At 37.0% G+C, this 144,179-nt stretch overlaps 4 protein-coding genes and 1 long non-coding RNA gene across 11 annotated transcripts; 2 read left to right on the forward strand and 3 right to left on the reverse strand.

Moving 5' to 3' along the window:
• The first annotated feature begins 12,605 nt into the window (after positions 1 to 12,605).
• On the forward strand, positions 12,606 to 23,533 carry LOC113112643 (opioid growth factor receptor-like protein 1). The gene is made up of 7 exons (XM_026278388.1): positions 12,606 to 13,051; positions 14,544 to 14,630; positions 14,822 to 14,900; positions 16,570 to 16,648; positions 19,017 to 19,083; positions 19,287 to 19,432; positions 20,610 to 23,533. The coding sequence occupies exons 1-7, from the start codon at positions 12,848 to 12,850 to the stop codon at positions 21,103 to 21,105; spliced, it is 1,158 nt and encodes a 385-aa protein (XP_026134173.1). The 5' UTR covers positions 12,606 to 12,847; the 3' UTR covers positions 21,106 to 23,533.
• Positions 23,534 to 31,228: 7,695 nt separating this feature from the next.
• LOC113112644 (uncharacterized) lies at positions 31,229 to 43,301 on the reverse strand. The gene is made up of 2 exons (XR_003293462.1): positions 42,756 to 43,301; positions 31,229 to 31,884 (listed from the first exon to the last, which is right to left on the reverse strand). It is a non-coding gene; the product is annotated as an uncharacterized LOC113112644 (long non-coding RNA).
• A 1,361-nt stretch (positions 43,302 to 44,662) lies between these two features.
• Positions 44,663 to 51,283, reverse strand: LOC113112645 (isoaspartyl peptidase/L-asparaginase). Its single transcript, XM_026278389.1, has 7 exons — positions 51,145 to 51,283; positions 50,326 to 50,514; positions 50,093 to 50,235; positions 49,726 to 49,880; positions 49,287 to 49,408; positions 48,525 to 48,635; positions 44,663 to 45,700 (listed from the first exon to the last, which is right to left on the reverse strand). Exons 2-7 carry the CDS (start codon positions 50,510 to 50,512, stop codon positions 45,486 to 45,488), a joined length of 933 nt encoding a protein of 310 aa, XP_026134174.1. The 5' UTR covers positions 50,513 to 50,514; positions 51,145 to 51,283; the 3' UTR covers positions 44,663 to 45,485.
• A 473-nt stretch (positions 51,284 to 51,756) lies between these two features.
• On the forward strand, positions 51,757 to 121,012 carry LOC113112647 (regulating synaptic membrane exocytosis protein 1-like). Of its 7 annotated transcripts, XM_026278391.1 has the most exons (30): positions 51,757 to 52,697; positions 54,468 to 54,542; positions 72,387 to 72,603; positions 82,357 to 82,657; positions 83,857 to 84,665; positions 87,124 to 87,164; positions 87,582 to 87,692; positions 87,926 to 88,025; positions 88,352 to 88,475; positions 99,058 to 99,104; positions 99,205 to 99,320; positions 99,404 to 99,534; positions 99,654 to 99,825; positions 99,939 to 100,092; positions 101,727 to 101,783; positions 102,726 to 102,933; positions 103,011 to 103,106; positions 103,563 to 103,625; positions 105,386 to 105,496; positions 105,804 to 105,893; positions 107,029 to 107,106; positions 110,846 to 110,958; positions 111,069 to 111,178; positions 111,652 to 111,812; positions 112,489 to 112,709; positions 115,270 to 115,420; positions 117,148 to 117,260; positions 117,344 to 117,445; positions 118,379 to 118,518; positions 118,602 to 121,012. In XM_026278391.1, exons 4-30 carry the CDS (start codon positions 82,395 to 82,397, stop codon positions 118,815 to 118,817), a joined length of 4,098 nt encoding a protein of 1,365 aa, XP_026134176.1. In that variant the 5' UTR covers positions 51,757 to 52,697; positions 54,468 to 54,542; positions 72,387 to 72,603; positions 82,357 to 82,394; the 3' UTR covers positions 118,818 to 121,012. The 7 variants fall into 7 exon arrangements, with proteins under 7 accessions (XP_026134176.1, XP_026134177.1, XP_026134178.1 ...); XM_026278392.1 differs by lacking the exon at positions 103,563 to 103,625 and having other exon boundaries at positions 51,759 to 52,697; XM_026278393.1 differs by lacking the exon at positions 105,386 to 105,496 and having other exon boundaries at positions 51,760 to 52,697.
• Positions 90,066 to 97,179, reverse strand: LOC113112646 (uncharacterized). The gene is made up of 2 exons (XM_026278390.1): positions 96,950 to 97,179; positions 90,066 to 96,825 (listed from the first exon to the last, which is right to left on the reverse strand). Exon 2 carries the CDS (start codon positions 96,600 to 96,602, stop codon positions 90,648 to 90,650), a length of 5,955 nt encoding a protein of 1,984 aa, XP_026134175.1. The 5' UTR covers positions 96,603 to 96,825; positions 96,950 to 97,179; the 3' UTR covers positions 90,066 to 90,647.
• Positions 121,013 to 144,179: the final 23,167 nt, after the last annotated feature.

A 144,179-nucleotide genomic window follows, 5' to 3' on the forward strand; every position in this document is an offset into this window, starting at 1 on the left:
GAAGTAAAAAAAAATCCCTGTTGACACAACATGATTTAGTTGACTGGACTAGAAAATAATAGTCAAGTCAACTTAAAGAAATTTGTTACCTGGACTAACTCCACTCTAGTTTGAAGTTGTTTCAACAAGATTTTTTTTGTCAAGATAACAAAAAAATTTTAGGCAGCGGGGGTAACAAAATATTTTTAGTTGACTCAACAAATTCTTTTTTACAGTGTAACATCACAATTAATTGGTCTCATCCTGCAACAATCTAATTTGTTACTGTGACATGAAGCCGTTAACGATAAAGAGCGGTGACAGGGTGATCAATTAGGCTTGTCTCTCCCTGGCCTGTTCACTTCCGTTTGGAAACTCTCTTGATTCTGTTTGTTTAGTCCGACCAGTAGCTGGATTTAGAGACTGGAAGACTAGTTTTCATTTCCATGCTGGAAGGACACACTGTCCCAGCTGCACCTAGCCCGCTGACTTCATTCCCACCTGCTGATGAATGACAACGCCCCTTGGATTTCATCTCAGCTGGAAGAAGGATATACCCATGAAAACTGTATTGCTCAGAGGTTGCACTTTCATAATTCAGTAGGTTTAACAGAGGTGCCATTAGATTTCATTTAAGCATCTGTATTCACTGTAACTGGCAGTTAGACCGTGTGCTGCAACACAATGAGCTGTGTGCTCATGTGGAGCTCTAATGGCAAAATTCCTGGGAGAAATAACAGCATAGGAGCAAATTAGACAATTTGATTGGTCTTAGTGCAGTTCATTTGAAAAAAGTGTGAACGCAGCCATCCAAATCCTAGTGCCCCATAAATGGTGGGTCTTTTTCCACTTCCATTTGAACTCAAGTGCAGTTTCAACTGATATATAAAAGCAACATGGACCAAATTCATCAAAACAAAACAAAAAGTAGACATGATTTTATAAGATGCAACCCTAGAAAGGACAAAATGCTCAAGCATTCCTGGTTCTTGTCATAAGAACTATGTAACGCTTTACAGGCGTTGGAGAGTGTGTGTAATAGAGAAATTCCTGGTGCGTACAAGCTCAAAATACCACACACGTACAACAAGCACATTTAGCACACAGCACTGTTTTGCATGTTCAGTAAGTTTGCAACATATACATCAAAAAACTGTCCAATCTGACCATGTCCTTATGCCTTATATTCAGGGTAAAAAAAAAAGTCCTAAGCAAAAGACTCAACTTGCTCTCAATTTAATCTTGCTGTCTATAGAGGCAAATGAGATTATAGAAATGTCATTTTTCATTGCTGTGGTAATAATTGGTAAAAAGCACACTTCAAATGTTTTGAAATGAGATGCGTTAAGCATATGCTCGTCTCAGCTCAAGATAATATCTCAAACAATTAAGATATCATAGAGATCTCATTTGCAATCATTGTTTCCAAATGCACCAATTTAAGTAGGGGCTGGACAGGGTGTAATTTACAGACCCTAGTCTCTAATTTAGTCTAAGAATTCTGTGCTTTAAGAGCATATTGTTAGAAACACAATGCTCATTCAGAGGGCTTTTATATGTAGTGTGAAATGGACACGTCCTCCAGCTAAAATGATTACGTTCTAATATTCAGATTTAGTTTGAATGTGATGGCACTACATTTCAAAGCCATAATTAACTTCCTCCTCTTAATGACAGAAGAACTGTCAACATTTAATGATCTCGAAAATGAAAAAAAGCCAATGTGAGCAGGCGCTGAAATTTCTTCCTAATCTGTTTGTGCTGTATTGCATTTTTATATGCCACGGCAGTGCTCTGTTGAATGAGGTTAGCTCCAGACTTTAGTGAAGAAGATATTAGTGTGGAATAGAAAGAGCCACAGACCCTTAGGAGGATTTAGAGCTCGCTGAGGGGCGTAGGTTAGGACTGACAGACAGGAGGACTTTTCAAAGTCTTTACTCAACTTTCTTAATTAAACGGCACAGACGTGCATTAGGCCATAATAATCTTGAGTGCTGTGATTAGTAAAGCTGCAGGAATGTATTCAGGGAAAATAAAGGAGGTTTGGTGTGTGCATGTAGCTCACAATTAGAAAGATAATAGCAATGTCACATCCATCACATGAAGAATGAATAATGACATCATTCCTGCATACCAAAAACAAACAAACAGTAATCAGATTGTCAAATATTTAAATGTCACAGATGTCATTCAGCAGTAACCTTTATTGAACAAATAATTGACAATGTAAATGTCAGTTAAGCACAAACAGACGCTCAATCCACATGAGGCAAGGTCAGCTTAACGAAAGGACAATAATTAAACTTTATAACTTTGTAAACAAGATAATAAGTGTTTCACTCTGCATTCTTTCTAATACAAGATGAATATCAATAAAGTGATTTTTTGAAACTAGAATCTAAATACCTCTAGAAAGCTTAAGATATCTCTTCCCTTAGCTCTCTTAACATATACAAGGTAGACTAAACTAGACTTCACTTTTATAAACCTGTACTACTTAAATACTGACAAACAGCCAAGTATGGTGACCCAAACTCAGAATTGGGGCTCTGCGATTAACCCATCCAAAGTGCACACACACATAAAGCAGTGGGCAGCCATTTATGCTGCAGCACCCTGGGAAGAGTTGGGGGTTTAGTGCCTTGCTCAAGGGCACCTTGAGCCCAAGACTTGAACCCACAACCTTAGGGTTAGGAGTCAAACTCTCTAACCACTAGGCCACAACTTCCCCATGTTGTCTTCACCACATCTAGATCCCTAAATGCACTGAGTTGCTGCCATGTGATGAAAAGGTGTACCTAATAAAGTGTCCGGTATATGTACAGTACAGTATGTATGTATGTGTGTGTGTGTGTGGTATTTATAAGTATTTATATTATAAATATTACTTTTTAGATTTTCTAATACACTTTTCATAATAAAATATGTAGCATTTAGTGAACATTAAGTCAACCTTTCCATTTTTATTAGCTTCCTTTCCATTTTATTTCTGCTGATGGTTATGAATTGAGCCCTGCCATGCCAGGATTGACATCATCGACATAGGAACCCAACATCTTTATTCCCAGAGATCAGTTCAGTATTATTATTATTTTTATTTTTTAAATGTAACAACGAGTTTTACATAGTAATTAACTCAAATGATATATAGGGAATTTGAATAATTAATCAAGAATTTGATTAATATATATCTCAGATGACAGTTACATTTAATTTTATTGATTATGAAAAATAGCTCAATTGCCAATACCAATACTAATCACAGGGCACTGTAATTTACTCATTAATATGTCAATATTACATTCTTCATATCAATTATTGTGATATCTCTTACTGTAAATTATTGCAGATCAAACCGTGGTATGTCCAGCACACCACTATAGACCTATCAATTTTCAATAAAGTTATCACGCCTTATAATTCAAGGTAAAGTATTCTCTGGCCATGAAAATATTATCCTATCCTTATGATAAATTTAGTTTCAAAATTTAGAGCTTGTAGCTATAGACCAAAACATTTCAGTGACTCGTAATGTGAGTGGGGTGGAGTCCGAGCCAATCGTCAGTATATGGGTTTTTAATAATTAAACTAGTAATACATCAAACTACAAATCACACAGAGTAAATATGCGTACGAAAATACAGACAATAAACATTTATACAATACATAACGAATCCAAATAAAAGAGAGAGAAAGAGAGAGAGAGAGAGAGAAAATAGAATGGAATCACATAAGGAGCTCAGGTATGAAAATCATAGTCAGTAACTTTTAGAAGCCAACAACAAATCAGATCATAACAACACTTTAAAGCAGCATTTAAATCTCCATAGAGAAAGTGATACTTGCAAAAGGTGTCCCATGTGAGTGGCGTGAGATCGGCGTCGAGCTTGTGAGCTTTACGCGCTGTCCCCGTTGAAACAGCCATGTGCCATGAAACGGAGGCCATGTGACGCGCATGCACGCTGCGCTTGGCGTGAGCGTGGAGCACGTGGTCCTTTGTTCTGTCCTCGCGCGGTATTTGAAAGGTTCAACAAACATTGTTCCAGAATTCGTCTTCCTTGCGTGGAGAGGCGAATAGTTGAATAAACTTAGTAAAGAAAAGAAAAGAACGAAACGAAAAGGAAAGTTTCCAAATGAGCCATGAAAATGTCTTTCCTCTCCTCAGTCCGTGTGCTGAGGGGGGAGGAGAACCAAGCGCGGCCCGAGGCCGCGCGGAGCGACGTGTCCGAGAACGGAGAACGGGAAGAAGAGCAAGAAGAGCGACGAAGAGAGAGGCGGACCTTGTTCGGTCGACTCTTATAGCTTGAGATGTTCACGCCTCTTTTCGCGTGAACCACCCAATGAACATCCGCGATCTGAAGCGGCGGGAAAGTTCCTTTGTCTCTGTTGAGACAACCCCCTGATGATTTAGGGCCTGTCCGATTTCATCGGGAATATTAAAGCAAGTTCATTATTCCAGATTAAATACATTTTTCATTACTTTGCTCTAGATAAATGGGTCTGTCAAAGCATGACGATTACACAGATACTAAAATTAATATGTGCAAATGATCAAAACATGAAGATACATTCAAATGCAGAATTACACATATTTAAAGATTTGATTAACACATGATAACACTGCAGATATTCCCAATTTATATGGGAAACCTCTAATGTACCGCAAAAACAATACTATACACATTAAGGCTACATTTGAGTACATTCTATCATTCTTTTGTAAGGATTAGGTTTCCTGTCCTGTGGTCCTGTGAGCTCGTAAAATTTTACGAGCTACCAAGGAGTGTGGGGGTTGCAGAACATTTCTTTTTGAGAAAGTATAAGATTGAAATCAAGCATTTCCACTTATAAGTCAGCACTTTAACCATTTACCCAGGATTAACCATTTTATGCAATACACAAACATATAAAATACATATTTAATAAAGGACTTACAAAAGTAAGGAACAAAAAGAAAGGTTTCTTTTTGTGTGTGTGTGTGTGTGTGTGTTAAGGAATTTGGTTTCAGGTATCCTTTGAGGCTCGCATGGGTATCGTAAAGTAATTTAAGTCCAGCCAGGCTGGCATTTAGTACCAACAGTCTGAATTTACAAAACAGAATTTAACCCATGAATCGCTGACCTGCATATCTGTTACATAAATATAATCTAAGAAAATTTGTATGGGAACAATAGCGATAAAGTTTAAAAGGTATAGTTCCCCCCAAAATGAAAATTTGATGAAGATTTTCTCACCATCCTTAATTTACTCATGCCATTCAAGATGTAGGTGCCTTTTTTTTTTTTGCTTGGTAAAACAGTAAAAAAAAAATATTTTAACTAAAACATTGTTCCTTGGTGATTCATAAAATGCAAGTCAGTGGCTACCTGTTTTTGAGAGTTAAAAAAAGCATATCAAGGTACATAAGCGCCATGGCTCCTGCAGTATTGAGGTCTTATGAAATGAAACGATCGGTCCGTGTAAGAAACTGAACATTATTTACAATTCTGAAGTATCCCACTCAACCAGTATTCATTCTATAACTGCGAATTGGGAAGGCATTCAAATATCTTTGATAAAATGTAATAATAATAACAGTATTAGAGGGCTGAACTATAATGCATGAACACTGCCGTTTAAGGAATCTAATTAATGAAACATTAACCCTACTGTCCACTTCTGTTTTATCCATCTCCCTGCAGCCTGCTGCATTAATAACTCCAGTTATCACCGGTGGACCATACAAACATGCGCAGAAATGATGACCCAAACAGAATCAATCCTACTTCACAGGGGCTGTATAATTGGTCCACACTCCCAGAGCAAGCCTGTAAAGTATGATCCTCTGTGAATTCTGGATAGCCAGCAAAATGGCTAATAAAATATAAATGGCCAACTTTTGTAGCGTGTAGCCATGCTTCTCTGTTTGCAGATGTTGGTAGCAAAGCCAGTGTACTTCTGATAAAATACCCCTGTCATCGCAGTCCAGGAAATGGCACAAAGCTCATTGAAAACTATAGGCCATCCATAACAATATTTGTCATTATGGAGAAGCCTCTCATCAACATGAGTGCCTTTGCCTATATATACTACCTGCAATCAGCTGTCAGTGACACTGAGCATTATTGTCAGTGTGCTGTGTTTTATGCTGGTGTGTGTATGCCGTTAAACCCCTTCCTTCGTTCCCCTCCTCCAGATGCTCACGTTCCCTCTCATGGGGTGATTTTATACCTTGTGTTTTTGTTTTTTGTTTATTTTGTGTGTGTTTACTTCGTTAAATACATCATCCTGTACATGAGTGGCTTGCAAAAGAGGGATGGGTCAGTAAAACTTAGAAAAGTTACTTAGTAAAACTGGAAAAATATTTATTTTTCCAGACTTAGGAAAAAAAAAAAATTTACCTTGAGCGTCGTGTTTTTAGAACACCATGTTTACATCGAAAAATAATGGAAAAGTAGCCAATGAAATGCAACGGAATGCATGTGTGAAAACTCATCAAACAAACATTTATTATAAATTTAGAAAATAATAGTGATTATTGAGTTTAAATTATCATATAATTTATAATTTTAACTAACTGAGTATGAATTTAAACAAGAAATAAAGAGAATATATATATATATATATATATATATATATATATATATATATATATATATATATATATATATACATATATAAAATCTTACATGAATATTATATCATATTAGCCTATATTGTTTTGTGATAAAACTTCTGCTAAGAAAAAAATAGTCCAAAAAAAAAAAATGAAATGAATCGCACATTCACATGACACAAGCTGGATAGTTAATACAAAAGTCATATTATGCTAACTATTATTATTAAAAAAATTATTTCACATTTTTTATTTGCATATTCAAATTAGGAAAAATAATACATCATAATCATAATACATCGGGCCGTCGTCAATTATTCCTTAGATAATTTACTAAGCTAACAGGCTAGGAGTATGCTAAGCTAGCATGCTGAGCAATTAATTATGAGAAATTTTAATTTTGCAGTCTATATTTTTGTTCATTATAAGTAACAATGAGGCTTTGATAGTCATGTCTACATGGCAACAAAAAATTGTAAGTCTAATCAGTCATTCAATAAACCACACATTAAAAGCTCTTTAAGCTAACAGAATCAAAGCATGGACCCATTTGTGAGGGAGAACAGCTTGTTCGCAACACTGGCTTCATTTACCTGGATAAGTCCAAGGACACTATACAGCATTGTCATCAATGACAGAGAATAATTAGGAAGTATCGTAGAGATCCATGTAAAACAGCAGAAATACTGACAGAGAAATACTAATATTAAGCTGACAGAAATATCTGAGGGAAATGTGTATCTGGGGGCATCACAGGAGCCTCGTGGACGAACAGACACAAAGCTCTGATAAAAAGTTAATTAACAGCCATGGTCAAACTGCAGTCCCAGCACACTGTAACATATTAACTGTGCGACAGACGTAAAAGTGTGTGTGTTTGCCTACAGGGGAGAAATATGGTAAAAATGATAAGGGCCTTGTGGCGTTAGACACAGAATTGAAATCCCAGGATATTTGTGGGTGCCTGTCATGACAGCTGAATGCTGATGTGCCTTTTTACCCCCCACAACCCTTGCTAGAAGGACACCAACGTCTCAGTGTTCACTCACAGCGAGGCTGTGATTACTATTCTCGATAGAAACATAAAAGCAACCTTGACATGCACAGACACACTTGACTACATGGCAATGACCAATATCTTTAATTAATTACAGGCAACTGTAAAACCGATTGACTTGCATAACCCTGGCACTTCTCCTAAGATGACTTTAATTATCTTTTGTTCTCAGGTTTCCAGTGTTATCTTTTATTCATCCCACAGTATAAAGAGTGAAATCTTCAGTAAGTGACTAGTGTGAAGTGTTGCTGCTCTTCGTTATGACCTCTTCACTGAACTTGTCTAAATTCAGTCTGCTATGGCTGATGAACAGTCCGTTGTCTCATTAAGCTCTCAGTAGAATCTAAGGGTTGGCAGAATGTCATGCCCAATGGACACAGAAGTACCATGACACAGAAGTAAGTGTGTGGTGAGCTTGTCATGGATTCTTGGCTCTCAGAAAGCAATACACCAAACAGACAAGAGCCAGATCATTAACAGGCCATGCTTACATTATGTGGTCTGAGTAACTAGCTTCAGGGATGTTGGTGTGGCTTAGAAATCAAATGTTCTGCAACTCAAAACGATCAGTCACTTTCAAAATGTTCTTATGATATCTATGTGTGTGCCAGCTCCATTTTGGACATTTTAATAAACATACTATATATTAAATGTCCTTTACTATATACTATAAACATACTATATATTAAATATCTGAAAAAAAAGGAAAAAAAAAGAAAGAAAATGTTTTTACTGTGGGAGCATAGAATCGGTGTTAGTGCAAAAAAGTATTATTAAAAATTATTAATAATAGCAGCAATAATGATAACAACAATGTTAATGTAGTGATTGTAATTATTATTATTATTATTAAGAACAATCTAAATTGATAATACTAATAAGCCATCATCATGAATAATAATAATAATAATAATAATAATAATAACAATTATTATTATTATTATAGGCATAAAAGTAATATTAATAATAATAATAATAATAATAATAATAATAATAATAATAATAATAATAATAAACTGCTATTATCCATTTTGTTTGTGTTATTAGTTTTATTATGCACCCTTTCTGTATTTGTTGTGAATATCAGAAAGAGAGAGAGAGCGGCAGCATTATTGTCGAAAAGAGTGGATGCAATCTTCAGTTTAAGCAGAGGGATTTCTTTGGCACAGTGATATTTTGTTTGAGTAATGGTGTGTTGTATCTAGCACAGGCTTGGCTCTCCATCACTCCCGCACAGATCCAGATAATTGCCCATCTGCTGCCCCAGCGCCCCACTACTGGCTGTCTGACACATAATGCATACTAAGAGTTATGTCCCATAAGCTGCCTCTAACCAAATGTATCCTCACAATGGCAGCATGGACTCACAAACGCACTGCTTTCATTGCAGAGGAACTGCTGCTCTCTAGTGGTGGAATTATTGTACTACAAAGTTGTTTTCAATACAAACTGCCAGAACTGCAACGTTTAACACCTTTTTTTTCTTGAACTCATCAAGTTCCAACATAGTATCACAGTATTAGATTATATCGACCCAAAGCATTGTTTCTAGAAATCTACTGAGCCTTGTATTACAGTACCATGCAGTATTTCAATCAACAATGAACCAATTTCAATTGTAGAATGATTGTTTACTATTGTCTTTTTACTACTGTCTACTGCTTTACAGTAGAATTGAATTTGTTTGCATTATTGAATCACTATTTTCATGTTTATCATTGTAAAGCTGGTTTGAAACAATCTGCATTGTATAAAGCACTATATAAATAAAGTTGACTTGACTTCGAGGGTCCCCCATCCTGACAGCTTCACTCAGTCAGTAGCTCCTGTCAGTCACAGCATTTGGTGAGGCAGGCATCGTTGAGCTGCCAACAGCCATTGGACCCATTTAAATTAGCTTTGGATGTCCACCAAGAGATTTCAGCTCACTTCAGCGGGTCCGATATGCTGACTCAGGAGCATGCATGCTCCTACTGTTCTATTAAGGGACGGGAAAACAGGATATCATTATTATTTTCACCTCCTCTTTAAACCTCACCACCCACCTCTTCTCATTCTGCTTGTTGCTTATTGTTCTCTTCTCACAAAGCCTGGCACAAATGGCTTTTGTCATGAGAAAACAGCTATAAAATGCACAATGGCTCCCAAAAGTAGCAAGCAAGCAGTTTGCCAAGTATGATTGTCAAATTGCTTAGAAACGCCTCTTGATTTCTTTCCTTATTCAATAGACACAGATTTCGCCCCTTCAGAAGATGAATAGATTGAGAAGGTCTGAATTACTGTTACAACTACAAATTACATTCGGCAAAACATACAATGGCAGTTTTGAAAAAGTCTCTGCTCACCAAGGCTGCATTAAAAAAAAATAATAATAATACTGTAAAAACAGTAATATTGTGAAATATTTTTATAGTGTAAAATAACTGATTTTAAATGTAATATTTTCTAAAATGTTATTTATTCCTGTGATGGACAAAGCTGAATTTGTATCAGCCATTACTACAGTCTTCAGTGTCACATGATCCTTCAGAAATCATTTTAATAGGCTGAATTTCTGAACAAGACACATTTCTTGTTATCCTCAGTGTTGAAAAGAGTTATGCTGCTTAACATTTTTGTGGAAACCATCACATTTGACAATTTTGAGTAAGATTGTTTGATTTGATTTTAAAGAAATTTAAGAAATTTATAGCAAGAATGCATTAAAATGATCAAAAATAACAGTAAAGACAATTATAATGTTGAAAACGATTGAAAAAAAAAAACACACACAACATTTATCACAATGTATCCAAGTAAATGTGAACTTCTAAATTGGATGCTTCAACTGTTTTAAATATTGAAAATAATAGGAAAATGTTTCTTGAACACGAAATCAGCATATTAGAATGATTTCTGAAGATTCAAGTGACACTGAAGACTGGAGTAATGGCTGCTGAAAATCCATCTTTGTCATCATAGAAATAAATAAAATATATAAAATATATTTAAAATGGAAAACAGATCTTTTAAATTATAATTTTGTTAGCAATATTTCAGTTTTTACTGTGTTTTTGATTAAATAAATGCAGCCTTGTTAAAAAAAGTATTTTAAAAAAATTAAAATTTCTTTCAAAAACATAAAAAAAATCTTAATTATCTTTTGGCACACAGCTAATGAGACTATTTATTTTATGAATGCCAATTTTGACACAAAAGCAAAAGCTGAATGGGTGTGTGAGTGGATGAATGAGAAAGAAATGTCAGCTGGTATGTAATCTCGAATCCCCTCTTGTCACACTGATGGGTGTCTCCCAGCCCCCAACAGGCAGGAAGCAGCAGAGCATGCCTTGTGATGAAGGATAATTACCCCACAGTCACTGGAAATCCTATTCACTTTACTAAACTCACACACACTGAGAGAGATTCATGATGAAAGGAGAACAGAAGGCAATGAGAGAGATAGAGAGGAAAACTAGATGGAAAGAACCAAAGTCATAAAATAATGATACATGCGCAATAGACTGAGTAAACTGGGTAGACTGTTAGCCCATTATTAAGAATTGTGAGCAACATGAAAAGAGAAAGGGGAAAGATAGAGAAAAAGAGTTGAAAGGATTTGAGATTTAGGTCTCCTGAAGATCTTTAATCATAACTGTTCTTCCAACAATTTCAGGTGTAAAGAATAGAAGGTATCTAAAGAGACTTAGTTGTGACTTTCCCCTGGCGCCATCACTCAAATCTACAAATTTTAGCTATTTGCCTCCTTGGCCATGATGAATTGAGGTCTGATCTGGGATTGAAAGCACACTGAACTTGCTTCTCACACATGATCGTGCTTGATGTATTGTGCAAATGACTTGCAGTTGACCTCATGAAACACCAGCCTCTGCCCTCATTCTTCTGTAACTCACTGTGCATGCTTCATTTCAAGCTTTTCAGAAATGGAAATGCCACCTAGTGGTTCTTTAAAAAATGGATTTAGCTAAATTACAGCTAAATTTATCCAGAACTGTTCTGATGAAAAAAATACAAACTCATCTACATCTTTGATGGAGTACATTTTCAGCAAACTTTCATTTTAGCGTAACCATACATTTAACAATCCGATAGATAAGGAGTTATTTCTATTTTCTCTGCTTGATTCAGAGCTAAAAACCTGACTGCTCCTGATTTGAATGGTTTCCTTTCTTTTTCGAATCCAAGAACTACCTTTAATGCAATTTAGTGTTTGAAAATCTTTATGCAAGCATTCTGACAGAAAATGTAAGGTAGTAAAACATATATGATTTTCATGATTTCCCTGCTTTGATATTTGTCCTTGACAAATATTACACTCATGGATTTAGTAGATATGCTACTGTCCCATGTAGTGCTATTTGAAGGGCACAATGAAGGAGTATAATCCCAAAATAGTCTTTTAATTATAAATCCACAAGGAATTCACACAAGAGAATCATATATATATATAATCATATATATATCCCAGTTGCTCAAAAAAACATGCTCCTCAATTCCCCCATCCGCGACCGCTCGCTCCTCATGTTTGTGTTGAATGCTCATAATTCATAATTGATGGATGGACATCAATGTCCATGGAAAAGATATACATATAAAAATGTTTTAAGTATAGTTTTTCTATAAACATAGCACATACCGTGGACAAACCCGTGACTATAAAATCATGAAACAAACCGAAACGTGAAAAAGTTGAACCGTTCCACTCCTAGTTCTAGGACACTCCCAAATCAAAATCAAGACTTTGTAAAAGAGCATAATAGGACCCCTAGACTGCCAAGATAAAAAAAAAAAACAATAATAAAGTTATGAAATCATGCATTTTAAGAATGTAAAGTCAATGCTCTGTAAAGCTCTGTAAAGTCAATGACAAAGTTTAATGCACTGATGCAGCATCAAAACTGCTTTGCTTCTGTTAACAGTAGCCTAAATCTACTGTCATATTGTGTATTTACAAGACCTTGCAGCAGTCTCAGAGTGTACAGCTTAACTCAGCTGTATAGAGACGCCTTAAATGATGCTGAGAGCACCTCATCATCCTCCTCATCATCTCCAGTGCTGATCTCTGGGCAGAAGGGGGTGTGTTCTCATCACAGCGCTGGAAATCCCCCCATTAGTCACATAAAAGGGACCCGGACGCCAGTTCTACATCATATTAAAGCTCGATCCTGAGCCGAAGGAGGACTTTAAACTATGTAGGCACGGTGGACAGGGTTTAAATGGGCAATCTGATGGGCATCTGGAGATATAAGGAGCCGAGCACAGTGGAAGAATGCGACTCGACGTGGGAAACGGACTCAGAGAGCGACGAGCATCAGCTGGGAGGAGAGGAAGAGGAGGAGGAGGACAGCGGCATCTCCGAGTCCATGAGCCCGGCGGATGCAGTCAGAGGAGCCCAGCAGCTGGATCACGGATCACCGAAGGTACCTCATCATACACGAGGAATGAAAGATGGCAAAGAAAAGACAATAACCATAAAAACGGTCATTATAGGCGTATTTATAGGAATTGCAAGCGAAAAATATTTTGCATGTAGTAGTAACGACGGTGTTGTTGATATTTAAAATCTGTGTAAATCCATGTGGAATAAACACGCGTGCTGTTTGCTTATAGCGTGGGCAATGTCAACTAATCATCATCATCATCTAAGTATTATTAAAATAGCGATATACAGCTGTAAAGAACACGGTGCTAAACTGGGCTATCGTCTGTTCAGTTTTGTTCCGTTTTCTGCATGACGCTATTAAAAAAAAAAAAGCATGACGCTATAAATAGCTACCTCAAACCAATGTATGCTTTGTGACTTTGTTAGTGATATCTGATACTACTAATAATAACAAAAAAAAAAAAAAAAACGAAATAAAAGCATATGTTTAAAAAAATTTGACCCATATTTGAAGAACCATCTATGTATGACCTTTCACCTTTGGCTTTTCAGCATGTTCTGTAGCTTTAGCACTATTTATGTATTTGTCAGTCTACATAATTTGTATACATATTCAACCCAACTTTTAGTCCTTCACACATATGACGGGGTATAATGGGCACCCCATGTAAAAGGCCCCTTATAATTTTATTTGTGAAATACACAGTTGAAAATGTAGCACTGAGATACACACCATTCTTTATCTAATAGAAAAATAATGCAGATGTTATTACAATATACATGAGATAATATGAAATGCCAAAAATGTTTAAAATCAACCAAGGGGCACTCTTTGTCAGTGTTGTATCCAAGAGTTTACTTTTCTTAGGGCAATAGGAGAGTTGAAGCATTGTATCTTTGGCCTTGTTAGATGTAATTTGTTTTAAAATGGCCAATGTTCTTTCTAGGTTTCCGGATTTTAAGGCCACTGAGACACTGACCTGTTCAGTGTGACCTATTTCCTCATGGGAAATTTGCTCGGTTGAATTTCCTATCAAGAGAAGAAGGAAATTGGATTTTTATTAATTTTCCAACTAAGATTTTGATAACAGCTTTTCACACTCACTAGTCTTTTAGTTTTTCTGAGCCCTGCATCAACGATTATTTAATACAAAATTATATAAGTACATTTAATGTTATTAATTTATAAGCTTCATATGCCTTGATATTATGTCATTGGCCCCAACTAGCAAACCACATAATGTTATATGTAAGAGTGCGAGTCTTCTGTGCTGTGCTTTGACTCAACTGTAAAGGCGTTCAGTGCTTGAACATCACAAAAAGCTGCGAGCTAAAAATGTTCATGAATAAGTTAGAGAAAAAGTAGATATTCTACAAAATGGAGCACTTCTCTCTTGTCTAACAGCCTTTGCATCCCAATAGGGAAGAGCACTGACAGTGTAGCTCAGATGCTGATGAGTGAAGTCATTCATACGCTCTTTCACTGCCTATGTAATCCTTACACTCTTCTCTCTCTTTTCCTCTCACAGTTTGGTGACAAGATGGAGTCCTCTACTAGGATGAAAAGGAGCTTTTACGCCGCAAAGGACTTGTACAAGTATCGGCACAGTTATCCGGTAAAGAGTTATATCTACTCTCTTCAGATTTCACATAGAGCTCAAAGGCTGATCATCTTTGAATGTGAAATTTGCAGGAAATATTGCAGTATAGTCAGAAGAAAACATAGTGGAGGCCAGATATACAGGATTTTTCCTCTCTCTCTCTCTATCCTTCTGTCCTGGGTTTAATCTGTGATTCTGTTGTTCAGAACTACAAGGAGCTTCATCACCCGAACGAATACCGCAATCTGAGGTTCTATCTGAATAAGATCCCCCTGGTGCCGGACGGTGAGTGCATGTTTGCTTTTTCCTTTTAATGACTTTCTTTTGTCTTTCATACTTTTTCCTGTATTCTTCAATAATGACCTAATAATATTGCTGTTCTTTCCAGGACAGCATTGAATGGGGGTCAAAATGTTTGCCAAACAAATCTGCTTTATTGTTTTTAAATCACTATTATATTAAAGAAACTTCCTCCCTGGAAGTCCCTTGATTCTCATAATGAGACTGTGCCTTAGTTGTTACAGATTTGTTTTCCTGCAGTAATATCAAAGCCTTTTCAGGAACAGAAGCATTGGCTCCGATAAGATTCACACAAATGATCCATGAGCCAGAGTCATCTTCAAACATTTTACCCCTTGATTAAAACACTTCAACAAATAGTACCCAAAAATGAAAATTCTATCATTATTTAAAATTTGTGTGCTGTTTTTTTTTTCTGTGGGATACTAAATCAATTTCGAACAATGTATGCGTTCCTCTTTTTTGGTGAACAGATCATTATTTTGAGCTTTTTTTTTAATTGAGAGCTTGCTGGACTGGCTGATAAATAACCTAAAAGTAAAAAAAATAAAAATACATTTAAACGCTCATACAGCATTTGCCATTATTCTAGATTCTCAGCATTTCTCTCTCCTTTTTTATGGAAAAGGGGAGTTTCTACATTCTTTAAAATGTATCCTTCTGTATTCTGTATCCATGGAAAAAATAATAGCATACAAGTTTGGAACAACATGAGAGTGAGTAAATAATGACGGATTATCATTTTTTAATTAAACTATTGCTTTGATGCAGTAAACATGTTCTGAAAATTGCTTTGGATTAATATAACCTGAAAATATATTTGGATGAGACTCGCAACACAAGAATATTACAATATACACAAAGACATGAGCATGCATACTGCAAGAACATTTGTGCCCAGATTTACATAAAGCAGTTTTTACAACCGAATACACAAGCCAGCTGGTGTGAGGGAAGAACATGGGTTCTGGAGTGCTTCATTAGCTGAATGTTTTCCCTGCGGGGCCTGTTTGGGCAGGCAGATAGTGAAGACATCTCAGAGGAGCCATTGATTGGTTATTGTGGGCATGTTTGAGAATTAACTGAATATGTTGTGCAAGCATTTAATGGCAGCATATCTGCTTCACTGCTGTTTAGGCAGAAGGATACACACACACACACACACTCAGGGTTTCCATGTTAGGGATGACCTATGTTTGCGCTCTGATCTGAACACGCTGTCCAATCTTGTCTCATATGTGAATGAGCCATTATTTTTTTATAAAATCTTTTAAATTAATATTTTGATCTGGTACACATTGGTCTGAATGGTTTGTCCACAGATATGACTGTTCAACTCGATGATTCAGTGATCAGACTAGTAATTCTCAGCTTGATAGCTCACTGGAAGAAAAGATGAGGAAATTACGACTTCAGTTTTGGTCTGTTAATCATACATAGTATTACGGAATACAGTTATGATACATTTCAGGTACTATCACTTTCTTTTTTATGCTTGAGTGTTCCATTCAAGAAATAAAGTCATAGGCTTTTGAGTAAATCTAGAGAGAATTTTAATTTTTTGGTGAACCGTCCTGTTTAATAGAGCTTTAAGTGGCTAATGCTGCGCTTGGCCTGCTGTGATGATTTATTATTTTTCTCTTTGTCCCCGCAGGTATTTATATTGAAGAAATCCTCACTAAATGGAGGGGCGACTATGAAAAATTAGAGCACAATCACACATACATTCAGTGGTAAGACATTTCTTCGATATTCCAACTTCTCTACGAGCAAATAAAGTGTCTAGTAATTGCTTAATAATGCTGAATAACTGAGACCTCACGAATTGTTATCAGCCAGTCACTTATTATACTACTATTATTATTATTATTGCTTGTTTAAAGAACAGAGAAAGTTGTGTGCTTATATGTGCATGAGGGATTTTTGGACGGCGAGACATGGATTAAATATGCTTTTCTTTGCCAACTGTTCAAAAGAAAATTCTGTAGATCAAGGCAAAATCAAACAAAAGCATGAAAGCGGATAAAGGCAGATATAAAGACATAATCAGCACACTGTCGTACTTGCTGGTGAAGGGGTCAATAACATACTTTTTGCTGACAAAAGACAACCTTAGGACTACATTAGATAAAAGTCTCTTTAATCTTTAATGCTGCTTAAATATTAATAAACCGTTTTGGCTGACATCATCTCTTTAGTAACTGAAGAAGCTTTTGGGGAATGTCAATGACTCGAGGACATTTCCTGATTAAATTGTCAATTTTCCTAACATTAAAGATGCAAACGATAAAGACGTTATCTTAAAGGCAGAAGATAAGTGCAACCCTCGTTATAGGAATGGATGTAGACTTTTCTAAAAATGTAAGATTAAATCAAGCATGGTTAATCCAGCTGCTTTCCTGCTTTTCGAAATTCATTCACCTTTTTAGTATATTTTGAGATACTAAAAGGCATATTTCATATTTGTAGCAGAAGACTGAGAGAAATACTCAGCATCTCTTTCAGATTCTGAAGAAGAAAAATACTGAACAATCACATCACCAGTAATGTAACTATTAGGTGAAATGAGTCCTATTCAGATTGCAGTCAGTGCATAAAAAATGTCTAATGTGAGAATTTTTGAAGGACAATACGTGCCTCCTGCTTTTGTTTCATGCTAATATTGGCTAGACAAGTAAAAAGCATTTCCTTTTGACCTTATCGGTCCTTTAAATAGAGCTGTAGGGCTAAAACCTGCAAGAGAATAAGCATTTCGAGCCATGACTTTCCTCAAAAATTTCTAATGGGATTTCAGAGTAAAAGAAGGTCGATAACTTTACTTTTAAGAGACTTTGACATACTGTCACCTTTGATTTACACAACCAGTGTAATGTTTTTAAATAGATATGTGCTTAAAATGTAAGTTACTAGGCAAAAAGTTGCTAAATATGCACTTACCTACCACAAGCACTGCTTGATCAGCTTGACAGCTGCAGGTGCCAGTAATGTTTTTAAAGCACACAGCAGATTCAGGATTCATGATTGAGGTGTGTAATTTCTATTGTAGAACATGACATGAAAGTCTTCTCAAATAATGTTAACCATAGACCTTTTCCTTCTCAGTCAAGGAAAAAAAAAGTTTAAATTAGCCTTTCGGGTTTGCCTATAAACTGATTTATTTTATGCTTTAGTCATCCTCTTTTATTTTTAACCTCTTATTCATTTAAAAAAGAAATATTAGGCAATAGCTACGTCACCGAGGAAGAAACAGTAATGAATTAATCTTCTGGAAATGTAGGTTGTACAGAGGTTGTACAGAGGTTAAAAAGTGGTTTCAGATCATGTGCTCTGGTAAAGTTCTCAATTGGGTGCCGTTACCTCACACACTCCCAGAGCTGAAGCTCCTGTTCGTTCCTGCCTGTGCTGTTATTATGAGCGTTGATGGTGAGGAAGAGGGAGAGGACACGATGCCCAAAGCCTAGGTGAAATAACACAATTTTAAAGTCAGTCTTCACGCATATGCTGGCAATCGTGCTGGCAAAAAGAGATTAGCTTCTCTCATTCCCCTTACTAATATTTTTCACACTCCGTATGCTTGCATGGCTATTTGCATAATATCAATTAGCAAATATAAAAACACAAGTGAGTGCAAGCAGAAGGATTGCTAGCATTTTGCCTCTTTAAGTAAATAAAGATGAGATGATTGTGAAAGCTTGCCAGCCAGAGAAAAAAGAGAAACTTGAGAAGAAGGGGAAGAAAAATGTGCGGGTTTTTCCTTCACCAGTGGTCAGCAACATGTAGTATCAAACAGCTGACTGGGAGAAACTGACCCTTTATTGCATTATGTGTGTGTGTGTGTGTGTGTCTTTTCTTTCTCCCTGGTCCTCTGTCATATTCTAGTGATAGTCACTTTTGCCTTTATTGTCTTAAATCATTAATTATGTTATATACACTCTTACCGCTATTCATTTTGAATTAAAGTTTATATTGTAGTTCAAACAGTAGACCAACTTCAAGGACATGGGTTTGATGCATGAAAAGTCATACCTTTAATACAAAGCTCTTTGGATAAATGTATACATAGGAGCTAGATCCTAACATGTTTCTTTAATGCTGTTACAGGCTCTTCCCACTCAGAGAACAAGGCCTAAATTTTTATGCTCAAGAACTCACTCAGGATGAGATAAAGGTATGATCTTAAATGTAAATTGGAACCTTTATTTTTTTTAGTGTAATATCACCTAGTCAAGGGTGTCAGAACATCAATGAATAGGTTTCAGGAAGTAACACATTCTGTGTTTTAGTCTCGTCCTGTTCTATTCAGTTGTTGATAACCTTTTGTAGTCACTGTGCAGATCAGCTTTAAACCAGGCGAGTTTTTGTTTTCAACAGGAATTCCAAAGCACTCGAGAAGCCAGGAGACGCTTCCTCCTAGCATATACGATCATGTTGGATTTCTTTGGAATCAAGCTATTGGATAAAAACGGGAACGTGGCTCGGGCCCCAAACTGGCAAGATCGCTTCCAGCACCTGAATGAGTAAGTTGTCTTTTTTTTTGTTTAAAGTATTTTCTACTCTATAATTTCTTTCTTCTCACCATTATGTTCTACTCCACCTTCAGCAGTTATCTTCACATTCTATGACAATCTCAACTCTTGGTCTCCTGTCTTCTGCCATATTTAGCATGCTTCAGTCCTGGGAGTTCTTAGTCTCCGATCCTTGCAACACAATTTCACAGTTACAGTGTATGACCCTGAATGCACCGTCATGTGATCATCTTATGCAGGGGCCAGGGAAATGGGTCAGACGCATAGAGGAGACTGAACAGAATAGGATACAAAAACTTTTACATTCAGTAAAACAGAGATTAAGATCACGGGGAAGACATTTTGAAAAGGGGAAATGCAAACGAGTTTGATGAACCCACGATCAGCAAGGAGGGAGCAAAATAAAATCTGCAGTGCAGGGGGCTGAGTAGTAGACATAGATGACTGTGCACGTCTGTCTGTGTGTCATTGCCCCAGGCCTGTGCCATAGAGGACACACTTACATTACATCGCAGATATACACTGCTTGATGAACTTTGTCTGCAGTGTGAATAGACCTATACAAAACGCTGTCATTTTGAGTGCACTGAGAGTATTCCTCTCTTAAAATGGGCAAAAATGACTTCTTGATGCGTTTTTATTTAATCTTTTTGGCTTGTTTTCCAGTAAAAAAGATATAATTGACACTGCAAAGGTGGCACAGAAGTGCTTCTGTTCTAATCTGAAGGTTTCTTAATACATGAAACCACATAAATAAATATATTGTTTGTTTTATTATTTAGTTTATTTTCTGTCAAGCAATTCGATTATAGGCACAACTAAAGGGCATTGCAGTATGCAATATAGCATAGCCTTGAATGCCTTTTGTATAATGATTTGTATATGGGTATTGATAACAATATAAAACAATTACATCAATTAAATTAAATCTAATTCATGAAATGCTTTTGTCAAATAAGAAGCATAAGATGGTTTACAAAAAAATACAACCTCAAAAATGCTAATGACCCAACCTTTGTTTTATATGTGTAACTAATGTACTGCTTAGAGCCCTTCCTTACAAAGTTCAGTTATCAAAAATAAAATGTTCTCCCTTGTCAACAACCAATAATACTTTAATTGAAAATGTCTGACATTCTCTGAAACCTATGACTTCCTTGCTTTCCAGGTCGCAGCACAATTACCTGCGCATTACTCGCATTCTGAAGAGTCTTGGTGAACTGGGCTTTGAAAGCTTCAAGCTTCCTCTGGTGCATCTGCTGTTGGAGGAGGCGCTGGTGGAGGGCACTTTACCCAACATGCGTCACAGCGCACTGGAATACTTCGTCTACACGCTGCGCCAACATAGTCAGAGACGAGCCCTGCTCCGCTTCGCCCAGCGCCACTACCAGCCACCTGAGAACTTCATCTGGGGTCCACCCAAGAAAAAGCGCATTCTGGCCTCTGGATCCGCAGGGTTGAAGTCAGGGAAAAATGAGGTGGTGGAGACGAGTGTGGGCAAAGCCAGGTCACCCAGGGAGGGCAGAAATAACTTAGTGAGAGAGGCAGACGACATGGACAATAGGAAGAGTGGAGAGTGGAAAACATCGAAAGGGTCCAAGCTCCTTCAGGAGGTCAGGGGAAGGGTAGATCTAGAAGAATACATTGATACCATTCCTCTGTAAGAATAGAAAGAATTATCAGAGTAGTTTAAGATGATCTTAAAGTTAGGTTAAAGAATGGCACAGCAATATTATTCCATACTATTGCCTTTTAGAGACTTGCTTTTTGAACAACTTGACTGTTTGCCCTTTTTTTAATATGAGGCGTTTTTCTTAACTCTGAATACTTTTCAAAGTGTTAGCAGGTACATTTCTCTACTGTAATTCTTACTTGCAGCCCTCTGGAGAGTTCTTAGCACATGTTCAAGTGTGAGTATACATTATATAAGTGCTACCTGAGCACATTGTATGTGTGAAATATTGCACTTTTTGACTATTCCGTCTTCCCCTTTTTGAGAACATTATCTTAGTGTACAGGCTTTGAGATGAGGCTTTATTTGCTATTCATAAGCCCGTCTCTTAGACAGATGTCTCTTGTTTTCCGTCCAGAGCTCGCTGATTATTCGGATACTCGTAGCTCCTTGTATCAGACCATAATAATAATAATGTGTAGTAAGTGTTAATATACTTGCAGGAATTTTCAGGTAATTGATCTTCCATGTTTCTAAAGGTACGTGTGAGATCTTAATCCAGTTTTCTAGAATACGTCTTACAATATGAAGTGCCTCTTCTTTCGTTTGTTAAAGCATACGTGACATGCTTTATCATTTCGATTCGGAAGTCGCACAGTAAGCCGTTTGTGGAGAAATGCAATTATAAATGAGCAAAACAAACTTGAATTCCGCCTCTTTTGTGTTTTATGTTATTTTTTCGATAAAACATAGCCTTAGCTCTGATTTTAGAATGAAAATGAAAATAAATGCAATATACTCTAGTAAATGTGGTGTGAAAGTAACCGCCTCAAGTTCAATTGGCGGCACAATACACACTTGTTTACCGATCATAACTTGCTAGTTAAAGCACATCAAAAGGTATATATATATATATATATATATATATATAAGTTTATATTAAGGTTAATCAATGAAGGAATCAGCAAAACATGGAATAAGTTAGCCTACATTCACCTTAGTAAAGCCATTAAATGTCCCTGGCTCCTTAGTTGAGAAAAAAAGTTAATGTGTAGTTCAATATATGCTCAATACTTTAAATTAATATAATTTTTTTGGAGGGGAGGGGACAGTTATTTATTTATGTGGACTCCATTTTCTTAAAAACATATGCTATTTTACAGCAACTGTTTAACAGTTTTGAAAGATAATGTTAATATCATTAGAAAGCAGAGACTTTGATTTTTCATTTAGTGTATGCAATTTAAAACGACTCAAATTGATGGAGCAATTCACATATGTACATGTGAGTGTGTGCCGCCTTTCTTTCTTTAAGTGTGGACAATCAGGGCAATGATGGTCACTATCCACATAGGATACTAATCAATGAGTGTTTTTATTATCTAATATTAATATGGATCAAGCTTGTACGTTACGTGTGTTTGTTCAGATTGTACACAGAGGGCTAGACAATACCGCCACAGCACAGGTGTGTGTGTGTGTGTACAGGATGTCATGGGTTTCTGCCTTTTTTAGTTTCTAACGGCACACAAACAGAAGCAAAAAAAAAAAAAAAAAAAATCAGGAAAGACTAAATCCCTCTGTAGTGGCTGAAGTCCGTCTTCCCTTTTTCTGTTGGATTAAATGTTGCTTCTTTTTCTCAGTCAATAATTTAGACTGAGCACACTTTTTTGTCTAACCCAGTTCATACCCTGGAGTTAATTAAACCACATCGCTCTGAATGTGTGAGAGTCATGGATGAAAAGAGGGGGTCACATTCTGCTCCATGGTTCCTCCTAATGGACAGATAATTCTTGTGTCCAAAAGCTGAAAACACATAGTTGTTGTGTCTATTAAGATGCCTTCATTTGGTTGGTTTCTGAATTCAGCACAGATGTGCACTGCAATATCCAACAATCTTGCACATGTGGTATGGCAGTTGGTGAAAAGAACAACAAGGCATCGGATGGAGAGATTGATTATTCATAAATCTCAGTTTTTTTTTTTTTACTTCTACTAAGAAATAATTATTCATATTTGCTTGCTTATCTCTTAAGCTCACTTTGGAAACTAGCCTGATACCAGTTTTCTTTGGGCAGGGGCTTTTACAAAAACATTGCCTTTAAGTCAAACTAGGCAATCAGAATTGTGTTTCTGACTTCTGTCCTGTTGGGAAACAAATAGCCATCTTCTCTTTGTCCATCTGAAGAACCTGTGGTTCTAAAAGACTGATGAATCCCCATCTCAGTATTTCAGTGTTTTGTGCCATAATAGCGTGGTGACCGTTTGACTGGTGTCATGTAAGGTGCCATGAATGTTTAGAACTTAGAACTTTGTTGAGAAGTGATCATTTGTAATCAAAGGAAGTGTAACTTTTGGAAGTTCATATTTGGATGTTTCTGTTGTGGCCTACTGTTTAATAAAGTGCAGCTCTTTGACGAGTTGTAAGTGTGTGTGTGTGTAAATGTAGCTATTTGATGACTGACACTACTGTGATTATGCAGCTTTTAATTTCCCCTGTACATTCAATTCAGTTGAATCCAGCTGAAGTCATTTGCCAGTCAGAGGTGAATAAACGGGTATGGTCATGTAACTATTATGTTGTGTCAAATATATATTTATGCGCTTAGAGAAGTTACTGTAAATGCACATATAAAACAACTGTAAAAAAAATAAAAATAAAACCTTACAGGCTAAAAAATATCAAATCACATTTTACATAGCACTATGGAATAATTGTTTTTGATTGGTCAGTCTGTGCTCCAATAATATAAAATAATATAAAGACATAAATATTATGTTATAAAATATTTTGAAATAATGTTAAAAGGAAGCAGTGCAATAAGCAGAATGAAATTTGATTGGATGCAAAATGAATCTATATTCTCACGCAAATAGAATATATTTCTGATCAATTTATACATTTGTTGAAAATATACAGAAAAATACATGTAATGTTATAATTGAAATATATTAAATAAAATACATCGCACCCACAGCAACACTTATTCCCTACTAACATTAGTTGTACTAATAAACAGCCAATATGTTAGTAATATGCATGCCAATAAAAAAACTACTGTAGTTAATAGTGAATTGTGTTCCCTAATCTGAAGTGTTACCATTGCCATCATACAGTATATATGTTCAGTAAACACTTTTTTTCTTAATACCAGCACACATTTTCATATTCTGTATGAAATGTGTGTCTTACAGTAAAGTGAGATAAAAGTTGATAAATCATTACTACACATTTTTCAGTGTATCAATATATGACTACATGGTCCATGCATACAAGCACTAGTTTCCCATATATATAAATGTATTATTTAATATACTGTATTAAATTTTCCAGTATTTTCCCATATATTTTTGTTTAGGGTGGGTGATGAAAGAGCCTTTAGCTCAGGGGTCTCTAAACTCGGTCCTGGAGGGCCGGTGTCCTGCAGAATTTCGCTCCAACTTGTCTCAACTAGGAAGTTTCTAGTATGCATAAGATCTTGATTAGCTGGTCCAGGTATGTTTGATTAGGGTTGAAGCTAAACTCTGCAGGACCCTGGCCCTCCAGGACTGGGTTTGGTGACCCCTGCTTTAGCTTTTTTTCCCTGATTGTGTGATTTGGGTTTATTTTGCAATAGCGACCGGCTAACCGGAGCTCATCGCTTACACATGGAATTTCAAAACAATCTCTCGGCTTAAGATAATGCAGCTCTGCCTTCACTCTCAGCTGCTGCAGAGCACTGCACCATGTCTTTATCACTCCATCCCCTCCCATAATCCACACTGCTCTGTTGAGAGGATTGTGAAGTCAGGAAAAAAAAGTTAAAATTGTGGTAAAATCACAGAAGAGCGGTGCCATATGGTCTGTTCCGGCAGCCTGGTCCCCAGTGGGCTTAAGGAAACCGCATGTCCCGTAATCAGCATGAGCTTTGCTGTTGCTTGTCGAAGCGTCAGAGTGTGGGAGCAGTTTTGCTGACGTACGCCTGTGAGTGACTTTCCCTGCCAGCTCTTCAGTTTGAGAGCTGTCAGACACACACCTGGACCGACTCTCCTGGTGCGCACCTGCACATCTTCTCCTGTGGTTTTCTTCACCACAGTACCTGTGTGCCTTCTGTTTGACTACCAACACACTGCGATTGGATATCATCACATTAGTGAGCCCGTGTGAAGCATAGTGAAACCTGTTAAATCTGCTTTAGACCTATATGTCCATGTTCTGTTTACAAATAAAAAACTACCAGGATAATGCTTTGTTTTTCAGAACTTGTACCATGCTAATAGTTTGATATAATTTGAAACGTGGGTATTTATATGTATTTGAACTGTGAGTGTCATAAATAAAATGGAATGTACTGTAAATATGGTAATCATTCAGTAACAATATAGAGATCTCTTCAACTGGCCGTATATACAGTATGCTATGATTTTTTAAATGTTTTTGTAGGAAATCTATATGCCACTAAGGCTAAATTAATTTGACCAAATATACAGAACTATTATGACAACTTAAAATAACTAAATATATATATATATATATATATATATATATATATATATATATATATATATATATATATATATATATATATATATATATATTACAATCTATTAAAAAAAGACAACAAATGGCTGCTGAAAACGTAGCTTTGCATTGCATAAAAAAACTAATTAAAATAAAATAAAATTAATAAAATTATATATATATATATATATATATATATATATATATATATATATATATATATATGTGTGTGTGTGTGTGTGTGTGAAGATTATTATCTATAATCTAAACATGATTATAATATAGTATATATATATATATATATATATATATATATATATATATATATATATATATATATATATATATATATAAATGTTAAATGATTATAATTGTAATTTTTGGAAATTTAATACATTTTATGCCATTTCTTATTCATAATTAGTTAAATAATTATTTAACTGAGAAGCTGTGTTAATTTAGTTTGTTCAATAGCTCATTCTGCCTCAGTTGGTAAAGACTATGTTTTATTCCAGTGTGGTTCATGTGTGTTAAATGCAGTGTGGCCGTACTGATTGGGAGTGACAGAATGAGGAGGAGAGGCTTGTACACTGGGGGTCTGTGTTGTGAAACGGATACTCCCCTTGACTCACTCATCTAGCTTTTGTGTGTGTGTGTATCTCCCTTACTGAGCTGTTGTCTCATACAATTAGCAGCCTTAAACTTCATACCACAGCTCTCAATTAAACGTACAACATGCACTGTGCTGCTCAGAGCAGTGATACAGAAAAACAGGCATCAGCCACAGGTCAGGTGAGAATGGATCAGTCAGGGTGTTTAGATGAGGCCTACTGAATGACACAGAGACCTGCTGTCCACACGCCCCTTGAAAGTGATTTCCAAGCCGTCACTGTGTCTTTTTACTGATCAACATGAAATACTATCTTACTACATGATGAGCATTATATATTGCATACATTTTTTTTTTTTAATTGTAAATGCTTTTTTCTTGTGCAGGTAGGGCAGGGTGAATCAAAATCCTTGTCACCTTTTTATTGAAATATTTCAAAATATTTAGCACACCCACAGATATACCATGGTTTGCCGTGAATTAGGAGGGATTTACTAGAGAGATTTTGACTGAATACAAATGTGTCTTTGCCAAATCACACTACCGTTCAAAAGTTTGGGGTCAGTATGTTTTTGTTTTCTTGAAAGAGATTAATACGTCAATTCAGCAATTTGTATATGTTCAACTGATAAAAAGTGATAGGAAATACTTTTATAGTGTTGCATGGTATTTTGAATAAATGCTGTTCTTTTCATTCATCAAACAATCCTGAAAAATATGAAAAACAACTCATCATCTAATTTACTAAAACCTGAACATGGGATAAGCATTCATATTTCAGGTTATCAGGGGTTATTTGACATGGTTTATAAGCCCATACAATATACAGTAAGTTATCATGATTGAGGTCGCAGTTTTGGTTTGTGTCATATATCTAACGCAGATGGGTGTTTTTGTTTTTTTCTCACTGTTCTAGGGAATGTCCGTACTACAGTATTTGAATTTCATCCAGCTGACAAATAAGGGTGACTTCTTCTTTTCCATTCAGTCTCTCTTTCTATCTGTCATCTGCACTGGAACTCATTGTTTGAACTCTATAGACCTATTAAATGTACAGTAGCATACTAGAATGATTTCTGAAGGATCATGTAACACTGAATACTGGAGTTATAGCTGCTGAAAATGCAGCTTTGCCTTCACAGGACTGAATTACAATGAAACCGTGATATAAAACAGTTCTGAACAAATTAGTGTTTTTAATGTAACTAGCAGTTAGCCAAGAAAGAACCAGTCTCACTTTTCTGATAAATTTTTTTTATATATATATAGACACATGGTGTCAGATTCGAGGTGGGTTTGAATGGGTGTAACAGTTATGTATTTTTTACAAAAAGCTCAATTACTGTGCATGCTGTGATATATATACAGTAGAACAGTTTGTGATTTGTGTTCTCACTTTGATTCCCCATTGGGACAACTGTGATTTGAAACCCCAGATGTTGTTTGATGGAAACTTCTGTTTTCTGTAAAGAGGAAGTGCTGATGGGACTCATAGGAGTGCATCTAATGAAACTTTGTAAAATTTAGAATGTAAATTTGTAACATTCTAAATGTCTTACCATTATTTTTTAAATAAGTATTTTTAAAGATATATCTATACACACACGTATGTGTAATGGTGTTTATGCTGTACAAACAATATTTTCTATACACCAACCCTACACCTAAACCTACCCTCACAGAAAATTATTAGCATTTTTAGATTAAAAAATAAAAATAAAAATAAAACACCTTTAGTATGTTTTTAAAGCCTTTTCAATTACAGGGACACAAGAAGTGTCCTAATAAACCACCTTTATATTGTAATACCTGTTTAATACACATGTCATTATACACATTTGTGTCCTCATAAACCACTCAATGTATACCATTTTAAGTGGACCAGGATACTCACTCGACATGCTGTTAACAGACAGACAAAGTTATGACTGTATGAGGAAACTTACCAGTAGTCTATGTTCAAAATCGTATGGACAATTCCGATTGCCAGCAAATGGGAAGATTCTGATACCGTCTGCTGATTTTTTTCTTTAAGCAAGAGACAAGCAAGAATGAAAGAATACATGAAAAAGCTGTTTATTTGCTAAATAACAGACTGAACTGACCTTAAAAATAAATAAGTAATCTAGACATCAGAAATGAGAAGTGACCACTCCAATTTAATAACTGTCCAGACAAAAATGCTACATACATGTAGCACGAGCAGTTATATTTTTTTATTATTAAAATTAGAAGAATGTTAATGTCCTGTTTACAGATTTCGAAATATATCGTCATATTTTTGGGGTGAAGCCATATTTAGGCTATAGGCAAAGCAAGATAGCTACCTCATCATTGCGATTGGATTTTAAGCATACAGAAGACTAACAATTGCGCTGCAAATTATTGGCCCCAAAAAGTGTCGGGCCACCGGGAAAACGCCCTACATTGTATGCCAGATGGCCAATATATATATATATATATATATATATATATATATATATATATATATATATATATATATATATTTATGTGTGTGTGTGTGTGTGTGCGCGTGTGTGTATGTAACCTATGTGTGTGTGTTAGATTTGGAATCCCATTTCAATTGGTCTCAAACTTTTCTAGTCCATTGTATTTAATAGCAATTATTTGTTTGCATGTCTTTAAATGTAAATCGCAATGATAGCATCACAAAAAAGTTTTTAAATAAAAAAATTTATGAGGTTAAAATGTGATATAAGTGTTATTAAGGTCAAATTACATTAAGGTCAAATCAGGTATACAAGGTCAAATTAGCTGGGCTAGTTTCACACTTACTGTGCAGTATATGTATGATATTAAATATTATTCTGAACTTTGCTCTAGTCACTGCTTTTGTCACAGCTCAGAATTTTGTGCAGCTGATGTGTTATATGCTGCAACCTCTCTGACAACACTGAAATGTTTTAGTTCCTCGTGTGGTCGAGAGTGTAACATCCCCCGAAACTAAGTATTACTATGCTGACAGAAACTAAATACAGGGTTTCGACTGACTGTCGTCATGTTTTTGAGTTAACAAGTCAACATTTCACAGAGGAAGAATGCCAACCAAAAAAAGAGGCCACAGTAATAACAGAGTCAAACAGTCAGCTGCATATGGTTTATTAAACAAACAAGGAACAACACAGAACATTCCTCCTTATGTGTTTATTGTTTACAATGCATTGTTTACTATAATAATGTTTTTACTTTACACATAACATAGCTTCCCATTGCCGTTCCAGCTGTGGGGTCAGATTATTGTTCGAAACATTTGAAAGGAACTTGGTGTAAATTCAGTTGCTCTCTTGCAGTCAGATGAAAATAACTGTCATCAAGAGAAGAATTTGCTGAGTCAGTTCAAAGAGCAAAGCAAGAAGGGAAGATGCGACATTAATTATAAATTATGTCTTTGTTTTCATACTTCAGTTGTTTTGATTCCTCCAGTTGACAGGAAAAGCTTAATCAGAGGTTTTAACATTTCATGCTTTTTCTAAAAGATGGCTAGTTAACATTTTGTGTGTGTGTACTCTTTCCAAGCAAAGTATGAATTTTCTGAAGTTAGCCTGCCACCTAGTGGCCACATTTAAGAGATGCTTAAGCTATGACATCACCAAGCAAAAGGGGGTAAAGGTCATTGGAGTCGGAGAGAATGCGGAGTGGTTACCAAAACACAGTTAGGTGTGTGCACAAATATCTTTGAGAGCACTGGATGTTGTGCATATCTTTGTGGAGTTGGGTTTAGCTTTCATGAGAGCAGTCCTAACGAATTTGTCAAAGGAAGCAAGAGGAGAGACGCCCATCGGAAGGGTGCCTCTCTCTGTTCCTTAGCGGGTATAAATAGTCACTTCCTCTCAGGCAATTCCATCGGCAGCTCTGTCTGGGTGGGGGCGCTTGCAGTTGAACAGAGTTGTCCCACCCTGTGGGGTCAGAAAGCTTCAAAGAGACCTAGAATTCAGCCTGAACAGCTTAATGACAGGCCACTCACCCTCAGAGCCCTTCCAGAGCTCACAATGGAGTTCACTTCCTGTGTGCGTTACAAAGCTCTCGTATCCACTTCAAAATCTAGCCACAATGTCCAGGAAGTAGATGTCTTCTTATATCCTGAACGTTTTAACATACTTTACATAAGGTTTGCACACAATGACTATACATTAAAATTCTGTACATTTCTCTTCCTGTAATTACAGTTCAGCCTCTGTGGTGTGTAGATAATTTAATTCTAATTCACACTCATTAATTGGTGCCAATTCTTAATATCTGTATTTTGCATAACCTTCTGTTTCTGTACTTTTTTTTTGCATTGATTTTAAGTAACAGCAACACAAACAAGTGCACTTAATCAGTACCCTAAAGTTAGGTGATTGCTACCTACTCCAGGGATTATAGTTCCAGTGTATATTCCTGCAAAGTGGTCAGATGTAATTTCAGGTCTACTGTGACTCAAAAGATGAGAACATCTAGACGACTTTTTCAGAGTAAGCTTTTCCCCTTCATAGTGCAGCCATAGCGAGCGTGGCGTTCCTGAGCCAGAGAGCGCAAACATCCCACTCCCAGCCTCGGGCTGGGCTCCAGCTGAGAGTGTAGGATGTTTACACTCCCTGAAGCTCATATGGGTTCCCAAGACAGGCTGGGATGGAGGGCTGGCCATGGCTTAGATAGGAAAGAATTTCTTGACCCAAGAATACCTGAATATTGCATTACGATCAATGCAAATACAAGCAGAATGCTTAAGCAGGCTATTAATATTTTGAATTTAGTGTTTATTTTATTTTACGTTTATTTTAGTTAATAGTTTTTATATTATTTATAATTTTTTATACATTTTATAATTTTGAGTTTATATATTTAGATTTTTTTATGTGTTATATATATATATATATATGAACTACAATTAATTTTTGGACATTATACATTTTCCCATTTATGCCAATTTTTATTTTTACTTCAGTCATTTTAATTTTCTTTTTTTCTCGCTTTGATCCTCATTTGTAAGTCGCTTAATATAAAAATAAAAAGTTTACTAAATGAATAAACATTACATATAAATGGTTTCATTAACTATAATAGGTGATGATAATGGTGTGCAAATAAAATATAAACTGTTTTAAAAAGAGAACCACAAGTTGAATTTATAGAATATCAGAGGAAATTAGATCATTGCCAGTGGATGAAAGTACGTCACTGCTGTGCCTTTCAGGAATCTGGACATGCCAGTCATTAGTCTTTGAGATAATCTAACTGCTCTATTAATAGAGACTCATTTCTCACCATGCACACTACTGGCTGGTTCTGCTCTGATAGTAGAAGGACTGCTGGGAGAGTTTGTTTGTGTGAGTAAATAAAATGTGAAGAGACGATGTCCTAAGGGACAGAGGAGAGGCGGGGGCACTGGACGCTCCCACGGACCAGCGTCATCCGAGGAGCCTCTGCATCGCTCCTGGCCCTTGTCCAAGAACCCTAGACCACCATCCTGAAAGCGTCAACCCCTCCTCCCTACTGAGGATGTGGCCGCTCCCAGCCCCTGTGAACCAGCCTGAATGGGAGCTTTTTACATTCTTCAGTCCTCTTTCCTCTTATTGGACAAGAAGGCTCTCTTTCTGCTCCCTCTCTCTATGTCTTCACTGAATCTTCTGGGAAAAGTCATCAGACTTGGTGCCAGCCTATGGGCATAAAGAGGGGTGGAGGACAAGAAAAGAGTGATTGAGTTTACGAGGAAGGGGAATTGGGGGGACAGGGTGATTAAACTGGTGGGGCTGGAAAAAGACACAAGAATGATTTTTAAAAGGCTTAGTAAGTGCAGTCACACAAAGCTGAACTACTGCTACAGTACTGTGTTTCTCCATTTTTATTTCTTTAACAAGAAACCAAAGCATGAGTTTCCTTACAAAATGTTTAAATTCTACTAATCTACACAGTGACTGGCCTTGCATTAGACATGATTTGGATACAAAACCTAATGATGTTCTGCCATTTAAAAAATTGTAACTTACACTTAATGGAAAACGGTGCTCAATTTTTGAATCATTTTCGTGATTATTTTCAACTTTATAAATTAATTATCTGACAGTGTTATTTTACCAATCCTTGTGTTCTTGTCCAGTATTTTAATAGCAAATTTCAGAATATTTCGTATGCATTAAGATGTATAAAACACCAATTTACAGCTTATTCAACAATACAGCACAATTTATCATTAGCCCATATTTAAAGAAGAATTAGTTATAACTATACCATGTATAACTATAACATTCAATTAGCTTATTCCAGTAACATTTCTAACTAGCCAACTTAACACAATGTAAACTCTGTTGCCTGTTAACACAATAAATAAACAATAATGAGATCCGAATGTAATTTTAGAAATCCCTGCTTAATTCCATTTACTTTATTTTGCTTCATCACAGTGGGTGTCCCTGAGGACTGTCTCACCCCAGGACAGGGTGTGTGCAGGGTCAACCTAAGAGAGCTGTCCAGAGTGCTGAAACTGGGTGCTCATAAAATCTGTCAGTTATTGTAGATAAAGTGACAACCAACTAAAGCGAGAAACACTTGTTGAAATATGATCTTATTACAGAGAAATATCATAGACCTGTGAAATCATCTACTACATGCATTACATTTTGTTGTAGGAACCGGCTGAATTTCTAACCTTAAAGGTGTAGTAATTGTTTTTTCAGTGTTAAAATAATTATCCCAACATAATATGTAAAGATCACCCACACATATTAGCTAAAACAATAGTGTGAATTTCCTTTTCACAAATGACTACAGAGGCAGATTTTTATGAGGTTTCTTGCACAATACTACTTCATTACCTCTAACACTTTTACCGTAGTGCATGATTTATAAGCTAATAAATTCTGACATTTGCATCACAAGGCCCATATGTATGACTTTTCTGAAGTAGTTAACTTGCTAAAATGACATGACATTAATTTATTTTTTATTGTGTTTAGTTTTAATATTACTATCGGTTAGGTTTAGGGTAGGATCTGGTTTAGTGCCGGTGGTAGGTTATTTTCAAACCAGCTCCATATATACAACTTTTCTGAGATAGTAAACTTGCTACATGGCAGAGTGACTTTAGCTATTATGTTTAGATCACACTTTTACTTTTGTTAATAACAGTCAGTTTGAGAGTCGCGTTTAGTGTCGGTGGTACGTTATTTTAAAAGTGACAGAGCATGAATCTTTTAGCACCACTTACCAGACATTAATTGAACTGCTGCAATACATACAGTAACCAACCCATTAAAATGTTCATCTATTTTGTATAAAACTGGACATGCTTTTAGAGCCACTCACTGGATATTTCACTTTGAAAATGTTGCGAAATGTGCAAGAGGCCATGCAATATCATGTTGCAGAAATGTCACAAAAGACATATTTCCAAAGAGACTTTTTTTTTTTTTTTTTTTTTACATTTACAACACATTAACAGAAGAGTGTTGTCAGATCATTTGCAAACCTTGTAGTCTGCACATAAAAAATGGTCAAACAAATCTAAATATTTAAAAGTACATTTTATATTTTACTGTTAATCTATCAACTGGTTCGGTGATTGGACTTTGTAGGCTTGAAAGTTTTCACTTTGCTGACCCAAAGCTGTTCTTCAGGATCAGATTTTTGTGCTTTTCATCGCACGCCCCATGGGAGCCTTCATGTAAGAGGTGGGAAAAAGAAAGTCCTGTGCTCTCGGGATCTGTGTTACAAGCCTTTGAAACTCTGAGAAGTACTGTATGAGGAGAGGCAGCTCAGCTAATCTGGGTCTTAGTGCTCCACAGGTGTCCAGGTGGAATGTGTTTTATATGACTGAAAGTGTTAATCTGACACAAATGGCAACTCTTGGGACTCTAGGGACAATGTTCGTTCGTGGAGCACACCCTCAGACGGATTCATTCTCAAACCTCTGTTTGCTCTTGACGTGCCACAGAGGGATCCATTTCAGCACATCTCAGTTCACACTGCTACGCTATTTCAGCTGCTGTGGATCGAAAGCAGCATGGCTGAAACAGTCAGCTGTTCACTGTTTTGTATATATGATAAAAAATATAAATAAATAAATGCCAGAAGGTGTTAAAACCTTTTAGTTTAATATCAGATTTGGGTTGGGCTTACCTCACGTGACTTAAAGCATATATTGTTGTCCTCTTTGCAGTTTGAGTGCAAGAGTTTTTTATAAACTTTGTAACCCGTGATTAATTAACCTAAATGAATGCATCAAAAGCCAGATGTTCTTTACCAACATATCAAAATTAAACAGGCACGTGCACAGACAGAAATGCTTATGCATTTTTTAAACAGTACAAACTGTACAAAGTCAGAAGGGCAGCACAAAAATCAGTGGGTCACGATCGTGTTACACAACATGCATCAAGTCTGTTGATATAATTAAATATTAATACAGTGAGCCAAACACCTTGAAGTTATCAATTTAGCCACATTTAAGAGCCAGGACCATTATCAGAATGGCTGAATGTTCTGATCGTGTATTAGCTGAGATTCTGTAAACACCACAGTCTTCTGACGTTTGGGTGGTTTTTAGATTCAATAACATCAAAATCAATAAATAATAGGTTATTTTCTACCCTGACTTTGAGGCCACCTTGAGAAACGCTCGGTTTTTATGGGCATGCCGCGTTGAAGACTTGGAAGTAAACACCCACTGCTATGATTGAATAACAGTTTTGCATAGTAAACTAACTTTCCGTGTCTGTTTGACAAGCTATTTCCTTCAACAAATACATATGAAATACATATAAAAACTTATTTTTCTTTGTACGGATTGCCAAACAACTCTTTCAAATAAATATATTACAAATATAAATTAAAGAAATAAATCCCAGGGCAGTTGTATAAAAACCATTCCATTTCAAATCCCACAAATTGTTGGCCAAAGCTTATCGTTTACATATTGCTTTCTTGTTTTGTGCACAACATGCATCAGACAGATGGACTTTAGGTGGCCCATCAGCTTGCCGTATAAGAGTGGTACTAGAAGTAATTGGACCTAAACAATCTGAACTTTATAATCCAATGGTTTGCTCCAGTGGATGTATCCATGTTCTTCTAGCGCAGGTTTCTGGGTGAGAGTAATAGCAGTTGGCTGCTGCAAACATCCGACTGAAAGCTCCATCTCAAGCACCAGCTTCCAGTCAAGGATGTTTACAGTAGCCTGTACTGCCAGCTGACTTTTTACCCAATATGCAGACGATACGTAAACCTGACACTGTAACCCTAATATACTAAAAATTGTGCCATCGCTGACACAAAAACTTAACAAACATAACTAAAATCTTTGAGTTACTTGATGAGACTGCAGATGTGTCCATGGGAAGGGAGTTATTCCGGCTAGGTTTGGCCCACCTTGTGACACTATGAGGGCTGGTAACCATGACAGAAGAGACATGTCATATTTACACTGAAAACACTGGAAACTCAGCGGCTGTCATTTGTTTTGCCATGACTCTCCCACAAAAAAAAAAAAAATCTAATAAAGCTTCACAAGCAACGTATCTCTGCTGACTGCAAACGTCTCCTAAACACAAACAGCAGAGCAGCTTCCTGCCAACCCCCTCCAATCACAAAGCGTCTATCTCTGTTTACTCTTTAAACTAAGCTGTTAGGTCTCCTCCATTGCGAGGGCTGAGATGGCAGATTTCCTTAAGAGCTTCTCAACTCCCTTCAGCGCTAGACTTGAGACTGGAGCTCTGAGAGAAGTAACCCATGTAACCCCATTGTACATGGAATGCCAACTCAAAACTTAAAATGAATAAATCAGCATCGTTTTCTGTCATCAGTCGTACTTTCTTGTCAGTGTTTCCACTCAATTGGCTTCTAAAACTGGAAATGTGTGTGAGTGTTTACTTTGACAACGTGACAATAGGAGTTTTGGAGTGAGTCTCTTTTCTCTCTCTATCATGCATCTTCTTATCTCTGGAAGCAATCTATTGCTGCCGAAGGCCATATGCATTCAAAAACTGATTTTCAGTTAGGGAAATGGTTGTTTAAAATGTTTCTGAATTAACTAGATGTGCTGCATCATTCATTGACATTTACAAAATCTACTCAGCTGTTTCTGCGTCTTTTACTAAGTCTTTCCCTTTACTACTTAAGGTTATTAAAGCATTTCTTTATTTTATTTTAGTACCAAAAAATAATAATAAATAAATAAATAAACATTATGTAAAACAATGAGAACTATTAATTTCCGGACTTTTTCTAGCTCACTACGGTAATCAAATTGTAAAAACTGACACACTGACAATCTTTTGTACAAATCAGATTTTCTTGCTTCACAATTCAACTTCACACTCAAAATGTTAAACTACTACAAACTAATTTTAATAATATACATGCATATATGCATTTCAATATATAAATTTTTTACTGATTATATTTACCAGCAATCTGAAAAATGGCAAGATCTGGGGGCATAGAAAGATATTTTTTTTTTTTTTTGTTGTTTGGACACCAATTCTGTCTTAAGTGTATTTTCTGTCCAGTAAACAATTCTGGTTTAATAGACTATGACCAGACTATTTAAAGACCTTCCATTTTTCGAGCATCACATGTTCCCTGCCTACGTATTCAAATATGTATGTAAATTCTACTTGTTACATGCATCCCCATCCTATCAACACATCAGCAGTCAGTAGAATGTACTGTAAGACAAATAACAGGTTGCTAATGAGACGTGGCTCAGTGTGTGTGTGTGTGCGTGTGCGCTTAACAGTGTGTTGGGACTGTGTAAAGGGTCTGCTCTGCAGTGCACTGACTCCCAGCCTCCTATATCCCTCCCAGCTTTCAGGTCACAGTGGGAACAAAGCAAACTTTATCAGACCACTGCAATCCCACATTCCGCAGATTCTTAGCACTTGGCAACCGCATAGTGTGTAGTAAGGCAGAGACATAGGGAGAGGGAATTGGGGGAAGGGGTGGAGAGCAAGGAAAGAGAGCGAGACTAAAAGAAAAAAGGAAGGGATCTGGCTGTGAGTCCAAAGACACACAGCCTCCACCCAGACAAGGCCTCTGATCACATCAATTATTGGCAATGGTCTTGTTCACTGTGAGTTTACAGTTGCCATTAGCTTTGAGGCACTATTTTTTGATAGGGCACAAGTGACAGACTTGGTTTATTTTTGATGCATTACACTGATGGATTTTCATTGTATGGAAAAGATTACTGACATTCACAATGGCACTTTTCATACTGCACAAATGTTGGGTAGATGATGCATACTTTTCAGTTTAAAGCTAATGCTATGCAGAATGTGCAACACAGTTTTTGTACTGAGAGTACAATAAAGCAGATATTTGTCGAATAAGCCTGAATTCATTGGTCCTAATGTCTAAGTCCTTTTGTCTTTTGTGATCGTCCAGTTCTTTGTGAGACTGTGAAAATACCGCCTTTGTAAGCGTTATTCTCATTTCCCCTAGATCAAGGGCCTAATAGCATTCTTCCGTAATGCAGACTTAAACTGCATTTCTCACGGTGGCATATGCCCTGTGAGATAGATCCTCCTCTGACTTTAACAGTAACCACAACTTGTTACCTACTGAACACATCTACCAAATCAGAGGACACTAGCTATGCATTTGACTGATTTGTGAGAATGTTCTTCAACAAGTCTATACTACTAATAAATAAAAATATGTATGGATAACAACTACAGCAAATATATATATTTAAAAAAATGATCTTCTTTTACGTGTTGATTTTCCCAGTCTTGTGTTTCTTGATCTTTAAATGCAACAAAAGGTGTGATGCTCCTGAGACGTGAGAAAACACTTTTTTTTTGTACCCGTTTCACACAGAATCAGTTTTTCCATTCACTCACATTGCTTTAACTCTCTGTCTCCTTTTTTCCAGGAACCCAAAACCACCCGAAGCAGAATCAGATGAGCGAAGACCTCTCTGACCTTGCTGGAGGTCACACTCCTTTATGCTCGACGGGCAGTTAAACACGGTTCCCTGATTCTAGGCACGGACCTCACAGTAAGAAAACAAGTCATCTGTGTCACCAGAACACTGATTAACAGAAAACGCTAACTCTCAGAGGTCAGCAGGAACTCATGCCATCCTGACACTTACACTCTACCATGGCTGCTTTTGCAAAGCTGAATTAGAAACAAGAAAAGAAACATGAAATGAAGAGTGAATGTGACAAACTTACTTGCTTAATGTGTCAAATGCAGTAATGAAGGGTTTAATGAATAGGTCTTAACACGTTGTTCTCCACTTGATCACAACTACAATGCTAACACATGATGGGCACAAAATCAGCTGATTTTTATATCGTCTTTGCGCACCACTGAGGTTACAATTGATTGGCTGTTTCACTGATGCATAGAAAATAACTCAAAGTAATGTACTGTGGCACAGATGTGAAGAAAATAAAAAGGAACTGCTGGCCTGCTGCTTTGCTGTACAAAGACTAAAGGGCTGTTCACATCAAGGACAATAACTGTAATAATGACAATTATAGCTATAAACAGGGGTCCACATAAGTGTGCAACCAAAATAAAAAATGCTATGTGTAGTTATGTTCAGACTGCTCACTTGTGTTTTATTTTGTGTTAATCACAATATTTTATTGTCTAAACTATCTCATTTTAATTTTTCAGATAATGCTCTAAAGTGGGTAGCATCTTATCTTTTTAAACGATCACAAACTGTACGTATTGGCAGCTATCTTTCTGAACCTCTTCAGTTGTCCACTGGAGTGCCTCAAGGGTCTATATTGGGCCCCCTTTTGTTTTGCATGTATATTAATGACTTGCCAAGTGCGTGCCCAGAAGTGAGAGTTCAAATGTATGCAGATGACACTGTTTTATATATACATGGAACATCAAAAGCAGCAGTGGCAGCCAAACTTACGAAGGCTATGGTTAAAATTAGTGAATGGTTAAATCACTGTAGCCTGCAGTTAAATCTTTCCAAAACAGTTGGTATGTTTTTTAGTAAAACCACCAACTCTGCAGTTGATCCGGATATTTCTATTAATGGTGGAAAAATTCAAATTGTCTCAGAATTTTAATATCTTGGTATTATCATTGACTCCAAACTTAAGTTTAATTCTCAGATCTCAAATACTGTTAAGAGAATAAAATTTAATTTATCTAATTTCCGATATATTAGGAATTCAATGTCTACCCAAGCTGCCAAAATGTTTATGCACTCTATGATATTTTCGCATATGAATTATTGTTTGACTACTTGGTCTCAGGCCAACCATTCCGCCTTGCTCCCAATACAGACTTTATATAAACAAACGTTAAAATTTTTTGATAAGAAACCACGTCACTTTCATCACTGTAAGATTTTATTAAAATATAATCTGTTGAGTTGGGAAAACTTGGTTAAGTTTTCAAATGGCTGTTTAGCTTATAAAATTCTCAATGACCTGGCCCCACCTCCTCTTAGTGAGTTTCTGAGTTTAAGATCAGAAAACAGTCGTCTCACTAGAGGAACTTTTAGAAGGGACTGTGATATTAATTTCAGGAAAACTGCTTTTAGTCAGTCTGCCTTCTCGATTAAAGCTTCGAAAGAATGGAATGACATCCCAACGTCAGTTAGAGAAATAAATAGTTATAATGAATTTCGCTCTTCTTTTAAAACTTGGCTTTTTAGTATGCAAATTTGTCAACATTAATTTTTTTTTTTTTTTTTTCTGTGTTTCTTTTTCTTTTTTTTCCTGTTACTTTCGGAAACTGTAGGGTCTGTTATATTTGTTATATTCTGTTATGTTTGATTAAATTGTTGTATCTGCATTGTATTTTCAGGTTGCCTGTTGTACATCTGGCCTAGGACTTCAGATGAAAACTAGCCTCTTGGCTAACTCTGGCATATTTTGACTTGTCATGTTAATATGCATTGTCCTTGGAATAAAAGAAATTCTTGTGTAACCAACATTGTTGACAGCTGTTAATGCACAATCCCTGTTTAGATCGACTAACTGTAATACTGTATAAGATTTCCACTCAAACTGAAAGCATAAATCTAGGCTATGCAGTGCTGGTTTAAAAGAAAAATGCTAAACTGACATTTAATTCACTGATGTGCTTGTTCGGGGTAATATATAGTTCCTGTTAAAAATTATTGTATCGGGTGGAGTTTGCGTGAATATTGTGGGCGTGTCCCTAGGGCTTTCGCACCGGGGGAACCTTTTCATAGTACCAGAACTACTTGTGGAACTACCCACTTTTGGGCATTTTCGCACTGTAGGAACTAAGTGTGATTTTAGTACTTGACTGCCTTTTTTTGATAACCAAATTAGGTCCTACTCCGGAGCAGGGTCTAACCAGCACAACTGATTGATGGGCCAGATGGGTTCGAAAATGCCCTCACCCGCCATGACTTTAAACGGTGTGTAAAAATACTGTAAACATTGTGTCAACTTATTTTGCAATTATGATGAACAGTGATAGATGGACGGACGCTCAAGTGCAGGCACTTGTAGCAAATGTAGCACTGCCAGTTGTCATTGGAGATTCTTAGTCCTCCTTTCCGTTCTTTCAATTGCTTTATGTATATGTGGACATTCCATGTCCATTATTATGAAAACCATTAGACACAACAAAAACACAGCTCCGATCTCCATCCTCCTGTTGTTAACGTTGTTCTTTTTTAACGTTGTTGAACACCGTGCACAAATGACATGGCTGTTGACCAGTTTATGTCACTTCCTATTACACAGTTAGTGCGAATGCAACCCTTTAAATGGTACTGGGAAATAGTTTGCGCAAAATCGTCCCAGTATTTTAGTACTGTACATTTATTACTGGAACTAAAGCGGTGCGAAAGGCCCTCGAGACAAATCACAAATGAATGGAACTGGAAATATTTGTCCATGTTTGATGTTTGAATGTTAAGCATTAAAGCATTAACTGCAACAGCGTCAAAACTATTTGTATAATATGATAACTTGTCTGAGCTGTTTTGCCTGATTAATTACAGGCACACAGCAGAGCAAACAAGAAGCAAATAAACTGTTCTAACCCAGGCTAATATAGTTTTTTTTACTCTGATTTTTAGCGTTTTATAAATGTAATTTTTTTTAGCAGCCTACCTAGTTGTCATTGGTGGTAACTAGTACTGCAGTATAAAGGACACACCCACAATATGAAAAATTAATAAATATTTATATAAAATCCACCAGCTGGAACAGTTTTTCACAGGAACTGAATATTACACAACACTGGCAGCGCATATACTTTCTTTAAGTCATGGATGTGACAAATTGTAATTTTTCAACCGGCCGCTAGAGGTTAAAATGCCCAACTTTACAGCAGAAAAAACATGTTTACAGTCTGTTCTATACAGATGTATGCCCTCCATTTTCAATTACCTGGAAGTGACACATGCTTACACGATGCCAAGATGGCGGTAGCCGACTCTGCCCACTTTGAGCTTTAAAAAAAAAAAACGTTCTTTGGAAACCTACGGGTGATGTAACGGACACTACGTCCATGTTTTTATACAGTCTGTGGTAATAAGATGCCATGCCATATGTTCAGCTGACAAAAAAATCTTTCCAAAGTAACTTTCAGAAGACAAAATCTTTCGATTTTGATAAAAACTTTCCCTCACCTCACAGCATCTGCATAAAATCAAATACGGCATTTGCCCTGACTAAGGTGTATGGAAGCGGTTGATTTTACCTGAACAGATCAGCGGTTTTCTAAAGTCAGAGCGTCCATGTTTTCCCCCACTGATCTCTCCGAGTGGTTTTCTCTCAGTACTGAGCAGGAAATGGAAAATTGCTTGTGTTGCAGCTGACACAGAATAGTGTTCGCAGTTTGCGTTCAGTTGATATTTTCCAAAATGGCGCTACGGTGATGCGGAGAAGACAAATTGTTGAATAAAGTCTTTATTTTTTGTTTTCTTACCGTAGAAAAATGTATTCTTGTCGCTTCATAACGTTATGGTTGAACCACTGATGGCAGATGGACTATTCTGACAATGTCTTTAATACTTTTCTGGACCTTGACAGTATAATTTACCTGGCAGTCAATGGGACAGTCACAAGCCTCCTGGTTTTCATCCAAAATATCTTAAATTGTGTTCCAAAGAAGAACTAAGATTTTATTGGTTTGGGACGACATGGGGGTAAGTGATTAATGACAAAATTTCAATTTTGGGGTGGAGTAACCTTTTAATTGGCATATACATACATCCAAACTGGCCAATTATAATATTAATTATTTAGTACTGTATCTTAATTATTGTAACCCTTACAATCCGCCTGTAGTATAGTACATTAAAAGTGGTGAATTCTTGTGGCCTCTTGTTTACATGGAAAAATTACAATGCTGATATTCATCTCCTGCTCGTGTCATTTTGCTTAAGTATAAAACATAGATTAAGTTCATATATAGTATTTTACAGTTCAATTTTTTGTTTTCTCCACAAGGGAGCCATTTCCTGGACACAACTGAGCAGACTTGGACTGCCTCCTTTACTTTGCAGTTTTCTTTTTGAAATAAATCTACGATGCAAATTATTGATGCAGCATAAAGATAAACTCACCCAAGTTACAATCAGAATGTCTGTATTTCTAAGAAAGATCCGTCTGATGAACGTTCTTTTGGAGACTTCTTCGCAGATGTCCGTGACTTTTCTTCCAGCGCTGACAGCACAAATACTTTGAGAGAAAATATATAAATGTCCAAAAAGGATGTCATCTCCACTTAGACTGATCCTTGCCGTGTTCTGCGTCTTGAAAATAACTTTATCTTGTCTTTGACTTCACTAAAACTAAAGTTTTTGGTCAAAGCAAACAAGAGCAACGTTACGTTATTTGTATAAGCTGTTGGGAACCGCCACAAGTGCGTAATTACGTAATTATCTCACGCGACGCGACAAAAATAGAAAGCGCCCGTTATAATCAATTATTATTCTAACGGTTTGGTTTAAGTTTTGTAGCATCGCGTCGCTCTTTTGCAGTGTAAACACGATGTTAAGATTCTATAATAAAGCTTTGTAAGATGGCAAATGTAAGAATGGGGGCTGCTTGACTTCGCTGTCGTCCGAGCTCAAACTGTCACCGACTCCGGCCAATCTGTCACTCTTGACTTTTTCTATGCGGATTCCTGCGTTCAGGCCCGCCCCTTCTCTGTCATCTCTTTCGAGTACTGACCAATCAGCAGGCGAAGCGCTCGTCTCCATGATGGTGCCAGCGTATAAATTCACTGAATGACCCCCATGACCGCTGTGCTTTTATATTTGAATATTTTAAACAAATGTGTTGCATTACGATTAAATTAAAATAGGTTAATAAAACATCCTTTTCTTTGCATTTCCCCTCTGCTCTAGCTTGTTTCCTAGTCTAGCATTCTAATAAATAAACCTGACATTTTTTTACTAGGAATATTGTTGGCAAAGTTCCTCTATTGTAAGTCACTTTGGATAAAAGCATCTGTTAAATATATAAATGCAAAATATAGATTTAGAGTGCACTGCATCTGATTTCGTGCCAATCCTAATCTTTACATTTCTGGATATTCGAAATTTGTAAATTTGTAGTTTGTGTTGTACGGCTACATATTTTCACTCCAAAATAAATGCAGTTCAATTAGATAACTATAATACACTTAATCCTGAGTTTAACCCACCATCCCCCTAACTGAAACCAATTTAATATTTAAATAACAAAATATTGAAAAGGGGGTCCCTGGAACTATTCAAATTGAGTGACTATAAAGTGGTATAAAATCTGTGGCATCAACTCTTTATCTTTATCCAAAAGTAACATGGCACCATGCCAAACAAAGGTTATTTACCTTGAGGTAAACACTAATCTTTTTACACTATTTTCATGGGATATTCTATAAAAGTGTTTTTTTATATTATTATTATTTTATATTATTTTATGTTCCAGCACATTTAAAGGGTTAAATAATACACAGAAGGACAGAGAGGTCATAACTTGTCGGCTGTGTTTTTGAGAGGACAAAAGCTGAAGTTGTTTTGCATTCTCCCGTGTGGAATATTTTGAATACAAGCTGACCGCTGAGGGCAGAAAAACTGTTTTTTTGGGGGTTGTTGATCATCATAAAGAAAATTCACAGTTGGAACTTGCAAGGTTGTCTGTGTGTTGACACAATAAGCAAAAGCTTGTGTACTTAAACTGTCATGAGGGTCAGGGCATTAAGATCTGAGAGCCACGTTACCTCACTTCACTGTAGATGAAAACAACAGAACTGATGTTATCAGTTAACTTGAAATAACACGTGACCCATAACAGCAAGTTTATTTCCTGCACATTTCCACCTCCAGACAGATGTTTCGCCATCACAATTGGTCTAAAAAGTGTGATGACACCAACACACTTAAAACGTAAAAAAAAAAAAAAAAAAACTCACAGAATATAGATTATTACAAAACTACTGCATTGTTTGTTCAAATGTAAACATGATTTGTTGGTTTAAAATATTTTGTGCCGATTTAATAAGCTACCGTACTTACATTGTCAGTCTATAGAAGGAAATGATACGCTGAAGTACTTCAGGAATTAATCATGATTTATGTTCTTCAAAATCGGTAATAAAAACCAATCTGGTAAGTCTGCCAAGACATTCTGACTTAGGTTCACAGGTGCCCTTTACATTTTTATTAGTAGTAGTAGTATTATAGCTACAAAATGCATACCATTTATTTTACAAGTAATAATTAATGGATTATACATCTACAATTGAAAATTATGTCAACAGTTACTCACACAAGAAGATATTTTGAAGCTACATTTAGACTATGGAATTAAATGGCTACCATCTACTTTTTGTTTTGTTACTAAGATTCTTCAAAAAAATCTTCTTTTGTATTCAACAGAAGAAAGAAACACAAACATGTTTGGAACAAATTGAGAGGTGAGCAAATTATGACAGGACTATCAATTTGGGTGATCTATCCCTTTTAATGTGCACTGCACCTTACAACAAATTAAATTCACTCGATTCCAAAAAAAAATCATATATCTCCATCTAGTGGAGAATATACAGTATTACCACTAAGGACAGTTACACTGCCCTCAAAAAGGAGTGTTGCAGTAGTTTTTTAATATGTTTTCAATCAATATATTTAAGACTTACATAGCTTTACTTTTAGGTGTAGAGAAGATCAACTTCAAAATGCATAATGCTTAATCACTGCCATGAGGCATGTATGTATTTTACACAAACACTGATTTGCAGGCATATTTCCTTTTGTATTCAATACTTACTGTGAAAATATAATCAACCAAAAATGAGAACATGTTCATTATATGTTCTCTTGTACAGGCTCAACAAAGTGTTCACCATGGTACAGCCCAAAGTGGAGTTCGCCCTGCTGGGCAGCGGCCCATGACATCTGTAAACTGCTGAACTGAGCTGCCCAGGTCCCTTTTGGATCTACCACCACAGCCCCACCAAGACCATCCACCCGCTCCTTCATATACGTAAGAGCCAGGTCACTAGCTTCCTCTGGGGTCTTTCCTATAGAATAAAGAACAACACACACTTAGCTGAATCATACAAATAAGTGATTTACTAATATAAATAATGCAGTGGAATAACAATATTAATAGTACACGGTATTATCATTCCAGATCTCTTGCCAGATGTATGTGAACATGTAATGCATTATAAGGAAGCAAATTTTTAAAGGAATAGTTCACTCTAAAAATGGTTATTTGCTATAAATTTACTCACCCTCAGACTATACAAGATATATAGGTATTTGTTTCTTCAACAGAACAGAATTGGAGAAATCGTCACCTATGGATCTTCTGTAGTGAATGGGTGCCATATTTTGGTATTCTGGCCAAAATACAAGTCCATAATAATGACTCAAAAAGTCAATCCCCTGTTGTCCTCTCACATCAAAATCCACCATATTATCCAACATATTTGTGTAGAATGATGTTAGACTGCTTTCATATGTAATGCTGCTTAATCTGTGCATATTTGTCTCCTGATTTAGTCGAGACGAAAGCAATATTATGGAGATAGGATTTGTTTTCGCTGGAAGCAACGGTATGAGTTTAAAACGTCTTAAAGGGGTCATATGATGCAATTTTCATATTTTTTTTTGTCTTTGAAGTGTTAAAAGCTGTTCCGTAAAGTCGGAAAGATTACAGACTCAAACCCAAAGCAATATTCTTTTAAAAGTGAACGCCTTCAAACATGCCCCCACGTCTACATCACTGTATGAGAAGATTTGCATAACGCACTGGATAGCTGGCCAATCAGAGCCCACTGCGCTTTTCAGAATGACAAGCTTTGTAAAAATCTACACGTTTCAGAAAGGCAGGGCATAGAGGAGCAACAATAATGTACATCATGTGGAAAACAATGTGTTTTTAGAACCTTAAACTGCGTGAACACAATGCATTACACCAAATACACAAAATAATGTTCCTTTTTAGCAATGTAATATGACCCCTTTAATGCCTGATTTGTTTATTACAAGCAAACAGATTTTTAATTCACAAGATGTTAATTGATGGACTGGAGTTGTGTGGATTTCTTGTGGATTACTGTGATGTTTTTATTAGTTGTTTAATCCCTCATTTTGACGGCACCCATTCACTGCAGAGGATCCAAAGATGAGCATGTAATGTTTCAATGAAGAGCTAAGTTTCAATGAAGAAACAAACTCATCTACATCTCGGATGGCCTGAGGGTGAGTAAAGTGTTGGCAACTTTTCATTTTTGGTTGAATTATTCCTTTAAATGATGTGGTTCATATTGATTGGAAGATGAAACCAAATAAATCTTATCAACACCCTGCCCATATCAACACACATAGATCAGCTTAATCAAAAACACATTTCCTGTTCTGTTTCCACACACACAAGGCAAAAGCAGACACACAGATCACCTCAACAGAAAACAATGGCTAACTCACACTACACATACTGACTGGTTAATGAGAGACCATGTTACACTGACTAAAACTGTTTTTACTCCGACTCATGAAGTGAGCAATGTTTACCTAAACAGACTTGAGCATCTTAATAAGGCCCTAGATCTCCAGTTAATGTGTAGCTGCAGTAATTCAAGCTATTTATTCACAAAATGCTGCAAGGAATTGGTCACATAGCTTATTATGAACACATGCAAACCGTTCATATGAGCTCATGTCTATATCTTTTGCTTTTAGATCAGTATTACAATGCAGACAGATTTATGGTCCAAGATGTGACATTTATACTGTAGATGGCATGCAGCAACAATAAAACTACAGATTACAAGTGCACAGTACACAAGAAGAGAGATATCATACGGTCATATGGCTAGATTAACTTTTCTTTATATAAGATGATAATTATGATAATGTACTATAGAAAGGGCATTATCACAACATAAACCCAGACAGCTTCATTTTGATCCCATCGTGATTCAAAGCTCTTGCAATTATGCTCAGTTTTAAATTATTAATCAATAGTTATAGTTACTTTTTCTAGTAACTACTTTTTGATCTAACATGTTTAATTATAATCTAACATGTTTTGTTTTCAATCCAAATCTAGTTGTCTCTTATAACTTCCTAGTTATTCCGAGCAATGTTTTTATTTCTTGCTCACCATGTACTATATATTAAAATTAATGTCCTCCAATATTATTTTTACTACTTCTGGTAGTGGCTTGTTTTGAGACACTGATATTATAACTTGTATTAGTAGGAAAAGGAGAAGTAATACGGGAGACATGAAATATATTTCACTATCGCTAGACAGTGATAGAATACACAAATTCAAAAGTTTGGGTTGGTCTCTTATGCTTACCAAGGATGCATTTATTTGATCAAAAACAGAGGGAAAACAGCGATATTGTGAACTATTATTACAATTTAAAATAATTGTTTTCTATTTGAATATATTTTAAAATATAATTTATTCCTGTAATGACAAAGCTGGCCAGAATCTGTGATACTTTTTTTCTGCATTCTTTGATGAATAGAAGGTTCAAAAGAACAGCATTTATTTAAAATAATTTTTTAATTTTAATTTTATTTTTTTTTTAGCATTTACGGTCACTTTTGATCAATTTAATAGGTCCTTGCAGTTTAAAAGTATCATATTATTAAAAATAAGATTAAAAATACAACTGCTACATACAGCTGACCAGAATAAAGTATCACAGAAAGTAAAAAGCCTGATAATAAATTTGATTATTCATGGTTTAAATTAATATTCTCTATAATAAATATAGTAATTTATTCACTTAAAAAAATATTTAAAAAAATAAGAAAAAAGAACACAAAGCTTTGTTTGTTCTTATGCTGAATAAGTTGTACTGATATTGTAACACATGCCTTGCTCCATGTGGAAGAGAATGAGTCTGGACAGCGTGACTTTCATGATGGCTTCCCCATGACCTGTGGGTGAGACTGCCCCAATATTATTATCTGCATAACCACCACATCCTGAAAATCAGACAAAAAAACAACAACACAGATCCAGAGTGAGATCTTCCCTTTACACACACTCACACTCAGCAAATCGTTTGCTCCAGATGAACTTTCACCTGTTTGAGGCAAACCCTGATAATTTTCACTGCATAAAGGGAAAATAAAGCAGCTGTCTTTTTACACTTTCGCTTATTTGCTCTCTTACTGTACTAAATCAGACAATACCAGCAGAGTCTATTCTCCTGATTACCCAGCTCTGTTTCTATCACTAACTAGTGTGTATGCGTGATTCCCACGGGTTAAACTGTGTCCTGAGAGAATGTGTATCTGGAGGGTGATGTGGTGTGCTGATCTGTGGTTTGAACATTAACTCAGCAGACAAGAAGCTCTCTTGAGCAGCTGGAAATTATACAGATTATTACATGTCAAAAGGTCAGAGTTCAATCCCTGTCATATCAGCTGCTTAGGTGTTTTTTAGTCAAAGTAAAGGTTAAATCTTTTCAGTGTTAAAATACTTTCTTCTATTTCAGTTTAATACACAGAAACAGTTATAAGTAAAGCCATTTGTAGGGGGATTTCTCTGAAAAGTGTTAACAATGGAGTACTGTAGTGAAAATTAGATCAAGGCCCTTAACAGACACTACAAAGCAGCAGGTTTGGATTTACCAACACACGGCGTGTCTCCCACGCGACCCTCCATTTTATTAATCATTCCACCAGTGGATGTGGCACAAGCAATGTTCCCGTCTTTGTCCACAGCTACTGCTCCGACTGTTCCCATCTTGCCCCTGAAACGCATGCATACAAAACGGATTTACAAACAAAATGTATTATTTATTCTGGTAGCTAGTTCATCAGAAAGAAAGAAATTAGATAAACACTGAAACAAGGCATGTGTTGCAATTTCATAACATTTGCAAACTCATTATCGCTAGTGTGTTTAGAATCTATGAGTTTCAGAGATAAGTCATATAGGTACTTTTAATCTTTCTTTAACTACTACTGCAACTCTTTCTTCTTAGTAGGAGTTTCAGACATAAGACATCTTATGCCAAAAACAATATGTCAGCACTCTGTACCAGTTTTCATTACATAAAAGCTTTACATTTGGCATTCCACAGGGTTGGCATCTGGCTCCAGGTTCTTCTTCCAGCGCATCTTGGCATAGTCTGTGATCAATGACTCCTCAGGCACTTCTGGTACACCCATGCTTCTGGCAAACTTAGATGCACCTTCAGCTGTCAGACACAAGTGTTTGGTCTCCAGAGAGAGGACAGACATCATTCACATTACTATTTGATTATTTTAAAATGTAAACGGTGGTAAAATCAACTAATGATTGCATTAAATGTATTCATAAATCATCAGATATCATATAGCCTAGTATTCCTACTATTAACACTTTTTTTTTAATTCTCCCATGGTGGTTATGTACAGTATTTGTGAAGATGTTGTGCAATTTACAATAATACCTTCTCCATGACAAGCCTGGCCAGTTGCACGGGGTTAGCAATTCTTCTGACCGCTGAAACAGCCCCACTATCTAGTGTCCTGCCGTCCATTACCATTGCATCCATTTCTACCTCCCCCTTCACATTTAGCACTGACCCCCGACCTATGACATGAGCATGAACTGAGTTTTCTACTTATGTTGTAGAGGTATTAAGCAAGAAGTCTGAGAATATGAGAGTTAACTGATGGGTACCTGCATTGAATCTTGGATTGTTCTCCATCAGGGCCACTGCTTCAACTACAGCATCCATGGCACTTCCACCCTTCTGGAGGATGGCATACCCAGTCCTGGTTGCCTCCTTTACACCGATAGTAGAGAGTTCAGCTATTTCTTTAGGAACATGACCAGCACCTCCATGCACCACCACTACAGGCAGCATAGCTGTCCACAATGATTAAGAATAATATTGAGAGAAAAAAAAACCTTGTTGTTGTGCATTTAACTGTTATATATAAGCAATCGTGCTGTTATATATATATATATATATATATATATATATATATATATATATATATATATATATATATATATATATATATATATTACCATATTAATTTAAACCGTATAATCACTTTGAGCTAGATATCAAACCAGCAGCAAAATACGCATATTATTTACGTTGCATAAAGCTCAATTCTATGCCCATTAGACCCTAAGATGTTAAACATTCACTATGCACTAAGTTAAGTCAGTGGTTTTTAATAATTTTACTATAATAATAAATTTGTCTACAGGTAGCCTACTGTTTTCAGCAGATGCAATCTACAATATCAGCATAGTGACCAGTTTTAATGTAGCTAAGTTAATTTACGATGGCATGTCAAATTGCATTTCTCATTTAGTTTACAAGCTGTAATCAGCCGAAACACAATCATCAAATAAACTGCTCTATGTGAGACATCAGGAAATCTAATAAACAAAATCATATGCAGCGTTTTGTAATTTTGTGTCTCGTACACTTGCCAACATATGCATACAATTAAAAATGATATTTAACAAGGTTTTCCTTACCAGATTAAACACAAACGACAGAAATATGAAATCAAAGATAGCAGAAGTGCATTATAAGCGAAGGAGCTGTAGACGATGTAAGGTAACGTCATTGAAGCCAGGGAGAAATGTCAAAATAAAAGTCCCCACTACAACCACGCTCTACAACCAGCGTTTAGAAACTGCACATGCAAGAAGAAAGAAAGAAAGGAAGGAAGAAAGAAAGAATGAACTACAATGCCGTATTATTATTATTAATATATTATATATTATTAATACTACTGCTATAATAAACTGCTCAGCATTTGATGAGCAATTCATGATTTGATTATTGCATATTTATTTTATGTTATTTATAAGTTGTACAATAGTTTCAACTTTCATAAGTAAGTGCTGCCTTAATAATTTAAGTTAAAATGCAATATCTGAAAACGTATCTGAGGTATAGCCTGTCTCAACAAGTTCAATTTAGAAATTAGATTTTGTTTGTGTTCCTTCTCATTAATGATTTAAATGGCACTGTTGGCAAAATGGGGTGTTAAACGAATTTGGGAAAATTAGATTAATTATTTTACCGTGTACAGTAAAACTACAAACATTACAATTACAAATTACTCTCACATTTCACTCTTTCATTATTCTTTGCCTCAAGGGAGTTTTAAATATAAGAAATAATGAAAAAGATGATTAAGATTAAGTGTCCCCCTTAACCAGATAGTTAGTTAGTTGCATAAAGTCTGGGTTTAGTGTGCATCATTATTTATATTTTAGCCTCTCGTTTGGGGTGTGCTGAATTTGCACTTGCAACACACACTGTTCTCAATCTCAACCGCGATTCAGGCTCGGTGAATCTCAAAGCGTCGGCTGCTGGTAGATGCGATTGGAGAACGAAAATGGGATTCAGAGTGCGCGTGCAGCGAGCCCCCATTCTCAAACGAGAGTGCGCGCGGCCGTCCAGAGGATGCGTGCGCGCGCTTGAGGGGCTGCGGTCCCATTGACTATTCCGTCTCCCTGACAGCGGCAGCATCAGCAGCAGCAGCGAGCTCGGAAAACAGAGCGCCGAGGGGACTCCGCCTTTTCTCCCATCATCCCACCCGAGAGCCCGAGCTCCGAGGCGGCTTCTTCAACAAGCGCAAGACCCCCCTTTTCGACTCGCACATGTCCTCCAGATCGGATATGGACTACCCTTAACTGGACCTGGAGGGGAGAAGCAGGCGGGCGGGCGGGGGGTGGGGGGGAGAGACACAGGAGAAAAACCCGTATAGGAAGAGAAGCGCAACCGTCGGTGCCCGCCGCAACGATGAACGGTTCGCCACGCTCGCGACTGCCGCGGATAAGCCATCGGACTATGTCCTGAATAGCGGTTTACATAGCTGGGATTGTGCACCGATCACACAGGGGTAAAATATGTCCGCCTCGGTGGGGCCCCGCGGCGGCCCTCGCCCACCCACAGCGCAGAACTCCGTACCCGAGCTTCCGGACCTCAGTCACCTCACCGAGGAGGAGAGGAACATTATCATGGCTGTGATGCTTCGGCAGAAGGAGGAAGAGGCAAAGGATGAGGCCATACTCAAGTAAGACGTCACGCATTATAAGAAGCTCGCCTGTAGTATTTGTGCTGCTTCTGGAGACCAAAAGGCAAACAGCTTGTAATAGTTTCTGTAGGTGCATCTGTTTGCAATAGCCTACTAATAAAGTCATCACCTGAGGTGCCTGCACCTGAGCTCCTGTGTGTGTGTGTGTGTGTGTGTGGGTGGGTGAGTCTGGCCAAGTATGTCCACTTTCTCAATCCTTATGGCCACATGTCATGGATCAGCATCACTTGTATATTCAAACACGTCCAAAACAACATTGTCTAACAAACGGCCAGGTGACTGCTCACAGGTATAGCTGTTAAAGAGAGAGGGGTGTATCGACATGCAAGAGCTAAATATCTACAACTAAATACATCCTGCTGTTTTACACATCACTGTGTGATGGATTCGTTTCAGGCAGCACACGTCATGTCACATTGTTTGTTCATTTATTCGACACATCATGCATTTTTAATGTTTTTGTAAATAGGTTAGTGAATGTTCTCCACACTGTTCACCACCAGTGTCAGGATTCCTGCCCGATCACGACAATATTTCCGTGCCGCGTCATCATGATCATCATGATCATCAGGATCCTTAACCCATTCATTGAAATCTTCCCTGATTGTAGTGAGCATCAATCACAGCTTGAGTAGAAGCATCAGTCATAGCTTTATGTTTTTCCTCATCTGTTTAATTTCTTTTCTTTTCTTTTTAGATCCTCCTAATAATATATTTGTAATAATAATAACTAGCAAAAGTATTCAACCAAATACTTCTAATGAAAACTAGTAAAAAAAGAGAGATCTTTTTATGACTCGTCGGCAGTTTACATGTAGGATGGTTTATAAAGTTTTATTCTGAATGTCTATTTGTGGTTCATCAGTGTTATCATGAGTGTGAAGATGTTTCTTGGCTTCCTGTCCATCTGCCACTTAGAAGCTATCATTGCTTATATTACATAAGATTATATTACATTAGTTGTTGGTCACCTTTTAGATTCTTAAATTGGTTCACTGAGCAAATACAATCAATAACTTAACCACTTCTTTTCCTAAATTACTCACAGGAAAAACTCTTCTGAAAGAAAAATGTATATATTGTTTTCTTTGAATGGCTAAAGGTCACAGGTCAAATGATCACTGAATTCAGTCTCAGTTATACAGTATTTCTCTTAGAGAGAAGAGACAGATCACATATAATCTTTGTACTAATTTGTCTTAGTGTGCTGATAAACAAACTCTCATTTTAATTTGCTGTGTGTCCTGAGATCGATGTTTGAGTTGTTCACTCTCGAAGAAACTTCTGTCCTGAAGCAGAAGCTAGAGGTCGACTTCAGAACGCTTTTGAGGCATTCAGAAACACAACCATACTGTGCTAGCTTAAAGGCATAGTTCACCCGAAAATATTCTGTTCTGAATTCTGTCATCATTTACTCACCTTTATGTAATTCCAAACATGACTGGCTTTCTTCTGTGGAATATAAAAGAAGATTTTTTGTACTCTTTTATTGATCTTCATTTGTCTTCATACAGAATCTTCATTTTTGGATGTACCATTCTTTAAAATCAATATTGCAGAATTGTTTACAAAAGGAGAGGTTTTGTCTTTATAACTCAACTTTCATTTCATGAAAATGTATGTTTGGTGAAGGTTGGTAATATTAGAAAATGTTAGTTAAAAAATAAAAAAAAACTTTATGTAAAAGAGCCAATAATTTTTTTTTGAGAGAGGTACCGTTACTATCTAAATTGTGTTTGTACATTTTAGAGAGGAGAAGCCCATACAAGCAAAAACAGTGAACCTGGTCGGGAATAAGAAACCACCTCAGCAGAACGACATCAGGTAAACATCTCAGTCAAGTTTACATGCAGTAAGTTAATAATGCAGTTTAATGTAAATAAATGATAAACATATGACCATTGCCATGTAATGTTAGTCTTTCTATTTTCTGACTCTTATGACTGCAGTCTCTATAAATGTCAGACAATGAGGCCGTGACAACGCTGTCTCAAAATGTAAGCGTCATACATGGTAGTGAATGAAAGTTCAAGATTTACCTCAAGGATGTGCTCTATGCTGGTATTTTTTGCAGCAGGGTTTGTAAAGAATGAAACAGGTAAAGAATGTTTCAAAATGAGACCCTAACATTTGTGCATGCTGTTGTGACATTCTTTAATACTTTAAATGACTGCTTTATATGTTTTTGATTTTCTCTTTTACTGCCCATTGGGGTCATGCTGAAGCCATGGGAGTGGCACTGTGTTATAAATCAAAATCTTTTTTACAGTCGCATTATTTTTTTCCTGCAAAACAAGAAAATAAATCCAGGCACCTGTGGTGGTGCTTTAGATTGCTGACAGAGTAATATTTATGCTATGTTAAATTATTTATGCACACCAGTATTGCCCTGGTTCTCTTAGCTGAAGAATAAGATAACTGCGGTGTGGTTCATATCAACAGATAGAGAATATCTTTCTCCCATTCGCTTTCTGGACATGAAGCCAATAGGATTTTTTCATTGTCCTTTGGGATTCATTTAGAAAATAAGCTCTGTGACCAACAGACGTCGATGATTCTTACAGATTTTGTTCATCATGATAATCTTCACAAATGAACACAACTTTTATACATTCTGAAGCCTGAATACAATCACCGGAAAAAAAGCTAAGCATTGGTTATAAACGAACTACATCGTTGTCACATGACTCTGACAACTCTTTTAGTCTTTATTATAAAAAAAAAAAAAAATCCCAGAAAGAAAAGGCTTAAAAATATCACAAGGAGGTGTTACTGATGTATTTTATGTGGTAGATTAAAATGTGAAAATATTTTGAGCTTGTGTTAATCATAGACAGTATTTCAGGACTTTAACACTTAAAAAAAACCCCACTGACTTCAATACGATACAAACAGAAGCGCTAACTTGTTTCTGAATTTGGCCTACAAAAATAAGCAGTCGTGCTGTTTATCATTATTATCATTGCACCATATGCATAAGCAGGATGCACTCGATCAGTTACACCTACCTGAGACTTCTGGCCTAGAAATGTTGTTGTTGAGCAAGGGATCTAGTAGATGAGGTGTATTTAAGGCAGGTCTATTGTGCTGAAGATCAAACAGAGAGATGCTCTTATTGTAATCTCATTCTCTTGAGCCCACTCCTCCTCTAGCCAGTGCTTCTGAGTTAGACACAAGAACTGACAAAAAGCCTTTAAAAAGAGGAGGAATACATGAATAGATAAATAATTAAATGCACAGGCACATCGCACAGTAGTGGCTTTTAATAGCGCCCTAGTCCATACATTAGCATCCACTGGAGAACAAGCCTTCTGAATCCATTTGCTCACACCCACCAGCAGGCCTCAGAAGGATGAGCTTGTGTTCATGGGTTGGCATGTGCTAAAGTCATGCTCCTAATTCTCAGGCTCCCACTCAGTTACTTTCTCACTTGTTCAGTCAGTGGCCTGACTGCATTACCAATTGTGTCTTTCACAGGCCTCAGCATACAGATGCTAGAGTGGTTGTGGGTTTGATTGCTGTGCGTTATATATGACCTACTCAAACTGAGCTGCTTAAACTGAATGATGCAGCTTAACTCTGCACTGCATTATCATAAAGCAAGCCGTTTAGCAAGAGAGCTAACTTTCAGTATACGATACATTTCAGTCAATACGAATGTGAATATTCCATTTTCTGTGATGTTGCGATTCTGCTGATTTCAATATACCACCAAGGTTACGTTATTTTGATCACTAACATACTGTAGATGAGGTGTTAGTGAAGAAAATGTGTAGTTGTGAGAATTATAATTATAAACAACTCCCTGTATTGCATTGTTTTTCTGTGTGCACTTTTTAATTTATATTTTGTTGCATAATTACCAGATTACATTGAAACTAAATTATTTGTCATAGTTTGTGAAAAATAAAACAAGGTGGGAAATATTTAGAAAAAATATTAAATATACTGATGAAATAAAATGTATCATATTTCCCAAATATGTAATTATATATCAGGCAGTACCTGGATAGATAGTGAGCATCTCTTTGAGGCAAAACTTTACTGGCTTCTCCGTGTTTAATAAAAAATTCTTACTACGCATCACTCTGAAACAAATTTTGTTTGAGTATTATAATAAAGGTATGAATATGCCCAAATAAACATGCAGCATATTCCGTTTAGAGTTAAATGCTGCTTTGAGAGGTGCGTGTGTGTGTATGTGTTAAGACTGTGTTTCTTCACAACAAGGAGGGTGGGGAGTCCATCTGTTCCTCCAGTTGGCTAACTGTACTAGGACACACACACACACACACACACACACACACACACACACACACACACCACTCATTTCCTTACCAACTCACAAAAATATGCAGTCAATCCGACCGGGACCCCTCACCATGTACTGTAATAATACACCTATTCTTGCACCGTGGTGTCAGTGACCCAGGCTGTTTGAAGCACAACTGTTTTTGTGGATAATGGGTCTGCTAGGGAAGCAAGACCTTTTAACATAGAAACACATAAAAGTAATGGGAATTACAGCTGGCATCTGTCACCGTATTGCTGGAGAGTATGTTGCAAGCTGTTTACAAAAAACACAGTAGGACTTTCCCAAAGCAGGGTCAGAGGGCACTTTTCTACAGCTTAAGTTATGTGACACCAACAAAATCTCTCCTGACATACTGGATCTTCTCATGGCATCGCGTGGGACAAACTGGCACAGCTGTTAGTTGTTGTTTAGCGCATATGTCTTGTATCCAGGAAATGATTTAATATGTCAGTAAAACAATGTTTAAATTGTAAGGATGATGATTAAACGACTGGAGAGATGCAGGCAGCAGTGATTGCAGCTTCCCTTGCTGTCTGGCTGATATTTACAGATCAACAATGTGTGATGATTGTTACAGCCTACCCTCCTGTGAGAATTTATCCCATGGAGAATGCCAGTAGGTAGAATGTGTAGGCATGCTGGGACACTTACTTCACACAACACCGCCACTTTTTTCTTAGTAATTTGGTTTCTAACATTGTCTATCCTCATAAGAATTGTATTTTCATTTATAAGATCTTAAATGCTCCTCGGTTTTGGATATAATGTAAAGGCGAGTCTAGGGCAGGACCTCTGATAGTTGATAGAAATGTCTGTAGGTAGCACTCCATAATGTTGTATTAAAAACAAGTGAGCTGCATATTTAGACTGCATCTTAAGGCATAGTTGTGCTATCCAGCTGTTCCAATACAATACTGTAAAGTTTATATCAAAAAAATAAATAAAAAATCAAAGATGATGGAAAACATTTCAATTTAAATGTTTATTACAAATATAACATTTTGAGTTACTTGTGATTTAGACATAATACTGACAATTACTTTTTACACATCTCATTTTACGAGTTTTGAATGAATAGTGTTTTGAATGAATCAGTTGAGTGAATGAATCTTTCACTCATTTATAAAGTAAAATCACTTATTCCGTTCCTGAATCAATCAGTGTAAACTAATGAGTTAGTTGAGTGAATGGTTTATTGCCTCATTCATGATGATATGTCACTTATTTCATTCCTGAAACGAATCAGTGTTTTGAACGAATCAGTGGAATGAAAGGTCCAGTGACCAGTGTCCAATTCAAAAAGTCACTTCTCGCTGCCTACTGATGTAATGTTGTAACTTTCAGAAATATTCACAGAAAAATACTCAGCACAGATTATGTTTTCATCATAGAATGTGTTTCATCACTCTTGAAACACCACTCGGCCAATCAAATTCGAGGGGTAGAATTAAGTACAGCTGGTTGCCAGAATGTTGCTATTTAGTTACTAAAGTGTTTATAGCATTTTGATATGTGATTGCTAGGTGGTCAACTGGTTGTTCTGGTTAGTTTCGGTGGGTCAATTCGAAAGAACCCACATTCAAGTCTCTGTGATAGAATGGTTGATAAATTGTCTTTGCAAAATGCCTTTTGGAGTTTTCACCCATTTTATCAGCCGTGAGATGGCAATTGTACATCCTATTGCTTAAAACGATGTAATATCAGATGTTTTATTGTAAGGATGTTATTTATGTAGGCAGTGGACTTGTGTAAAGTGTAGATCATTTGCAAAATAAAGCTGTGCACTGTCAGATTTTAGTCATCTTTTTACCGCGTCTGCTTCTTCTGTTGGTCCGCATGTGTTTTTAATTAGCAGAGTCTTCAGTCAGTCAGTCAGTCAGTCAGTCAGTGAAGTGTGGGACCAACACCTGGAGCTTCAGTTACACAGCACTCCCGTGGAGGAATGTGCATTTCGGTTTGTTCTGTAGGCACTGTTCTCTCTCTCTTTTTTGGCAGAGTGTCACTTTCCTCAAGCATCATCAGTATTACGCCTGAGCTGGCCAAAAAGCTGCGGCTCTGTGTTCCTTTTGCACCAATGATTTTTTTAATTGCCCAGAGAGAAGATGTGTACGTATGTGTGTGTGTGTGTGTTTATGCATCCATGCATTTGTGTAAAAACTGCACAGGCAGATAATGCATGGCCTGATTTGAAACTAACATCACTGACGTGTTTAGCCGACTGCACGTCTGAGGAGATCAGATCCACTATTATTTTTTTTGTGTGAAATACGGAGGGTTTTGACGAGGACCATGGTGTCTTGGATGAAGATAGTGGGTTGACTATTTATAGATGTGTTTTGTTTTAATGGCATGGCTGCCGCGCATGCGGATAGGCATATGGACATTTTTCCCCCCCGTTTTCTCTCTCTTTGCTTTTCACCAGCCCACATGGGACTACTCCATTTGAGAGTGGATTCTGTCAGAGATTTACAGTGCATCTGAGCTGCTCTGCTACTGAAAAGTGTCTGTTGAAGGTTTCACACATCACTCATGCTCTTCTGCCCATTCAGTCACTTTCATGCAGGGTTACAGCATACAGTATTACACAACAGTTACTTTTGGTCCTGTCATTCGATTGGCCAAAAATGCTGATATTTAGACAGTACTGTTTGTATTACTCTACATCTTTCAGAAACTATAGAATTGCTCTTTGCACCCATGCATACCCTTATATCCAAATGTAAATTGATTGTTTTCAGATTGATGAAAGGGACTGGGAAAGGAACTGTTATTCACATTATGAAAGAGAAAGAAGTAATACAATACATTAAATGAGCCAAAGTTTGAGAGTGAAGAATGTGAAAGTAGGTGAAGTTTTTTTTTCTCTCTGATCAGTCCTGATCAATAAATAGTGTCAAGAAGGCGAAAAGGAAGAAGAATGATGTGTATTGTGACGTAATGATGATGGATGCATTAAATTGATCAAACATGATAGTAAAAACATTTTTTTTCATGTTACAAAATATTTCCATTTCAAATAATTGCTTTTCTTTCGAATTTTCTATTCATCAAGGATTTCTTAAATCAAACAAACAAAAAAAGTGTCACCATTTCAAAAGAAATATTAAGAAAATTTTTCAAAAACTTTCAAAAAAAAAAAAGAATTGTTTCCCAAATAACAAATGGCTTTCTTTAATTCAAGTTTAAAGGATTTTTTGGGGCATTTTTATTGAAGATAAAGCTAAATTTAAAGTACAACTATTTAGTACCAATCTTAACCTCTTACATTGCACAATTATATGTCTGTAGAAATAAATATGCAAAGTACACAAATAAATTTAAGGTTCATTAAAATCCATAATGCAATGCTTAAAATCATTCTTAATTTAATGCTTAGGTATCAAGGTTTCTATTTCAAGTTTTTTTTCAAGGCCTTAAATACCTCTAACACACACAACATCCCAACTCTTGCTCCCCTTGAGTTTTAGATCCTTGCTAGTGTGTCTCGAGACATTGATTGATGCATATAATATAGCACGAAAGAACAAAATAATAAAGAATAATAAAGATAAAGTGAGACTATAAATGCATATTTCCTAAGTGCTGAATGGAGTTTACAGACCAGTGAATATACAGTACTGTGTATTGTCACTGCATCGAGAAACCTCTCATAGATTTAAGAATTTACAAACCTATTAACAGAAAGCAGGAAGGTGTTATAGACATTTGTGTTTCTGATTTGCTTTTTTTGTGACATTGAATAACAATTTTAATGTAAAAAACTCATTCAGTCTGTGCATTAGTGATGAGGACTTTAAGAGACTCTTTTTGTAGGCTACATTGTTTCGCTACCAGGTAGCAACATATGACTGTCAAATGAATGAGTCATTTGAATCAATTCAGTTAACCGATTAGTTAAAAACATTATTTATTTATTCAGGCACGAATCAAGTGTCTGTTTTATGAGTCATTGCGTCATTCACTCAAACGATTTAGTTAAAAACATTGATTCGTTTAGAAAATAAACAAGTGACTTCTTTTTTCAATTAATCATTCACTCAACACGATTTCCCAAAACACAGATTCATTCAGAGACGCATAAACATTAATTCTGCTGTGGATTTATTTGCAACTATGTTTGTTGGAGAAACAAAATATACAATGCAGCTGTCGATATTGAATCGCGACCGTAAAACATTCAATATATACTTCTTGTTTATTGAACTGTTGTATAACTTGCGGTCTTGTTTGTGCGGACTCGCTCAGATATAGTCCAGTGTAAATGCAGTAGCTAGACTTTTTATAGTCTGCGTGAGTATGCTGGCATGGGTTCCGCTCAAACTGGCTGCTGCCTGATTTTCCTGTAATGCCAACTGGTGCTTCATGTGCGTTTGTGTGTAGTTGCACTGCTTGTGTTTACGTGTGTTTGTATTTGTGTGTGTTTAGCATCATGCTATTGCCTGGTGTGTGTTTAATGCTGAGCCTCCACTGGGCTGGGTGTAGGTCCTGTAGATGCACAGCTAGGCCATATGGACACCTTTCTCAGGAGATCCCAGCATCCACCATTCCACTGCAACAGCTACTGCACATATTCTCCATCTGTTTATTTCTTCCCTCTTCTCTCCTTTGGATCCCTCCATCTCATAGCTTGCTTCCTCCTCCAACCCCCCCCCCCCCACACCACCACCTCAACTGTAATCTGTTTGTAAAAGGGTAATTCACAACAGGGTAAAAATAGACGTCACCATCATCTCATTTCCCGCCCTAATTAACGATAGGTCTCTATTTTGCTGGGGGGCTTTGAAGGATGACAGGTTTATTAAGTGTTTTCATGAGGTTTGTTAACTGAAACACTAGCTGGTCAAAGAGTTTATTATAATGAGATTATTGACAGAGGAGAGTGGACAGTTGAGCAGATGCCTCAGTAAACCCTACTAAACGTACACATTTGTTTCTATTTTTTAGTCCCACTTATTATTTTCCGTATTTGTAAAAGTACAAGCTCTCAAGTTCACGTTCATTACCTCATTTACTGTAATCCAGTGCTCTACTCTTCCTTTTGTTTTTAGGAGCACAGTGAAAAAAATTAGGAGCACCTCTATAAATAACAAAAAAATGCTTCCCATTTAAAAATGTATAATTAAAACAATAGAGTAACAAGAATAAGTTACCGATCAAATGAAGTCAGTATTAACAAAATTAATATGCAATACAGAGGTGGCACAGAAGTACACAAAAGTAGCATGTAGGTATACTTACAGAAGTTTAATGAGGCTCCGAGATAACATGAGTGCACTTAAATTCATGTTGAGATTAATGTTTTAAATATGTAATTTTGAGTAAATGATTAAAGTAACTGAAATTAAACTTTAAAAATGAAACTTAAACTGTCATTAGTTGGTAGCAAGTCACTGATTTAATCCCAGAATCATTCATTCAATTGATTCGTTTGAAGAGCTGATTCATTCAGGAACGAAGCAAGTGACTGTCTCTATGAATGGATAATTGAATAATTGACCTAGATTTGTAGTGTTAGTATTATAGTCAAATAATGGAAGTCACTCAATATTAACTTCTTGTTTATTGAACTGTTGTATTAAATCAATATCACATATGCAAATTCCCTTAATAATCATTAAACCTGTCGCTCAACTTAGTTCATTGTGATCTCACAAAATTGAATTATAATAAATGAAGCTGTCTACACTGATCTTGCATAACTTGGAACTGAACAAAACTCTGGTGTATTGAACAGTGGATTCTGATGAACATATGTGACACATTACTCTACTCTGAAAAAACACGTTGTAAGTAGAAACCCCTGAGCTCAAACACAAATATGCTGATTGGGTATTTTTATCATAGTCGCACGCAGTAGTTTGGTGGGAATATAGAGCACCGTAACATTTGTTTTTTCCTTAGTTTTACCATATCGTGATTCCTTTCAGTACATTTTCTTGCTCACCGTCACTTGCTTGTGAATTTGAAGCTCAGCTTCTTTAATTATTAAGGGGACACTGTCTTAACGGCACAGAGATGCTGCTGTCATCAGGGGGTTCTGGGAAATGTTATTGTCCTGGTGGCTCTGTACAGCTCTTCTAGACTGGCCCTGCTGATTAGGCCACTTACACTGTTGTTTTTGGTAAGCATCCTCAAAAAGTCATTTAGCATTATGCCTAAGAAAAAACTATATTTAGAATTATAAAATGTTTGGTATTTAGTATTTTTATTATTCTTAATTTATATATTGATATGAATATTTATATGATTAATTTATTCTTCTTAATTTGTGTGTGTGTATGTGTGTGTATATATATATATATATATATATATATATATATATATATATATATATATATATATATATATATATATATATATATATATATATATATATATATATATATATATATATATATTAATGTGTGTGTCATGTGTGTGTGTGTGTGTGTGTGTGTGTAATTACTTGAGTTAAATATAAATCCATAATTCCAGCTAACCAACTTCTATCATGAACAATCCCATTGTGTGTCATGTTTTTGGAACTGTGAGCTTTCTAAAGCAATACAAAAGACTGTCTGATAAACAGATCAGAAGTAAAATCTTTATTTATGAATAATTAAAAATTTGCTCTCATTGGTGTGTTAATAATAAAGTAAAAGTAGTCATAAATGGCTTGCAGAAGAATATTTCTTTTGAGCCAGATCTTTTTAATAAATCATTTGACCTGGTTAATAATAATAATAATAATAATAATAATAATAATAATAATAATAATAATAATAAAAAAAAAAAATAATAATAATAATAAATAATCTGAATGATCGATTTGTTCACAAATCAGACTAATCTGGTTCTTGACTTTGGTTCATTGACAATCTGGTTACAGCAGTTCTGTGAGATTATCAATTAATAGTTTTTTTATCACAAACAAAAATAATCTTGTTTAGAGTTATGTATATACACATTTTTTTTTCTATAAGTTGAATTTTTATTTTATGTACTGTATGTATTATTGTATTGCTTGTATTTACTGAATGTTGAATCTGCATCTGAAATGAAATTGCCTAATATGGCAATAAACCTAAATTCAGTAACATGAATTTTTTATAATAGCATGGATATTTAACAGGAATATAGATTTTTGGTGCAGGAAAATAATTCTTATGAGTTTAAAATGACATGAGGGTGAGTAAATAATGTCAGAATTTTCATTGAGAACTATTTAAATATCATAGTTCTGATGTATTCATGTAACAGCTGCAGATTTCCTCTCACTCACTCACTCTCTCACTCACTCACTCACTCACTCACTCACTCACTCACTCACTCACTCACTCACTCACTCACTCACTCACTCACTCACTCACTCACTCACAGTAGAGGCTCTTGACAGCAAAAAGCTCTTAGTCAAAAAGGGCTAGAAAGGAACCCCATTAGAAAATCTGTGAAGGGGATTAAAAACTTACTTTTGAAAAAAAAAAAAAAAGAAATGTTGTAATAAAGGGGCAAATGGCAAGAGGGTGAAGGAAAGAATACTGCAGTTACTTACTGGATGTTAGTGTTACTGTAGCTTTAAGAGATCAGAGAGGACGTAACATCTGTCCCCGACTCTCTTCTGCATCTCCAGTTTGGCATAATGAGGACACCGCTGTACACTTGCTTCTCTCTACCTGTCCTATGGGAGGCAGCGGCTGGTCATGTGACGTGCACAACACTCCTCTGTGTGTTCATCATTATTATCATGTGACCTTCTCTGTGTTCTGTGCCATCTAGTATCTACACTGGGCATGTGATTGAAAGTGCTGATATTACATAATGCTCAGGAACTGCTGATTTGCTGTTTTAACAATGGGGGGTGGGGGGGGGATTTTTTTATTTCTGATGCATATCATTGCTTTAGTGGATTTGTATATAGTCTGTGAGTTAAAATGATAATTCTTATGACTTTTATTAAATTAATGAGACTTGTTGTGTATGACATATATATTGTGAATAGTCAAAAAAATCTAGAAAAATGTGTAATGTCTTGGCAAAGACCTTTATTAAACACATTTTTACAGACTTTACTTAGAATGTACTCATATACATATTCTACAATATATATATATATATATATATATGTATATATATATATATATATATATATATATATATATAACAATTGCAGTTAAAGGGGGGGTGAAATGCTATTTCATGCATACTGAGTTTTTTACACTGTTAAAGAGTTGGATTCCCATGCTAAACATGGACAAAGTTAAAAAAATTAAGTTGTACGTTTGAAGGAGTATTTTTGTTCCCAAAATACTCCTTCCGGTTTGTCACAAGTTTCGGAAAGTTTTTTCGAGTATGGCTCTGTGTGACGTTAGATGGAGCGGAATTTCCTTATATGGGTCCTAAGGGCGCGTCTGCCGGAAGAGCGCGCACTCCCGTATAGCGAGGCTGAGCAGCACAGACATTTCACTGATCAGAGCGATTCACTGATCAGAGCGAGAGCGTCGCGAAAAGTCACAAAAGAAGTGTGTTTTTGGTTGCCAGGGCAAGACAACCCTGCACAGATTACCAAAAAAAAAACAGCATTAAGAGACCAGTGGATGGATTTTATTTTTACAGAGCATCAACGGAGTTGTGCAAGTGTTTTTGTTTGTTCCCTGCATTTCGAAGATGCTTGCTCACAAGGCCCAGTTTGACGACGGATTTGCGTATCGTTTATTTCTTAAGGATGATGCAATCCCAAGGAAAAAGGGTCACGATCGTGTGTTGGAACTACAGGCGGTGAGTAAAACTGCTTCAAATATCTCTGCCTCCTTGTTAGTGCGTCCCCTCCCATGCCAAAGACCCGGGTTCGAGCCCCCGCTCGGAGCGAGTCGTTGCTGCTGCTGCTTTCATTCAGTTTCAGCCTCTGGATCTGATTCTGGATCATAAATAAACGGCTGAATCTGACTGTAAGCCATGGTTTGTTTTGGATGATGGGTTTTCCCTCACGGTAATGTCACAACTTCCACATGCTCTCAACGCAAAAGCCTATTCGCGCTCGTGATTCTTTAGCTCCGCCCACACGTCACGCCTCCAGTCGGTCGTGTTTTTCCGGGAAAAATCGGTACAGACTATCTTTCTCTTATGAATATAATAAAACTAAAGACTTTTTTGAGTTATGAAGGATGCAGTACTACTCTATATGTACTCAAGATTAACAGGATATTGAGTGAAAACGAGAATTTCACCCCCCCTTTAACATTTTACAGTGGGAGGAAAACGCTTAACATAAACTTTGTGTGTTGCATTCATCTCCTTGGCTCTTCTGCACAGTTAGTTTTTTTATGATTTAATGCATAAGCCAAGTTAAGCGTAAAAATGTCCACTAGGATTATGGTGCCGTTGTCTTAAAGGTACAGTTTTTAAGGGGTGGGGTCCCTACATAAATCACCAAAGTCCAGTGGAATGGCTAATTTTCTCTTTAAGAGAAAACAATGAATCATATGATACACAAATCTAAACATGAAAGAGTAAGATGTGAAAGTACTCAAAGCCGAGTGTGAGTGAGAAAAGGAGAGGTGTGTGTGTTTGTTTTGCTGGAGAACTCAAGAGAGAAAAACTAGTTAAAATCAGGTCAATTTCAGAAAGCACCGTTGCAAGTGTGTGAAACTAAAAAAGAAAGACACACAATTGGTGTTGAAAGGGTTGAGAGGGGGAATGTGGGAGGGAAACCGCAGCGTAGCTTTGCTACATGGCTGGTCTGTGGGGTTAGCAGGGGGCAGCACTGTCAACACTCTCCACAGTGGGCAAGTTCTGGTGGAGGAGGGACTCAGCCATGGCACTGCTCATGGTACCATATGGTGCCACTCAGAGGATGGCAACACCCATCCTCAGCCTAAGTGCCTGTCTGAGTAGAAATAATGGTAAACTGTACTCGAGCCAGTCCTGAAGAGCCAGAGCCAACAGATATGTTGAGGCCGGACCTTGAGCATCCACAGCGTTTCCTGGAGAATTGTCAAAACCGGATATTTAAGCAGTATGAGACAGAGTGGTAACAAACTGTGAGGAGGAAGTCAGAGCTAAATAATAATTTGTAGGAGTGCTTGATTTTTATTTTTTTTAAGATTATGCATTTTGTTTAAAACATAGTCAATAATGTGCACAATCTAATAACCAAAAAGACAATCAATAAGGTGAATGATTTTTTGTCTTTTGTTTGCTGTTCCTCACTGGCATATGCTCCTTGACATGGGATGCACAATATATAATTAGCAGTTTGGTCATCAGATGATTTTACATTTATTTTATGTTTAGAAATGTTTAATTGTACATGCTCATTTTCAAGTTAATTTTTAAAAACACTAATGATTTAATAGTGCTGTTAAATGTAATCAGCAAATCTCTAAATTAATATTCATTTTTTTAGACTGTACATTATTATGTTCTTGTGATGCTTAATGATTTAGTGTTTTATTTTTTATTTAATTTAGACAAAATGTTATAAAAATTTCATACTGGGCATTTACTGGATGTCAGCCATAATATAAAAAAAGTAGGGCCGGGACTTTAACGCGTTAATTGAGATTAATTAATTACACAAAAAATAACGCGTTAACTAATATTAATTAATTACAGAAAAAAAATTCCCGCATTTTTAATAACTTATTTTTGCACCGCGGAACGTTTGGATGAGTTTCGGCGTTACCGATTATACTGGAGCACCAACTAGCGTTCGCATATCGCCGCAGCAGCACATCGAGCCTCAAGTATCACCTCAACGCAAAACATATAGCAGCTAGCGTGGACTTTACACTTTATGTTGAACTATGTATTATTTTGTTGGTGCAGCTGGCAGTTTATGTTGAACTCTATCGTTTTGGCCAAAGTTATTGAGAGTTGGACTTAGTATGTTATGGCCTCTGAAGCAACAGAGAGATGTTTTCTAATAGTCAGGGTTTCCAATGTTCTGAATGTAATTGACAGTATTGTGTTTTACTTAAAAAAACACTTTACAGAAGGTTCCAGCACCTATAAGCTTCCTGAATTTCTGAAATGTACTATTTCTAAATTGTTTCTAAACATGCTATTGCTACTCTTAATGGCAAAAATTGCACTGGTCTGCTAGACTTGGTTGAGCAAAAATAAACAATATTTTGTTGCTTAAGCTTATGTATTCAGTCATTATTCAATGGTATACTATAAATCCATGTGAAAAAAAAATGACATCTCACTGTTCTCAGGTCAAATATTTATATGCGATTAAAATGCGATTAATTTCGATTAATTAATTACAAAGCCTCTAATTAATTTGATTAATGTTTTTAATCGAGTCCCGGCCCTAAAAAAAAGATTTTTGTATCACCCAGAATTTCAATATCAGTGCATAAGCTTAACGAAAACCTTCTTATAGATGACTGACATTTAAGAAATGGAGTAACATTTGTTTTATTCTACTCTCTCAATGGATTTCCCCCCTTTTTAAGCCCTCACGGGGCCCAAAAGAAGCATTTCCAATTTGGTGACTATTTTTCCATGTGATAATAAGCACAGCAAAATCAAAAGCTCAAATAATTCAGTTCATTTGAACCCCATTTATTTTAAGGTGTCTGTCTGTAGAAATCAATCATGCATGGTGCTGCTTCTGTCTGGAAGGAGGGTTTAATTTCTAAATTGGAAGGGAGTGATTTTCTCACTATGTTCCTGATGCTTTCACATGGTGTATTTTGATGGATTTCTGCTTACTTTCAAACATTGATCTCCAGGTTTGGCCTCAGTGACTTCGGTCCCCCTGTGAGAAGTAGAATTCACCCTTTGCTGGATTTATAAGCAGAAAATGTTTTTTTAAATGCGTATAGGTCTGTTTACGGGTGGGTTAAGGTGTAAGGGATGGGTCAGCAGTGTAATTATGAATGTAATTACAGAAATTAATTACAGATGTAATTACATGTGGGTATTTTTAAAATATAAGTACAATGTAAAAACATATATGTACACGTGTATTGTACCAAATGATTCATTTAAATGTAAGTACATAGTTAAGGCGACTTAATATAAAGTGGGACCAAATATTAAAATGTTTATAGAAGCTTTACACATTTTCTGTTGAACACAGGATAAATGTCCTGTGAGTGGTGTTCAGATCTGTCCTCTTGTGTTAGAAGATGAATGGAGCTGCTAGTGCCTGTGAACTTCGTTTATGGCTCCATCACAGGCTGCCAACATGCGCTGTTCCCTCCTAAACAGACGTTTGTCCCGGCATTCGCTGTGAATGATGTTGAATTTACACTGACTCAACCTCAGCAGTACTTTCACTACATCTCTGTCTTTCGTCTGTCCTTTCATACAACATCCTGGCACAGATATGGTGGATTTATGCCCATGAAGGGAACCGTGAGGCCTAGCGGACATGATAAATGGGCCAGCGTGTAGGCCCCACCAATGCCTCTGCAGGAACGCTGTGCACAGCCAATGAGTTACAGTTGTGGCTCCTGTCATGGTGTGTGTTAGTACGAGTGACTGTAGACAGCTGTTTAATCATTGACGTTTCCATGTGCTCGCCCGACAACATCAGTAGCCGTTGAGACCAGCAGTCATGAAGTAGGGGAGAATGGGGTAAAAGCACGTCCCACCTCATGTATCTCCACGCCGGCTTACCTCTGTATCCGCACACTTTACCACATTAATTAGAGCTTCCTCATACCTTAATTACACCAAGTTCTAAGCTAAAGTTGGAGTCCTGTGTGAATTACTCGGCATCTTTCCCTGATTTGCATTCACAAAAGGTTTTCTCCTATTCCTGGATGAGAGGGAAAGAGAGAAAAAGAAGCAAATGATTTGTGATGGGGAAGAGGGGTTTGTGCTAGTAAAGTAAAGCTGTGGTTCACTTTCGTATAACCTTGTGCTTCACTTAAGGGTCTTTGTTTTATGTGCTGTCTCAATTATGGCAAGCCTGGGCTGCTTTCCTGAATATCATTTACTGCTGAGAGCACAGAGGACTTTCATATGTTCTTTTACAGTGCCAAGCTCAATGTTTGTCTCTGTTTCTCATGGTTTTCATAAAGTGCTGAAAGGTTTTTGTAGTCTAGTGCCGCTCAATTTCATCTCAGCGTTGACTTTGTGGTTCATTGTTCATTGGAGCTGCTGTAAGTAAAGGTCATTGTGTTCTGAAAGTTTGAAAGGTGAATGTTGCATCTTAATATTGAGATGAGAAGAGTGCAACAATCTTGCTTTTTTTTGTATGATTGCAATTTGGATCTTATTTCAAACCTACCTTTAGCAGAGAAAAATGACAAAATAATCTCTTATATATCTCGTTTGTTTCTATAACCAGCAATGAGAATGAACACAAGTTTTAGAGTCTCAAAAGAGACCTGCATGTTGAATCAAACTATGCTTTTTGCCATTAGTCTATAGAATAATCAAAATCAGAATTTTCTGTATAAATAAAAAATATTCTTGTCAAATATTCTGTCAAATAGACATGCATTCTTCATTTCTCCTAATTTAGGCACATGAAATAGTTTTAATACTAGTATTGTAATATTGATCATTCCATTAAAAAATAGCCTTTGCGATGGATGGATTGATATTTAAGAGCGACATATGGGACAAACTGCATTCTTAAATGATAATCTAGCTAAACTGGATAAAATATGAATCTTATATTATTCAATTAAAAATATCTGGCAGTATCTCAGTTAAGGTGAATGTTACAATCTTAAATGATAGCTGTATTCATTTGACATATTTGTAATTTAATTATAGAATCTGTTCAATAGTTCTTTGTTTTTGTTTATTATGTAATTGCATGTTTCTTCTAATACAAAAAGAGTTATGCACAACTTTGGTGTTTGCCGTTTCATTCTGTATTCTCAAATTTAAACTGTCCCTTTAATAAATGCATTGTGTTGCATTGAATTGAACTCTTAAGTCTCACTGGCTGTGAAAAAGCAATTGATTTAGTTTTCTAATTGGAACATCTTGCCTTTGTTCCAACCTTGTTACTGCTGTGTTGGGGTTTGTCCTTTATGTTTATCTTTGACCCACAGGATGTTCACTGGTGACAGTGTTGATGAACAGGAGAGCAGTAGGGGTGCACAGGGGGAGGGAGACCGGGGTTAGAACTGGGGGCAGGTGTTCAGATCATCTTGTTGTCTTTCTCTGGGGCACGTTCTGCATGGATAGTCTCGTGTTCATCACATTCTGTAGGTAGCATATTCTTTTCACTCTCTATGTAGGTTGCTTATTTTTAATATACGTCATATGATATCTTCATGGCGGAGGAGTCTGTGAGGAAGACCCCATTAGCGTAAGTACAACTCTGGATAGATTCATGCTTGAGACCTCAGTGCTGTTTAGACAGGGGAAAAGGCTGGATATGTGTTGTATGTGTCATTTCAGTGAAGAAAGACCTTAATTTTGTTTATTAGTCACTGTTTTGTTTGGTTTAACTCTTTTGGAAGACATTCATGTAGTCTTTAAGCAATCTTCGAGTGAATGTCTGAGATGACCCTACATGGTGGAAAGATTGCGACAGAGAGCTGGAATGGGGAAAAGGAAATGTGGTTTTGGTGGTATAGTTTCCATTGACATGCAGTTTGTGAAACAGACAGTATAGATGTTTCACCATAGATTTTTGTATCTCTCTCTCTCTTTTGTAAAATCATGATACTGTATTCAATTACTTAATTAGCTTCAGAATAACTAAGTGCTTACTTGCAACATACTTTCCCAGTAAAGACATATCTTACAGTTGGAGTTGGTATTTCGCCATGTGCACATGGTCAATTAGGGCTGTGTATATGTGTGTGTGTATTTGGTTCTGTTCTGTGAGATGAATTTTGGAGAAAAAAAAAATATCAATCATTGAACTTACTGGAAATTGGTCAGTTTTAATATTACCAGCAATGTAACCAAATGTTGAGTTGTGGGAAAAATTGTAAGAGTTTAACAATCAGAAAAAAAAAAAAAGTATAATCTGAATAAATATGTGGCATTATGAAAAAAAAATCAAATTAGGTTATCAGGTTATCAAGTTCTATGTTAAATTTGCTGGTAAAATTTCAAACGTGGGGCTTTTAGACAAACATTTTAAATGTGTTCATAAAATTGCTTGTAAAATGTTAAAATTAAGGGATTATTAGGTAAAAAATTTGAATTAGCTGGTAAAAGTTGAGGGTTGTTGGAACTTGGGACTGTGAAACTGTGAAATGTACTTAAAGTAAAATTTTAGGTATTATTGGGTTAAAGTTAAAATTGAAGGATCATTGGGTTGAAGTGTTAAATTTACTCATAAAATTAAGAAGCTATTAGTTTAAATGTTGCATTGGTTACTAGAATTTGAAAGTTCTTAGAAGTTTTTCATGTCCCCTTTTTCTCCATCTCTTCTCTCCTCTCAGTTTGCACAAGCAGTTTGCCAACTGCAAGGAGCAGGTGAGGCGGATTGGGCCGGAGCCCCCCCAACAGAGGCAGCAGGGCCAACACAAGGATGATGCCCCCACCTGTGGCATCTGCCACAAGACCAAGTTTGCTGATGGCTGCGGAAACCTGTGCTCCTACTGCCAGACTAAGTTCTGTGCCCGATGCGGGGGAAGGGTCTCTCTGCCTTCCAATAACGTGAGTACCACCTACACCGTGTGAGTGGCAGGACTGTTTTTGTGCTTCCTCGACCTTCACCTGCACACATTTAAGAAGAAACAGGGAGAGAAGAGCACTGGGTGGATGAGAGAAAGGTTAATTGGGCATTAGTCAGAGGAGATGATGCTGCTGGTCACCGAGGGGGGTCGCCGCACACCCTTGCTGGGAAACCCAAGTTGGCACTGAGTCTCCACAGGAGCATCCATACGATGCAAAGGGAAGCACCTGAAATGGTGGCCCACCTCCTGGAGTGTGATATTTACCTTCGCTTTCCATTCCTTCCACTGAGTCCAGAGCGCTAATTAGTGTTCACTCATAATGAGTGCAGTGTAGGGACTCAACAGGAGAGCATTATCTCACCGACAGAGGTAGTAGAACAGGGAGTGAGTTCAGTGAGGTGGAGACTTAATTAATTACACACTGATATAGCAGGGATACATACATTTCAAGTAAATATGTACATTTGTTTTATAGCTACACAATAAAGCCAGGCCATTTGTAGCATAACTATTGTCATCACCTTCTGTACAAAATTGAAGTTGAGAAAGTGAATTTAGAAATGTTATTGGTGATCAATATTTCCTACCAGGCATTTTTTTTTATAAATTAATAAAAAATATTAATTATTTTGCATATGAAAATTAACGATATATCATTTTTATCCGTACAGCCATACAAAGTGACATATTTTTTATTGTTTTTAATTAAGAATACACAATTTATTGGTACCATGTAGGTTATCAATATTCGAAATGTTAAAGTTTATTGGTAGCTTTTTCACGTGGTAATATTTTCAATTGATATTACTTTTGCCGTCATCCAAATGCTTACTTAATCTAGAAAAATGCTAATCATTTAATAACACTGTTAAATAAAGTCTTTAGCAAATGTCAAAATTAATATCTAGTGAACTCGGGTAAATTGGGCAACTTTCTGTCATTAAGAAGTCTGGGGAAAATGGCAATTATATTGAATTAATCATATTTTTAATTGCACATTATAATGTTGTGATACCTACATTTAGTTGGAACATTAAAATGTTTAACTATAGTTTGAAGTGTTTAAAAAAAAAAAAATCTAACAAAATAATGTAGAATTCTTATGTGTCTTTAATTTATTGGTTATTGGCTTAAAATAATTATCTGCTTGTATTACTAATAAGTACATTTTCCACTGAGGAGATGGTTTAACTGGTGTCAGCTGGGGTCTGATTATTGCTTTTGTATTGAAATGTAACTCCTAATGTAACTCCCAAATCTGATTTTTACTTACATTTGGCACTTCATGAGGTTTAATTTTAGTTAAGTGGACATGAGAAAGCTCAGACAGGGCCAGTGTTGAGTGTGGACATTTGTTCAGGTGCTCTTGTCTGTGTCTGAGGAGGTAGCAGAAATCCCATATGTGATGCCATGGAAGTGAAGTCTCCATTGGTAGCGGAGGGGTGCTGCCCTGAGGTTAGTTTCGCTGAAATGAGCGCATGTTGTTTCTCAGAGCCCTTTGGCGTGTGCTATTACTGAGCATGGCAGTCTTGATAATGGAGTCGCTAGATGCCTGTAGGTTAAACAGAGAGAGCTACACCTACTTAATCTGGTGGACTGGAAACCATAGCTAAAAGCGATGAAATACACTTAATAGGTCCATTGCTACAGTATGAGCAGCCTGAGCTGGTCCAGAGTGAACAGACTCAAAAAAGTTCAATGAACCTGTTACGAAAAAATCACAAATGCCCCACCCAGGGCGCAATTTGTGCTGCATATATATTTATATAAAACGTTGGCAGTCCTGGATTGCACAATTAGCACACAGTAAAGTCAAGTCATTATATACGACTGTTCACAAGGTTGGGATTACTGAGGTTTTTTATAATAAAGAAATTCATACTTGTATTCAGCCAGTAGGCTATGCAATAAATACAGTAAAACATTTTACATTGTTATGAAAAGAAATTCAAATAAGAGCCACTTTTTAACATTTTCATCAAGAATCATGAAAAAATGAATCATGGTTTCCTAGAAAGATTTATTTCTACTTGGAATTTTTCAGTAATTCTTACAGTAAATAATAGTGCAACCTGCAGCTCTCAGGTTTTCCCTGTGGGTGGCAACATACCTGCAAATTTACACTTCTACAGAGTTCATGATCTGTCCTGAAATAAAAGCAAGGAAAAACGGAAAAGATCCACAATATATAATGTAAAACATTTCAAGACATTTTCATTTTGCAACAGGAAATGCAATTTGTATTTTGACAAATTTTGATGCTGCTAATGTGTAAGTGTAAAGCTGTTTTTGTGTTTATTATTCCAGTATGCATCTAAATGTTTTTTTCCATGTCTGATTGTCATTTCATACTTCTCTCTTGTTCTTCTCCACCACCCGCCATCCTTTTTCTCTCTGTGATGCTAAAGAAGAAGGAGGACAAAGTTTTGTTCATCTCATTATGTCACTGTGCAGTGTGAATGCTGATCTGAAAGTGTTGTTTCCCTCACTCCTCTCATTAACATTTATAAGCTCTTCAGTGCATCTTCAATGTTCTTTTGAGTAATATACATACACCAATGTAATATGTGCTGTATGTCTGATTTCACAAGCAAACTAGCACCATTTATTTGCAATTTTAGTAAATCAGGGTCAGAGAATGTGTTCAACGAATGCATGTCTTGCTTGGCCTGCTATACTTTTAATATGTACATGCACTGAGTCTTGTGCCATGGAGCTGCATTTGTTAATCAGAACAATGCTGTACATTTCAGTGCTGCAAAAATATCAATTCAATTCAACAATTCAATTCAAAACTCACTATCCCAATAATTATCAGGCCTTTTGGTAATATCTGTGTTTTCTTCCTCAGCCAAATGTTTCTTTCTGTGTGCTGCCATTTTTAAAGTCATATTAATTTTCCTAGGCAGTACACTCGTCTTTCTGTCTCTTGTGTGTTTTTTTTTCTTCAAAAGATCAATTTCAGACTATGGGTCAGCCAGACTGGATTTTGGCGTTGTGTAAGTTTTAACACTAGAATTTTGGTGCTACTGGAAAACTCCAGCGATATGTCATTCCACTGCCCATCTCCTCAAAGCAACACCATGAAATGATTAAAATTGATATTTCTCCTCTTCCTTTGCATCTGGCTTGTGGATGTTTCATTGCCATGGACATTCGACCCATGTCTTTTGATGAGAACCAGTGTTATTTTATTATCACTCTTAAAAACTAGGGTTCTTTATTAGCATCAGTAGTTCCACGGAGAACCTTTAACATACATGGAAACTTTCCACTGCATAAAGGTTCTTTGTGTTGGAAAAAGGTTCTTCAGATGATGAAGTTGAAGTTTTAGTCATTTCTATATACTTTTGATTATTTTTTTATATCATGTTTTAGTTATTTTAATACATAATTTTAAAGAAATATATATTTCTAGTTAATGTCTATTTCAAGTAAATCGTTTTTTGATGGTTTTAGTTTTAGTACACTATAATAGCCCTGGTGAGTATGACTTGAAAATGTCTTTTTTAAATGGCCTTTGTTTCTTCCCTCACGTTGGACTTTATGTAGTGAAAATATGAGACAGATCCAGTGCGGATTTGGACTTGAGTTCAGGTCTACAGAGACGAGTAATATGACAATGAAAAGCACATACACACGAATGGTTGGTTGTACCATAGGAGGCGTTGTATTCATAGACCTCATCAATCTGTTTAATTCAGAGATGGCCTGATGTTTGAAGAGGGAGTCGAGCTAAACTTATCACCATATCGATCTGCAGATGGCTTGTCAAGCATGAGATGTGTGTCTCGGTGACGAAAGACTGAAAGTTGGTTTTGTAACATCAGCAGGGAGATAAAATAGATTATTTACACTATCGATCCAGTATTTAACTATGAGAATGGTGTTTGTACGAGGGACGGATGAAGGAGTGTTTTGCAAGAGGGCCGGTGGGTGAGCTTCAGGCACTGATATACTGGCTCATTAGATGAAATGGACAGTAATGTCTTTTGTGGCAGTCTTTCATCCTTATCCGTGATTTATAACATGCTGAATTATGGGTCTAGCTCTGCCTGTTGCCGCCCCAATTCATCAAGCTGTCCGAGGTGGAAGCGTGAACTGCGTTCTCTCCTTTCCTCCCCTCACACAACTCAAGCACTCCATTTATCCATCCTGTTTGCATGGACCTGACACCGGTGGACAGCCCTGCCTGTCTGAATCTGGCCGAGCGATGGAAATTAAATGATATTAACAAGATGGAGGAAGAGGTGGAGTCTGGTGATGAATGACAGGCCTTCGGAGGCTTGTCAAACAAAGCCATCTGGAGTCGTACTATTGTCCATTGGTAAATTGTTAAGATGCTCAGCAGTTGTTTAGCATGTATGTGAACTAAAGGTTTGTCTTTATTCTCTTAAAAAACAAGTTTTCCATTGGTTACCAACACAGTAGAAAAACTGGAATACAAAAATACTATTAGATTTGTTTTAAATGTATTAATATTTAATTCAACTTCATTTCATCTCTATAGACAACCTTGATGTTAACAACTACAGATATTGTTTTAAATTAAGTCTCTTATGCTCACCAAAGGCTGCAATTATTTTGTCAAAAATACAGCAGAAACACCAATACTGCAAAATATTATTACAATTTAAATGAACTGTTTTCCATTTATATATATATATATATATATATATATATATATATATATATATATATATATATATATATATATATATATTAGTGCTGTCAAAATTAGCGCGTTACCGCATTCGATTAATTTGAAATATTTAACGCGTTAAAAAAAAATAACGCAATTAACGCGGTTGCAGTTTTTTTTATTTCCAGTTGTGGCCTATATGTGTTCAACGTGCAAAGAAATGTGGATAAGACCAAGGAAGGACTTTTAGACGGAAAGTTTCCGTATAAAACTGTGCCGGATTACTCTTCAGTCTGCCACAAGAAACAATACTCTTCATTTAGTCTGCCACAAGAAACAGCAACATTAAAATCATTAAAACTCAAATGTCATTGTTTAAAAAAAAAAAAAAACAATGACTGTAACAGTGCGTAAATCAGACCTTTCTGTAACGCTAACATTAATAAGCTTAAATGAAAATAACGAAATAATTGTGTAGTGGAGTATTTTTTGTACACAGTGCCGCCAACTGTCAATCACTCCTGTACGCGTGCATCACTGTCCTCCTCAGCTGCAGCAACTTGCGCTCTCTCTCTTCATCAAGCTTTAAAACAAAAAGGGGACAAAAAGATCATATTGTCTTTGTGCATAGGCTATAGATTAATTAGATAAATGAATATCTAAATTTGTGCCTTGCCGTCTACGGTATTTTTTTAGAACTTAGAAAAAAGATGCTGCAGCCAATGAACAGCCAGCGGGGGCTGCAGGATGACTCAACCTCCGCAGACAGTTTTTAATGTTTATCAGACAATAAATACTCAAGATTTTGCTTTAGTATAACTCACAACGAGTTTCACACACCTTCTCCAGCCACGTTGAGTTGTTGACACTTAACAGTGGGAAAAGCGACACATGCGCTATTCACTTGTGTAACTTAAGGGTGAATGGGTAACGTAGTTTCTGCTCTGGGTGGGATGAATTAGGAAGCTTGCATTGTGAAGGGCGCTCTGAAAATCGGCAGTGCAGGTAAAAGATTAAAACCTCTATTAAAACAGATGTCCAAATGAGCGTACCGGTACGCTACAAGCACGTTCTGGGCGCACGGAGAGGTGGCGGTACGCTCAAGAGCTATATTTGGAAGTGGCGGTACTGAGTACTGGTGCTTACTGGCCCACTTAAAGCACTGGCAATGACTATACTTTGGGATTTTTTTGCAGTCCACTTAGAATTCAACATGGAAATCATTTTTGTTTTTTATTGGCGTTGATTGTTTTGAAATTCAAATGGTACTTACATGCCTGTGTTTTTATTTCTGTAATAAATATGGCTTTCAAGCCAACAGTTAATTTGGAGGATATTGATGGTTTATTGCAGGTATGTTGTTTACATGAGAAAATCTGTGTTACAAGTTAAACAAAAATTCCAATAAACAATCATATTTTGAATTTAAATAGTTTCTTTGTCTTGAGTTTACATTAATTATTTACATTTTACATTTACATATCCAAAAAGTTTCAGTCTTTTAATTGCGATTAATCGCGATTAATTTTAAAAAAATTGTGCGATTAATTAGTTAATTTTTTTTAATCGATTGACAGCACTAATATATATATATATATATATATATATATATATATATATATATAAAATGTAATTTGTTAGATGAATTTTCAGAAGCCATTAAACTTGTCTTTAGTGTCACATGATAATGCATACTTGCTGAATAAAAATATGAATTCCCTCCCCCCTAAAAAAAATCTTATTGACCCTTAGCTTTTGAGCAATACTGTTTTTACCTCGACTTCTGAAGAACAGACCTGTGACAGATCTTTTTGTTGTGATCCACCAAATCCACTGCTGTTGAGTGTGCAAAGTGGTTTGTGTATAAACCATACAAAAAAGTGTTTTATCAGCAGAGCTATTGAGAGTCTAGAGTTCAGGAGGTTTGTTTCATTGAGCTGTGATGGACAGATTGTGATGCTGGGTGGAGAAGAGCCAGAGATGTTTATGATGAGTCTTCTTTTAACAAGAGTTTCTAGATTCATTTACAGCAAACACTGTTTGCATGGACATTCAGGGACTGTTCCACAAGAGCTGAGATTGGATATCATTTTACCACAAAAATACTGACAGTTTTACACAAACAAAAATGGACCGTCTTTTGCGGAGATGACTTAAAAGCGCTGTTTATTACATTCTCTTAATCTTGCATTGAAAGGGTGGAGAAGGACGAGTGCTTTAGTGTAATCCAGGACACACTTGTATTGGATAACACATGCCCACACATAATACATGCAGATGGGAGAGAAAAAAACAAGAAGCAATTTTATGTCTAGTTTTAACTTGTGCCCGCTTAAATCCTCCAACCTTTGCTTCTGAGATGGTTAATTTAGATATTTTGTAGGCTGTGCCACCTTTTTGTCTAGTTTATATATATTGATGTTCACATTATATTGGTATGTTTGAAATTTTTGCCATTACATTGCAATAAAATATTTAGGTGCTTAAAAGGAAACCATTTCATAGTGACACCTGAATTCAAATAATATAATATAATATAATATAATATAATATAATATAATATAATATAATATAATATAATATAATATAATATAATATAATATAATATAATATAATATAATATAATATAATATAACATAATATAATATAATATAATATAATATAATATAATATAATATAATATAATATAATATAACACCTTGGTAAAACGTGTTTCTCTTGCTGTTTTCACACTGATTCTTGAAGGATGAAAATGGAGGTGGTGTGAGAGAGGATGCTGCAGAAGATTTTCCTGTTTCAACAGAATTTTACACCCATCCTTCCTTGTCCTTTTTTAGAAAGGTGATTAATTTGAAGTTGATTTGGCTGAAGCAGTTGTTATTGTTTGATCTGAAGGTGAAATCAGCTGAGAGCAATGCTGGACAGAGAGAGTGTGTGTGTTTGGGACAGAGTGGCTCACAGGCTCCAGGGCCTTTACTGACCATTAGCAGATGTTAATTAGCTTGATAATTAGCCCATCAGTGGACCTGCAGGAGTTTGACGAGTTTCCTGCAAGGGTGTGACTGACCTTCTCGTGGGCTTTTGTCTTCTCTGCTCTTTTACACCTTCTGTCCTTCTCTCACAGACCCCTGGGAATGTTTTTAATATTATTGATCTTATAGTCATTGCTGTCATGAATGCCAAATAATCTTCCTCTGAGTGTTGTATAACAAACTGGAAAGCCATTTCCACATATTTACCTGTCTGATTAGAAAAGAAAACATTAAAGTATAAAGTATTTTAATGAGGACGAAAAAAATTAAATTAATAAAATTAATGTCCATATGAAGGTAAAAATGTGCTAGAAAATCAATTCCAGTGGGCAAACATTGCTCGTTATTGAAAGAGTTAATTTCTGATACTGATACTGACAGAGTGATGAAAGGTCTCGATGAAGATGACTCGATGAGTGTGTGGATTTATGTCCCTCGTTCTGTCACAGTTGTCATAGATGAGAACATGTAGGCTGCTTCTTACTGTGTGTGAATGTCACCTGTTTCTTTTTTTTTTAATGTATGATAATAACATTTTTGGAATAGTACTGTTGATTTGTTGAGTTTATGACTGCAGTACAGCCAAAGCATGTTCATTTCGATGTAAAGTTTAGAATTAATAAATAAGTTAGCTGAGTGACAGAAAGTGAAAGAAGAAAGAAAAAGAAGCGGAAACTGGGCCAGGAGTTCTGGTAGCAGGTGGCACATTTGAACATTTCGTTTTCCGACTATAACCACAGAGCGTGTTTGTCTGGCAAGGACTTCAGCAGCAGAAGGCTGCGTGTGTGCGTAAGCTTACATGTGCGTATATGTTCGCATGTTAAAAGCATGCGTGTGTGTTTGCGCTGTGTACAATCGCTCGTTTGGCCTTGCATCCGCAGGATCAATGGTAGTTTTCACTGAGTAAAGTTATGCAGCAAGCTGGGGAATTTTTTTACATATCCCCAATGGTGCTGGGCGGTTTCCTGGATAAATATAGACGTGTTGATGCGTGTCTCTCCCTCTCCCTTGCTCACTCTCGCACTCAACCTCCCAAGCTTTTAATCAAAAGCAATCTGGAGGAGGGAAGTGGGAAAAAAGGAGAAAAATTTGGAATGCGCCAATATCTTTTGTGTTCCTCGCTCCTGATTCTCTTGCAGTCAGGCTTTCTGTGTTTGTGGAGGAGGGTGATGGATAGCACTGCTAATGTTTGCGTGTGGCACGTCCCAACCCTCCGTGCTATTCCCCACAGTTCCTGCGAATCTTCCCACAATGACCACGGTCAATGCCTTTGCTCTGTGGGCATGTGATCACATCCCACGGAGCTAGCAGTTTCAAGTCTCATCCTCTTGTTTCAACAACACCCACCTTCTGTCAGCTAACATTACTACCTTATATTCATTGTTTGTTTTTACATTTATCCCTGCTAGCACAACAGTTTCCTTTCTGTCTATTTTTTCAGTTCACCCCTCCTCCTGCCTACATTATCCCTTATAGCGGGCTGCCGTTTTGTCTGTCAGACCTGAGTCATGTATCGCAGGTTTTCAATGCCTCTTCCAGATTAGCTCTTTTTTTGATGCCTCAAATTTTATTTTTGGTCACCACATGAAGAACACTTTCATCTGTAGCCTCGTAGTCAGGGAAGACATGTTTTTTTTTACGTGAATTTATGGTATCACTTGTGCAGTATTTTATATATACCTACAAACGTCTTGTCTTATCTATTAGTTTATTTTTTTTTTTCTTTATCATGGACACAACTCGTGATTGTCCATTGTCATTGATTTAGAATCATAAAATGCATGGAATGGCCATTGTTATTTCATCTGCCTTTTTTCTTCTTGTTAAATGTTACAAATTGGAAGTGTGTAATAGTTTTTTGTTTTCTTTTTTTTTCTGTGTCAGAAGACTTTCTTATATTCCGGTTTAGTAGAAATATAAGCCATAAGTAAACCTAAGTATGGCAGTTTTGGATTCATTATTTTTGTAATTATGTTTAAATTTACAGCAGTTACTCAGTTCACTTTTTACAAGATTAGTGAAAATTGTATTTTGAAATATGGTATTTCTTCTACCCCAGGTAATGTGGGTATGTAACCAGTGCGAAGGCAACAGGATATGCTCACTAAATCAGGAGAGTGGTTTCCCAGCCAAGGGCCCAAGCCTGGAGAGCTGGGGTCAGCAGTGAGTGAACCGACCATGTGTGGAGATCCCATCGGGGAGAAGAAGGTGCACTCTAGGTCTCAGAACCCTCTCAACTCCTCAGTTTCCACTGCCCATGACTCCCAGTCATCTGCCCCAACTGACCCCAGAAAAGGCCCCTCCACAGGGCCAGCCGACACGCTATCATCACGCTCACGCAGTGAGCCTCCACAAGGAAGGTACGCTTAAGCCTCTCTCTCTCAATACAAAATCTAGAATGTTCTAGTAAAGTAACCTTTTTCCATTTTCATTTTTATAGGTTATAACATACACAGATTAGCTTAAAGGTCTCCATGAAGTCAGAACTGATAATTTGTATTTGTTTATGGAATATTGCAGTGTTTATTATGAATTATTCATCTGTGCATGTAGTTGTTTTTTTTTCATCCCTAAACAATGCATCAACATCTCTTCTCTGATGACGTGTTCAACAGTGCGAGGACAGTACAATAATCCCTGCAGCAACATGCCACTCAAATCAGATCACAGCATTCACCAGACAACAAAAACCCAACCGTCAAATCAATTCCTGAAGGATCAAAATCAAGTCCCACCCTACATTTTTTATTGTTTGAGTAGCTGTTTCACTCTGATAAAATAGGGAGAATAATCACAATTTTCATTTCATGCCAAATAATTTTTTTTTTTTTTTTGCAGTTAAGATATATGGTTGTATTCACATTTAAGTAAATTGCCTAATAGCTTTGGAAGACACATTTTATTTGTCTATAGTACACTCTTTAAAGGTTTCAAACTGTGGTTTTCTCAGTGATTTCATAGAATAAATTTTTTTTTGGGTTCTTTCAGTGACCAGTTCTCAAAGAACCATTATTTTCCCAAGTGTGAAGATTTAAATAATCTAAAGAATCTTTTTCCACTAAAATGAACCTTTTATGGTTCCATGGATGTCAATGAAGAACCTTAGATTGTATTATAATATGTATTATACAATTTATGTCTAAACAGTAAGTTAGAAGAGATGTCGTGCTGGTTTGCTGGTCTTGGTTTGTCTTGGAATGTCTTTTGGTTGATTTTAGATACAGTTTGGGCACTCTTTAGCTGGCCAACTAAACCAGCTAAACACCAGTTTAGCCAGGCAGGGACCCCAGCTTGATGGACTGAAGACCAGTTTTTGCCAGGCTTGAGTACAAGATTGAACCAGCTCAGACCTGCAGACCAGCTTAGCCAAGTCCTTTCATGACAAACAAGGAGCATCAGGACATTGTGTGGCTCATTTTGTTTCTATTTGATGCATTGTGATGTCTCTTTAAAACTACATTTAGTCCTTTTGAGTTTGGACAGAGAATCTAGACAAATAATGTGTAAAACCATTCACAAGAATGTCTCTTTTGATGCTGTGTGATTATTTGACCTGTAGAAAGAAACCACCAGCAGCATCTGATCAGAATGGCAAGCTAGGGCCAAGAGGTGAGAGGCGGCGAGGCCTATCCAGAATCCACTCCGAAGAGCGAGATACCGGAGAAAATCGGAGAGAAAGTCGAAGACTGATGAAGACTCGTTCTCAGGAGCACGACAGTCCTGAGACCAGGAGGACTGAGGGGGAGCAGAAGCCACCCAGGGAACAGTGCAGGACTGACCCAAATACTCCACATCTGGCCAAACTCCAGCCGGCGGAGCCTGATGGACGTATGCACTCTAAGGCGAGGGAAGCAGGGGAGATGCAGGACAACAGAGGTGCACGGAGATGGGCAGATGGGCGGCAGGCCTCGCTGGAGGGTCAGCAGCAGGCCTACGTCCCAGAAAGGACCGCGGGGGGTACAGGTTTGCAGGGTGTGCCTGTTGTGCAGGGTCCTCCTCCTAAAACAAACCACAACCCACAGCCGCCCGCTCCTGGGTTCAGGGTGGGCCTTGCCATGCCCGCATGCCCACCTGAGCTCAGGGAGCCTCAGGAATGGGACAGGAAGTTGCAGCCGAGCCATCTGGACCCCAGCTCGGCTGCGCTGCTGCGCAAATCGAAACGACAAAAAGCTGAGAGCATGCTGCGCAATGATTCGCTCAGCTCTGACCAATCTGAGTCCCTACGACCGCCCCCGCCCCGCCCCTACAAGAGCAAACGGGGCGGAAACAAGAGGCAGATGTCTGTCAGCAGCTCGGAGGAAGAGGCTGGTTCGACACCAGAATACACCAGTTGTGAAGATGTGGAGATTGAGAGTGTCAGCGAGAGAGGTGGGTCAGATAGATACCTGCGTTTGTATAATTGGTACATTTAATCATAGGCTTGCATTAACACAAACCTCCATGATTCAGAAAAGGAAACTATCATCAATATGAATGTAATATTTGGTTTGATTGATGAATTTAGTAATTTTTGAAACACGGAAAATCGATTAATGTTGACTGTTAAGAAGTTGCACAACTTCTTGTAAATGATGCAAGGCTTTTCATTAGCTTTGTGTGCAGATGGTTTTTCAACATTGTTTTCAACAATGATTGTCCATAAATGTACTGCAGGAGGTCGGCTGATAAGATATACTTTATAAAACATTCTTAAAAAAAAAAAAAAAATTGAAATTTTATATCAGGTGCTCAATGTTGACAGTAGTTTTGCGGAAATAGGTTTGAAGAAAAACTTTTTAAACTTTGAGGATTCTTTGGTAAATAGAATGTTCAAAAGAACATAATTTATTCGAAATATAAATCTTTTATAAATTATTTTAATGACACTTTGATCATTTTAATGCATCTTTGCTGAATAAATGTATTCATAAAAAACATTTGAAACAGTATAATGGATAAAAAATAAATAAATAAGGTAGATAGACTGATTGATTATTTATTTATTTATTTTATTAAGTTGTGTGTGTGTGTGTGTGTGTGTGTGTGTGTTTGTGCAAAAGGCTGAATACTAATAAATGACATATCCAAGTCTTAAAAACAGTATTTTATAGTGTATCTACAGTGGATACTTATAAAGGAGATGGTATGCGCTGAATACTTTTTAACTGGCTTTGACTGGTTGATGTTTGGGTTCTAAAGAAGACGAGGTTATACTGTGCTGCTAGCCTGGCAAACTGACTGAACACAGACTTAAAAGCTCAGTGTATTAAGCCAGGGTTGAAATGTAAACATTGTTGGGTGACTAGAAAAGACAGACTAAAGGGGAAGGAATGGGAGACTAAGAATAGGAGAACAGGAGACTGAGAAGAGGTTAAGCTGAACACTAGCTTGCTCTTATCTGTGCAACATTTCATTAGTTACAACAGAAACAACAGGTAAGAGAACTCTTTCTTGAACTTTAAACTCAAAATTTTATTTTTCAGTTGTACAAAAAATGTTTAACTGTGTGCAGTTTTGTCTATCAGAGGTTGATATATTTGATTTATTTGTTGTAGTCTTGAAAAGTTTTTTATTATTATTTTTTCTTTTTTTGTTTCTACTGTTGGGCATTGTTAGTGGCTATAAGTGTCTATTTTTTAGGAAGCACCTATCTGTCACTCTTTGGTAGAATAATTGTGGAACAATACATACTGAATCTTGCAATGTGAAACTACTGTATGTACTAATTAAATATTTATTTGCTAAGCACTATATTTTGGAGGTCATGTGAATGAGAAGTACAAAGCTTAGATAAAAGTCCACACAGGGGACCAATCCACCGTGCAACAAGCAATATATTAAATATTTATACCCTTAGACAGCTACTTAATATTACTTCATGGAGACCTCTTCTACTTAATATTACTTCATGGTATTTGATTATGATTTATGCATGTTGCTTTTTGTAAGTTGCTTATTGTTTTATGCTGAAAATGTTTTTCTGGGGTGTTTTTTCTTTTTTTCTTATAACCGTTAAAACTTTCAGGAGTGGTAGTTGAATTTTGTTGCTTTCCAGAGTTTAACTTTTTTTATTTAGAGTAACTTTTTATAGGACAACCCTGCTTAGAACTGGGTTAGACAGTGAAGAGGCAGCCTTCCTTAAAAAAAAACCTAACCTATGAAGATTCCCTGACATACTTGTAAGTAAACCATCCAGGTTTCAAGGTTTCTCTCTCTCTCTCTCTCCCTCCCATGTATTTTTTAAACACTCGTCCATATAAAAGCAACTGGCCAACCAGGACATTACACTTTTATTTTTTTGTCTATAGCAACAGTTAATATTTACAATCTATTTTTTGTTTTTCGGATGACAATTTGAGCACTCCGCAGTCCGCACCCTCTGTGCGTCATGCTCGATACCCCAGGTGCTCAAAAATAACCGAAAAACAGTCCAGAAACCCGTATGCACAAGGCACTCGTCCATATAACATGCCAACAGTAAATAGAAGGCCAACGTCACAGAAAGGGCCTGAGACTGTCCCTTTGTGCCTGTGTGTGTGTCTGTGTGGGAGTGTATATTCAGCTTTGGTATCAGCATTGCTTTTCCTGTCTGTGAACTAAATGTAGCTCTAAAACCCAAATTAATAAACATAATCCCAGTTCTCCCTCTTGCTCTGCAGGTGGGTCAAAGCAGAACATATTTCAGCATGAGATCTTAGCTGCAGATGCCCTTTTGGGGCTCAAATATTCATTAAGCATAAACAGAACAGGTTTAGAGATGGACTTTGGCCAGTGAACGGTGGCAGCTCACATAGTCAACATATGTATAGTGTAACTCTAAGAACATTTGTGTGTGTGTGTGTTTTAGGGGACTGGGAGTGCTGTCCACTGGACCCCACTGCGTGGCATGTAAGTATTTTCCCACTTTGTGCTGTAATCATTTAAAATTCAACATGAGTTGATGTTTACCCACCATTTTACTTCCAGGATGTGATGTTTTTTGGAATTGGAATTTGGAAATCAATTGGAATGTATTTGTTACATATGTCACTGTAGCTCAAACATCAAAGCACTAACATTGCCAAGGCCATGGGTTTAGTTCCTATAGGAAACACATGAAGTTATGCATAGCATACTAGCATTTGTGCGGTCTTGAGTGTTAGAAGTAGAAAATTTACTTTTTGAAGAAGTATTACAATGACAGACATTTTCTTCAGAATATAATTTTCTTTTGCAATCATTTACCCAATGATCAGGAAGTTCTGATCATATGTAATGGGATGGTTCTTTCTCTTACGGGATTACTCTCTGCATTGTTCTCTTTAGCATCCGGTTACATGGCAGCCCTCCAAGGAAGGTGATCATTTAATTGGCCGAATCACTCTGAGCAAGCGAACAGCCATGCCAAAAGAGGCTGGGGCTCTGATAGGGCTAAAGGTAAAGGGAAAGCAACTGGCATAAACATACTGTATAAACACAAATTCCTCTCCTGACTGTTATAAAGTCAAGAACTACACCATGTCATGGACCATGTACAAAACAGGGGTGGGGGGTGGGGGGGGGGGGTACAATGTACTGGATATGTGGACATTTATACTGGATAGGTTTTGTGACATTTATGAATTCTCTTTAGACTTTACCCATCTTTAAATGATTTGTACGGGGTACAGGTGGTCGGGGGGAAGATTACAGAAACTGGGAGACTCGGGGCCTTCATCACCAAAGTCAAGAAAGGAAGTATAGCTGATGTGGTGGGTCATCTACGGGCCGGTGAGTCCAGAACCTCTCAGTTTGTAACTTAAAAAACTGTTAATTGACTAAACAGTGTTATTAAATAAATTACCTCATACACTGATTTAGCAAATTAATCTTAATATGGATGCATATATCAGTGGTTCACTAACAAACTTCTAAGATGGTCTCAAGATGACTTCAAATGATTTAAAATGAGATAAAACAAGCATTAAAAATAAATCAAGATTTAAAAATCTCAGATATTTAGGAAATGTTTAATGAGTGTGTTTAATCAGTAAAATATCTGTTTTAAGAAATGAATGGTGGAATTTAGTGGGACAACACATTTTGGTTGTTTGTAGGTGATGAGGTGCTTCAGTGGAATGGGAAATCATTACCAGGATTAACCGAGAAAGAAGTTTACAATATCATCTTGAATTCCCAAACAGAACCACAAGTTGAATTAGTAGTATCAAGGCCGATAGGGTAAGTCGTCCATCACACAACTTGCTGGGTATCTGACTAACCGCAAAGCACCCAAACAATTTTTGAAGGGGTCATTAAATGCATTTTTATTATTATTATTTTATAAGTTTCTTGCCTTGCACTTAAAATCATAATATGGTTTTCATAACATCAAAAACCATTTTAATTTATATACAATTTGTTACTTCTCTTTTAATATTCTGTATTTCTTTTTGCTTTTTGCATCAAAAAGGTCTTTCTTTACCTAACAGCAGTGCCATGATGTGACATCCCGATTTTCCCGATTTACCCGATTTCAAACCCTATTGTTTTAGATGGGCAAAAAAATAAAAATTCATATTTTAAAATGGGGAAATCATTTGGAAATTGCATTTTTTTTTTTTTACTGTAAAGTAATCTCTTCTATGTCCAAAGATTATAGTAATAGTAATAATTATAGTCCTTGCTCTGTCCTCCCACCTCTTTAAAAAGTTGAATTAATTGAATTCTCTCCAAACACTTTTTGTGTTTGCGTGTGTGTGTGTGTGTGTATGTAATGTGTGAGTATATATATATATATATATATATATATATATATATATATATATATATATATATATATATATATATATATATATATGTATGTATGTATATATGTATGTATGTATGTATATATATATATATATATATATATATGGAATGTGTATTAGAGGAAAACATTTATTTCATAATGATATTTCCCCCCATTTTAAATTCTTATTATTCATTGAAAGTTTAGATTTTTGTGATTTTTTAAAAATAAAAGATCAAAAGGATTAACAATGCAGATTAATTTTCACAGCCTTCTTTGATCCTTTGATCATATTTACCAAGGGTGTCCATATTTTTGGGCATGACTGTATATATATATATATATATATATATATATATATATATATATATATATATATATATATATATATTAGGGTGTAACGTATTCGTATTGAACCGTTCTAATATATATCTATATATCTAATAATGGACTAATAAATTATATTTGGAAAAAAAAAGTTAAATATAATGATATGCGTTCAACAAGGTAGCCCAATAACCCAAACGATGTAACAGGCAACGCCCCTGACACCCCCGAAATAGAAAAAAACACCAACTTATATGTTTATGTTAGGCTACTCAGTCAGGTGCTCGCTCACTCAGTACGCGCTGAGTGAGCGAGCAGTTAATGCACGGTACGCGGTGGCCAATGCGATTAACAGACCAGAAATAGAAGATCCTCCAATAACCAACAGGTCTGGTGTTTGGGTGCACTTTGGATTCCCTGTAAGCTATAATGGTGATGGCAAGAGAGTGGTGGATAAAAAACAACAGTATGTCGCATCTACATGACAAAAGGTAGGCTACACCAGCGAAAAAAAAAAAAAAAAACACCAGCGGGAATACTTGAAACATGTCAACTCATTTACGCCAACATCACCTTAGTGTATCAGTATCTGGGAAAAGACGAAAAAAAGGAGAAACATACATGCAACAAACTATCCCCGCAGCATTTAGACAGACATTTCCAACGGATTCAAACAGGGCAAAAGACATCACCGCGGCGATTGGTAGGCTTCATTTACGCTTGTACTGTTCTCGCTGAGGTGTAACAACTCCAACTAAACAGTGAGATAAACTCTCTCTATTCATGAACATGAAGAAATCCGGAGTTCTTTTTATGTAGATTTATTTTCTTCACATTGAACTGAATCCATACATATGAGATGACTGATGAAAAAACGAGAGAGTGAAACTAGAAAACAAACAGCAAAATACTGTAATTAGCTAAGCCATTTAGCTTTCATGAACATTACTTCTACAGCACAAAATCAAATGCTTATAAGTTAACTTAGTCAGAACAAAGATTATATACATACAAGCGATGCTTCTGCTGGGGAATCAACATGCAGGATGAATCTTTTCTGAAGAAATGACTGTTTTCATTTTTTATCCAGTCTACCGTTTCTATTGCGTTCTTTCATGCGGTTTTTTTTACTTCCGGTTTTGCTCAGTAAACAAACGTCAAAATAAGAGTCTGCATGAAACTGAAAGTATACCAAATTAAAAGCATAAACTTTAAACTTATTAAACTTAAATGCCTGAAGGGCAGAACACTCCCCGTCTGACCTAAAAGGTCACTATTAATTACCAAATGAACATTCAGTCATTGGGCAGAAGAAGAACTACTTCTGACACTGGTCTCAAGAACACTCTCTCAGAACCTTGATTTGATGTCCTGAGCTCCACCTTCCTTATTTTACTGTCTCTCCCAGGGAAGACAGCTGTGATCCTTGCCATAGGCCATGTGTTACGTGCAGCTTGACTGTCCTTCAGGAGCACAATGTCCCCTTCTTTTAGGTCCCGTTGAGAATCTCTCCATTTCTGGCGGACTTGCAGGGTGGGGAGGAACTCCTGACGCCAGCGACGCCAGAATCTGTCAGCGAGAGCTTGGACTTGTTTCCATTGTCTGCTGAGAAGATCCTTGTCTGTGAAATCTCTGTGCGGTGGGGCAACCCCAACCTTCTGGGTAAGTATCATTGAAGGAGACAATATGAACGGTGACTCTGGGTCGGTGGAGACTGGAACAAGAGGCCTGCCATTGATTATCGCAGTTACTTCCATCATGAGTGTGCACAGGACATCGTGGGTAAGTTGAATGTTCTCTTGAATCAGGATTGCATCCAGGATCCTTCTTGATAGGCCTATCATACGTTCCCATGATCCACCCATATGGGACGCATGAGGAGGATTAAATATCCATGAGCACCCTTGTTGACTCAAGAAGTTCTGCACTTTGAAGTCAGGTTGTTGTTGGCTTAATCCCAGTTCCTTTGCAGCGGCCACAAAGTTTGTTCCGCAGTCCGATCTAATCTGCTTTGCAGGTCCCCGTATGGCAAAGAACCGTCTCAATGCATTGATGCAACTTGACGTGTCTAGGGAGTCGATGATCTCGATGTGCACGGCTCGGGAGCTCATACAGCAGAAGAGCATCGCCCATCTTTTGCTTTGGGCCTGTCCACCTCTTGTTCGCCTGGAGACGATTTGCCATGGTCCGAACACATCCACTCCTACATAGGTGAAGGGTGGACATGTGTGCAAGCGTTCTGGAGGCAAGTCTGCCATAAGTTGTTCCTCTGTTCTTCGACGTAACTTTCGACACACTACACATTTGTGCAAGACAGAGGCAATAAGTCGTTTTCCACCTATGATCCAGAAGCCCGCTGCTCTCAGGGCCCCTTCTGTGAAGTGGCGGCCTTGATGCTTTACCTCTTCATGATACTGTCGCACCAACAGCAGAGAAATGTGGCTGGTCTTGGGCAAGATGATGGGGTTTTTTTCCTGAGTGCTCAAGTCAGCGTGCTTTAATCTGCCACCAACACAAATCAGATTACCTTCAAGAACAGGTCTGAGCTTGTGAAGAGAACTGTCCTTGGTTACAGCTTGTCCATGCTCAAGAACTGCGAGTTCTTTTGCATAAACATCTTCCTGTGCTGCCCTGATGATAATGTGTCTCGCCTGAGACAACTCATCCGGAGTACGTGGGAAGTTGCAGTGATGCCACCCTTTACATTTACTGGACTTGTTGTGTCTGTAAGCGCTGGCTATGTGGATGAGTAGGGCAATAGCCCTGATGAGGGACCGCATACAAGAAAAGCACTGAAACCGTGCAGCGGTAAGGCCTCGGTTTTGAGTCTGAGTAAGAAAACTACTCACTTCAGGTCGTATTTCCATGTCTGATTCTGGGTTAACAAGTTCAAACATCCTGATTGCATGTGTGTCAGATGGATTTGGCTTGTGTAAAAAGGCTGGTCCAGTGAACCACATAGTCTTTGTCAGTTGGGACGCAGGAACTGACCTGGATGCGTGGTCAGCCGGGTTGTCCTCTGTGTTGACGTAGAACCATTGGTTAGGTCTTGTTGATTGACGAATACGTCTGACTCGATTGTGAACGTAGACGTAGAAGCGTTTTGTTTGATTGCAAATGTATCCAAGCACGACCTTGCTGTCACAATAGAACTTGATTTCATCCAGCTTCAGGCCCAGTTCAACTTGGATGAGTTCGGCAACTTCTACGGCTAATACTGCGGCGCACAATTCTAACCGAGGAATGGTAGGTTCAGACTGTGGTGCCAGCTTAGCCTTCCCTAGAATGAATCCTACTTCGACTTGTCCCTCAGCTTGAATGGTCCTGAGATATGCCACAACTCCAATGGCTTTTGTGGACGCGTCAGAAAACACACATAGCTCTGTGTGTACAGCATTGGAAAGTGACGTTGCGGTGTATGAACGTGGGATATGCAGCTTACTTAAGTCATGGAGGGACTCACACCATGCCTCCCATTGCTTCAGCTTTTGTTCTGGAAGAGGAGCATCCCAATCACTTGTGTTGACACTGAATTCCCTCAAAAGACTTTTGCCCTCAATAGTCACCGGTGCGACCATGCCTAACGGATCGAAGACACTATTCACTGTTGACAGAACTCCCCTGCGAGTAAAGGGTTTCTTGTTTTTTGAGACTTTGAATGTGAAGGTGTCTGTCGTTGTCTCCCACAACAGTCCCAAACTGCGTTGGGCTGGTGTTACTTCACCGCTTAGGTCAAGGTCTTTCAGAACAGCCCTGTCCTCTGGTGCAAAGGCCTGAAGCACAGCTTCTCTGTTTGAGGCAAACTTGTGAAGCCTAAGGTTCGATTCACTGAGAGAGTGCTGCGTTCTCTGTAGCAGACTGATGGCTTCAGCTTCAGTAGGCACACTGATGAGACCATCATCTACGTAAAAATGATGTTCAACAAACTGGACCGTGTCTTCTCCATACTTCTGTGCACCTTCATGGATGGCTCTCCTTAGTCCGTAGATGGCTACAGATGGTGACGGACTGTTACCGAAAACATGAACCCTCATCCTGTAATCGATAATGTCCTTAGACATATCATTGTCTCTGTACCACAAAAACCTCAGGTAGTCCCTGTGGTCTCTGCGGACAAGAAAACAGTGGAACATCTGCTGTATGTCAGCAATCACTGCAACCTGTTCCTTGCGGAAGCGGATCAGCACCCCAATGAGTGAGTTATTGAGGTCTGGGCCTGACAGAAGAACATCATTTAGAGATGTGCCAAAATACTTTGCGCTGGAGTCAAACACCACGCGGATGTTTCCAGGCTTTTGAGGGTGGTAGACTCCGAAAGTAGGCAGATACCAACACTCATCATTCTTCTCCAGTGGAGGAGCCACTTCTGCATGTCTGTTGTCAATTATTTTCTTCATGAATTCTTGAAACTGGTCTCTCATCTCAGTTTTTCTTCGCAACGTTTTCTCCAAGGAGGCGAAGCGAGTAAACACCTGTTCGCGGTTGTTGGACAAGCATTGACGGGGAACTCTAAAGGGGAGAGGAGCGACCCAGTTGTTTGACTCATCTCTATGCATTTCTTGGTCCATGATTTTCAAAAAGATTGTATCCTCCATGGACTGGGCGGGTTTGTTGTCAGACTCAGTTTCCCTGAAGACATGCAGTCCAAGGGCTTCCAACGATGCCTTGTTTGGTTTGTTCTTCTGCTCCTTGCCATTGGACACATCTTCGGTCAGCTTCATGAAGCCTTTACATGGTCTGAGAATGGAGGGTCGGCCATTCTCTAGCACACTTGTCTTGAATGCTCTCACATCTGGTTTGTGTGCATTTCCTAGGCACACGTCTCCTATCAAGACCCATCCCAAATCCAGTTTTTGTGCAAAGGGGGCGTTGTGAGGTCCGCTCACTTGCTGTCGGACTTTATGGACTCTCACAATGTCTCTGCCTAGCAAGAGGAGGATTTCCGCTTTGGGGTCGAGTTCTGGAATGTGTGCTGCTACACTTCGTAGGTGTGGATGATGACGGGCTGCATCGGGTGTTGGTATTTCAGAGCGATCAATGAGAATGTCATTACACTCAATTAGCGGCGGTAGCAATAAGCTAGTCTGCCCATCGAGCGATTCGACCTGGAAACCCTCTGCCTTTCTGCCGGATGTCTGAACCAATCCGGCACAGGTCTTCAGTGCATAGGGAAATGATTGGCCCTTGATGTTGAAAAGCTCGAAAAACTCTGAACGCACCAGTGAACGGTTACTTTGATCATCCAAAATAACGTACATGTTGGTTGCCTTTTCACGTTGACCTTGAGGGTATATTCGTACCAGACAGATCTTCGAGCAGGATCTTGCGGTATGATCTGGACCACATACTTGGGTGCAGTGTGAGGAGATGGCTTTGCTGTCGCTAGCATGTTCCTCTACCTCCCCGCCGTTGTCTGGTGGGGGTGTAGGCCTTCTGTAGACTTGAGGTGGTGGACCTGGATGCATAGCAGTATGATGTCGTTCGCTGTTGCACTCCAGGCACTTTACTGCTGCTTTACAGTCTCTTGCAAGATGACTAGCTGATATGCAGCACTTGAAACAAATTCCATTCTCCTTGAGAATGCTCTTTCTTTCTTCAAGAGGCTTACCTCTAAATACTCTGCATTTCCTTAGCGAATGTGGTTTGTTGTGAATGGGACAGTTTTTCTCTGGCCCACCGAGCCTTCTCTCAGGTGAGTTCGCAGGTGGATCTTTACCCGAAGAGATGTCCGTCTTGTGAACTGATATATTTCTTCCATAATTATTTGAAACTACCCTGTCTGACTTCAGTCCGTTATTGCTGGCATATAAAAGGATGAAACTTGGATCATTCCTCCGCCGTGCTTCGTCGCAGATGAAATCGGCAAAGTAATCGAATGGAGGGAAGTAGCCGTTATTATCTTCCTTAAATTTTGAGCCAACTGAGAGCCATTTCTCCTGTAGTCCGTGAGGAAGTTTCTCCACGATGGGCCCAATGCCTCTGGCAGTATCCAGGTAGGCCAATCCTGTGAGGTAACCTTCTTCTCTGGCACCCTGGATTTCCATAAGAAGATCGCCTAAGTCTCTCAGCTTCCCATAATCTTTAGTTGATATTCTTGGGAATTCATCCAATCTCTTAAAAAGAGACTTCTCCATTACTTCAGGCGCAGCGTAGCATTCTTGGAGGCGACTCCAGGCCTTTTTAAGTGCTGCATCTGGGTTCCCGATATGCACAGAGCGAATCCTTTTGATGTGTTTCACAGACTCTGGTCCGAGCCATTTAATCAGCAAATCTAACATTTCGGGGGAGGTGAGTCCTAAGCCTGTAGTAGCATTGTTAAATGATGACTGCCATGCTAAATAATTTTCAGGTTTATCATCGAATCGGTAGAGACTTGTACTCACTAAATCACGACGAGCCAGGTATCGTGCCAGGTGTTCCGTTTCAGGTATTACACTTGAGATGGGTGGTGCATACACAGGCACGTATGATGGCGCTGTTACTTTAAGTGGTGATTTGTGAGGATGTTTTGTTGTCTTGGGTTTTGTTGGGTCTCCATTGTCTCTAGCAGGTGTTGTGTGAAGTCCACCGCCTCCAATGGGTGTTGTATGATGTCCATCATATCTTACCAAACCTGTATGACCTCCATTAAGTGGTGTGCTGATTTGGGTTTCATCCCTGAATTTAGCATGGTTGCTGAAGAATGGCTTTGTCGGCACTGTGTTATACTCAGATGGTCTGTTAAGGGTTTCTACCTCTTCTTGCCCATCCACTAACTGTAATTTGCCTTGTACTGGAGGATTCCATGTGACATAGCTCTCTTCTGACAATGTTGCCTCGTGTAATGTTGCATGTGCAGATGGTTGAGTTTGTGGAACGTTATGTTCAGCTTGTGCTTCAACATATTCATTAGTGCGTGTTACAATTTCATTTTGTAAATTTGCTTGAGAAGATACATCGGTCTTACTTGAATCCTCTATATCTAGCTCGGCTGCTTCTAATGCCTCAGCTTGGGCAATAGCCGCCGCTGCTTCTCTTTGAAGTTCAAGTGCGCCTAGTTCGGCTTCCAGCTTTGCTTTTCCTAATTGTAGCTCTGCTTCCTTCTCTGCCCTTTGTACCTTTAGCTCTGCTTCTTTCTCTGCAAATGCTGCTCGTGCTTTTGCCGCCTCTGCTTTAGCGCGCGCCCTTACTGCTGCACTCGACGCTGACGAGTGAGAGCTCTTTGTTCTTCTTGTGCGCGCAGATGCATTGTCAGTCGTTTCTGATTCCATTTTACTCTTTCTTGCTTCTCAAGACGTTGAAACTTCAGCTGGATTACGCTTTTTCACTGTACTGTTCTCGCTGAGGTGTAACAACTCCAACTAAACAGTGAGATAAACTCTCTCTATTCATGAACATGAAGAAATCCGGAGTTCTTTTTATGTAGATTTATTTTCTTCACATTGAACTGAATCCATACATATGAGATGACTGATGAAAAACGAGAGAGTGAAACTAGAAAACAAACAGCAAAATACTGTAATTAGCTAAGCCATTTAGCTTTCATGAACATTACTTCTACAGCACAAAATCAAATGCTTATAAGTTAACTTAGTCAGAACAAAGATTATATACATACAAGCGATGCTTCTGCTGGGGAATCAACATGCAGGATGAATCTTCTCTGAAGAAATGACTGTTTTCATTTTTTATCCAGTCTACCGTTTCTATTGCGTTCTTTCATGCGGTTTTTTTTACTTCCGGTTTTGCTCAGTAAACAAACGTCAAAATAAGAGTCTGCATGAAACTGAAAGTATACCAAATTAAAAGCATAAACTTTAAACTTATTAAACTTAAATGCCTGAAGGGCAGAACAACGCTATAGCCGCGGATATGAGACCTTACTATTTACCATTCATTCTATCATCACCATTATAGCTTACAGGGAATCCAAAGTGCACCCAAACACCAGACCTGTTGGTTATTGGAGGATCTTCTTTTTCTGGTCTGTTAAACGCATTAGCCATTTTGCAACGAGCCTTCAGCGCGTACTGAGTGAGCGAGCGCCTATAGTGGAAAACGCGGGTTTTAAGAACATGCTTAATGTAATTGAGCCCCGTTACAATATTCCTTCACGAGCCCATTTCAGCCAGACCGTAATTCCTGCTTTGTTCCAAAAAACATAAGCCCTATAGAGAACCAATTGAGTAAAAACACACTCAATATAAAGAGTTATAGAGTTCCATATAAAAAGTTACATCTTTGTATTTGTTCATAACTACAACAACAATATAACATTTTAATTTTTTTTAATAAGGAGCTGTTTTTGTTTTATACAGTATGCTGCTAAGAAAACACCATAGAAGATGGGTAAAGAATAGCTCCATCATTCTTCAATGTAAAAAAAACAAACATATTTTGTTAGCTTTAATAAATAATTTTTTTTTTAAATCAAGGAAATTTATCTCCCAATTTTTTTCATTTTGCTGTATCTAAAATGTACCGAACCGTACCGGACCGAACTTTGACACCAGTGTATCGTATTGAACCGAACCGTGAATTTTGTGAACCGTTACACCCCTAATATACATGGAGCTTTTTTGAAAACAAACAACTCATCAAAATATATTTTGAGCAATTTATATAGGATTTTATCATTTAGCACATAACAAACTTCAAATGCATGTTTGTGCTGTATATTTCTTCAAAATAAATGACACTATATGTGACCCTGGACCACAAAACCAGTCTTAAGTTGCTGGGGTATATTTGTAGCAAAATGCAAAAATCAAACATACATTGTATGGGTCAAAATTATAGATTTTTCTTTTATGCCAAAATTCATTAGGACATTAAGTAAAGATTATGTTCCATGAAGATATTTAGTAAATTTCATACAGTAAATATATCAAAACTTAATTTTTTTATTAGAAATATTCATTGCTTAGAACCTCATTTGGACAACTTTTTTTTTTGCACCATCAGATTCCAGATTTTCAAATAGTTGTATCTCAGCCAAATATCGTCCTGTCCTAACAAATCATACATCAATGGAAATCTATTTATTCAGCTTTCAAATCAAAATAATTGACCTTTATGAATAGTTTTGTGGTCCAAGGTCACATATATGATATTTTATTATATAATACAAAATATTCAGAAATTAAATGTGGCTTAAATGCCTAAATACACTGCCATTCAAAAGTTTAGAGTCAGTTAATTATAATTATTTTTTTCAAGAAATTATTTATTCACCAAGAATACATTAAATTGATCAAAGGTGGATATAACAATATTGTATAATATTACAAATTCTATTAAATATATTATTACTATTTCAAATAAATGCTGTTCTTTTGAACTTTATATTCTTGAATCCTGAAAAAAGTGCATAATGTTTCTCGCAGAAATTATTAAGCAGCAGATCTGTTTTCAACACGAATAACAATACGATATGTTTCTTGAGCACTAAATCAGCATATTACAATGATTTCGGCAAAACATTGTGACACTGATAACTGGAGTAATGGCGGCTGAAAATGTAATTTTTCCATTAAAGGAATAGATTATAGATAGTTATTTTCATATGTGTAATAATTATATTATTACTTTTTACTGTATTTTATGTAAATAAATGCAGCCTTTATGAGCATAAGAGACTTCTTTTATAAACATCTTACGACCCAAACTTTTGAGTAGCAGTGTACTTGACAACTAATGAATGGATTTGTGATCTTTTTGTTTCAGTGATACACCACGAATACCAGAAACATCACACCCTCCGTTAGAATCTAGTATGTCCTGAATCAAATGTGAACTCTTATTTACTCTTTTTTTAATATGCAAGCATTACTCAGATGTTTTCAACACCTGTTTGTTCATGTCCCTCTGCAGCAGGTTCAAGTTCCTTCGAATCACAGAAGATGGAACGACCCTCTATATCTGTTTTGTCCCCTTCCAGCCCAAGTGGTCTTAGAGATGCCCCTCAGCTACTGCCTGGACAGCTGTCGGTCAGTACATACCGATGTATGTAGTGTACATTTACAATATTGAGTGTTTGTTTATTAGCTGTTTATATTTTTATGTCTTGCAGGTGAAAATGTGGTACGATAAGGTCGGCCATCAGCTGATAGTGAACGTATTGCAGGCTTCAGACCTGCCACCCAGATCGGATGGACGACCCAGAAACCCCTATGTCAAAATGTACTTCCTGCCTGATAGAAGGTATGTTAGTTTTCCAATCAATGTATGATTTTTGTTTTTGTTTTGATCATTGCTTATATGTGCATCAAGTTTTAATGTTCCCGTTGTAATGTTTCATGTGTATATTTGTTTTGCTTTAGTGATAAGAGCAAGAGAAGGACGAAGACAGTGAAGAAAAGTCTGGAGCCCAAGTGGAACCAGACTTTTGTGTACTCTTATGTCCATCGCCGGGATTTCAGAGAACACATGCTGGAGATTACTGTGTGGGACCAACCCAGAATGCAAGATGAGGAGAGTGACTTTCTGGGAGAAGTATGAAGCATATGTAAACTTTGTCCATTTATTCACAACATGACTTGCTCTGTGAAAACATTCGGACACGGTCACACCTGATTGTCTGTGGTTTCTCCCGTCTTTAAACCTAGATCCTAATAGAGCTGGAGACTGCCCTATTGGATGATAAGCCTCACTGGTACAGGCTGCAGGCACATGACGTCTCTTCCATCCCACTGCCGCACCCGTCGCCATACCTGCCCCGCAGACACGGACACACTGAAACACCCACCAAAAGGCTGCAGCGTAAGTGGAAGGCCTCACTGGTGGGGATGTGATCTGAAAATTGGTTGAACACACAGAATCACTTTGCGTTTAAGTGCTTATTCTCTCATAGGGAGGAATTTAGTCTGATAACTGGATATGTGTCCAATTATGACACTTTTCTACGTTGGCTGAGAGAGCTTAGGGCGCTGCAAAACAAAAACAAAAACCTGCAAATAGAAAAAAACGCCAGCAAGTTAAGAAAACATCTTCATCAGTTTGACAACAGATGCGCTGCAAACATGATCAAATACAAAAATGCAACTTACAACAAAATCAAATACAGAAACGTGCAGCAAATATACACTGACCACACCGGAAATGTATAAGGGAACCACAACAAGTGACGAACCTGGCTGGGACACGCTTCAGTGTCTACTCTGAAAGGTGAGATTTTTATTTGTTTGAACATCCTGATCATATGATTGCCTAGCATTTTTATGTATTATTAGCCTTAATAAGATGAAGGAATATACAATTAGCCTACTGTAACTGTGAAATGTTATGTAAGCTGGCTAAATTCTTAAAAAAAAAAATACAAATTTTGCTGGTATTTTTTCTATTTGCATGTTTTTTTGATTTTTTTGATTTGCAGCACCCTGAGCTCTCTCGACCACCATAATCTTCCACATTGCTTGATCATAATTGGATAAATTACTGCCACCGTGATCAACAGGAAATGTACACATATTTTTGTACCATCAATTGTTCAACGGCGGAAAAAGTTAATTAGACTAATTTGCATAGAAAGTAGGTGGACTAATTTAAATATGCATAGTGCAGTACTGTATCAGCTATGTACAGTATTATTAAAAAAAAATAATCTTTTATGCTCACAAAGGCTGCATTTTTCTTATCGAAAATAAAGTAAAAACAGTAATATTGTGCAATATTATTACAATCTAAAATTGCTATTTTCAATTTGAATGCATTTTAAAATGTAGTTTATTTCAGTGTTGGCAAAGCTGAATTTTCACTGGAAAGCTCAGTACTCCAGGGTCATATGATCCATCAGAAATCATTCTAATATACAGATTTGGAACTTTAGAGTTTTGCATTGAAATGCTAATTAGTTGTGTAGCACAATCGATTAGTGAATTCACCCCCTCAGCGTTTCACAAGATTTGCCATAAGCTGAAAAGGATGTGGGAAGTTCGATTAAAATAGTTACAAGATTGCCTTCACTTCCTAAAATGTTAAATCAAGCCAGAGAATTTATCATAATTTCACAATTACTAAACTACATATAAGTAGGTGAAAGACAATCTTCAAACATTAGTTAAACATCAATATATCTTTTAAGTCAAGGTCATGAAAGTCATCCAGTCTCATTAATATTTTTGGCATTGTCTCAAGTTTTTCATGTCTGTTTTGTCTGTACGTTCATAAGGAGGTATATTTTTGAACCGTGCTGCCTGTGAGTTAGTGTGTACAAGTGTGGCCCGTGGATACAGTGTGTCCACAAGACATATTTTAGTATGCTAGGTTATTTCTGTATACCTTTTGCTTACCTAACTATGGATTATTCCAGCGGTGCTTTATGTGCATTTGTTTACGTCTGTACCACTGAGTCTGTCTGTCTGTACATCTATCTGTGTGTATATCTGTCTGTGCAGGCTCGCAGCGTATTACAGAATCTGATTATGATGATGGTATTGGCAAAGTCGCCACAGGTGGGTGGGAGGGGCCAAGGCAATGCCAACCATGGCACTTTTCTGTACTTTGTGCATTAGAGTACCCCAAAAGAGAGAAGCAACCAATAGCAGGCCTTCCCTTCCTTTGGAAGTCACCGCTGTTGTGCTGGAGACAATTCACTGATAATTATCATTACACATCTGGCATGTTTCATTCATCCCATACGAATAAACTAACTATCCTGGTACTATTAAGTGCATAAAATGAATATGAAGTGGTGATTCTTCTGTATGGGGAGACATTAACTATCTAAAATGTGTTCTGTCTCCAGTTCTTTTCTCTGTAGTATAGTTAGTTTAGACTTGCCGCATAATGCACTCTATACAATTTGCATGATCACAGTGGGAAAATGAGGAAAAAGATTTAGTAAACAGCAGGAACTGCCTCCTCTTGGTGGTACTACACATTTTAATTTGCCTCTGCATGGTAGAAGTTAGATAATGACATGTCTTTGTGGTACAATGCCTTTGTGACATACCTTGACTTCATTCTCCAAACCACATATGCAGTACTGTAATAAGCACCCAAGGGGGTAAAATTTTTTTTCCAAGTTACATTTACAGTACTCTTCTATACTATTTATACTTATTACATTATATGTTTATATATATATATAAATAGTATGATTTATGATTTTTCTGTAGGACTCAAATTGAGATTTCAACTGTCAAAAGCACACATCGTTCAGAAATAGATACAAGGAGAATGAACAAGGTATTTTAATTGTGTGGCATGTTTTGTTAGATAAGGTCTAACACATTATGTCTGTTCTTTTTTGGGGGGGATAGTTTCTAACATGGAGAATGTGATTTGCCAAGACCAATGACCGCAAAAGCAAAATCTGAATTTTCTAGACAGGCATTACATTTTTTTTCTTAATTGTTATTTATTTATTTATTTTTGTCTTTGTGCCATCCCAGCAACAGAAAACCGATCAAGAGAAAGAGAAAGAGAACGGGACAGAGACAGAGACAGAGACAGAGACAGAGGCCGAGACCGAGACCGGGCGACAACATTAGAGGTTCCAGATCAGCAAAGGCAAACTCAGTATCGCTCACGGTCCGTGTCCCCAAACAGAGATGAACAGGGCAGGGGGCGGTCCCGCCCAGCCAATGTCCCTGCACAGAGGTATGTCCCTAGCTATTTTTAGGTTTATAATTTATCAAATAATTGTAACCTCCAGTAAACCCGGTTTTCTCTCTAAGGAGTCTGGATGAGGTCCAGCACAGCCGGCGATCCCGTTCCCCAACGCGCTACCACGACCGTGCCCGTGTGCAAGAGAGAGAATATGGAGATGACAGGTAAAGAGAAATTTGTGAGCCCAAGCAAGTGTGAACAAGTGTGCCTTAGTGTGTGTTAAAAGAATAACCACTTCCATGTGCCTTCGTTTTCTTCCATAAAAGTAATGTTTCTGGAATGCCGTTCAAATTAGTTTTTGGGAAGAGGAATAACGTTTTCGAGACTTGCTAACCTTCAAAGGCCTTACACCATTTTCAGAAGGTGGGTTAGAGCCAAACCAGCAGTGATTCATGGAAGGGTTGTCTTTGAAAAGACAAGGGTTTGTATGGACAGAGATGATCGTACAGGAAGACACGTCTTTTTTAACCTTTGTGTATTGTTCTGGCTTTAAAAGTTGCTACCCTTCCTCTTCTTACTCACTTACTGGTGCGCTTCTTTCTTTCTTTTTTATGTTTGCTTGTTTATTGTTCTGTTTTGTTAATTTTCCTATGTGTCCTCCATCTCCATGGTAATTGCAGTGAGGTCATCTTGATATACAGATCAATGCGGGGTGGAAGCGCAGAGTGTCTGCACACCCAAAGGTAAAGACAAGGCCAGATTTGAACCACCAGTCTGTGACTTATACCATTGTTATATTCAAATTACTGTATAAATCACTGTAATAATAATCTTGGTGTCATAAACACTGGTAATATCAATATCGACTCCTTGTATCTGTATCTAGTCTGAAGTTTATTCCATTGAATTAAAACAGTGGTGAGGGTTGATGCCAGTTTCTCTCCCCAAACACTTCTTGTCAAACTCTTCGCCTCTCCAATCTAATATTTCAGAGCGTTGACAAGAAACATTACAAGCGGAACTTTCCACGTGCTTTTGGCGTTCAGCCTAAAAGACAAATAGGTCATCATGACAACCGTTTGCTTTCTCGAAATAACGATCTCATTCTCCTCTAGTGTCATTTTGACATCTTTATTTTTATTCCGTTCGTTACTGACCTCGATTAAATTATGAGCATATTTGACAGAAAAATAGACGATCTAGAATGAGGGAGTTGCCTCTGGACTGATCTTTGCATGTTTGCATGAGTGACCTTTGACATTCCTTTGGTGTTTGAGTGGACTAACAGCTGTGATTTTGATACATCTTTTGTTTCCACTTTAAATGCTTGCATGTTAGTGTAATGTTGGCTGGAGTTCATCTAAGCACAGTAGCACTTTGCCTTCCAAGATGCCTTTAATAGTCAGTGGAATTCATCAGGATATTTACAGGTAAGGTGGCAAAAGACGAACACTTAAGCCATGGCATCCTTTCTGACTAATGAGGATTTTATAGCATCTGAGACTCTCAAACTCACTCAGATCTCCGAGAACTTTTATTTTGGATCAGCTTATGAAATATACAGTATGCTGGTAAATATATATATATATATTTATCATTGGTAAAGTCTGACACAGTATTTACTCATTCATATTTCAAAGACAGTAGAAGTACTTATGATATTGGATGTAATGTGCTTCAGACTTATTTAAGTGGTTAAAGTAATTGTAATATAAATTGAAAGCATACCATAATAACATAATTTTAATTGAATTGCAATTAACATGCAATTAAGTGTATGAAAACACATTCAGTTCACACTTAAGTTTGTTCTTTTTAAAGAATATTATTTCTGGCAATAGTGCTCTTTTTATAAAGTGCTCTTTTTATAAATATGTGTAAAAAAAGGTAATAAAAGTGTACTTTTTCACAAGGCTCCATAAAAATAGCATATTTGCACTGTCAACATCATCATATACAAACAGTATAGTATAGTATAGTATAGTATAGTATAGTATAGTATAGAATAGTATATAGTATTGTAGTCATTAAGCTGGAAAGGTAAAGAAAAAGACAATCCTATGGGAATCTGCCACTGTTGGGTGTTAAGATGGGTAGGTAAATGTGAGTGTTTTCTGTCTGACTGTGATGTTCTGGTTTCTGTGGATGTTTATAGTAGCACCTGTAATTTAAAAGATATAATTTATTTGAAGAGTTAGACACTAAATCACTGTAGCTATAAACATCTTTTGGCATGTCCTAAGCAGGCACAATGGGACGTGTTTCCAGCAACAACCTATTTGTCTGTCCAAACCAAGTAGGTCCATGATTTCTGGAGAAAACTTTCCTTTAGCATTCCCTTTCCCATGGCTGGACCAGTGTTAAATATCCAACAAGTCTCCACAGAAAACATTGTTGTGTAATTACATTTTACAATGTTTTTTTTTTTTTTTTTTTTGTCTTTCAGTATGTGTTCTCTTTCTGTAACTTGTGTTTGCTTTTGTTTACACTTGTTCGTGTTCAGCTCAACACGTCCTGCATGCCTTAAGTCAAAGTCACGGCTATCTGTAGTCACTGGCACTCAACCTACAGTCACACGCCAAGCTCTTAGGTTCACAGACAAGATCTCCATTAGGTAAGGGGTCAAAACATGTAAACCCTGAAATCCATATATATATATATATATATATATATATATATATATATATATATACACACACACACACACACACACACACACACGCACACACACACAAACATCCAGCAGCTTCTCATTCGGAACATTAGCAGAAAATTCAACCATTATCTCGCTCACCATTTTACCAGTTCTAACAGGTTTGTTTTTTATTTTATTTTGGACCTAATTTTTTTTTGTTCTTTGTCATCTTCCTTTCCTCTTTTTTCTTCTTCTTTCTCCGCTGGATGGCATGTTGTGACCCTAGTGATCTACAGTCCTCTCTTGACAGGGTTAGAAGCGCTAGTACCAACTGTCTGAGACCAGGTTCTAGTTCCAATTCACCTGAACGAGACAGGTACACTATTTGAATTGGATTATTTCAGTTTTGTTGAATTTGCCATTAATATAATTTACATACATTAATGGACACTTTTAGAATGTTCCTTTGGGATGCCCTTTGAACACAACAATCACTGGGACTTATTTACTATTGTGCATACACATACACAACACACAAACACAATATGTTTTGCAAACAGAATCTTAATTCTAGACAATTTGATTAGGGCAAACAGCAAATGTTAAGGTCTAGGATCCAATCGAGGTTGTGAGTTCTAGTCTCGGGCCGGACGGAATTGTGGGTGGGGGTAGTGCATGAACAGCTCTCTCTCCACCTTCAATACCATGACTTAGGTGCCCTTGAGCAAGGCACTGAACCCCCAACTGCTCCCCGGGCGCCGCAGCATAAATGGCTGCCCACTGCTCCGGGTGTGTGCTCACAGTGTGTGTGTGTGTGTTCACTGCTCTGTGTGTGTGCATTTCGGATGGGTTAAATGCAGAGCACAAATTCTGAGTATGGGTCACCATACTTGGCTGAATGTCACTTCACTTAAGCTAAAACACATATAAATCCTTGTTGCATTTATGCAAAACATAACATTTGCTGAATGTATTGTTTATATAAATAAACATACATTTAAAAAGTTTGGGGTTGCTAGGATTTATGTTTCTGAAAGAAGTCTCTTAAGCTCACAAATGCTGCACCCCCCCCCCAGGATTCTTTGATTATTTAACTTTTCTGAGCACATACTGTAGAATTAAAACTGTAGAATTATTAGTGAATAAAACCCAGTGTGTTTCTATGTTAATGCTAATGTCAAAGTAATAGTGCTTTGAGTGCCTAGAAAAGGGCTATTTAAATGTAAAGAATTATTATTATTATTATTATAACACCATTGGGTCACCCACTTTGCACTGCTCTGTTAGTATCCAGTGACTCTTATGGCCTGATAGCTTTGTTTTGTGTTTTTGGGAACATTAATCCAACCACTGTGGTGGAGAATTGTCAAAAATTAGTCCCCTGAACCTATGCATCTTCTTGTATGTTTTGAGATGATCATTGCCACGGTATATTGACCTCCCATGTTTCTTCCATCTCCACTTTGAACTCTTTGGGTGTTTGTGGATCACACACGCACACACTCACGCAGGAGCACCCAGTCTCTACCCCGTACCAGACCCATGAGCCCCAGGATCCTAATTCAGCATGCCTCCCCAGAAGACGACAGGTATCCCTCCTGTCCTCCAGTCCTTTTGCTAAACCCCTCTGTTCTTCTAACCTGTCCGTCCCCCCTCTGCCATGGGTAGTAGATGCAGCTAACCCTCCCAGCCTTCTGTAGCTTCTGACCCATAGCTTGTTGTGACCCGACCCCATGATTTTAGTGCTCAAAAATGTGATCGCTAGTGTGTTTTGTAGATTTTTAGCAGCTCAGTAGCTTTAAAAATGTGGTGACTTGTGGCTTTTTTCATGTGAAAGTGTGTGTTTTGTGTTACTCTGGATTTCATGAGGTTGTATTTTAGTCCTTTTTATCTAAACTCTTTCTGCAGATTATAATTTATTCCATTGTTTTTATCTTCTACAGTTTTATACTGATTCCAGCAGTTATTTAGATACAGTCTCACTGTGACCCAAAAAGTATATTAACTCTTAAAAATTTATGAATATAGAATATAGGCAAAAACTTATCACAAATAAGTAAAATCATTTTTCTGCCGATATATTTAATGCTGTGATATTCAAACATGTTAAGTGACCAAATACATAATTGGGGACACTGCTTGTGACTTCACTTATTTTCTCTGTTTTAATTGTAATAATTTGAGAGGTTTTGTTTTCAGGGAATAAACGTCACGTATGTCACATGTGACCCCGGACACATATGAGTCAAGTGTCTGTGTTTCATATCATGCACAGATTGTCTCGTATATTTCTTAATTACTGTACATGTTATTGTGTGTTTTCTTTTTGTACCTAGCCACTTAACCAAAGTGGCATGATTCAGCCGTAATGAAATTATGCTTCATTAACATCAGTCCACACTGTGTCATTGTGTTTCTGTGTCTGTGTGTCCATGCCACTCACATGTGTTTGATGTGATCTTATGAATCAGCTGGGTTTTGGAGGCTATGTTCCCTGCTCAGGAGACAGTACACCACCTCAGTGCAAAGCCAGATGCACAGAGGTACAGACGCATTGGACCAGTAACATGTCCATCTCCATCGTGGCATTTTATTAGACAGATGTTTCATTCAATGTCCATCCAGTCCTGAGTGAATCCATTCCTTATTCTTTTATTTTCTGTCTTGCCTCGTTTCCATCATTTCCATCTTGCAGGCAGTTGAAAACTCTGGACAAGCCTAGCTGTCAGAAACTTGGCAAGAAAATATCTGACAGTGAGCGGTAAGACTTATCAAACCATGTCATGTCCCTGTGCCATTGCCTGTTGATTCTACTTTAAGTCTTGTGTGTCCATAAAATACCTGTTTTAGACACAAATCACTTATTTCACACTGTATAAAGCTTATTTCACCCTGTATAAAAGTTGTACCTTTTTCTTTATGATTAATATTTTTTTGTTCAATTGTTCTTGACTATTTCCATATTTTAAATATTATATTTATAAAATATATTTTTAAAAAAAATAAAAAAAAATAAAAAAAACTGCCAAATAATTTATTTCCTTTCATCAGTAAATGAATCGGTTTAATAAAAGAGTTTCTTACCAGTTCCTCTTCAGGAACTCGAGCTGCGTCAAATGCGCTTTGGGGAACGCACTTAGCATGAGCGACTCTGAATATCTTGTGTAATCAGTCCAATGGAAGAGCGTGACGTCACAGGCGGGGGTGACGTAAGCAACCAGGAAGCTATAAAAGCACGTTCCGCGCAGCTGGCTTCAGCTTCACGTCTTTCAGCAAGCACTCTGTGTGTGAATGTCACTTGTTTGTCTTGTGAGTCTTATTTACTGTTGTCTGTCCAGTTAGAGCTCCTAGACATGCCGAAGAGCGAGACGAAATCTAAGCATTGTGATGGTGATTCCAAATCGCGCTATAGGTTGTGTGTTCATCCCTGCCCGCGATATATAACGGGTGGGGATACACACAGCCTTTGCGTGGTTTGCCTGGGAGTGAAGCACGCTGAGTCGGCTTTCGAGGGGCCCGACTGTCCGCACTGTGAGTCCACACTTCCTGCGCGCGAGTCAGCCACCTCCCAGCCGGGGCCTGCCATTCTTTCCCGACCTGCATGATGAGATCCCTTCGGCCTTGCACTCTCACCCCGCACGTTCACAAAATGTGTAGGCTCTGGTTCCCCTGCGCATGTGGCCCCCACTTATCTTGAGTTTGCACCTGGCATGACCAAAGCGTTCATATACCCTCGAGCGGGATATGTTCCCAAGGTTCCCTCTGTTACACCACGATCTGTAGTGCTGCAGGCCTTCTGTCCTCCTCCCTTCCAGGAGCCCGACCAAGCAAAGTTAAATTGTATGTGTCCAGTTCGAGCGCTGGACGCATACATCCACAGAGCTGCCCTGTGGAGAAAAACTGATCAATTGCTTGTATGCTACGGTCCCCCAAAGAGGGGTTCTCCTGCTTCTAAGCAGACTATTAGTCGTTGGATAGTCGAGGCTATCAACGCCATCTATGAGGGGGCCAAGGCTCACTCTACTCGGGGTATGACGGCCTCCAAGGCCTTCCTAGCAGCCTTCGCTACGTCTCGGAGCCATACCCCCGGCACCCCTGCCGGCGCTTGCTGGTACTCGAAGCTGACGCCCCGCCTGTGACGTCTCGCTCTTCCATTGGACTGATTACACACGATATTCAGAGTCGCTCATGCTAAGTGCGTTCCCCAAAGCGCATATGACGCAGCGTCTCGTTCCCTCAAGGAACTAGAGTTACATACGTAACCTAGAGACGTTTCTTATGATTTGTGAAAAATAAGCAACATGTTTAAATTAAAATGTGAAAAACAGCGATATTAAAATCGTATTATAATAATTTTTTTTTTTTAAATAATATGTTTTTTTTTATTTAGTGATGGAGACAAATTCATTATAAATGACAAAAAGACCAAATAAGTGTGTGTGTGTGTGCCAGAATATTTTCTCAATCTCCACTCATTAGAAGTTATGGCAAACATTAAATTTGGACCTTGTTATATACTGTATATTTTATTATATCACACTGTATACTACATTGTGTATATATTTTTGTTTGGGTTATTGAACCTTTACAGGGAAATGCAGCACTGGCTTCATCCACAACGTATTTATTTCTTCACACATTCGCACCTTATTTCTCCATTAGTTTTTGCAAATACTTTGTTGCTTTCTCGCCATTTTTATCATCTATGATTTGACACATTAATTTAATTTTTCCTATATTCTGTCTTGTATGTTGCCATTTGCACTGACCTTCAGCATTCAGCAAATCTCCATTCTAAAGGCCTCACGCAGGAAGAGGGTATCGCTGCCTCCATTGGGTAAGGTGACCCGTGAGGGAGTCAACCCCAGGCTCACCCCACATGGAAAGGTGCTGACCCTGATCTGGACTGAGAAGCCTTGCTGTGAATAACCTAAACCTTGTCATTGCTATAATTTCTGCTGATTTTGCTCTTTTCTCTCAAATTTTTGTGTGGTTGCTTTCTGTGTTTGCCGCTCTTTCACAGTCTACCACTGTTTTCTTCCATCGGATTCACACCTTCCACTCTTGTACTTGTTTTGCTTTCCTAATGGCTCTTTGCAATAAAACATAATCTGATGTGAGTAATAATATGTCCCGATCATGCAGATGGATCCGATCAAGATTTGGCGGCCCTTTAGTGAAAATGTTTACTACTACTGTTCAAACAGTAGTTTGCATTTTGGTCCACACTGGTTGATGATATTGAACATCTTTGTACAAAATAAGCTAAAGTTTCCTTCGCTCTTTTTGTTTCTTTCTCTCTCTCTCTCGTTTTGTCTCCTCCATCAGGGTGCAGCCACACACCAGCCCTGCATTTTCCTCATCAACAGCCAACTCTTCTTCGACACGCAAGGTCAGACAGCTTCCCCAAGTCCCCGCCAAAAGCAGCAATGTAGAGCAAGGTACTGTCATTGTCCGTTGACTTGTACTGGTTACTTTTCCAAATTTTATTTGAGTAAATATGCAGAATATGAAATAATGAGCATCATGTTGTGTATCGTGTATGTATTAGCTCTTGCTTCAGAGGAGCGAACGCGGCAGATGAAAGTACGTACCTTCCGAACACCAGCTCCCTCTAGTACCAGCCAGGATCTGGAGAGGACGCCCAAGAATAAACGAGAGGTGAGTGCCAATTCATATACTCTACTTTTTAAAAGATTGAGGTTGGTAAGATTATTATTTATTATTTTTTTTTTGGAGAGAGGCGTCATAAGCTCGACAAGGGTGTATTTATTTGATTAGTTTGATTGACATTATTATGTTAATTTGATTAACATTATTATGTTATTGTAAAAAAAAAAAAACATAATTTCAAATAATCGTTTTCTAATTGTGATATATGTTAAACTGTAATGTATTCCTCTGTTGGCAAAGCTGAATTTTCAGCAGCCATTACTCCAGTCTTCAGTGTCATATGATCCTTAAGAAATCATTAAAAATAAAAAAGTAACCTATAAAATCACACTGAACACAAACCCAAACTACGTTTGAACAGTAGTGTATAGTCCCATCCCAACACCTTCAAACTGTTTTTAAAATCTAGAATGCTCAGAACTTATGTGTGCTTTAATTTTTTGGGTATTTCATTCTACTAGCTTTATAAGGAGCAACGAAGGAGCTGTGACAATGTGTCCCATAAGTCCTCAGACAGTGATGTCAGTGATGTGTCAGCCATCTCTCGTGCCAGCAGTGCCTCGCGGATCAGTAGCACCAGCTACATGTCCATTCAATCAGAACAACCCAGGGGTCACTTTAGGTGAGATGCATGGTGTAGCGTCACACTGGACTGTTGCATTATCTGTGAAATTTTGTAGTATTTTGACACTCTGTTTGTGATGTCACATAAGAAATGTCATGCATTCATGCTTTTAGTTTTGTCTTTGTTGGGGCTTTGTTGTACATGGATTAAAAACATTCTTGAATTCTGCTAGGAATGTTAGCATGCATATTGGTGGTAATAAGGGTTTATAACAACTGATGTAATCTATAGAGTTATAAAATCATGCAATTATTAATAAACATGGTGGTCAATAGTTAATGCAAACGTAACATTGGATAATTTCCATACATTTATTTGCATTGTAAACGTGGAATATATATAAACTTCTGTTAACAAGTTTGGGGTATTTAAAAAAAATAAAAATTAGTCAATAATGCATTAAATTGTCTATTTATCAGAGAATCCTCTTTTATATCAAAAATCTGTTTTCCATTATGCCTTTAAATGATTCTCAGTCTCTGTCTTTTCCATGATAACGTCATTCTTGGATTTTTATGAATTTCGGTAAACTCATTTTAAGGGAAGTGGAAAAAAAGCAGAAAGAGCACACACAATAATCAAATGCAGAAGGTCGTATTCACGTCAGAATAGTAATTTTCCATTTGACATTTGGGTTACTGAGAGTCTTTGCTATGTTTTCTCCCAACACCAGCCATCATATTCATCCATCCAGCCGCAGCATGCTGAAGAGTACAAGTGTTAGTGGGGAAATCTACACTCGGGAGCGTACGGACGGCAGCCAGTCAGACACCGCTCTGGGAACACTGGGAGCAGGAGGGAAAAAGCGCAGATCCAGCCTTAGCGCACGTGTAGTCGCCATCGTTGGCATTCCCTCCCGCCGCAGCAGAAGCACCTCTCAGCTCAGTCAGACAGGTAAGACAATCATATACTTGCACATTGTCACTTTTTTTTCAATTAAAAGCTCTATATTTCTATATTTCTATGCAACAGTGGCATATTAAATTAAATTTATGCATTGACACTTTTATCTAAAGTGACTTACAGTGCATTCAGGCTATCAATGCTCTACCAATTGAGCTACAGGAACACTATTTAGATATATACATATAGATTGGACAGTGGTATAGATCAGGTACTGTACATATTAACATAAATATTAAAATTCCACGACTTGCTGCTCACTGCATCACATACCATATAGGGCCATTGACGATGACTTTTGTCTTTGGATAATTACTGTCTGCTAAAGTCACATTGTTTCCTAATGAGGACAGTGGTTGTGTAAACCTTACAAGAATTACGTTTTAAATATAACTTTTATACCCTTTTAAAAAAGCAGAGAAGAGATACAGGACACAGATAAGTTTCATAGGCTCAGTTAGTGTAGCCTGAGGTGCCCTCTACTGGTGAAGAACCTAAAATCAGCAGATATTGTGGCCAGAAATGAATTATATCTTGAGTAACAATGAAAAGATATTCAGTTGAATGACTTTAATGTCATTAGGGCCAAACGCAGTAGGGAATTGTCCCCAAAATGGAGACTGACCAATTCTAAGGAGCAATTTCTTTAAAACTATCCTTTCCATCAGTTCAGACCATTTGGCAACATCTTCCTGCTTTACTGCTTTTACTTCCTTGCTTTCTCTTATCGGTGTCTACCCTTTTTCTGGGGTCATTCATGTCTGATGGATCTGTGTATCAGGTCTCTCTCTACCCTGTTTCACCTCTTAAAGTAGCATGTGTCTTCAGTCTGTGTTAAAGTGTGGGAGCTGAAACCTCAGGCTGGAAATATGAATGGCAGCATGTTAGCATTGGCAGACGTTCATTGTATCAGGTGCAGATCAACCCCCGAAATCCTATCAGATGTAATGCAGATAAATGCCTTTGAAGTTGGATCTGATATCCTCTAAAATATCATATTTTAAGCACTGTCTGTTTAAAGTTGAATAAATGGACTGCTGAAAAAAAAAAGAAACAAATTCAAAAAGAATGGCAAAAGAAGTCTTTTTGGCACCGCTGTCTCTCAGGCGCTTGGATAATATCTTAAAAGACCCATTAGATGATAAATCAGAAAGAGTTGCAGAGCTGCGATAAATCAGCATTTTAAAAAGCTCTGCTGCTCTAAAACAGCTGTTCCACACTCTGCCCACTGCACCAGTCTCATCCATTTACAACCATAGCCAAAACTAAAAATAAGATTACCGTAACACTTTCCAAATTTGTATACCTGATTTAATGCATTAGGTTTTAGGAAAAAACAACAAACAATTATTTTAATGCATTTATTATAATTTTAGATCATGGTATTTTTGTGTACACTAATACATGTTTAAATTGTATAAATGAATGTAGTTAATGTATTGCATAAACATGAATTAACAGTATAGTTACACTACCATTCAAAAGTTTAAAGTTGGTCAGATTTTTCTTTTTAAATATTTATTTTACACTACATTTATTTGATCAAAATACAGTAAAAACAGTAACATTTTAAAATTGATTTAATCCTTTCATGTCAAAGCTGAATTTTCTTATTATCAATCTTAAAAATGCTTGTGTTGCTTAATATTTCTGTAATTTTTTTTTTTTTTTGTGGAAATTTTTCAGGATTCTTCGATGAATAGATTCTTTTCATGATTTATTTGAATGCTTAAAAAATATCACTTACCCTGAAAATGGGGAATCATAGTGAATTAATTATAATTAACCTAGATTAATAAATGATGTAAAACAAATGTTATTGATAGTTGGTAGTTCATTTTACCTAATGCATTAATTGATGTTAACAAATTGAATCTTTTTATAAAATGTTATGAGGATTACTTACCTTTTTAAAACATTATCCATTAAAAAAAAATGTAATAGTCAATACTGTTTTGTCAATATCATCTTAACAGTGAACCTCAACATACAGATGATACAGTATTTCTCTGTTTCCTCAAATAATATCAGAGCAATGCAGGTTTGTTAATGAGAATCCCTGGACATTTTTTTCTGTAAGTTTTGTCAGAATAAGCCACTGATGGTGGTCTGATGAAAGAAAGCATTTTCAAAAGATCTGTAATCCATCAAAAGGCCATACATAGTACGGATGCTGCCCCATGACTTCCAGCAGGAGATGTTGCACTCATCAGGGGTGAAGAACTTCATCTTAGATCACAATATTTTCTCCTGAGTGACAGCTGTAAGAACAGCACACACATTATTTTTTATATTAGACCTGCAATATTTCAACAGAATCCTACTTTAGATTTTTAGTGTCATTGTACTGATCTTATTAATTATTAAAATCCCCAAGACAAAATAACACAACTTAATTATCTTAATTATGATGATTAATTATTTTAACCTTTTGACAGAACTATGTTTTTAATTTCCAGCTTCTGTTTTGTAGGTCTTGTAGATTCTTTCCCTTGTCCCCCTTATGAAAGCCCTGTGAATGGTAATAGAGTTTTTTTTCTTCCATCCACAGAAGCAGCCAACAAGAAAGCAAAGGGATCCAGTCAGATCCAGCGCAGTCAGGAGACGGGAATGGCAGTGGAGTATGCCCGCAATGTCATGGCTCGCCAAGCCAGTCGAGAGTCCACTGACGGCAGCATGAACAGTTATAGCTCTGAGGGCAAGTTAGTATCCAAAGCTGTGTAAACCCTTTTTTGCATACTCACAACTTTGCGATTCGAAACCATGAGTGAGATTTTTTTTTTCTCCGAATTTTGGGGATACTTCAGGTTTTCAATAAATATTTATTTATCTGTTCGTTTATTTCTTACAGTTTGTCTAGGGCCATCATTTATTGCATAAACCCACGTTGAACTGCTGTCAGAGCTTTTTTTATGTGACTTGGTACTGGACTAAAATGTAAGCATATCAGTCCTGATTCAATAATAAAATGGCAATGTATTGAAATATATTGAGTTGTACGCTACTGTTCAAAACTCTGGGTTTAGGAAGTGTTTTTTTTTTGTTTTGTTTTTTTGGTAATGAAATGAATAGTTGATTAAAAGTGAAAGTAAAGGTTTATATAATGTTGCAAAAGATTTATCTTTCAAATAAATGTTATTTTGAACTTTGTATTCATCAAAGGATCCTTATAAATTGATCACGGTTTCCACAAAAGTATTAAGGAGCACAGCTGTTTCAACATGATAATAATAATAGTAAATTAAATAAATAAATTATTAGTAATGGCTGCTGAAAATTCAGCTTTACCATCAAAGTAGTAAATTACATTTTCAATTCTACTTAAATGGAGAACAGTTCATTTAAATTGTAATATGTTTCACTATATTACTGTATTTTTAATTAAATAAACACAGCCTTGAGTATAAAATACTTGATAAAAAACATTTTCGAATGCTACTGTACTGTATGCATTACGATGTCAGATGCAACCCATTTGTAATTTATGCTATTTTACCCAAAGCTGACCTGCTTCCCAACTCACACTCCTTTAAAATGCTTCATCTCTGGTGTTTTTATGCATTCGCTGCAAACCATCACTCATAGATAAGTGGTCTCTCAGCAGGCTCTGTGTCGTGTTCATATGAGCTTCTCTCATCTAGATTTATTTGGAAAACTGTAATGATAAGCTTATAGAGAACAGTCTGATTTACAGAGCTAATGTGGTGTCCACTGCTTTCTCAGCTCCATCTTTGGAGCCAGATGGCAAGCTGTACTCCCCGATAATAATTAAAATATCCATCATCTGCAAAGAGGGGTTGCTGCAAGGTCTGTAGCTGTGCAGAAGCGGCAGTGACGCTTCCCTTTGCGGCTTCAGAGCAGCGGCTAGGTTGACCTGGCCACTGTGTCACTCCACAGAGTGTGACTCTACGACTCCACGATTTAAGGATTATTTTACATGAACAAGCTTTAAAAAGTCTGAAATCACATAAGGCTGTTTATAAGTTAGCTCAACACGTGCTGCCACGCTCCTCAGAAATTCCTGCAGGAGTTAGGTCATGGAAATTGTGCTGGTTTCTAAGGAAATATTGAGTGTATTAAGAGGGGCCTTAACAAGACAGGGTTTACATACCATACAATACACAGCACAAGTCTGCTGCTGGAGGAGATGGGCTGCTTTTCACTAGCTTTTGAACTCTATATGAGGACAGGAGGCTCATTCTGGAATAATAGATTTCATCCAAATAAACTATTGTTTTTGTTTGTTTTCGTACACCTACAAAGCATTCAAGAAATTCATTTCAAAGTATTTAAGAACAGCTGAAGATAACAAGAAATTTACTGTAACTTGTTTCTGAAATGCTGCCTCACAGTATGATATCTTTCTATCTGTCCATTCATTCATTCATTCATTCGTCTATCTGATAATCTGTGTATGTGTGTGTCTCAGTCTGATCTTCTCAGGGATGAGATTAGGGGCCGACAGCCAGTTCAGTGACTTCCTTGATGGTCTTGGCCCTGCTCAGTTGGTGGGCAGACAAACACTTGCTACGCCTGCTATGGGTGAGTAAACATCTTCATATATGTATGGACTAAAGTCTAAGTAGAATTTGTTGCAATTATTATTATTATTATTTTTTTTGTAGGAGATGTTCAAATTGGACTGATGGACAAGAAAGGTCAACTAGAGGTGGAAGTTATCAGGGCCCGTGGTCTTACGTCTAAACCAGGTTCCAAATCGCTGCCAGGTGAGAGTGTGCCAACACTACATAAAAAAAAGAAAAATAAAAAAAAAAATAATAATATATATATATATATATATATATATATATATATATATATATATATATATAATAATAATAATAATAATACAAATTCTCATTAGTAGTGAATAATACTGAATATAGATCACAGATTCATTGTGTCTTCCACTTATTGTGTAAACATTGTTATTGTTATGAGTAAATTAATCAGTTTCAAGTATATTGAATTTTTCTTCCCCTATGTAAGCATTAGGTACCAATCAATTATGGTCAGTAAGTTTTTTTTTTATTTATTTATTTTTTTTATAGAAATTGATACTTTTATTCAGTAAGGATGCATTAAATTGATAAAAAAAAGTCACAGTAAAGACATGTTCCATAAGATTTCTATTTCAAATAAATGCTGTTCTTTTGAACTTTCCAATTATCAAAGCATCCTGAAAATGTCACAAGAAAAATGTTAAAGATTTTCCACAAAACTTTTAAACAGCACAACTGTTTTAAACATCCATAATAAGAAATGTTTCTTGAGCAGCAAATCAGCAATTAGAATGATGCCTGAAGAATCATGTGACACTGAAAACGGGACTATATTACGATATATTGAAAATGGAATACTTAGAAAAAATATGAATTGTAAAAATATTTGACAGTTTGAATGTATTTGGATTTAATAAATGCAGCATTGGTGAGCATACAAGACTTCAAACACCATAAAAGAAAGATACTGAATTTTGAACGGTAGTGTATTTGTAGTTTTTATAGTGCTTTGACTAACAGAAACATGTTTAACGGAGAGATTACAGCTAGGAAATTTGATCATTTATACATTGTACTAACTAAATATGACATGTGCCACCGCCAGGCACTATAACTGCCTGAACGGCTCTAGTTGAGCACTACGTCTGCTCTTCACAGCTCCCTATGTCAAGGTCTATTTGCTGGAAAACGGAGCGTGCAAAGCCAAAAAGAAAACCAAGATTGCACGAAAAACACTTGATCCTTTGTATCAGCAATCGCTGCTGTTTGAGGAAAGTCCCCAGGGTAAAGTTCTCCAGGTAGGAAGCGAATTTCATGTTTGTTTCCGATATGCCTCCAAAGTCCAACATTTGTGCGCACTGACCACTGATTGTGTCTTCAGGTAATAGTCTGGGGAGATTACGGCCGCATGGACCACAAATGTTTCATGGGAGTCGCCCAGATTTTTTTAGAGGAGCTGGATCTTTCTAGCACAGTGATTGGTTGGTACAGACTGTTTCCCCCTTCATCACTGGTCGACCCGACGTTAACTCCTCTCACTCGTCGTGCTTCCCAGACCTCGCTGGACTCTTCAGGGCCGCCGGGCATCAGGTCCTAGTGAACAGACGGGAGTTTGAGGCGAAACAAAATACACGATCCACTGGACCAAGGACCGGAGGCAACAATCAGAACCAGAGCGGCAGATAAAGAGACAGATGGACAGAATCATGATCAAAGCTTTGCTGAAGCCTGACAATCACTTCTCTCTTTTACTTTTGATCTTTGGGTTGTAGAGATTTCCTTTGATCCACTCTGCTCCTTTACTGCATGTTTTGTGGCTGAGATGACGATTCGACTCAAATAAAAAGAGAAGGAAGGGAGATCCTGCCTCATCTGACAGGAAGCGGAGCCCACAGTGGCGCCGGTAGCCTAGACTACTCTGGTCAGTCAGTGCATTTATTTTCTCACGTGTTTGAGAGTTAGCGAGAGTGAGAGGACAGCACTGCCCTTCCTCTATATTGCACTTACAGGAAGTCCCTCTGCTGAAAGACCAGAGGTCAAGGGTTAAAGGTCAAAATTTAGTCTTCTCAGAGAGTTTCCTCTCTGCATCACGGATGCTGCATCCAAGGCCCCGCTGTGTGCCGGTCTGGCACAAACTCAGACTCAGTTTGTGTGACTGCGCTGTGTGTGTGTGTGTGTGTGAGTGTGTTTGTGTCTAAGAAGGCAGGGACCCCTGAGAACCTTTTAAGTCTGTTTACAGCAGTTATTACCAACTGCTTTGCCTTTTCATGTTACTGTTGATTTGGTAAATAGACACACTTTGTAGAATGTGAAAACATGCTTTATGTTTTCTGACATTTGTGTCATACGAGCTACACGGAAGACACAAAACCACTTGTATTTGATTCATTGGGATTGTAAGAAGCTGCCATTATCATTTAGGTTCCCTGACAGGAAACGGTCACTAGATGCATTAGCTCACTAACACATTTGATTCCCGGATTCCATGCGACCACAAACCACATCTTACAGGTCTTTCCGAGCATTTTAATTCTGTTCTGTTTGGTAAAGGACCTGTACATTCAGATATTAGAATGTTATTATTATTATTATTCTACCCGACTAGAGTTGACATTATTTTAATGCAAGCACAAAAAGAGAAAAAAATCATGCTTTTGGAGATGAATACTAGAGATGAAATTAGTTTCAAGAGGCCAAGAAGCTTCCTATTTTTAGCTGTTTGTCATCAGTTTTTTAGTTTAGTTGATTATAAAACCAGTCTCACAGATCCCTCCTGAGCATTTTGAATGTGACAGTGAGATGTCCCAACAAGGGGTACAGATGCCACCAACAAGGGGAACAGCATGAATCTGGAACTGTTCCAAGTTGCATGCACATTTTGTAAAACAAGACAGATGAGAAAAAAAGAGACTACAATACGTGTGTTAGTTCCACAAACTGTAGGCCAGCTTGTATGTTGCATGTACTTGTACAGTTTGCTTGTACTTGATATAAATAGATTATCAAATAAAACAAAGCCATTCATTCCATGTTTGGGCATTTGGCCGGGTTCAGCCATACACACAGGCCTTATTTTGAGGCTGAATGTCGATAATTATTTGTAATTTCCTTTTTTTTTTAACCCTGGATGGAAAATTAAGTGCTGTACTATAGTACTGAGCAAACACATGGCCCTATTTTATTAAAGATGTTGGTGTTCACTGTAGTCTGTACTACTGTGGGGCTAAAACTAAGGTAGATAATCTGTATAAAAACTAGAGCTGTATATGGAATATAATTAGGAAAATCACAGTGACTTAGAGATATATCGATATTGAAACAGAGTGTATCAAGTAAACATCACTTATGTACATGCATATATGTAAATATGAGTCTGCAAAGAAGTTTACTTATATTTACAAAGCAGCGCCATTCAAGTTAATGGATCACTGCTCACTGTCTCTTGGTTCTGCTGAGCGGAAGAAGGGATGCCTCCAAAGTTTTATTTTAGCGATGCCCAATCTGACGAGAGAAATTTGGAACTCTGCCGACCTGTTGCATTATCATAAATGCTCATGAATCCTTGTTTCAATGAGAAGTTTACTTTATATGCCAGGTTAGGGCAGACTTATTTACTTTGTCAGTATTATTCCAGGATACTGATTGTTTACAGTTCGTGTGTTCCACTGAAACAAAATTGAAAGTATTCACTGCAACATTTCTTGTTTGTACAGCAGACGTGGCTCAAATAATGTGTATGTTTTATATTCAAGAGTTCATTTTTATTATTTACAAATAAAAGACTGTGTGGAAGAACATTTGTGTACTGCATTTTTATATATTTTAAATATTTTATGTACGTTTTATTTTTTATATATGTTACAAGCTTTAAAAAATGTATTATTATTTATCCATGTCAACTTAAAAGGTGTAAAAATATTTGTGTAGCAAAGATTTCAACAATTTAAAAGGATTAAATAATTCATAATTTATATTTTGTTCATCCCCTCAAAACCAAATCAAGGTCAATCCAGTAGCATCCTTTCCACCAATGCATCATACTGACGCTAAATGTTTCCAATCCCTCCACCATGTGGAGACAAATAGCATTTAATTTTTCCTTCCTTTTGTTTAGAGTTTATTTGGAATTAGTATTATTATTATTATTTTTTTAGTTATGCAGTGTCACTGTTTAACAATTGTTAAAAATATTTCTGTCAGTGCTTCAGATTTCTGGAAATGTGAAGCACTAATGCACTAATTTACTTGTATAATATTATGTTTTTATAATAATAATAAATTTGGTGTTACTTCAAATTTTATTCAGCGTAACACTCACTGCTGCTATTGTAATGTTAGTAATGTTTATGTCAGTAACACAAAACAGGAACCAAAATTGTTATTAGGGCATAATTTTACACTGATGCTTTACCACTTAAAATCAAATCGAGCAGAGGCATGTCAGGAAATCATATTGTCATTGAACATAGCTGGATTGTAAAAAAAAAAAAATAGTGGTGTTTTTTCCATGAACCAAACTATACATTCAAAACTGAAATAAAAAAGAGCCAATGATATTAAACAGAGTAATGAGGCAAGGTAGGTTTATGTATTGTATACGCTCAGGGAACCATGGTTACATAAGCAACCTGAGACGTTTTATTTTATATTAATTTTATTTCAGCAGCACAACAGACACTAAAAAAGAATTGCACACTTTCATTATGAAGGAAAACATGGCTTATATAAGCATGGCAGAGAAGTAAAAAGGGTCAAGAATGTCAGCAGCTGGAACCCAGGTGTGTTTTTCGAGACCAAACTTATTTTGGTCCACTATGTACTGCAGGGAGCCCACCTGATGTTGAGAATTCAACGGTAAGTGGACAACACAAGCTGTACCATCGTTTTGGTCCAACATTGTGTGAGTGGTTGAATCTGAACCGCTTTAGCAGGAAGGAATTACAATATGCTTTGTTATCATCTTGTGAATTGTGAAGAAATCAGTGCAGGAAGTTGTGGAGTTTCATATGATAACTGGGAACATTCATGCAACCAAGGGTATTTGGTTGCTGTTAACAATGTTCATCGTCTGGTTGACTACATCTTGTATTAATTTTTCTGAAAAATCCTGTCATTTGAAAATGGTTGTTTTCATCTTGTCACTTTCTTGGTTAAGAAAACACATTACTTAAATTTATCAAAATGGATTTATTTGGTTTTGGAATCTAACTCTTCAAATATTTATTTGCAGCAACTGATGGAGTGCTGAATGCTGCATGCACACACAGCGTTTTCAAGGTAACATTTGGTCAGTCATTCCCTTCGTCAAGGGGGTTCCTAACGCTTATACGAGACACCATTATACCCTTCAAAGAACACTTGAAGGGCTCTTCGAAGGGAGTAGGGCGTAGGGAAGCTCATTCGCCTATTAGTACTAAACAAATATTTCAATGCTCAATCGTCACTGACATATATTGTAAGTCACTGAATGAACTCACTAAATCAATCAGAGTGGTTACAGAATCTTTTGACGGAACTGCGAGTTATTTTTTTAGTGACATCTGTTTCTAATGAAAGTTTATGTCTTGGACAAGAGTAAAACAATCAACGTTAGGCTATGACAAAGTAGTAATCTGCTGAAGGTATCTGCAATGGTTTGCTTTCTCTCATTCAAGTACATTCATAAACAGTGCTTTTGCATTGCCAGTCAGCTCTTAATGGAAAGTTTCTGTTTTGTCTGGTTTCAGACTGCCTGGGAAATGAAAACAGTGCTGTGAAGATATTTCAAACATTTTCAAAACGGGTTGATTTATGGCCAGTCTTGCAAATATGTAAAAAGCATATCTTGCGCTCCATTCTTCAAATGAATCTTTTGCTAATATTTTAAGTCTTGTTACTCATTTCTCTTTGCCTTGATCCTGATGGCCATATAAATTTTGTTTTTGTTTTTTATGACTGGGCTTATTGGAGGTTATTGAGCCATAATATAAAATGTTTTTCTGATGGATTCAGTGGAGGAGTCCTCAACATTAGAGGCTTCAGTAAACTCTCTTTTAATTCACAGATCTTAAAGTTATGGCCAAACCAAGTCTTAGTGTTTGGGTCATTCTACAGAAACATCCATTTTTCTGTCCCTAGCCTTAACAGAAATATTACAATTGAAAAACACATAAGGGTTAACATTTTTTATTTTTACATTTTAAAAGTAAAACAATGTGTTATTTGAACAATTAGACCTTCTTGTGTCATCAATGTGGCAATATTTGTTTTTAATTAATAATAAAGAATCCAAGCCCCAAAAAACTTTCAAATATATTATATAAATGGCATAATAAAACAAAATGCTGAATAAATATTTTTAAATCTATAATGAAAACAGTGGTCCTCTGAAGTTGTCACTGGTGTTACTGTTTGACCAAAATCTGTTATTTTGAAATAAAAATCACACTGATGAAAAATCACTTGACTTCCTCCTTCCTATTTTCGAAAGATCTATGAACAAAGGCTCATGATAACTCCACTGTTTAAATGTTATCATCTAATTCATGATTTCGTACAAAGCTTTTAGTTGACATCACTGATATTACTTTTTTTTTTTTTTTTTTTTTTTGTTAAGGAACCACACTATTAGAAGAATAGTAGTGGCAGTATTTTATTTATTTATAAGGTTATGGTTTTTTTTATCTTAAACTATATTTCAGGCTTGTAGCAATAATTCAGTAGCATTATTCAAATTAAATGACATTGCATCTGATGTACGGAAGCCATTGGTACATGCCACTATGATCAGTGGCACATCCGGTGACGCTTCCGATTTTCACTGACGTGTCAGTGGAGAGTGGCATGTGCCAATGACACTTATGACATGTGCCAATGGATTGTGTCTCTGCAAACCATCCACACGGAATTAATCTATCATGGGTCACTACAAATACAGAATTTACAGTCGCATCTGTTACTGCAACCTTTGATTTTGGTACTTACACCTACCTGCATGCATGCAGCATCATCAACATAACATTGGCCAGCCCAATCTATCTCATCTATGGCTTTAATATTTCCAAAAAAATGTTTTATAGAATTATGCAATAGAAAAAATTCAACAATTTTAAAACAATGTGAATTTTTTTATTATTATTTGAAAAACGTTAAGGCAAACAAAGGGACACAAGACATGGAGAAGCCTGAGTTGTTATACAAATTAACTCCGCAATTAATATGCATGACAGAAACCGAAGTCATCAATTAAATATAGTTCTGCCATTAAGTGCGTATGTGACACAGTCTACGTTATACTCCGACTGACAGCAGCAGTCACTGCCACAACATATGTTGAAAGTCCACGACAATGACACTGACACAATCCATCAACACATGTCACATGTGTCAGTGGCACATGCCATACTCCACTGACACATGTCAGTGAAAACCTGAAGCGTCAGCGGATGTGCCACTGAAAATAGTGACATGTGCCAATGGCTTCCATAAGCCAGATGCCATGTCACTTAATGTTAAACTTCATCTCCAATACTTTGCAAATGAGAAGGCTATATTAAACTCTGTATTAACAGAGTCACACCACTAGAGTGTGTTGTTGTAAACTGTGAATGAATCCTTCTCTGAGAGCTATCCACACAGTAAAATAAAATTGAAGTTATGTCATCAGAAATATAGAAATAAATTGTTATGATCATAATAATAATGTTTAAATGTCAAATATGTAGTACCAGAAAGACTACCCTTGTCAGCAAAATGATTAGATAGGATAAATGTCCTGACCATAAGAGTTCATGCTTTCATATGCAGATGTTTTACCCAGTACAGCAGTAATTTGAGCTTTTTTGTAATAAAATACAATACATTGCTGTGTCTTAAAATAAAATTACACTAAACAGAAGTCTATATATATATATATATATATATATATATATATATATATATATATATATATATATATATATATATATATACACACACACACACACACACACACACACATACATACATTTGTATTGTAAAAACAATGTGTTCTTGTTCATTTTTTTTTTTTTTTTTTTGACTTTCTGTTCTCACTCTTGTCAGTATTGTTAATGAAAGCTTAAACAGCTTTTGCACAGCTGCAAGAAAAGCCCATAGGGCATAATTGTAAATCTATTCTTAGTGTGAGAAATAGTAAAGCTTTTATCCACTCTATTTTTATCCACTCTATTTGCACATTAAGCACAATCTTTAAACGTATAGACTTGTGAATGGGACAAACAGATACAATACTTTAAAGAAAAGAAAAATGCTGAAAAAGGTGCCGATATGTTGTCTGTTATGCATGTCTAAGACTGATATAACCTGAAGATAATGCTGCAACTATATTTGCTGATTTATTAATATTATTATTTTAGAAATTGTGAACATAGTAAGAGATTTTCTCACATGGAAGCACATTGTCGAGTGGCAGTATTAGATGGTGACACTACAATATACAGTTCCCTGAATTAAAGACAATCAGTTAAGAGCTGAACAGCTGCGTTTGACATCTCACTTTCTTCCACACACACACACACACATACAGTGCAGTTCTATTGCCAGTCTCTTCATGTAATGCAGGCTCCGGGCTCAGTTATTACCGGATCAGACTGAAGCGGTTTCAGTTGAGTAGGAACCCAGAAAGACTCAGTTATGAGCTTAAGTCTTTTTGTTTGTTTGGTGTTCTCGAGTAGAGAACAATTATTAGTTGTAATTCAAACACTGTAGCTAAGTCGATTCAAGATGATGTGGGCACATCGGTGTTATTCAGAGCTTGTATCGGTGATGACAGAGTTTGTAGTTCACACCCGGATTTTAATAAGAACAAATTCTAGATTACAATAGTGCACTAAGTAGGCCTAGCATATCCGCTCGAGAACACAAGTCGCATCTACCCCTGTGCCCCAAAGCTTACTTTCAGTCATGTTAACAGAGTGAGGAATCTTATTAAACTATCCTGTCCACTGTTCGTTATAAATCTCAACCAACCAGGACTCTGCAAACTTGCAATTTTAAAAGTGTGCCCCCTAAAAACTGATAATTTGCCTGTATTAATGGTGTTTAAGTCCATAGAACTTATCAGCGCATCTGAACTAGAATACAGTATCTTATGGTTTACAGTAGCACACACACAAACACACACACGCACACACGCACACACACACAGAGAGAGAGAGAGAGAGAGAGAGAGAGAGAGATCGAAAGCGCACGTTCTGCTTAATGTCGGTTGATGCCCTCCCCTCGCCGAATCTCCACTGAGATGGTGCTTCTTCAAAACTCCAATCTCAAGGCGGTGGGAGCAGATCGCTTGAGTCATCTGAAGGTTCATAACTTTACCGAATCTTTCACAGCTCATCTGCCAATGAGTTGGGTGCCTGCCTGCACTTGTCAGTAGGTGATCCCGTTGTAGCCTGCTACTATAATCGTAAAGAAAGGGTAAGAAAAAAAAAACAACAACAGAAGAACAATAAAGTATCCGCTGTTTTTTTCACAGGGAACTGTGAAGCTCGTGTACAGCCTCTTTATATGTGCGCACTGCTGGTGCCAGACGCGCGTTTCCAGCCCGCGCTGGTGATGCGATGCCCCGCAACCAAAGCGGAGATGAGGGCGGTACTGGTCTCTGGATGAAAACCTCACAGCACTATGGGATGAAAGATGTTGAAACCGGTCGTGGGACCATGAACAGCGCGACCAGGACAGTCGACAGCCTGCTGACTGCGCCGGGCACAACAGGTGCAGGAGGCTCGGAGAACCAGAGGAAAAAGCAGGGCGCCCGTCTTAGCCTGCTGGGGAAACCGCTCGCCTACAGCGCGCAGAGCGGCCGGAGAAACGCGCGCTACAGGAAGCTCCAGAATTACCTCTACAATGTCCTGGAACGACCGCGAGCCTGGGCATTTGTTTACCACGCCTTTGTGTGAGTCAAAATGTTGTTATTGATTACATAATGTTCACAACTGTAGTTCACCTGTTTCTTAAAGTGACATTTATGCATTTAATTTGAACGGTCTATTTTTCATGGAATGAAAGAAAAATAGGAATGTAGAAAATTGCAATCTGCTGTACAGTATTTGTTTGAGTTCATATGTCAGTGTCATAGTTATATGTGTAGTTAAATTTTCTGCTTAACAGAAGATAATGACCAAAATGTTGAAGCAGCATTTCCAAGGGTTCCTTTCAACAAATATAGTTATAATTAATTCAGGGTTTAAAAAAAAAAAAAATGCTCTAATACCATACAGTTACAATAGTTATAGTTACAATAGTGAAAAGTGTTCGATCATTGACTAAATATCTAGCAGTGGCCTTTGATGGACTTTGATGGTCGTTTGCCTTTTAAGTGCACCAATAAGATTTCAGGGTTTGCATTATGATGTATATTTTCTATGTGACATTTATGCCCTCTGAAAGAGATGCTCTTTATATGACCCCATTTAAAGAGAAATGCATGCTCTCTGACATAGTTTTTTATATTCAGATTGGTTTTGTCTGTTGTTAGAAGCTTTTGAGCAAAGAGGAAGCCGAGCTGTCGGATGATGAGACTGGAGCGCTGCTCTGTGCTGCGAGACAGGATGTTGTTGTTTTATTTGTGCTAAGGGTACAGAGGTCATGGAGGTTAAGTTGTTTTATCTGCAACAATGCACTTTACCACACTATTCAGAAACATCACAGAATCGGCGCACTTGAACTATGCTCATGCTTGAATATGTTATCAGTAGGGGGAAAAAAGCAAGAGTGACTTTTACATTAGTTGCTACTTGGTTGATATAAGTAATTATTTTTTGACAAGCTTTAGACATTTTTATTAAGCATTTGTTCTTTAGCCTCTGGTTCATATCATTATGGATTTTGCATATAATTTTGGAGGGCACAAGTCAAACTCAGATTCTGAGTTTGAGAAAGTAGTTAATGAAGAAAATCTTTTTGAGACTATTAGTTTCAAAATGCTGTGTGAAAGAAGACATTGGGGCTGTTTAAAATCAATGAACAATCAATCATAGCCACAATCGGTGCCCTTAAGCAAACCACATGCTGCTCCTGCGGTCTCCGTCATATACACCTAACCTTTGCGATAAATAAATTCTACTGAATAAAGCATTATTAACATTATTAGCACTTTTGTCTCTTGTGCCAGTATGCTTGAGGGTCAGATATATAGTATGAACATATGTCCCATATGAACACATGCTTGGTTAATTACATAATTAATTATGATGTCATTTAGAGTTTGAGGTTGACATCACTATGAAATAACTTATGTGACTATAGAGGTAATTAAACCTCACACTTGCTGTTCCTTGATAATTTCTTGCTATACCATTTAAGACCTCAACAAATATGCAGTTTAATTATAATAACAAGGTATATAACATAAAAAAAAAATCAAATTATTGAGATTAATTGGGCATGAAGCTTTTACTCTTATTTCTAATACAACCTCTATATTTATATATTATAATAATCTATATAGCATTTTTAAAGGGGTCATTGGATGCCCATCTTCCACAAGTTGATATGATTCTTTAGGGTCTTCAGTGCCTCAGATGTCAGGAGTAAATGACAATCTGTTATGTGAATTATTACACCCAACAACAAAACACCTCAACGGCTTAGGAGACATTCGTGTCTACATCTGCTTCAGTCTGTGCTGAAATGCTACTTTCAATCAAACTATTGTGGGAGGGGCCTATCTGATTGACATCACAAAGACAGGTATCTGAGATCGGCTCAATTTGAGAAAGGGGTAAAGATATTAGTAGTTTAAAAAACACTGGGTGGATTTTTATCATTGTAGGGTGGTTGTGTTCACACACTGCCAACATACATTTCATTTTAAGTTTATTTCAATAACTTGTATGAACTGATTAGATACTGACTAATCTGAAATTATGTAATCTTGCCTTGTTCTCTCTGTGTTGGATAATCAACTGATAAAAATTCAGCTTTTTGTGAGTTTTCCAGCAATGCAACCCTACTAATGTACAGTCTATCTGTTATCTAATGTAATTTTATACTATTTACCACATGTGAGACTATAATGAACTATAGCCTCTTGTTAAGATCACTTTCTATTCAACAGGTTCTTTAAAAGGAAAGGAATTCCAGTGGCCATATCAGTAACTCACAGTTGTCTGTTCACCCAGCAAATGTTTTTTACAGCGCATCAAAGCAAGATTATTAATCTTTTTGTGACGAGCAGATTACAGAACTTCAGCTGAGATTATTTCACCAAGGTTAAAGCTCCATGCCACACCTCTGTATCAGTATCAACAAAATATTTTTTATGACCTTAATTAATGCTAATGCTAAACTCATGACCCTCTCTGATAATCATATTTGACAGTCAGATAATGTAATGAGGGAATTTTTTACTTACTTTAAACAAACCTCCCTGTATCCTTTCCATCTATATATATTCGGGAAGTCGTGGCCTAATGGTTAGAGAGTCAGACTCCCAATCGAAGGGTTGTGAGTTTGAGTCTCGGGCCGGCAGGAATTGTAAGTGGGGGGAGTGCATGTAGAGTTCTCTCTCCACCTTCAATGCCATGACGTAGGTGCCCTTGAGCAAGGCATCGAACCCCCAACTGCTCCCCGGGCGCCGCAGCATAAATGGCTTCCCACTGCTCCGGGTGTGTGCTCACAGTGTGTGTGTGTGTGTGTGTGTTCACTGCTCTGTGTGTGTGCACTTTGGATGGGTTAAATGCAGAGCACAATTTCTTAGTATGGGTCACCATACTTGGCTGAATGTCACGTCACATTCATATGCATTAATGCTCTACATGCAGCTTCACCAACACAAAGAACACATTATACTGCCATCATGAACACTTACATCAAAGCCATATTCAGTATCATTTATCCCCTCAGAAATCACATGCATTCTGTAAGATTGAAAAAGGAAATTGCACTGTAAGTGAACAATGCCATAATCATTTGTATATGTCATGCCATAGTCAGATTCAATTCCTCTTTATATGACTGAGAATTCATCTGGTTTGAGGTAGAAGTTCATTGAGTTCCCCATTCACATTTCCAAACTGTGTTCCATTTCATGGTTTAGAAAACTGGCTATTCTACTTAGATGGCTCAGATTTACTTAATTCTAAGTTATCAAGGGTGATTTGTACTGTAGGTTGCGCTGGTGGCTTTTAAATCGTAACAAAATATTTCAAAGTTCCCACCTGTAATGGTCTCCTGCCTCCTCTGTGACACAGAGAGCAATAAAGAGCCTCTTGTTCTCTGAGCACTCAAGAAAAAGTGCTCTAGTTTGCCACTGACCCATTTAGACAAGCAGAATGTGATACATACAAGAGTCAGCCAACGTACATTAGAGATTTTTCTACTTCGTCTTAAGATGTCAGTTTGAATTTAATCTTATTTCTTTACACAAGAATTCAGAAAGGGGAATTAGGAGATGTCAGTCTTACATTTAATTTGCCTTTAATGCAAAGTTGTAGTGTAAATTTACTGAATCAGTACTGACATTTAGTACCAATTTGATTGTGTAATCACGTCTGCTTAGAGTAGGCCTACTATCATTTGCATTATGCAACAAATCCTGTAATTTGATTGGCCATTGGCCAAGCTTTTCACAGTTTGTATAAATCTGTTTGTCTTTTTTTGTGACATTTCTAATTGAGAGTGAGAGAAAAAAAAAAATGATGTCCTTGATGTTGTTGCTGTTCTTCATGAGCTGTGTAAACTACTGATGTGCTTTCATTTAAGATGCACCTGTTTGCTGGAGAAGACAATTGAAGCACTGGCCACCAAAGCCAATCCAGTCACTTCCACCATTGTCGTAATCGAAACACAAGCTGCTTTTGCTCATAGTTGGAAGGTGTATGGAAACAGAGTTGGCTCTCGCTTAATGGAAAAAAGGTTTTAGACAAACTCAAACAAGTCACGATCTTGAAAAAGTGCAAAGGGGAGGCACTAAACAGGGTTTCATGCCTGTGTTCCAGTGGGAGTATGAACGATAGGGGGAAAGGCTTTTGAAAAGGACACTGTTTGATCACGTCAGGGGCGCCTGACACAAGACAGACCTTGAGGAAGAGCTTCAGTTAACAGACAGGGGACTGTTGAGCATGTTGAGTTGCCAACTGGGCTGAGAGAAAAGCAGCGTGAAACAAGGATCCTAGCATTTGGACATTTCTGTCCTATGGTTCATCACTCTATGATGAACTAATTGATCATTATAACCTTCTTTCCTTTAAAAGAAAGGAATTGTCTGCTTCATAAATTTTCATTGAACCTGAAGAAGTGGAAAAATACTGTTTCTGACATATGGAATTTAGTTTATAACTAAACCCCCACACACACAAAACAACAACATTAAACTACAAATCAGAATTTTGAGATTGATACGATTTTGTGTCTCTTATGATTAATATTGTGAACTAATATTGTGAAATGTTATTGCAATTTTAAAATGTAGCAGTTTTCTATTTTAAAATATTTTAAAGTGTCATTTATTCCTGTAATGGCAAAGCTGAATTTTCAGTAACATTACTCCAGTCTTCAGTGTCACACTATCCTTTAGAAATCCTTCTAATTGGCTGATTTGCTGCGCAAACATTTCTTCTTATTATACATATTCATAAGTCTTATCAAGTCTTAATTTTGTGGAAATTGTGAGGCATTTTTCAGGATTCTTTGATGAATTCAAAGTTCAAAAGAACATAATTTATTTGAAGTAGAAATATTTTGTGCTATAAATGTCTCTGCTGTAACTTTAGATTAGTTAAAAAAATCCCCGCTAAAATATTAATTTCCTGAAAAAGAAAAAAGGTTGAACGGTAGTTACGGTATGTGCCAAAATATTTCCACAAAATTTGGCACTGTTTAACACATTTGCCTAAGTTTAAATAAACTTTTTCTGAAAACAGGACAGAACGTGTGAAAGGCTGCATATTCTAATAGGGCCTGTCTATACGATAACCACTGCTGCTTGAAACTGTCAATAAAATTAATGTTGGCATTAAGTTTAATAACAGTGAGACCTTTAGCCAATAACAGTTTCTCAAGGCAACATTACTGCTTTGTCGCTGTAATTGTTTCTCATGATATAGATGATAAATCAATAGAAAGCCTCATTTGCTACAGTTAACACAAGGACTTTGTGTTTCCATTCTGCTGATTTCATCATTTTAACCAGGTGGCGGGTAGTAAAACATCAGAAAATGGTCTTATATTAGTTGCCCTTACTGACAAGAGGGCTGACTGATGGAGGCAGTCGTCTTCTCTTCATAGCAAACCCTGCAACATAAGTCTGTGTGGCTGGGCATAACCAAAAGGGGCTTCCTTGCCCGGCAGTGCCCAAGAAACTGGGCTTAGGAGTAATTACTTTGCTGGGAAGTACATGGGAGTCTTCCATTGCTCACTCATTGTCTGGGATCTTACCTGTCAGCATGAAGGGTTCCCTTGATAACACAGCTGGTTTGTACTGATTACAGCATCATGAATTATAACAGTTAGTAAGCATATTTTCCTTAGGGTTTTCTGAATAATTTCTCCAGTTTGCTTCCCACACACATGAATAATGAATAATCTCTACGTGCATCTTCATTGATGTACTTTAAGTGTGCAGTATGTGCTGAACTTCACATCTTGATGAAGTACATTCTTTAGGTAAGCAGATGTGTAGTAGAACAACATTCTTAGACATATTACATCCATCATGCTGTCTTTGACCTTTGACTGTTTTTTGATCTGTGATGCACTAACAACAACTGTGAGAATAACTGACTCAGATGTTAAGTACAATTTACATTTCTTGGTTTCTATGGCACTTACAAAAGCCCCTCACCTCAGCATTCTCACTTAATTAATTATTTAATTTATTAATGGATAAAAAAAGAAATTGGAATTTAGCTCAACCAGGTGTTTTTTGTCTACTGTTTATGCATATTTCTGATATACTGAAGAGTCATGTGACTCTAAAGACTGGAGTAAAGCCTGCTGAAAATTCAGCTCTGCCGTCACAGGAATAAGTTACATTTCAAAATATATTCAAATAGCAAATGTTTCATTATAATAGTAATAGTATACATTATGATCTTATGTGGCAGGGTATTATTCATATATGTCCTCAGATGTCTCTAAACAATCATTAGATGACAGTATTGAGGAGATTTAGCCTAAATAGAAACAAATTTAAACAAAATATGTTTACACATTTTCTGCCTTTATGTGGTCGGTTACCCAGGACCATTAACACACAGTCATCCATCTTAAAAATGATAAAAATGACCTGTGGTCTCTGTTTCTCCTGGATGAATAGGAATCTCAATATTTGTGTACTATGTTGTGCCAGTAATTGAATTTTGCCTTTAGCAAACTGATAAGTAAATTGTTCATGGACCATATTTGCATTTTATTTGTTTTACCTGCTCATAAAGTGCAATAATAATATTTTGTTTACAACAAATTAGCTGACTGGAGTTTATATTTATGTAACTCTGTCGAATCAAATGTCAAAATCTCTTGCTGTTTCTGTAGCAAGCTGGGAGGAATTTTCAGCATCATGCACAAAGCCTCTTTAATTTCAGTTGAATGATTCTAGTTTTGTTGTGGCAATTTTGCATGTACTGTACATCCTTTAAAGGACACCCTTTAAATCTCTGCACATGCGTTAGTGGCTAAGGAAATGCATTTAACTATGCAGATTTTTCCAGGTCTTCTGACACGTGAATAGCTTGTTAAAGCGTTTTTTTTTAGTTTTTTTTAGGCGATCCATTTGGTGTGCTATCAGATATTTGGAAGCAGCTGAAGCTGGATTAGATGGTGTCATTCTGAAGGATCAGATATGTGTTGGAAGTGTGTCATGTCCCAATACTATACCCATCAGTCCACAACATTCCTGTCTCACTCACCGTAAATTAAAGTCAAAAGCCCAGAAAAACATTTATAAAATAATTAGGTTTTAGGGCAGTGGTGTGTTAAACCAAAGGGTTCATTAGAGCAAAACTAAAACCTTGGAGGACGTTTTACCCTAAATGTCACAGAGATTTTGGAATTCCCTCTGAGACTTGTTCTTTAGAAGTTCCTTACTTGGTCTAGTTCAATGACAGAGAAGTGTGGCATAATCCCCTCTGAACCCTGATGACTGCAATTTGGCAGGAAATTAAGTAAACTACTTCTGTTTACACAAATTATTTCTGTTTAATTGACGATTCAACCTTGTCAATGAAGTGGCCTTGGAAAGCTTTAAGATTATGTACCGCTAATCTAGTTTTCTTTTCATAGCTCAGTCATTGTTGGGTTACTAGTCCAGCTCACAGTTGTTAAACAGTCTTGAGAGGGTAGGTGGTCATTTTTTTCCATGGCAACCAAGGTCCAGATGGTCTAACCAATGGTCTATAGTCCAGAGACTTCATTACCATGTGAAATGAAAAGCAAGTGGTGTTTTGAGCCTGAGTTCTTCGTTTAATAAATACGATTGCAGGAGCTTCTTTATGTATAACTATAGGTCTTCCTTATTATACTGATCTCAAGGCTCTGGAGGAACTGATCAAATTGGTTTGTTTTTATCTATTTGTTTGGTTTTCTGGAGTGTATTGTAAATATTTTTATTTCTGTTTCCCAAGAGGTTATCATAAATATCTGATTTAAATGGAGAGGTAGGTTGGTGTGTATTCCTTTAAATGTTCACCCAGATTGCAGGTTTTGGATTTTGGATTACATTACTGGATTCCCATCACTCGCTTGCCTTCTGAAGCATATTGCAGTGAAAATTTTATTTTTTTCTTTGAATAGAAAGTTCAAAAGAACAGCATATAATTGAAATAAACTATTTTATAACTTTATAAATGTCTTTACTGACTCTAAGCCTTTGAATGTTAAACTATTAAGAGAGAGGAGAAGATACTGAAATGAACAAGTTGTGCATATTGTATAAAAAAGCTTTTTGGAGAGTTGGAGTTTAATATCTTGGCCCTATGACTGGAGTGTCCATGCTAGAACTCCCACAATAACATGCTAACAGCTCTCAGTTCTGAAGAACACCAGACATTCCTCAAGCTGATAATCTCATACGCCATATGCCAAACAAAACCAACTCATATTTGTCTTCTGAAAACGTGGAAGGTTGGAACAACCAAATTCCTTATTCGATAAAATGTGACCTCTTCAGCAAGACTCTGATACTCCCTTACAGCCTCTTTTCTGGAGTCTTGTCAGAGATAACCAACATCACAGCTCCCAGTGAATGTACTAACAGCAGTATAAATCTTACAGGACCTGTACAGACACACACATACATTTTCTGTTTGTGCAAGTTTCACTATAGCCATTGTGCATGTGGTTCATCAGAGAGTAAAAGATGTTTGTGTTGGTTTGAGTGTCTGTGTTCTGTCAGAAAATGAGTGTCTGTCTTGACAACCCAAGCCCACGTTGTTAAAATGAAAATAAATTAAATTAATAATATTTTCATGCAGTGGATTGAGTATATAGATACTAAATAATGCAGCCTACATTAAAAATGGTTTAGTTTCTGTGTTCTGACAGAAAATGAGTGTCTATCTTGACAACCCAATTACATGTTGTCTCTTAAAATGAAAATAAATGAATTTAATAATATTTTCAAGCAATGGATTGAGTATATAGATACTAGACAGAGCAGCCTAAATTAAAAATGGTTTAGATAAACAAACGGAGACATTTGTTCCAAATGCATTATATCAAAATCCAAAGCAGGACATGAAGTAAACACAATGCTCTCTGTTTGCTTTCCAACCCATATGGAAGGTTTGAGAGGTTCTTCATCTTAACCTGAAATTAAACCATACAAAAGGCAAGGCTTTTAAACTAGATTGCTTTTAGTTTTTCTTGTAAGGTTCGATCTAGAGAAGAGCATTTTCCATTGTGTGGTCAAAGAAAGCCTAATGATAGCTGATAAATGAAGTTTGAGTAGTTGCTTTCTCGAAAAGAGCTTCAATCCAGGTGGGTGGACAGGCAGCGTTGACAAAACCTGACAGCTGTTTGTTGTAGTGACAGCAGTGTCCTCGCATATGCACATATGTGTGAGAGTTGTTTGCTGGCCCCATGGGGCAACAGCATTTAACTGTCTGAAGAGTACAGTATCCTTCTGTAAATATCTACACCAGAGAGTCAGAGTGGCATTTTCATTTTCATCTGTTTGATGCCAGTTGAAGTGCAGTCCAATCAGTTGAATGCTCTTTCAGTGATTCTTTTAATCCTGGCTCTAGTCGCTCTTAGTTCTTATGCACTTTCCCAGCCAGTTTTGGAGTCAGAAAAAAAGAGATTTGGATTTGTTGAAATAATTTATGTTTGTTTGGATCTGGTGTGGATTGTGAAATAAAAATTATTGTTCTTGGCAGTTTTACGGGAACTGGAAAGCCGAGCATTGTAATACGTTTATTGGAATATTTCTTTAATTATTTTTATGGGATATTTATATATGTAACTTTAATTTACTCATAATCCCTGCAGTTTGAATCATTCCATATCAGTTTTCTGCATCTTGCTGGCCGTGGGTACTCTCATTGTACCGCAGGAACTTCACATTCTGCCTGCTGTTTGTGTTGGGACAGCGATAGGTTCTGCAAGTAGATGACCATGCACTCAATTCTTTATTTGTGATCCTCAGTCTGACCACCCAGTCCACAGAGCAAGCCTTCAGTTAAGGACACAGTCATGACCCCAGGGCTAATTCAAGTACCTGTTGCAAGCCAATGAGTTTCAATGAGGAAAACACAATTTAAACTTTTCAAAAATACACTGTAAAAAATTTCCTGTAGAAATTACAGTAACTTACTGGCAGCAGTTTGCCAGTAACTTACTGTAAATTAAACTTACAGTAAAAATACTGTATTCATATTTACAGTACCATTTAACTTGCTGTAAATGTATTTGCAGTAATATATTTTTTTACTGTAAAACACAATTATGTTTTTTTCTCCTTTTATATATTTTAATACAATAAAATATTACTTTACACTGTGAAATTTACTGTAATTGGTTCACTTTTATGTATTGTAAAACTTTACAAATTATTGTATTTCAACAGGTCTCATGTCTCAGTAGTAAAAACTATAAAAAGAAACAAAAGACTGTTTAACTTCTTTTATTGGTTTAACAGTTAAATTGTAATACTTGAAATAACATTTTAATATTCTTGCAGATTGTACTTTCAGTTTTTCCAAAAACTTGAATACATTTCATTTATACATAAAAGTTTCATATTAAGAGCATTTTAAAACAACAGACATGAACAGATTCAGTCATAAGAACAATCTTAAAAATTTACAAATTCAGAAAACTCCTGTGTAGAATGTATTTGCTCTTAGTAGCTTATAGTTTTGCCAGCTGAAATCCAGAAACTCCTTAAAGGGATAGTTCACCCAAAAATCTGAATTAGGTCATTAATAACTTACCCTCATGTCGTTCCAAACCCGTGAGACTTCCGTTTATCTTCAGAACACAGTTTAAGATATTTTAGATTTAGTCCGAGAGCTCTCAGAGTTCCATCATCAAAGTAGTCCATGTGACATCACAGGGTCGGTTAGAATTTTTTGAAGCGTCGAAAATACATTTTGGTCCAAAAATAGCAAAAACTACGACTTTATTCAGCATTGTCTTCTCTTCCGGGTCTGTTGTGAGACAGTTCAAAACAAAGCAGTTTGTGATATCCAGTTCATGAATCATTCGATGTAACCGGATCTTTTTGAACCAGTTCACCAAATCAAACTGAATCGTTTTATACTGTTCACGTCTCCAATACGCATTAATTCACAAATTACTTAAGCTGTTAACTTTTTTAATGTGGCTGACTCGTGAACGAGTCAGTATTTTGTTCGTTATCTGGCTCAGCTCGGTGTTCATCTTCAGTTCTCTCTTCACATTAGTTCAGTCAGTGTACTTTTTGAATAAATGAATTACTCCGGGATATTGGTTTGTTTGAACTCAGAAGGGTCAGCCACATTAAAAAAAGTTATCAGTTTAAGTAATTTGTGGATTAATGCGTATTGGAGATGCGAACTGTTTAAAATGATTCCGTTCGATTTGGTGAACTGGTTCAAAAGGATCCAATTATATGGAGTGATTCGTTCGCGAACCAGATATCACAAACTGCTTTGTTTTGAACTCTCTCTCACAACAGACACGGAAGAGAAGACAATGCTGAATAAAGTCGTAGTCTTTGCTATTTTTGGACCAAAACGTATTTTCGATGCTTCAAAATATTCTAACTGACCCTCTGATGTCACATGGACTACTTTGATGATGTGTTTCTTACCTTTCTGGACATGGACAGCAGACCGAACACACAGCTTCAATGGAGGGACAGAGGAGATAAATGGAGGTCTCACGGGTTTGGAACGACATGAGGGTGAGTTATTAATGGGTGAATTAATTTTTTGGGTGAACTATCCCTTTAATGAAGGAGGATACATGAGGGTTCAGACCAGAGTTCTTCCTTTGCACCATCTTCCCACTTCTTTTGATGACGTGGAACTTTGAGGAGCACTTGCTGTTGTCAGGGTTAACATTTAACCTTTACATAACAGAAAAAAAAGTTAGATCATTTGATGTGAAAAATGTCTAACAAAACAACCAAATACTCACAACACAACCAAATACAGAAATGCACTGCAAATGGCACAGAACACAACGGAAATATTTCCAGGGGACCCAATATGTGACGAACCCGGATGGAGCATGTTTAGTACTCAACGTCTACTTTTATTTTCTTGCAAAAAATACAGAGATTACATATTTATGACATACAACTTTATATACAATATAAAAAATGTAAAAAGAACATGAGGGTGAGATATTAATCTATACATTAGTAACATTGTAAAAAAAATTGCAATGTTATGTTTAAATAAGTTTCATAGGTAAGAAATGTAAGGTAATGTAGGATCCAAAGATGAAACAGCTACTTTTAAAGTTGAGACACACACAGATAAATAAAGCATATTACGAAAACTGTTTTTGTATAAAATGTATTTATTTGCAACAGTTATGTTAACAGCAAAAATAAGACATTTATGTCCTAAGTACAGCTATTAAGCTGATAGACACCATGCTGCTTTGTCACGAGAACATCCCAGGTTAAAATAATGAGGAAATTACGTTGCCTAAATCCGAAATCGCCCCCTTAACACTCATTCACTCATTTCTACATTAGTCCACTAATACGGTTCACTTGAAGCTGTGAGTGAATTCGGACAGCCGTTGATCGCGCATTGGATGTACACAGTCGGGTTTGTCACTTACTGGGGTCCCCTGAAAACATTTCCATTATGTTCTGTGCCATTTGCGGCGCATTTTCGCGAACGAGATTATCTTATTCTCCCGATGCTGATGTACAGAACAAATGTTACATTTGAAGTAGACATATTTTTCTCTTGGTTGTTTAGTTTCCTTAACTTTATGTGTTTGCGGTAACGTTAAATGTGAGACTGAGGGGCGGAGAGGCTTTGGAAAGTGTATGAGCATTCAGGAACTGCACACGAAAACCTTAAATTCGCCGTGTTTTTATGCCCTTTGGCATTATTAATAAAGGCGTATAATGTCTCCACAGAGACGGCAGTGTTTGCACACGACACGAACATTGCGGGTTTGACTCTAGCACTACAAGCATGACGTGCATTTATATGGGGTAATCAGTTAACAGCAAGCGATAATAGCGGGAAAAAATCCGACTGACTTTAAGCTAAATCCACGAAAGCTTTGTTGTTCGGCTAACAGTTCACATGAACACTCACCAGCTCCTGGAGTGGGGTCAAACCCAAGGCAGAGACCCGTTAATGTCCATATTTTGACGGTGAAACGTTCAGAAAAGGGAAAGAAAGGAAAGAAATATGAATGTTTGCACAGTGTCACCACAACTCTCTCTAGCCCTCTTCACAGCATATTGAGCATAAATGTGAGGTGACTGCGCGCCGTTCAGTGGCAGCGTTTTTTTATTTATATTTTTGTTTTAGTTAAACCAAAGATATAATATATTTAAAGTAAAAGAAGTAATATTTGTACCCACCTTTGCATCTGACTGGTTCTTTTCGCATCTGTGTGTCTTGTTTTCTTCTTTCTCCAAGTGGGAAATAAAACTTGATCTGTGATTGGTCAGGTTTCGCGCTCATTTTTTCTTTACTGTATTTAGATTTACAGTAAATTAAAAATACTGTAATTTAGTGTCGCCAAGAGGGTATTCCCCAAAATGTAACTTTAAAATACAGTAATATGCTGTATAACTGTCCTACAGTAAAATACAGTTCATTTTACAGTTAAATACTGTTGAATTTACAGACATTTCTAACAGTGTAGTCAAAGCTTTATACTGCTGTTTTAAAAGAAATACAAAATGACGGAGCCAAAGCGAAGGGGCCTTTAACACTATTTTAATAAGATTTGTTTTCCGAATGATGTTTGAGTTACAATTATTAATAGAATATCTGTGATGTCAGGCAGGATTTGGATCTTTGTAGGTTTACATACTTAGATACAAGTGTTTTTGTGTAGATGTGAGCACTATGTAAGCTTATGTGCATGATGAATTGCTCTACATTTTTATTTAAAATGTATTTAATAAAAAACATTTATTTTATTAAAATAATTAAACCATTTAATAATATTTTTGTTGCATAAAATTGACAGCCCTAGTATAGAGATAAATAGTTGCCTAAACTGAAATCCTTTCAAAACAACATTCAGTTCAGAATCATTCTTACTTACGGTGTTACAAAAGACATATTTCTGTAAAATTTAAATCAAATTTGAATATGCGTGTTGAGAAGACTTGTTATGCATATTCTGTAGCCAAACTCTCATGAATGATTTAATTATCTTTTTATATTGGATTACATGGCAGCAATTCAGCAAACATCATTTGTTATTTTACCCAGAAAGTTGTCAGAAAGGTCCATAGTGAAGCAGCAGACAGCAGAGTAATAAATGTAACTTTAGTTAGGATATTTGAAAAAGGTTGAAAAACAAATGAGAAGCATCGTGAAAAATTATATACCACAATCACAGATGTTTTTATCCTGACAAGATTAGATTTCTCTGTGGATGCCGAAGAACAGCAGGTAATTTTCTTTATAATTGTAGGTTGTTGGAGGAAAAGCACTGATGTATTTGATTCGGATGGGATTAAAATCAGTACATCTGTGAAACACAAGTTTATCTAATGTTCTCAGGGAAAATTAGTTGCTCTTCCTTCCTTGCTCCTGTGATGAAATATGACATTCTTCTTGTTCTAAGAAAGAATACTGTTTAAATTTAATGTCTGAAAGACACTTAGAAAAGCAGAAGGAAGCACATTTAAAGGGACAGATGGAAATGTAAATCCATTAAAGCTGGTACCTCAGATTATATAAAAGCCAAAGCCAGGTAAGAGGATGTGTAACTGGCACTGAGCAGACACAGCACACGCTGCCATCCTTCCTGACTTGACCCATGTACTGTAGGCCAACAGGAAGCCAAAAGACATTCTCCAGCAATGGCATCTTTGGCCAAACATCACAGCAGCCAAATGTTAGGTTCTGCTTAATCCATTAAAGAAGTTGTTAACCAAAGATATATCTTAAAAACGGAATTGAATGTGATTTTTTTTTTTTCTAATGTTGAACAGGTGCTGACCAGAGTTCAGAAAATGCTTTCATATAAAACAAATGTACTGAACTCTGATGTCAAATTGACTGGGGTGAGAAAGAGTACTTTTCATCTTACTTGGTTTTCACAGTCATCTTTTTCTTGTTGGATTTGATTTGTCTTTCTATCATTTTTTGTCATTTTTTATATTTAGCTGAAAATGGGGATGTATAGTGTAGTGGAACCATCAGTTATTGTCCAAGATCAGTGATGTTTTATTATTATTATTGGATACTTAATTGTGCTCTATTTTTACATTCAGATAACCTTTGCTTTGCTGTCATGCTGTCTTGCTAACATGATTATGTTTAGGCAAAGCAAGACAAGTTTATTAAGTACATTATACCCAATCGTAATTCAAATTCCTTTACACAAAAGTGTTTTTTTTCTCTCTCCCTGGTCTGTTATCTCTCCGCAGCACAACTTTAGTAGTTTTTAGTAGCCTCTAAAACTTTATTAGCATAAGACAAGTATTACCTTAACAAAACTCTGCTAAAACACATTATTCCTTTCTGTGTTACAAGTTGTTTGTGAATAGATAAGATCCCTAAGTTGCCAAGACTAAAGTCTCAAACCCAAATGGATATTCTTAATAAAAGTCTCGTTTAAACACCCCCCCACATGTCTACATCACAATGTAGGAAGATTTACATAACACCACCCAAATGTTCAGGCAAAGAAAGAAGGCGTAACTTTGATTTGTGCTTTAGTATTGTTGCCATGTCATGGAGATGCTGTGTGTTTCATTGTGAAAGCGAAAATACTTTGTTTGGCCTTCCAAAAGAGGATATGACTAGGAATCAGTGGTTAATATCTATTTACAACACTGTTCCAGAACAGTTTTCTGATCCTGGAAGATTAGATTACAATGCCGACTGTTCTGACAATGCTACCTATCAGATCACTGTATTTATCTTACTGTAAGGGTAGTAGGTGTATATGTTAATGAAGCCTCACACCTTATTAATATCTTGCTCGAATCAAAATCTGATTGGTAGCACATTTCAAAATCAAATTATGCTACCATCTGATTTAATAGGAGGTAGCAAAATCTGACAGGGTAGCACAAATCATCAGAACACCGGGACACACAGCATCATCACAGTATGGTAAGGGGCATAACATTTCAGTCACACGCTTGTAATGCGTTTTTTTGAACCTTAAACCACATAAACACATTTCATCACAACAAATACACAAAATAATGTTCTTTTAAACAACATCATATGACCCCTTTAATGCCTGTTGCATCAGTACACAGAACAGTCTTACTCTAGACTTTCAAAACATTTGCTGCGATCAAAGGCAAAGTGCTAGCGTTGTATTTGATCTGGCGGAGAAGTTCTCCAGGCAAAGGATTCTTGCGTTGTCCGCTGCACTTGTTATGACACTTAACTTCACAAGATGTGAGTTTTATTTGAATGATTATTTCTACAGCTCTTTAGGGCTCTTCAATAAGCTGTGAAGCTGGAAATTTAGAGCCGATAGAGGGAGAGTATGTTTTGCGGGCTGGTCTGTAAGTCTCCTTAGAATAAACAGCAGATTGACTGTTTAGTTGCTGGCTACTTTCTAAAGCGGCACATTGGTCCAGTGTTATTAGGCACCTGCCACATCTGGCTCAACCTCTCAGGTTTGTATGATTAGCCTCCTCCAATTGTGCAAACTAACTCTTCACTGTTTATGATATGTTACTGTAATATTTGTGAGCGTGCAGGTCTAATGAGTATAAAGTATTTCCACATCATCGCAAAATGTTTATACTTTTGAGTTTATATTTGCGTGATTGATTGAGTTGCGACTTGCACCGTTACTGGATGCTCCAGCTATGAGCACCTTATATATATGCTTTATGCTTATAGGAATCACATAATACTATCAATTGACTGTTATAAAAATCAGTGGCTCAGTGATTGCCCCTTTCAAATGATATGTACATATTTGTGTCCAGGCTTTTTATCCCCCATGAATCATTGTTAAATGCTGCTCTTATTTGATTCTTCAGTCATAATATCGATAGCTTTTTTGTTAACAAAAATGTTTTTTTTTTTTTTTTTTTTTTTTTACATTTATATTATATTACATTTAGACTTCCTAAAAGAAAACATAATTAAACTTTTTTATGCATATACTTTCATTCACATTCTCCCACATTCACATGAGTCTATGGTGACCACACCTTTAAATCCCACATCATATTTGTGGCATATGTGCTACATTTTGAATTAGACTTTTTTTAATAGCACTCATTTCAGTTCATAATTGTGCATAAATTGTAGATAATGTTTACATAAAAATCTTAAAATTCTTGTGGAAACTGTAGATTTATTGGGAATAACATAGGTTTAAG

The sequence above is a fragment of the Carassius auratus genome, chromosome 13 (assembly GCF_003368295.1).
Source record: "Carassius auratus strain Wakin chromosome 13, ASM336829v1, whole genome shotgun sequence".
Classification (NCBI taxonomy): domain Eukaryota; kingdom Metazoa; phylum Chordata; class Actinopteri; order Cypriniformes; family Cyprinidae; genus Carassius; species Carassius auratus.

What these genes read in the sequence shown, in the direction of transcription:
- LOC113112645 (XM_026278389.1), bottom strand. Translation starts at nt 50,512, where the DNA reads ATGCTGCCTGTAGTGGTGGTGCATGGAGGTGCTGGTCATGTTCCTAAA. An exon ending in CCAGGCTTGTCATGGAGAAG is followed by an intron (nt 49,881 to 50,092) that starts GTATTATTGTAA and finishes CTCTCTCTGGAG; the next exon opens with ACCAAACACTTGTGTCTGAC. An exon ending in TCTCTTCCACATGGAGCAAG is followed by an intron (nt 45,701 to 48,524) that starts GCATGTGTTACA and finishes TTTATTCTATAG; the next exon opens with GAAAGACCCCAGAGGAAGCT.
- LOC113112643 (XM_026278388.1), top strand. Translation starts at nt 12,848, where the DNA reads ATGGGCAATCTGATGGGCATCTGGAGATATAAGGAGCCGAGCACAGTG. An exon ending in AATCACACATACATTCAGTG is followed by an intron (nt 16,649 to 19,016) that starts GTAAGACATTTC and finishes ATGCTGTTACAG; the next exon opens with GCTCTTCCCACTCAGAGAAC. An exon ending in TCACTCAGGATGAGATAAAG is followed by an intron (nt 19,084 to 19,286) that starts GTATGATCTTAA and finishes TGTTTTCAACAG; the next exon opens with GAATTCCAAAGCACTCGAGA.
- LOC113112647 (XM_026278391.1), top strand. Translation starts at nt 82,395, where the DNA reads ATGCTCACTAAATCAGGAGAGTGGTTTCCCAGCCAAGGGCCCAAGCCT. An exon ending in GCCAATGTCCCTGCACAGAG is followed by an intron (nt 102,934 to 103,010) that starts GTATGTCCCTAG and finishes TTTCTCTCTAAG; the next exon opens with GAGTCTGGATGAGGTCCAGC. An exon ending in AAGCAGCAATGTAGAGCAAG is followed by an intron (nt 110,959 to 111,068) that starts GTACTGTCATTG and finishes TGTATGTATTAG; the next exon opens with CTCTTGCTTCAGAGGAGCGA.
- LOC113112646 (XM_026278390.1), bottom strand. Translation starts at nt 96,602, where the DNA reads ATGGAATCAGAAACGACTGACAATGCATCTGCGCGCACAAGAAGAACA.